The sequence below is a fragment of the Candoia aspera genome, chromosome 2 (assembly GCF_035149785.1).
Source record: "Candoia aspera isolate rCanAsp1 chromosome 2, rCanAsp1.hap2, whole genome shotgun sequence".
NCBI lineage: Eukaryota > Metazoa > Chordata > Lepidosauria > Squamata > Boidae > Candoia > Candoia aspera.
Window position 1 is genome coordinate 215825437 of NC_086154.1, and position 130425 is coordinate 215955861.

Genomic DNA, 130425 nt, shown 5'->3' on the forward strand with positions numbered 1-130425 from the left:
TGCCAAAAATTTGGCCCCTGAAGACTTAAACATCTAAAACCATAAAGCAGTTTCTACCTGTGTGCTATGACTTGCTTTTCAGTGGCATAGTAAGGAAAAAATTCTGCCTTTGATTCACCATCATCACAACCCTCAGTTATTAATCACTGAGCACACTCCATCTTCACTGTTATTTTGAGATTCATCACTATTTCCACCATTACCATTTTGGGGAAATAGTTTTTCTAAATCCCAGGAAGATTTTTTTGTTACTTGTGCAAACTTTAGACTTGCCTAAGCCTGCTGAAGCATCTCTCTCGTCCATGAGTGGCATTATTTGGGAAGATCAGCAATAACTTTCACTGAATGGAAAAACAGAAACAAAGAGGTTCAGTGGTATCTACAGCAAAATATAGCAGCACTGATTTTAGAATAGTTATATTAGTATAATATTTAGGTAGTATTCCATGACCACTGAGATCAGATCAGATCATATACTAACTCATGATTAAGTGAATCATGGTTCCTTGAATTAACACAATTGACTGAGTCTGCACAACACCACAAGCTAACCAACCGAACTAGCTATATAAACCGTCTTAGTCTTCCTCTTAGTCTTAGTCTTGGGGTTTTCTAAGACTGCTGATGGTGATGGTGTCTATCTCTTTCTGACCAGCACTCAATGAGTGAGGTCACTGTTACAGTCTATACCATGTGGATGCCAGAGAGGCATTTCTCACTCCAATGTTGGGAAAGAATTTATTAAAATGCATCTCAAAAAAGTGCAGCTTTAAAAGCCCTCCAAAGTTCTCCAGTTCAAATTTCCATCTGAACTGGAAAACATTCTAATTACATCTATTAACTTTCAAAGGAAGGGGTGCAGCAGTACATTGCAGGCATGAAATATGAGGAATACCAGGGCCTGTTCTGCCACAAAGACCAAAGGGGTGTTGGAAGTCCTGGCAAATCCAGCATGCCTCATTAGCATATGGATGGTTGCTGTAGGATGCAAACTCTCCATGCTGTTGAGGAAGCTATTTGTTGCCACTCCCACTTCCTCTCTCTCTTTTCTTCCCCCTTCTTCTACCGACTGAGCAGGCAGCATGGATGCTGCTCTCTTCATCAGGACCATGTGCTCGGGCCTCAATGAAGAATTCTGCCCCTATTCTTCCATGCAGCTGTTGGCAGCTATAGGGCTAAGAGATCACTAAGTATAGTTAAAGAACAGAAGAAACAAGGAACATCATTTTTCCACCAGAGATAGATGTAACAGAACCAAGAATAAAAGTCAGTAAGACTCTTTTTGCTTTACTTTTAAAACTGCTATGTCTAAGCGTGTGATTCTTTATGCTTGGGAGGGCTGAGTATGTAAGATCAATAACCTGTGTTTCTCTGACATGCTCACTGAAGCTATTTAAGATAATATTATTTTTCTGTGTACAGCTCCTCTGCTGTGTTAAGCTCTGCTCTGTTAGGTGGTTCTAGCAGGCCACTAATGGCTTCAAGGGGAAGGGGGGTCCCCCCAGGCCATCTTGGATTTTGCCATTGTATATTGTGAAGCTGTGACTTGTCTGTGTTAGCTTACTTATAAATGGCCTCTCCAGACGTTAATATACTACAACAGGAATCATCCATGATCGGGCATGCTGGCTGAGGATAATAGGAATTAGTGGAACTCAGAGAAGACTGCAAACGCTGAAATTAGGCTTATCTAGCACTGTCATGTTTTAGGTGACATCTTAACATCCTGTCTGAAAAAGAGAATATTGAAAGGTTGCCTATTGTTTGTGGTGTTGGGCTGAATCTATTATGGCTTTTAACAAAAATTAAGTTGTAGAAGAAAAATAATTCTTTGTTCAGCTTTAGAACGTTCACTTACATTGTGGGATATACAGTGAAGAAGAAATTGCCAGTTGTTTTGTTTTTTAAAGCTATCATTTGTTAAAGCTTAAATTAGAAACATCTGAAATGTAACAGATGTGGTAGCATATAATTTTCTTCATGTGAGCAATCCAGTTCTTAATGCCCTAGCAGGAGACCTAGCAGCATGCTTTTGCCCTTGGCTCCTGCTTCATGAAGTCAAATCAAAGCAGCAAGATTGCCTAGATTGGAAAATGCCAGGTTGAAAGAGAGAGAGGGGAAAAACAAGAACATTGAAAAGGTGTTAGCAGAAGATAATCTTTGAATGGTTATTCAAGCCAGAGCTTGAATAAATGGTGATGATATGGGCCACCTTTGAGCCAATAATGAACTTGCTTCCAATACACAAGTTCATTTCAAATCTACAATATACTTCCATAATTTTCTTTGATGAAAGCTGAAATGTCTTCAGTAGAAAGTTACCTGCAGTTGTAGATGAGCAATCTAAGACATGAAAGGGTTTCTTGAAGTCAAATTATTTTGCTTAAATAAAGAATTTGGACAAGTTCAAGCACAAATGGACCTGAAGGTATGACTTCCAGGATCATAATATGCTGGTTGATTTAATTTGGATTCCTACGCTGAGCAGGAATAGGCCCTTCTAACTCTATAATTCTATGAATACAGTCTTCCAACTAAAACAGCTCTTCCCAATCTTTGCTTTTCCAATGTGTTGGACTACAACACCCATCACCCCCATCAGCTGGGGGTGTTACGTTGGTTGGGATTAATGATAGGTGCAAATCAATGCAGCTGGAGAACATCAGATTTGGTAAGACTTAATCAGAACATAGAGGCTGGCTTCACATATTCTGCCAAGTTGTAGATTGGTTTGGTATCATCTGAGCATGTAAACCCAGCCATAGCAGAGGGCAGTATTGTGAATCTAAAATGCTGTTTCTAGATGGCTTTCAGAATTTCAAATCATCAGTAGTCTAACACCCAAATTGGTCATCTTAATTCAGCTTGGACATCTAACCAGTATTCTTAGATGGTCTGTGAAATTGTGGGATTGTTCCTATAGATGGGAAAATATTTTATCACAACTAGTCATCAAACACAGGACTAGTTCCCATTCAAGATTAAGCTGGATGTATAAAGGAAGCCATTTTATAGGCATTTGGAGGACAGATTATTGTTCTGACATAGTTATGTCTTAATGTTTTATTTTTATCTTATTGGGATTGTCTATTTTAAAAGAATAGAAGCCATTTGGGAAAATCCATTTTGAACAGCAGAGTAAAAATAACTTAAATAATCAAATATTGACAAAGGAGATCAGCAAACTGACAGATTATTTGCCACATTCAAAGCTGGATCAAATCACAATGCCCAAGAAAATAGATGTGGGGAGATAGAACAAGAGCATCTTTATTTATTGTTCTCAAGACTAGGAAAAAAGAAAAACATTTTGGCCCAAGGAAACTGAATGGCAGCTTTCCTTCCTGTGCAAGAACTTTTTCCATGGTAAAGGAGGAAATGGCAGTCATCTCTCACATTTCCTTCTCCAGTGACTGTCTATTTACATTAATTTTCTAGCCTTGGTCTTCTTTAGAAAAGCTGGGTACAGAGCAGAATGAATATTCTGTGTTTATCATCCGAATCATCACCCACTTTTATGTATTTGTTAGGATGATACTTCTCTTTTTCTCCAGGAGCTGAAGGCAGCAGATTCAGCACTCCCTCCTCATATTTCTCCCCAAAACGACCACTTTGTGTAGTAGGTTCACCTGAGAGAGAGGGAATGGCCCCAAATCACCTGGTGACCTTTCCCAGCTGGAATTGCACTTGGAATGGGGCCTCTGGGGTCTAGTAATGCACCACATTGTCTCTCACACAAAAAGCAGAAGCAGCCATGTTGGCTGTGAGAAAAAAAACTAAGAATCTCATTTTGAAGAAATACTTTATTAGACTATCTGGAGGCTAGAAATCTATGTAAGGCTAGTTGCTTTAAAATAATAATAATAATAAAGGAGAGCAAAGCATGGCTGATGTTTAAGACCTCTCTCCGTCAGTTATAACCATAGGCAGCAATTCTATATTCACTCACTCAGGAATAAGCTTCACTGAACTCAATTAAGATATCTTTCTCACTAGATATGGGCAGGGTTGCACCATAAGATGAAGAATGAAGCTAGATGGCAAATACATTACTATCAGATAAGACAAAAACCCCTCAAGTTGAGCCAACTCTTGGTGACTACATGGATGTTCATGTAGTTTTCTTGGCATCAGCATGAAAGTGGACTGCCATTGCCTTCTCCTGGGAATACTGTTTTTAAATTTCCCATTTTGTTGTTTATTTGTTCAGTCACTTCCGACTCTTCGCAACTTCATGGACCAGCCCACGCCAGAGCTTGTGTTTCCTAGCAGTCTGCCATCCACATGCTAAGCAAGTACAACCTGCTTAGCTCTCTTTGAGGTCAGCTAGATACTGCCACCTGCTATAACTTATCAAATACAAATCTGATGTTACACTTGATTATTGATTTGTTTGATGGATTGATCAATCAATTGATTTATAAAGTCACTCAATTTGCAAAAGCAATTCTGAGCAGCTTCCAATTAGATAGAAGCATAAAAAATGAAGGAACTAAAAGCAAACCACAACAAACACCCAGAACTGAAAAATAGAAACACAGAATCACAGAAGCTACCAATTGTATAAACCAGTGTTTCTCAACCTTGGGGACTTCAAGATATGTGGACTTCAACTCCCAGAATTTTCCAGCCAGCAGGAGAATTCTGGGAGTTGAAGTCCACACATCTTAAAGTTCCCAAGGTTGAGAATCACTGGTATAGACCATATGTGGTGGTAAAAAGTACCCTCCCCATACACATGTGAGCTACATTCACTACCAAACCTATGAGATAACCCACCCACTGCCAACATATGAACTGCTGAAAGTGCCCTTGTAAGAAAACATTTACAGCAAGTTGAAATGACCCTGCGTGGTGACAGGAAGAAGAATCATGCAGGAAGCTATGGCCTAGTAAACCAAATTGCTTCTCTTCACTGACCATACCAAAAGATAGTATGGCTAGCTGACCTAGTATGAAAGGATAAATAATAATAAAGTTTACAGGAATGGGTTTATCTAAAACATTCCAATGCCATGCTGTAATTTCCACTGTGTTTGCCTTTTTTTGTGTCTTGTCTTTGCAATGTAGTAGGCCAAGGGTATATAAGCTGTGGTTCTGCCTTCACTTGGGGCTGCCCAACGAGCTACCAGTGCTTTGCTGGGGGCTCAGTATATACTGAATTATTGTATGCATGCTAATAAAATTACGTTGTTCTCTTCAAAGTGATTTGGTTGCTTTAGGTGAGCCAGGTTTTGGCCACAACAGTTTGGTGCTGTGACTTGGATTGGAAGGATGAGAGGGGAAGCAGTCATTCACTTGCAATGCACTCCTGCCACTTTGCAGGCTTGTGGTTTCTGCCACCTCCCTTTTCCTCTTCTATCCTGAACCCATTTGAAGAGACACATGGGGGTATTTTTAATTTGCCAGGGAAGTTTTTTGAGGGGAAGAACCCTGCAAGGTGCAGGTTCAGGTGGAAAGCACATGAGAGGCTCTACTAGTGCGAGCTCAGGGCAGGTGAGGAATGGATCTAGATATAAAGAAAATTCTGCATGGACAAGTTTGAATTTTTGCCAGCTGACCCTGTGAGTGGAGCAAGTGATGGACAGTTTGATGTACATTCTGGATTCTGCTGACTGACTCTGTATTTGCATACTATTCCTTCAATAAATCAGTTATCTTTAAGCCCGAGCTTGTGAGACTGAGCATGTGGGATTAGGCAACCATTACATAAAGCTGAGAATCATTCAATTCATCTTCCGCTAGCCCCATCCAAACGTTGGGTAAACGGGAGCGCTAGCGATGATCGACCAGCAGCTTCGCGTGAGTGAAGGGAGCAAGGAAGAGCCAGATTCAACAAGGATCCGGCCCGCTCTAACTTCGAGAGCGCAAAGGGCAGCACGTCGAGAAATGCGGGAAGCTCAATTGGATGAGTTGTTACTGTCAATGCAGGAAACCCTCAGGAGTGAACCCCAATCCATAGGGGAAGTAGCACCGGGGAGGGGATCCCCACAACCATCCTGGGAGCCCGAAATTCCCCTATCACCGAGGGTGGTGGTGACCAACCGACCTGTAGAAGAGCCTGTCACTCCTGCTCCTATAAAAGCAATCGAGGACAAATTGGATATGATAGTGACAATCTTAAAGGATATCCCCAAGGGTTCAGGATCAGCTCAGGAAGATTGGGAAGAAGATCAGTCCCAGCTGGCTTACCCAAGAGACAGGACCCTGCCACCCAGGGGAAGGAGCAGGACTCGAGTGTCCCGACAATGGGGGGGAAGAGAGGTGAGACTACCCAGAGATTGGCCACCACTGGGGGCTCGACGCGCGTTGACGTTTACGGAGCCACCACAGCCCGTGGAGCCGGTAAGAACCTTCCCACCATTTGGGGTGAAGTTTGATGGAGACACTACTACGCTCTCCTTCTTCATCACAAATGCTAAGCATTATATGGAGGATTGGGGGCGAAGCTTTCGTTCGGAACATGGCAAAATCAATTTTATTGCCAACAAGCTGAGAGGGAGGGCAGCTGATTGGTATGTACAGCTGTGTCAAACAGAGGCAACGGAGCTAGAGGACTTCGATGAGTTTCTGTGGTCACTTAAACAACACTTTGAAGATCCTTTAGCTCAAGAGACAGCAAAAAATGCCCTGAGAAAACTTTACCAAGGGACCCTCTCTGTTGCCAACTATGCTCTAGAATTTAAAGCCTTGTCAGGAAAAGTGGAAGATTGGTCCGAGTCAACTTTAGTTGAAATGTTCAAGCAAGGGCTGGAACCGGAAATCCTCCATTGGGCTCTGGGAAGGGACGACCCTAAAACGTTATACGGATGGATTCAGTTGGCGGGCAGTGCAGAAAATGCTTTACAGATGTATGCCCATACCAAAGAACTGAGACAAACCTGAATCACCAAGGGAGCGCGTGCGACTGGATTTTCGAGCCGCCCTAAACCAAAAACCTGGGAGGAAGAAAGAGAACGACGTTTTTCGAAGGGTCAGTGCCTGAGATGCGGAAAGGACGGACACCATGCCACTTCGTGCCCAAGACGCCGCCCAGAGGAACGGCCAGCGAAACCGTCAGGGAAGTCGCCCGCTCTACCACGCAAAATGAAGGCTGCCATCGCTGAACTCGACCCTCCAGAACTTCCATTCGGGGAAGAGGAAGAGGAATTACAGTTCGACCAGCCGGCGGGAAAAGGCTACCACCTGCCCTGAAGGGCGCCATTGGGCAGGTGGAAGAAACCGGGCGCGACCACAATTTGATGAGTGGGAATTTTCCTGCACTGACTGTAAAAGTAAAATTGGGCTCAAAAACCAAAACTGTGGAAGTCTGGGCCATGCTAGACTCGGGGTGCTCCCGTTCACTTATGCACCCTGACGTTGTAGCTGCCCTGGAACTGCCCACGTTCCCTTTGCCACGACCCATGATCTTCACACAACTAGATGGAACTATGGCGGGGGGAAAAGCAGTCACTCCACAGGACTGGTTGCTTTACAGATGGGCTCCCATTGGGAGAAACTACCTTTTGTCATAGCTCCAGTGGGGGGCCCTCTGGTTATTTTAGGTATGCCTTGGTTCGTACAACAAAACCCTTTCATCAACTGGCTACATAGAACTGTAACATTTGCTGATGGATTTTATAAAGTGCCAGAAAAGGATCTCTTAGAGGACATGGAGGGTGGGGGAGTAGCTCACACCACTGTACAAACACTTCAGCCTCTGGAAGGACTGCCTAGCCAATACCAGGATCTGGCTGATGTGTTTGGGGAGAAGGAGGCAGATAAATTGCCACCCCACCGAAAGACAGACTGTACCATTGACTTCCTCCCCAATGTGAAGTTACCTTCCCCAAAAATCTACCCCATGTCTCCAAAAGAACTAGCTATGCTGAGGGAATTCATTGACAAAAATCTAGCGAGGGGTTTCATTGAGCCTGCAAACTCCCTGGTGGGGGCACCTGTTCTATTCAGACCAAAAAAGGATTGTTCTTTGAGATTATGTACAGATTTCCGCGGGCTCAATGCAGCATCAATATTAAATAAATATCCTTTGCCCCTTATCAAAGACATGTTATCACATCTGGCCAAAGGCAAAATATTCTCAAAATTGGATTTAAGGGAAGCCTATTTTCGCATTCGCATCAGGGAAGGAGACGAGTGGAAAACGGCTTTCAACTGTCCTTTAGGAGCCTTCCAATACAAAGTCTTGCCTTTTGGTCTCTCTGGGGCCCCTGGGGTTTTTATGCAACTTATCAATGAGGTCTTGCATGACCACCTGTTTAAAGGAGTATTGGTATATTTGGATGATGTATTGATTTATACTGAAACCATGTCTGAACATGTTCACTTGCTGCGTCAAGTGCTTACTAAACTAAGAAAAGCTGAATTGTATGCCAAATTATCCAAATGTGCTTTCCATCAATCACAAATAGACTATTTGGGATATAGAATTTCTGCAAGGGGTATTGAAATGGACCCTACCAAGGTTGAAACCATTGTGGCATGGGAACCTCCCCGCACCAGGAGACAATTACAAAGTTTCTTAGGATTCGCAAATTTTTACAGGGCATTTGCCCAAAATTTCGCAGAAATTGCCCTCCCCCTCACTGAACTGCTGAAAACCAAAGTGCAGGGTGATACGCACCGTTCAAAAAACCCAGGAGCGCTCCTTAAATGGACTCCTACTTGCCAACAGGCATTTGATGTGCTCAAGCAAATCTTCACCACCGAACCAATTCTCCAGCATCCTGACCCCACTAAACCTTTCATAGTCCAAGTAGATGCCTCTGATTTCTCCATTGGAGCACTACTGCTCCAGTCTGATAAGTCTAACACTTTAAAGCCCTGTGCCTATCTCTCTCGCAAATTCACTGAAACGGAGAGACGCTGGCATGTTTGGGAAAAAGAGGCTTTTGCCGTAAAAACGGCTTTGGAAACCTGGCGGCACTTATTGGAGGGGGCTTCCAACTCCTTTGAGGTTTGGACTGACCATAAAAACTTGGAAGCATTAAGCACCAGTCGCAAACTCAGCCCTAAACATCTTCGGTGGGCTGAATTTTTTAGTCGCTTTGATTTCACCCTTAAATTCATACCAGGCAAGAAAAACTTTTTGGCTGATGCTCTCTCACGCAGACCCCAGGATGCTGGCCCAGGGCCAACAATACAGGGTACAGTATGGACGGAAAAGCACCTGGGGTTGGCAGCGGTGACACGCAGTCGGGCGCGAGCGCAACAAACTCAGCTTCCTCCCGCTCCAACACGCTTGCCAATTCCATCGGACTTGAAACAACAGTTTCTTTTCCACCTCAAAACTGATACATGGTTGCAAACAAACCTTCACACTGTAACCTTCACTGACAGCTTTGCCTGGCGAAACGATCGTCTCTATGTGCCTGAAGCGTTGCGAAAGACGATCCTCCAACGATGCCACGATGACAAATTAGCTGGACATTTTGGCTACCTCAAAACCCTTCACTTATAGACGCCAATTCTGGTGGCCATCTTTACTAAAGGACATTAAGGGATTTGTCTCTGCTTGCCCTGTATGTGCCACAACGAAGCGCAAAACTGGCAAACCACAGGGGCTTCTGCAACCCGTTGCAACCCCATCCTTCCCATGGCAGGACATATCAATGGACTTTATTGTCGACCTCCCACCCAGTCAACGAAAAACCGTCATTTGGGTGGTCAAAGACTTTTTTTCAAAGCAAGCCCATTTTATACCATGTGCCTCCATCCCAACCGCACAACAGCTAGCCCGCCTGTTCCTCCTTCACGTGTACCGCCTTCACGGAATCCCCTCCCGTTTGGTGAGTGACAGGGGCACACAATTTACGTCACACTTTTGGCGGGCATTTTTAAAACTTCTTGGCACCAAACAAGCCCTTTCAACTGCTTGGCATCCGCAAACTGATGGATCTACTGAAGCCGTTAATTCTACCCTGGAACAATATCTGCGTGCTTTTGTCAATTATCAGCAGGATAATTGGGTGGACTTGCTGCCTTTTGCGGAGGTCGCCTACAACAACACCGTTCATCAAAGTACAGGGCAAGTTCCCTTTAAGACTGTTTTTGGGCGCGAGTTCGTCCCAATACCCGAGCTCCCGCATTCGCAACCACTCCCCGCTTCTCTCACTGACTGGGCTGACAATCTCAAAGACTCCTGGCTCAATATTCAACAAGCTTTAGCCCACTCACAAACCTCTTATAAAAAACAAGCGGATGCCAAGCGTTCCCCTGAACCTACTTTTGCTGTCGGTGACAAAGTCTACTTGTCCATGAAATTCCTCAAGTCCCCACAACCCTCCAAAAAACTTGGTCCTAAATTTGTCGGTCCTTTTCCCATTGTTGCTCAAATCAACCCTGTTACCTTTAAACTTGACTTACCCCATAACCTCAAACGTTTACATCCTGTTTTCCATTGCAGTTTGCTCAAGCCGTATCTACACTCCGACCGCTGGCACCCCCAACCAGCCCCACCTCCTCCAATCATGATTGATGACCAGCAGCACTTCGAAGTGGCCGACATCCTCGACTCCCGTCTCCAGCGCTCTACTTTGCAATACCTCGTTCGCTGGAAACATTTCCCTCATCCTGAATGGGTTTCTGCCAATGATGTTCGTTCACCTCTCCTTGTCGGCCGTTTTCACTCCGCCTATCCTCACAAGCCGGCTCCTTAGCATTTTTCGGGGGGGGGGGCGATATGTCATGTTCCACGTTTCGATCTTTTGTTAACATCGTAACGTTTCACATGTCAAACCCTTTCTCCGTGTATATTCAGTGGACTCTATGCTGGTATTTTCCATTCCTGCTCTCCTTGTTGTTTTCCAACATTGGAATGTATGCTTGGGTTTCCACTCCTATTCAAGGTTACTTTCCCAGGCGCGTGTAACGGTTGCTAGCACCTGGGAGGGGGTGGCGGCTGACATGCTATCGGGGCGGGACTGGATTGAACGCGAGGCTTTTAAGTTTTTATTTGGCGCACTTTTGCTCATTCTCAGCTTTCTCTGTATTTGCATACTATTCCTTCAATAAATCAGTTATCTTTAAGCCCGAGCTTGTGAGACTGAGTATGTGGGATTAGGCAACCTTTACACCATGGTGATGATATTGCCTACCACATCACCTCCCAGGCTACTATTTTCCCCCTCCCATCCTCCCAGCCCCTGTCATGTTCTCATTCTAATGTCTGCTTAACATTGTAACGTTTCACATGTCATTCTCTGTTCCGTATCCCTTCACCCGGGCTTTTTCCAGTCTGTTGCCCTCCCTTGTTTTGAGGGCTTGGAATGCATGTTTGGGTTTGCGCTCCTGTTCAAGGTTACTTTCCCAGGCGCGTCTAACGGCATTCAGCACCTGGGAGGGGGAGAGTCCTGACGGGTGACGGGGCGGGACCTGCCCACAAGCAAGGCTTTTAAGTTTGTATTTGGCGCGCTTTTGCTCATTCTCAGCTTTCTCTGTATTTGCATACTATTCCTTTAATAAATCAGTTATCTTTAAGCCCGAGCTTGTGAGACTGAGTATTTGGGTTTAGGCAATCGTTACATAAAGCTGAGAATCATTTTTTTTCATTTTCCGCTGGCCCCATCCAATCCTTGGATAAGAGGGAACGCTAGCGATGACAGAACCTCAACTTCGCGTAAGTGAGGGAGGCGAAGAAGAGCGGGAGGTGGCCAAAAGCCGGCCAGCGCTAACCTCGAGAGCGCAAAGAGCAGCACGTCGGGAGTTGCGAGATACCCAATTGGACGAGCTGCTGACATCCATACAGGAGAGTCTTAGGAGTGAACAGAGATCTGTTATGGAAAGAACCACGGGGAGGGGGTCTCCCCAATTGTCCTGGGAGCACGAAGTCCCCTTGTCACCGAAGGTGGTGATAACCAACCAACCCCCGGAGGAGCCGGTCACTCCGGCCCGTATGAGGGCATTGGAAGATAAAATGGATTTAATAGTGACGATCCTCAAGGATCTACCCAGAGAGGATCAGCCCAGAGAGGCAGAGCCCACCCCGGAGGATTGGGAGGAAGAGCCGTCACAGTACCCCAGGCACAGCACCCTGTCGACCCGGGGGAGAAGTAAGACTCGATCAGCCCATCAAAGGGGAGAGCGAGAGGCAAGACCTCCTAGGGATCGACCACCTGTGGGGGCTCGGCGTACGCTGTCATTCGCGGCACCGCCACAGCCAGCTGAGCCGGCAAGAACCTTCCCACCATTTGGAGTGAAGTTTGATGGGGATCCCGCAACGCTCTCCTTCTTTATTACGAATGCCAAGCATTATATAGAAGATTGGGGTCGGAACTTTCGGTCTGAACACGGCAAGGTCAATTTCATTGCCAACAAGCTGAGAGGAAGGGCAGCAGATTGGTATGTGCAACTATGCCAAGCTGAGGCAACTGAGTTAGAGGACTTTGATGAATTTTTGTGGGCACTCAAGGAGCATTTCGAAGACCCCCTAGCTCAAGAAACGGCCAAAAATGACCTGCGCAAACTCTACCAAGGGTCCCTCTCAGTTGCTAAATATGCGTTGGAGTTTAAAGCTTTAGCAGGAAAAGTGGAAGACTGGTCTGAGCCAACAATCATCGAATTGTTCAAGCAGGGGCTAGAACCCGAAATCCTTCGATGGGCGCTAGGCAGAGACGATCCCAAAACGCTATATGGGTGGATTCAGTTGGCGGGAAGCGCAGAAAATGCCCTACGAACCTACGCCCATACCAAAGAGCTTAGACAAACACGTCTTGCTAGAGGAGCGCGCACATCTGGACTTGCCAGCCGCCCCAAACCGAAAACCTGGGAAGAGGAGAGGGAGCAACGGTTCTCCAAGGGTCAGTGCCTCAGATGTGGGAAAGAAGGGCATCGAGCCACGTCGTGCCCGAGACGCCGTCCTGAGGAACGACAGACGAAACCCACGGTAAAGACGCCTGCTCCTGCTCCACCGCGAAAACTGAAGGCGGCCCTCGCAGAACTGGACCCCCCCGACCTACCCTTCGGAGAAGAGGAGGAAGAGTTGCAATTCCAGCAGCCGGCGGGAAAAGCCTACCACCTGCCCTGAAGGGCGCCCTAGGGCAGGTGGAAGAAACCGGGCGTAACCATGATTCGGTGAGTGGAAACTTCCCCACACTGACTGTTAAAGTTAAACTGAGCTCAAAAACCAAAACTGTGGAAGTGTGGGCCATGCTAGACTCGGGTTGCTCCCGGTCCCTAATGCACCCTGACGTGGTAGCAGCTCTCGAACTGCCCACGTTCCCTTTGGCAAGACCCATGATTTTCACCCAATTGGATGGAACTATGGCGGGAGGGAAAGCAGTCAATCTTTCCACGGGACTGGTTGCTTTGCAGATGGGCTCCCATCAAGAAAAGCTGCCATTTGTGGTAGCTCCAGTAGGGGGTCCTCTGGTAATCCTGGGAATGCCTTGGTTTGTGCAACAAAACCCTTTTATCAACTGGCTCCATAGAACTGTAACGTTTGCAGATGGATTTTACAAAGTACCCGAAAAGGACCTACTGGAGGACATGGAGGGTGGAGGGGTAGCGTATACTACTGTGCAAACGCTTCAACCTCTTGAAGGACTACCCAATCAGTATCAGGATTTTGCTGAAGTATTTGGGGAAAAAGAAGCGGATCGCTTGCCACCCCACCGAAAAACGGACTGTGCCATTGAGTTTTTACCAAATGTAAAATTGCCTCACCCGAAAATATATCCCATGTCTCCCAAAGAGCTTACCACGCTAAGGGAGTTCATTGACAAAAACCTGGCTAGGGGTTTCATTGAGCCGGCAAATTCCCCGGTAGGAGCTCCTGTCCTATTTCGGCCAAAAAAGGATGGGTCATTAAGACTTTGTACCGATTTCCGCGGGCTCAATGCGGTCTCAATATTAAATAAATATCCTTTGCCCCTGATCAAAGATATGTTATCACATCTGGCCAGAGGCAAAATCTTCTCAAAACTGGATTTGAGAGAAGCTTATTTTCGCATTCGCATAAGGAAAGGGGATGAGTGGAAAACAGCATTTAACTGTCCTCTTGGGGCTTTCCAATATAAAGTCTTACCTTTCGGTTTATCTGGGGCACCCGGGGTTTTTATGCAGTTAATCAATGAGGTCTTGCATGACCACCTATTTAAGGGGGTACTGGTATATTTGGATGATGTATTGATTTATACTGAAACCATGTCAGAACATATCCACTTGGTGCGTCAGGTATTGGCTAAATTGAAAAAAGCAGAGTTGTACGCAAAACTGTCAAAATGTGCGTTTCATCAGGCGCAAATTGATTACCTAGGTTACCGAATTTCAGCTCAGGGCATTGAAATGGACCCTGCAAAAGTAGAAGCTATTGTGGCATGGGAGCCTCCCCGTACCAGGAGACAATTACAAAGTTTCCTTGGATTCTCTAATTTCTATCGGGCATTCGCCCAAAACTTTGCAGAAATCGCCCTCCCCCTTACTGAACTGTTAAAAACCAAAGGACAGGGGGATACGCGACGTTCGAAGAACCCAGGCGCGCTCCTTAAATGGACTCCAGCCTGTCAGCAAGCGTTCGAAACGCTCAAACAACTTTTCATCACAGAACCAATTTTACAGCATCCAAACCCCTCTAAACCCTTCGTGGTACAAGTCGATGCTTCTGATTTTTCCATAGGCGCAATTTTGTTACAATCTGACCAATCTGGCGCTTTAAAACCCTGTGCCTACCTCTCTCGCAAATTCACTGAAACAGAGAGACGATGGCACGTTTGGGAAAAGGAGGCTTTTGCTGTAAAAACGGCTTTAGAAACGTGGCGACACCTATTGGAAGGTACTTCCAACCCTTTTGAGGTCTGGACTGACCATAAAAACCTGGAAGCTCTAAGCACCAGCCGAAAACTCAGTCCCAAACAGCTGCGCTGGGCTGAGTTCTTCAGCCGCTTTGACTTCACTCTTAAATTTATACCAGGCAAGAAAAACTTTTTGGCTGATGCACTCTCACGCAGACCCCAAGATGCTGGCCCAGGGCCAACGGTCCAAGGCACCGTCTGGACCGACAAACAATTAAGTCTGGCAGCGGTGACTCGCAGCCAGACCCGAGCACAATCGACTCCGCCTCCAGCCGCTCAGCCTTCCAGCGGCCCGCCTCCCTTGTCAATTCCCTCCGATTTGCAACAACAGTTGCTCTCCCACCTTAAAACAGATACTTGGTTACAAGCCAACAGACACATGTTAACTTTCACCGATGATCTTGCCTGGCGCAACGATCGTCTCTATGTCCCCGACGCAATGCGAAAAACCATACTTCAGCGCTGCCACGATGACAAGCTAGCGGGGCATTTCGGCTACGTGAAAACTTTGCACCTCATTCGCCGCCAATTTTGGTGGCCCACTTTACTCAAAGACTTAAAGGAATATGTCACTGCGTGCCCTGTATGTGCGGCGATAAAGCGCAAACCGGGCAAGCCCCAGGGTCTCCTTCAACCCGTGGCCACTCCGTCTGTCCCTTGGCAAGATATCTCCATGGATTTTATCGTTGATCTACCCCCTAGTCAACGAAAAACTGTCATTTGGGTCGTCAAAGACTTTTTCTCCAAACAAGCCCACTTTATCCCATGCGCTTCTATCCCCACCGCACAACAGCTGGCACGCCTCTTCCTCATCCACGTGTACCGCCTCCACGGTATCCCCGCCCGTTTGGTCAGTGACAGAGGCACACAATTTACGTCACACTTTTGGCGGGCATTTTTGAAACTTTTGGGTACGAAACAATCACTTTCTACTGCTTGGCATCCGGAAACGGACGGATCTACAGAGGCGGTTAATTCTACATTAGAACAATACCTCAGAGCTTTTGTCAACTACCAGCAAGACAACTGGGTCGATCTACTCCCATTTGCTGAGGTCGCTTACAACAATTCCATTCATCAAACCACCGGTCAAGTTCCCTTTAAAACAGTTTTTGGACGTCAATTTGTTCCTATTCCTGAACTTCCTCATCCTCAACCACTCCCAGCCACCCTCGCTGGCTGGGCAGACTCTCTCAAAGATTCATGGTCTAATATTCTACTCGCTCTCCACCATGCCCAAGCCACCTATAAACGCCATGCTGATGCAAAGCGTTCCCCAGAACCATCCTTTGCAGTCGGGGATAAAGTCTACTTATCAACTAAGTTTATCAAGTCCCCACAACCCTCTAAAAAACTTGGTCCTAAATTTGTCGGTCCTTTTCCAATTGTTGCTCAGCTCAACCCTGTTACGTTTAAACTTGATTTACCTCACAACCTTAAACGTTTACATCCTGTTTTCCATTGTAGCTTACTCAAACCCTGCCTGTCATCGGACCGTTGGCATCCGCAACCTACTCCTCCACCTCCCCTCATGATTGACAACCAGCAGCACTTCGAAGTGACATCTATTCTCGATTCCAGACGCCAGCGTTCTACTCTACAATACCTCGTCCGCTGGAAACATTTCCCTCATCCTGAATGGGTTGCTGCTCCACACGTGCATTCTCCTCGTCTCGTAGCCCAATTTCACTCTGCCTATCCTGCCAAACCGGCTCCCTGATTTCTTTTGGGGGGGCAATATGTCATGTTCTCATTCTAATGTCTGCTTAACATTGTAACGTTTCACATGTCATTCTCTGTTCCGTATCCCTTCACCCGGGCTTTTTCCAGTCTGTTGCCCTCCCTTGTTTTGAGGGCTTGGAATGCATGTTTGGGTTTGCGCTCCTGTTCAAGGTTACTTTCCCAGGCGCGTCTAACGGCATTCAGCACCTGGGAGGGGGAGAGTCCTGACGGGTGACGGGGCGGGACCTGCCCACAAGCAAGGCTTTTAAGTTTGTATTTGGCGCGCTTTTGCTCATTCTCAGCTTTCTCTGTATTTGCATACTATTCCTTTAATAAATCAGTTATCTTTAAGCCCGAGCTTGTGAGACTGAGTATTTGGGTTTAGGCAATCGTTACAGCCCCCTTCTTACATGCCAGAGCAAGATCTGTCCCACTAGCTGATTGGTTTTTCAGGACACCTCTGCTTCATCGCTCAGCATCCCTGGACTCAAATAGTTAGCCTACTTCTCACCAATCATACATCATAAGCACAGCACCCTCTAACCACACACTACTGTCTCATCAGGGTAGCTAGAGGTTTAAATAGTACTGAGTAGCTGGGATGACCAGGGAGTCCCTACCACTGCTACCACCTTCTTGAAGATGTGGCAAGCTGTCATATCTTCATGAATATTTGGGACTTTCCCAAAACTTGCTTAGATATAGAAGCAAGCAAAGAAGTGTTCTTTCCACAATCATCACTTACCCCAAACTTTCTGAATTCAAATTTATTTTATTTTATTCTCCAGCCAACTCCAGTTCCTCGAGTCTGCCAAATTCAAGGCACAGTACAAATTATAGGTCCTGAATACAACGCAAATCATCCTGCAAGGCAACCAGATGGAAAAACTGTACACACTCCAATCCCCCCAGGAGTAACTGTAGCAAATACAGGGTGAGATGGTTTCTCCTAGGATGATAGGTTGCACGACAGCCACAGGATGTAAGCAAGTCATCCAGATGAGCCTCTGGCCTGCTTCTGCTGTCATTCAGCACCATTGCTAGGCCCCCACATCTTCCAGAACATGGAGAGCAGGTAACCCAGGAACACCATCATTGCTGAGAAGAAGCTCTTCCAGCCAAGCACATTGCTATTATTGTCTGAGGAAGGATGTAACCACCACCATGCCGTTGTCCATGTAAAGCTGCCACACCTTCATAAATTGTACCCATGACTTTCCCAAAGTTTGCTTAGGTGTAGAAATAAGGAAAGATTTGTTCCTCCCATAATCATCACTTATTCCAGGATTTCAGAAATCATTTTTTTTTTTAATGTTATAGTCAAGGTAACTATAACTGAGTCCTAAGAGTCCCCTATTTGGGGGGAGATGGGTGGTGTTAGAAATTTGAGAAATAAATAAATAAAATCTATGTTCAGACTCAATTTCCTCTAAATTTTCATTTCACATTACTATTTTAAAAGTATCATTTTAATTCAAAACATTACTTTTGAGCTTTATACTAGCCATCTGTAGATAAAATCTGAAAAGTAAAAAACATTTGATTGGTAAGTTCAAAGTTTCTTTCTTAATTTAACCATTTTTTTCTTGTTTTGAAACATCTGTCTCCTTAAAAATGTACCCACAGATTTGTGAATAACAAGCAATTAAAGAACTTGAATTAATGAAATAACAATTCCAGACACATCCTACTCAGACCAAAGAAGTCGAGGAAGAATGAAAGCTAGGGTACCTGAGTCTGTCATTGGTACAGTATGTCACAGATAAATCAGCTAGGAGAAACAGTTCTGAAAAACTTGAAAGCATTATGGGAAAAGTGCTGAGAATACTAAGAAGTTTAGGAGACAAGTTATGCAAGGCAACCTTGAACAAACTGGGCATAGCAAGAGAGAGAAAATGAAGAGGGCATATTGACAACTTTCAGATAGAAAAGCAATAAGGAGCAAGGAAATGAGTCTGCAGAAAAACAGACAGAGGTTAAACACAAGGAAGTTTCTAAAGCTGCTACTTCATAAAATCAGGAGGAGGAGGAGGAGGAGGAGGAGGAGGAGGCGGTATGTTTAGCATTCTATAGTCAGAAAAGTCTCAACATTTTAACATCATCTTCAGGCTTAACATTAGAATGGTTTTAATTTTAAAAAGAAAGAAAGAAGGTACAGGGCAAGAAATTACCATGTTTTAAGTTATATTAGGAAATCAGCAAAAGGTTACAGTTGTGATAATTTCTGTTTTTGTTTTCACTTCTTTTCCTTTCTTTTCTTCAGTATTACATTATGACAACTAATCACATATGACATTAGTCTTCCATACACTGTTTTTGCTAAGTCTATATATGGAATTATTTTTTTTTCCTAGAAGGTGGCCCACAAAGAATGGATTACATTCACTTCTCTCCAAGCAACCTCACTGCATTTACTGTAGATCTTCAGTACTACCTGCCAAAGAACCACAATCATAGGCACCCCATGAGAGAGCAACGAGGAGCGAGTGATGAAACATGCACCATGACATTGTGACACAAACTCTGCCCCTTATGGACTTGCAAGTAATATCCCAATGCAAGTACCAAAAAATTGAGTTTCTGTTGTGATCACTACATTCATAGATATCATATTGATAGCCTTCTGGCCTATATGTGTGTGTTTTTTTAAATCATCTAAATTGGTAGCCCCAATCTGCAGTCATAAATTTCAAAGTTTATTTTTTTCATAAAGCTTTATTATTTTTCAACATATACATAAAATACATAAAAACTAAAAAGAATGAAACAAAGAATACTACAAGAAAAAAGAAAACTAAAAAAGTGTGAAAATACAGAGAGGACTATTACATGATGGCTTCTGACTTTCTACAACAGAGATATATATAACTCATTATCAATCTCTTACTCTAATTTAAACTAAGATAAACATTATTTCTATAAAGCATTTCCGTCTCTACATGACATTCTCCTCTAAAACAAACTCTCTCTCCCTCTTAAAAAAATAAAAAACCTTTTTCTAACATAATTATTCGCCTAATAAGCAAATACTCAAATATTATCCTACTTCACTAAAATTTTACTCCTCTCTGCCTACTAAAATAACAAAAAATAAATTATCTACATTTGGTTAATGTCCTTTTACCCAAGGTAAAATCATTATCCCCCCAAAAAACATCAGTCTAAATCTTTAAGAGACCATCCTGATAAACACACTTCAACAATTATCCGACTTCAAAATAGACTAAGGCATTTACATATCTCAATATTACACACAAAGCTTTCCCCTTACAAGTCTCAAATTCAGCAACCGGCCTTGATTCTTGGTCCCAATTTTCCAGGAACACAGCCAATTGTATCTCTCCCTTTGAGCCCGAAACTCTTCTTTCTTCAGAATCAGAGTTAACTCTCCACAGTCCAATTTTTCTCCCTTCACTTTTTGACTTGGAAACATTAATCCTCATTTTCTTCTTTAAAGGAGCACTACTCTCAAAGTACTTTTCACTCTTGTCTTCTTTTTCAAGTTGTTGGTAGGCTTTAGACTCCACAAGTTCTAGTAGACGATCCAGGGCTTGGGTGATGTCAAGATAGAGTTCTTTAAACCTCACTTTCATTTCTTCCATGTCTCTCCACAATGTGCTATCAGGAGAAAAAAGATGTAAACAAGAGCTGTTCTCACAGGAAAGCAGAGGCAGATAGCTCAAAATTCAACTCCACGGATTCAGCAAAGTAGATAAATCTTTTATAATCCTCAAAACATTAAGAAAATGACAACAAAACAGCAAAAATCTTTAAATCCCGATATTAGAATGTAAATATTAAAAAAGCCAACTTTCCAAATTAATAAATTCCAAAAATAATGAAAATCACCAAGAGCTTCGCGTTTCTTTGTTGCAAAAGGCGTCTCTTCGGTAACAAATAAACAAAAAAAAGAACCCTTGGTGTTTTAGAAATGGGGTGGAAAGATTTAGTGTTCATTTTACGGCTTCGGTGCAGCCCCAAACTTGATGACATCCACACCTCCCAGCATTCTCAATCATGGATTGATCGCAGGGACTCCATTCTCTGAGACCCCCACAAGAAAATACTGTCCGGAGAACAAAAGAGATGATTTCCTGGATTTTCCTTACCTGGAGAATTCTTCAGGCTGCAGGGATCCACCCTGTGCCCAGAAATGCTGCACCGTCAGCACTGCGTAAAAAACCAGTACCAGTCAGTCTGCCATTCCCCACAGGAAGCCATAAATTCCAAAGTTTATGTATATGCTGTAGGATTTACAAATGGTATTTGTATAAAAGAGTAACAATTTAACCTTAAAAGCGATATGCATCCAGATACCTTTTTATTTTATTTTATTTATTAAATAGATTTATAAGGCCTCCCAACTCACACATGGTGACTCCAGGTGGCTTACAGAATTAAAAACAATAAAAACATACTGATACAAACTCAAGAGAGCTCCACAGTTAAACTGAAGCAGCATACAAGTCTAGGAAAATAAAATAAATATGAGAGAGAGAGAGAGAGAGAGAGAGACTATTAATTTATATATAATTGTATGATGTGCTACCTTCCACATTTATTCTATACATCTACATTCAGCATGTTACCAATAGCAGTGACGTTGGCCTGGCATATTATTCACATCTGTTGCTTTCACAGTTACCTGTCATACTTTGAAAGGAGATAATCCATTGTAACATTACCATCTGCCTAAGCTAAGTCAAATGGGGAATCTCAGCTTAAAACAATTATTTAAAAGAGTGAGTTATCAATAGCACTCTGGAGAGCAGATATGTCCTGCTGTGCTTGTCTAGGCCATCTGTAGATAGAGGAGAACCATTCGTGTGTCACTTACTGATGACCCCCAAGGCTTCGTCCAACTGTCTTTTTCCCCATACATGGCTAGGGAATGAAAAGAATGAATGAAAAGAAAGAGGGTTAAAAACTGAAAAATGATTTATCAACTTCCTGAGTGATGTGGTCCCAAGATGTGTTAGTCATGCATAGTGACCGGGAGTTATGGCACAGGCAGTTTGATTGTTCAGGTGAAAGTCAGGTTGGAGGAGGTCAGAATATACCAGAATATAAATTGCCAAGGTTTGAAAAACTATGATATAAAGTAACTTTGGGTTTCTGAGATTGTAGCTAGAATCTTTCATTTAGGTCTACATAAAACAGTATGGTTTTATGTTGAATGATCAAAGGATTCTGAACTAGAAAGGATATTGCACTAACCATAGATTCAGATAAAGGTGAGCCACTGTATTCTTGCCCACATTTCTAGATTCACTGAAAAGTGTGGTGGTGGTAAGTCTAGATATAAATGGTCCACTATTGTGATTCGTGAGACCAGTTCCATAATAGGATGAGCAACTAAGAGTTATAATTTGGTTTGCATACATTTAAATATGATAAAAAATAGAGGACACACAATGCTGACAATCCCTTCCATATTGTAGAAATAAGAATATAGTGTGTGCAAACAACAGTGATTGCGACCCTGACTAACAAACCTTGACTAGGTTACTTTAGAACTAGCATATTTCGCTTCCAGGGAAGAAATGGCAGAATGAAGAGCTGGTGAGTAGACTGACTCTTCGATAATTCCTCTCTGGACAAGGAGAGGACTTGAGATCACCCACAAGTGCTCCAAACAGTTGCTCCTCATGAGAAAACCACAAGACAGCAGGTTCTGGTGGGTTTAGAGCTCTGGGAGATGAGGTAATACCCATCTTGTTGAACTCCTGGTTGGCACCTTTGAAAGGACACTGGGTTTGCATACTTCCTTTTCTAATTTTGGAAATTGCTTGTTAACCACTTTTCAGTTACTAGGAACCTTTGGGTGAGTTTCCTTCAATCCTTAGCAAAAGAAGTTTTAAATATAATTTAAGGACTTAAAAAAAATATTTTTGGGGAATCAATAGCAAAAGGGTGAGTAAACCTTTGATTTTAGAAGCTTACAAATGGACTAAGGGTCCGGATAAATTTGAAATAAGATTTTGGAATTAACTATAGAGAATCCTGTCCTGTCTCAGGCGTGTACACAAGTACATGAAGAGGTAGTTGCAAACTTTTACTAGATGGGTTTTAAGACATGCACAAGAGAGAAATCAAGTCCCCAAAAGTCCAGCAAACATGCCTCAAGAGATAGTTCAAAATCCAAGGAGCAGGCACAAGAGTAGTCAGGCAAAATCCAGGGTCCAAAATGTCGTAACAAGGTTGTCAGCTGGTCCAGGTTCAGAGTCATGGTCAAACGGGTTCAAGTCCAAGGGCAAGAAGCACAGAGGCTGGGTTTATGAATGGTTGTCACCAACAAAGAGGCTCTTGCTCATAGCTCTTCGTAAATAAGAGCAGTCCCCGTGTGCTCATTTGGGAGGGCGAGGTTCCTTCCTAGTAAATAATCTCACAGGGCACCTTTTCTCTACTCTCTTTGCAGCCTGCTGAGCTCTTGTGTGGGGAGGGGGTGGTAATTCCATGCCCTCAAGTTCAGAGAGTGGCAGCAGCTGTCTCTGCTTGTTGCTGCCTGCTCAGACAGCAGTCTGTCCGGTGACTCTGGAGCTGACTGTTCATTATCTGTAGGCACTTCTGGAGCTGACTGCTTGTCGGTCTCCACCTCTGAATCTGAATCTAAGCCCACCATGACAAATCCTTCCTGTGGGAAAATGCTTTTGTTTTGAATTCTTTAAAAAAAAAGTAAGATAAGACGTTAAAAATTGAACACTAGAGGGAACTAGAACGAACTAAAGACTACAATTAAAGGAGAAGAACACTGAAACTCGACTTATAAATACAGAATGAAGCAAAATGTTTTAACATTGGACATATCGAAATATTTTAACATTGTACATTTTTGAACCTGGACCCAGAAGTTAATTTTAAGAGTGTCTGTCTCTATAGATAGACTGTGTTTCAAAGTTGTTATGGAAGAGGAACAAGTTTTACCTGACAAGATTGAGAATGATCTGAAAGTGGATTTAAAAATGACAAGCTACAAGAACGATAGAAGGGAGGCAGTGGCGCTGCGGTTAAACCGCTGAGCTGCTGAGCGGAAGGTCGGCGGTTCGAATCTGCGTGACAGGGTGAGCTCCCATTGCTAGTCCCAGCTCCTGCCAACCTAGCAGTTCGAAAACATGCAAATGTGAGTAGATTAATAGGTACCACTTTGGCCGGCAGGTAATGGCATTCCGCTTAGTCATGCCAGCCACATGACCACGGAAGTGTCTACGGACAAACACCAGCTCTTCGGCTTTGAAACGAAGATGAGCACCACCCCCCAGGGTCGAACACGACTGGACTTAATGTCAAGGGAAATCTTTACCTTTACTTCAAGAATGATACGTGTTTTCTGGGTATGAATTGACCAGGAGGAGGTAGAATAGTGTATTTTATTTACAAATTCACAATTATTTACACCAATTAGAACTTAATTCAAGTGGCAACAGTATCAGTCATCTCTCAGTCCCATCCCAGCAAGAAGGTAGAACAGATCTGGGCTGTGGAGTTCTGGATTCTTGTTGGACAAAGTTCTGGAGTAGCACACGGTAACTGGTCAAGGCTAGATTCAGTTGTAGAACGTGGCAAGGTGACAAGGCAAGACTCTGCTGTAGAGAGAGTAGAGCAGGATAAGAAAAAGGGATTTACTCTTTTTATAGGAAGCAGACTGAAAGAGAGAGCCCAAGAATATTAGTCTTCCATTTGGGGAAAAGCAGAGAAGGAACAAAGAAGCATCTCTTGTTATCTCTATTGCTCACACACAGCAGTAAATAGAATATGTTGCAAAGCAGGATATGCCCAGCAGCATCTTCTGTGGTACCAGTTGTCACTTTCAGTTCCTAAACATTTCATGACATCACTGTTATTATTCTACCAATGTACCAGAATCTTTCCCAATCATCATTCATTTTTAAAGAAGCCAAGTTGCAAGACCTGATTGCATCTCTCCTCTGCAAAGAGAAGGTGATAGATGGTGTCGCTTGGAATGTTCATCATAGAATCAAAAAAATCAAGTTCCTTCTGAAGGGAGAAGGGTGAAATGCTGAAAATCAAAACTGCCAACTTTGTAAGTGATAGCAGAATGAGGAAAATTGAAGATCCTCAAAGGGTGCTTGCTTGTTTTCTAGAGCCCTTTTTTCCACATATAGTTCACAATAAAATGAAAAGCTGGAAAACACTTTTTTTTTAGGAAACAAGCAAGCATCCTTTGAGGATTTTCAATTTTTTTTTTGCCCAGTGCAAACATGTGAGGCTAACACATCTTTCTCTAGCATGCCATTTTTTTTCCTGATTATATACGTGCTTACAGAAAGGCACTGAAAAACAGCAGGTGAGAATTGTGTAAGTGTACACTGACAGGAGAATCAAGAGAGTTTTAGTAATAGCAAACTGTTATACTGTTGCTGTGTATAACCAAAAAGGATACCATAGAGAACCAATCAAGAGGCTCATTTACATACAATTAGTATCAGTTATGATAATAGGTTGTACCCATTATGGGCACAATTTTCAAAAGGATAGAAAACTAAAAGAGTTGTATCAATAAATACCCAAGGTATTTATTTTAAAGCAGATATGTTCTAAAAGATCAGATACCTGACAAGGTAGTTAATCTTTTTAATCAGTGGATATGTTGTGCATTTCTTTTCTCTTTTTTTGGAATACATTTTATATATATAAAAAAATTTCTTTAAATCTGTTGTGCATTTCTAAATAGAGCATATTTTCAGATCATATTTTAATCCTTGCAGAATGCTGACACTTCAGGAACACTAGTTTGCATGATGCTTTCTTTTGAATTGGCTGCTTCCCCTGCAATTTCTGCTTTTGAATTCCCCACAACAAGCTCAGACAAAAAGCTTTTTGTCCCAATAATTGACAGAAGGTTGCCCCATTAAAATACTCAATTTTTGCATTGTTGTTTTTCAGAGATAAATGGCACTGAGAAGCCAGGGGGCTGCTTTTGATTTTCAAACTATCTGCTGCCTCAGCTCTACTAAGATTGAGCAGAATTTGCCAAGCAGAGCTGCTGTTGATAAGGACCAATTTTTGTAAGAATTAAGCCTTAACTAAAGTCCCTTTCAAGTTGACTTTGACTCCTAATGGCTTTAACAATACATCCATGTCATTCCCTTGACAGGAGGGAGGAAATGGTTGGCCCTTGCCTTCTTCTGGAATCTGTTTTTTAGCTTTCACGTCTAGCTGATCAGTCTGCCATTCCCTGGAGGACTACCATCAAAGTATTAACAAGACCCCCTCCTCCTTAGTTTCTAAACCAGACAAGGTCAGGTAGGAGCTAAAAATAAGTGTCACAGAAAAAAATAGAATAATGCGAGAGTTTGGGTTCTTCTGCACTTCAGTGATTTCAATACCTAACAAATCCACCCATTTACAACATTCTGGCCCATTATTTCTTATTTTGGCATAGATCATCAATATTTGATGAATGCAACATCTATTACTATATTTATCTATATTAACAATGTTACCTAAACTGGCTAGATAACACCAAGAGCCTTTTAACAAAGGAGTAAGTGTGCATGTGTTTGTACATTCCCTAACATGAGTATACGTAATGTTAGAGTTCAAAGATAAAAGCATTTTAGGATTGTTTTTGATAGCAGCACAGTGCTGGCATGGGCAATTAGCAGTGCAGTGGACAACACTATTTCTAGAGAGAGAGAATCACCCAGTCTCTTGATTTGCTGTTCACATTTCTTCACATCAAATGCACACCTTTGGCTATAAGAAGGTTTTTGTCTTTCAAGAAGTCATCTATTCTATATCCAAGCCATGCCTGTTATAGATGTTAATTCAACTCAATGGCTAGGTTTTTGCGGTATAGGAAGCCACCATGCAGTTTGTTGGTTTTGACTCCATGCAGGGTACTCCAATGTTATAACAGAACCCCTAAAATGATAAATAAATTAATATGAACACCCCCCTGCAATGATTTCACTGGGGTTAGGGTTTGGCCAGAAATAAATATACTACAGCACATACTTATAATAATTGATTTTAATTTATATATCAAATAAAGCAGTGACCCACACAAACTGAATGTTCTAATAGAATCAGTATGTTTGTAGCCTTCTCAGTTAATTCCTTGTATTTTTCTTGATCCACAATTCATTGAGAAACATTGCTGGGAATCCTGTTTTCAAAGAAGTATCAGAAGAGACATCAATGAATTGTTGTTCCTCCATAGTAGTGAGCTATACATTTAGCATCCACTAAAATAACAGAAAAATATAGTCTGCTGAGAAAAAGAAACAGGTGGACAACTGATTTATAAGTTTAGCAAATACTAAGTAGTCCAAGGTCAGCTTGAACCAGAAGTTAAAAATGTTTGCAAGCTAACACCACCCCCGCTAAGCTGCTTGTGTCCCTTTTAGGGGGAGGCAGGGGGCAACCCATAATTTGAGAAGTCCTGCTCAGTGACAAACACTGTGCTAGGAAGCATACCATGTAACTGTGAAGACATAATGAAGCAGCTGTTTTTCTTTTTTGAAAAAGGCAAACATTTATACAAGAGCACCACCTAGCATAATGGTGCTATCCTCCTGCAACCTGCCAGGAACATAATTGTGCTGCTTTTTATGAAAGGAAGATTCCAATTGTATTTTATTTATTTACATGGCTTGGAGGCTGCTCCAATCTGCCAACTTTTGAGTAGCATACAACTTTCCAATGCATAATTGGCATTAAAATCATATAGTCAGTTAAAAACAACTAGAAATATTTCTATGGAACTGAGAGTCAAGAATATAAACATCAATAATAATCATACTCTCCCAACCAAGAGGCAATTGCAGCAGTCCTGCCTCCCTGATTTGGTGGAACAACCAAGTTTTCACCAGTTTCCTAGAAGCCAGACGTGAAGGGGCTGATTACACATCAGAGGGGAGAGGAAGATGCTGTTCTAGAGGGGGCAATGAGATAAACATGTTGTGAGCCCATCTATTGGAACTTATCAGACAGGCAGCTGTGACAGGCTCAAATAATGAAGGATTTTAAAGGTGACAACCAACACTCTGAATTGCACCAGAAGCCAACTGACAATGGACAGCTCTCAGAGTAAAGGCATTATGTGGGTGCCTCAAGGTGTACCCATCACTACCTGAGCCGCTGTCTTCTGGACCAGCGGCAGCTTCTGAATGGTCTTCAAGGGCAGCCCCACGTACCGTACGTTACATCCATCCAATCAAGAGGTGACTAAGTCAGGAGTGACAATGAATAATGCCTGCTATTCCAAAAAGGTTGCAAATGGTGCACAAGATGGAGTTGTGCAAAGTCTCTCAGCCACAGCTGCCACATGTTCCTCAGACTGGAGCTGGGAATTCAAGACGACCCCCAAATTGCAAACCAATTCTGCCTAGAAGAGCACAATCCTGCTCAGAGTTAATGATGAATCTCACTGGAAATAGCAGGCCTTTGAACCCACAGCCACTCTGTCTTGCTGGGATTGAGTCTCAACCTGTTCTTCCCCATCCAGACAGTATCATTTGGTCAGAATTCAGATGTACATTTGTACAGATAAAGTCTGACCCCATGCTGCTAGATTATCTCACCCAGCAAGTTCACATAGACTGAATAGGAATTGGAACAGCATTGAGCCTCGTTGCATCTCCTAATTAAGGGGTCCAGGGCTTGATCTCCCTCCCTACCAACAACTAGAACTGTCCCTTCAGGAAGGAGATCCACTGTAGTACAATGCTCCTCACTCCGAGGAGTGAGACAGCTCAGGATACCATGATCAATAGTATAGAAGGTTGCTAAGAGATCAAACAAGATCAGGAGGGTCACACTACTCCTAAGCTGGTTCTGTCAGAGATCATCAATAAATATGAAAAATGCTGTCTCTGTGCTGAACCCATAGCTGCATCCATACTGAAACAGGTCCAGATAATCCATTTTCTCCAGAGCCCTCTGCAGACCTCAGTCGCCTTATCCACAGCTTTCCCAAAAAGTGAAGACTGGAAACAGGTTGATAATTGTCTAATATTTCTAGATTGAATAATGGCTTCTTGGAGACACTATCACCTCTTTCAAAGAAGGGGGTATCAATCCTTCTCTCAAGGATTTATTTACCATCATCCTGACCCAATTAATTGTTGTCACCTACCCGTACTCTTTCACCAACCAAAAGGGGCAAAGGTCCAGACTACGAGTGATTGAGATGAAACTGCAGAGGACCTTGTCAATTTCCTCAGAACTCACCAAATCAGATTCATCCAAGTTAACATGACAGGTCAGGGCCTCAGTCTGCTCTGCACCTGCCCAGCTGGCATCAAGCTCTGAGTAAATCTGAATGACTTTGTCCTTCAGATGCCAAAAAATTCCTCCCATTATCCCTTTAGATGGTCTTCCTGCCTGTCTTTACTCAGTAGAGTACAGGCCACGTTGAAAAGAACCACTTGATGCAATCTGTGAATGCAATTTCAGCAAAGTATAGGCCCAAACTATATCTTATTTGTGCTGTCAAGATTTACTCCTTGTTTTAACCATTGGCACTCTAGACACCTCTTGATTTCATCCCCCAGAGCTTCTCAAAGAACAAAGCCCCCGTGTCAGCAAGCTGGGAGAAACCATTCAAGTGCAATTTTATTCACAGCTGCTGCCATCTCCTTATTCCAGCAAATAGTTAAAACCTTGGTGGAACTGCCTACCACCAACTTGGGAAATTCCCCAAACATCATCAAGAAACCTAACAGTTCCATTAGATGTCTGGAGCAGACCAACAGGCAGTGGTTCATGACACTAGAGAATTCCATAGCAATTGGGGAACAATCAGACCATGAGAAAGGCAGATGTTAGTATCTCTGAATCCTGGATCATCTCACAGCTGCCCAAGACAAAAATCAGATCTAGCATTGCTAATTCAAACTTTTGTTTTTTAAATCATATGGCATAGCAGTTCGGTGTTCATGCTGCTTTTTCTTGCTGGGAAATCCTTGAGGTCCAGCAGCCAGATCCGTAGACTATTTAGCCGTGACATGTTGCCCGGGATGCACCACAAGGCTAGTCTACATTGCAATTCAAACTAATTCCTTGAGATTTATGTCTTATATATACAAGTATAGTATCTGGAAAGCAAACTGATATGAAAACAATAGTTTTATTGTAGTAAAGATTGTTTCTAACTTATCCACTGCTAATTTTTCTGTATAAAAACTGGTGAGGCATCCTTTGACTTAACTCCTTCAATGTATCATTCAGCAGTCATGAGGACAAATTGCACTTTATACGTTGTTTCATCCCAGTGTTTGCACCACTGAATTTATCCAAGACAGAATGTTTTCCTGTGAATTCTCCAACACATTATAGCAGATGCAGTGTGGCTTTAGGTTCCCATAATCCCTACCAGCTTGATCAATTTAAACAGCACTTACTAAGCAAATGGGAGAAATGGAAGACATCTCTTAACCAATCCTAAATTATAATCTTCAATTTAAAAATAATCTGTTTCCTGCTGTACAGAATCAAAAATACTTAATACTTAGGCCAAGCAGACAAATTAATTCCCTGTGAGATCTTGCAGAGTGAATAGAAATGCAATTGGTCATTCTAATGAACTGATTTCAGCCCTTAATAGATACTAACCCTGTTTAGTCAATGCAGAAGATAATCAGATTCAAATTCTGCATGTAATTTGTTTCCATTGCTGCCTTCATATTTCTTGATAATTGGAAATTTGATGAGCTTACTGAATTTTCTTCTACCCTTTCCTTTCCTCTACACAATGTACGTTCTGAGAGTCATGAAACTACTCTTAAAAAAAGATGACCCAGGATGGTTAAATGCTATTCCTGCATTTACCTGAAAGTAGAACGATTTCTCTTAATAATTTACCTTTAAAATGGGAGGTTCATCTTAGGCTTGTAGAGAATATAGTAGAATATGATGCTTCATTACTAGATCACTCTTGGTTTGTCAATCAGCAAAAGAAAATATAGGGCACTTCAACACACCCGCCTCGCCCCAGAGCTGAAATAACCTGCTTATCTTTTGTGGATATATTCTCATAACAGACCCTCCATCTTGCTGCTATTCTGCTGCTGGGCAAGCTGAAACTGAACCAAAGCAATCAGGCAGGAAAGTAGCATTTTCCAGGGGAAAATGGAATATGCCCTATGAAAATGTTATAATTCACATGCAGGAGGAAACTGAGGGAGATCAGTGACTTTAAAGAAATTTAGAGCTGACCTTGAGGAAGGTATGAGTGAGCTGAGCGACTTGGACAAGAGATCACAGAGTCCAGAAACTGAAGGAAGTGTGAGAAAGAAATTCAAAATAACCCCACCTTGTTTTTTAGTATAGGATGAGACAGAGAGAAACTTACTGGCTTTCAAGATCCTGTTGTTATACTCTACAAGAATAAAATAGCATTTGTGAAACCCCAGTGATTTGTTTCTTGACCTGGCCTACCTTGAAAGGCTGACATCAATCTTGAAAACCTATCCCAATCAAGGTTGAATTTCTTTTTCACATTCAAAACACCATTCTTGTCAATATCTATTCACTACAGTTGACCGCAATGTATTTAGACGTGACCACAGGACAACTAAAATAATGTGTATGTGTATGTGTATGTGTATGTGTATGTGTATGTGTATGTATATATGTATATGTATATGTATATGTATCTAAACTAGTCATTTTGAATGCAGTTTAACAATCAACGAGTGAAGAGACATTTCAAGGTCAATATATACCATTTGATAAAAACATTTGGCAATATTATAAACTACTACAAACCACATGACTAAAACAAAACAAGTTTATTTTAAGATACCTTATTTTCAACATAAAACGTAAGAGACTGATTACAGTTAATTAACAAGAGAATGCTATATAGATGTGCAGAAATTACAAATCACACTATAGATAAATATGTAAAAAAAGTAACATTTGAATGAAAAAGACAACAAATCCAGAATCTTGCCTAAAGCTCCACTGTACTAGTCTGCTGAGGATGAAAGCCTTTCATTAGAACTTCTCCTTCCATGTAGTGGCTTTGGATAAGAATTGGCATTTTTTTCATTATTATATTACAACATGACTAATAATTAAATGGCTCTTTAACTCTCTGCAAACATTGTTTAGAAGTACTCAGGTATCATCTCTTTTTAGGGTGACCTTTTTCCTTTCCTCTTGCTCAACTGACCCAGCACTTCTCAAGACACTAGATAAAAAACTACAGATTACAGTGGCCAATACCACTCTAAAAGCAAAATACAGATAAGGACATAAGTAAAATCAGATAAGGACATAAGTAAAGAGTAAGCTGTTAAGAAAATTAAAATCATAAGAATCACAGAAAGAAAAAGAAAAAGAAAAATTAGAAGTACACAAAAGAAAAGTTTTAAAAAGTGGGAAAGGGAAAAAAGGTACGTGGTGCTGTTAAATGGTTAAGACCAGAGTCCTTTTCTTTGATACTAAAGAAATTATTTCTGGTCTACCTGCTACTAGAATATACAAAAATACCCAACGCTGTTTTTGTGAGCTCATACTAGACAGAATGTAGACTAAACAACCTGAAACCAGCTTTGAAAAATGGGACCCTTAAGATACAGTTTTAAATAGTTTGATTCAAGTCTAAATAGAGAGGAAGCTCTCATTTATATATTTACTCCAACAGTAAAATTAGTTCAGACCTTTAAACTTCCACACTGCTTATTTTCCCCATTTCTGAACAGGACCTAATTAAAAAAAAAACACCAATACTTATGCACTGTAGACTTATCTATTTCTTCAAAGACATATTAAGTATAATTATAACATTATTCATAGTTCACCAGGAGCTTCTGTCTGATTTGGTGTCCAAACAGTGGAACTTCCAAGGCAGAGAACAAATTTCTTAGTGAAAAGTGACAGCAGCCCATTCGGTTCAGTCTGTGCTTGAAAAATGCCACTACTTTCCTTCAATCCTATTCATTATGGTATTTCTTTTCTGTATGAGCATTGGTGATTTTAGATTGATTTCACATGAGGTGCAACTGTAGAGGAGAATGATGAAGTTAAAATGTAACTATTATTTTTGCAATAACCAAAACATCTGTCTTCTGGTAAATGATCATGACGTTTTCTCAGTTGTTTTGCAAAGGTCTGCAGTACAAATTAAGCGTGTTCTGGAAAAATGCCTTGAGACATAAGAAAGTGTTGCAATGATCTCACAGATACATTCTCGCATGACTCTTTTTCCCCTCTACTACGGTGATGCAGTGAGTTTATGCTCTGCTTCTTCATCTTCTGGCCTTAAGTATAGTGCCATGTATGGACCATCTAACTAACTAACTAACTAACTAACTTTATTTATTTATTAAACTTTATCACTGCCCATCTCCCGCCCAAGGAGGGACTCTGGGTGTTTATGTTAACTATGCCTTGATGGAAGCTGCTACTTGCTCCCAATTTACAGTACATTTGTAAAGGAAGGACATCTCAACACCTTCATTTATCATATCAACCTGGAGCTAGCACCTACCTCAAAATCTGCCCTTTTATTTTCAATCAGCTGTGTTTCTCTCCCCTAAGGGAATACGGTCCCACAGTTGTAACAACTGTTCACCAACCTGAGGTTCCAGTTCCTACATTAGAGGACAAAAAAAGGCTTACAAAATTGCTAAAACTTAAATTCTGGCTTATAAAAAGCAAACCACTTTATAAAAATAAGCAGAATTGGGGCAATAAGACTCAGTATTATTTTCATAATACAAAAAGATTATTTTTTCCAGAAATATTTCCAGTAGTGCACAAGACTGCCCTTTATTGCTTTGAAAAAACTACTTGTATCAAGACATTATTGACAATAAAGACTAAAAGAAACAAGAAAATCTGATTCTACAGTGTAAGAATTAGCATACCTGGCCATCTCGGCTTATCTGTACTTTCTTATTGTCATTCCAGGGGTTGAGCAAATGATGAGCAAACTGAAAAGGAAGACTTTCCTTCCGAATCCATTCCACTTTGAACACTCCCCCTAATCCAGTAGAACCCCAGTCCTGACTTTTCTCACGGCCTATCTCGGAAGACATTCGAGCAAAGCCCTGTGGAAATTTTAGCAAGATTAACTATCTAAATAAAAGTAAGTTATTAATTTTCAGCTCTGTATTAAAACAATCTTTTCTAGGTTATTTGCTACAAATGGACTTTATTGCTCTATCAAAATGTTACCTCATGGTCTCATCACTTATATTTTTCAGAGGAGGAAATGAAAAATTGTGTTTCTATAGGCTGGACTCATGCAACACATTAAAACCCAGCCCTTAATCAACAAAACAGTATTGCTATACTATAGTTCATTTCAAATACCCAAACATATTTTGGTTTAATGTGATAGTCTGTTTCACACAACAGACTAAGGCAATGGCTGAACTCCCACAACATGCTGAACCACAAACTATTCTACACAGTCTGTGTGTGTACATATATTCAAACATGTAAAAAGTGGTATTTGAACATTACTGTTTTTAAACTCTAAACCGTCTGTATACAAAGATACTTCCCATTATCCTATTGAGCTATTTGTGAGCAATTAAGGGATTCTTTCACTGCTTGTAGCATCCTCCTCCTCCTCCTCCTCCTCCTTATTGGTTCTCAGCCCCTATGCCTACATGCAAGCACCTCATTTACTTGGAAAGCCAATCCATCCCCAAAAGAGATTTATTCCTGTAAAATTAAGTTGTGATAAAATCACAACACTCATGTTTAACTTTAATGTTCTTGAGATACTTTACTTCCTATTCTAAGAGACACTGCTATATTAGTTAGGAAAAAAAATCTTTTCAATTCTATTAAGATTATTTAATTCAATTAATTCAAACATACATCAAAATCAAATGAGAACGTTCACAATAATGTGTGAAGGGTAACCTTATGTCTGAATCAGCTTCTACGTGAAAATCTTTCTGCATATGACATAAATCTATGTTACTTTGCATCTGCAGGGAGTACAGGTGGTCCTTGTTTAACAACCACTCATTCAGCAACCGTTATGACAGCACTGAACGAGGGGTAGTTACAACCAGTCCTTGTGCTTATGGCCGTTGCAGCCTCCTATGGTCACGCGATTGCCACCTGCAACCTTCTTTGCTGGCTTTCTACAAGCAAAATCAACGGGAAGCCGGCAGGAGGTCACAAACGGCAACCACATGACATTCTCACTTAATGACTCCAGTGATTCACTTAATGACAGCATCCAGGAATACCGGAATTTCCATCACTAAGTGGCACAGCCATATGACATTGCACTTTACAACTGCATTGCTTAGCAACAGAAATTCCAGTCCCAATTGCCATTGTTAAGTGAGGACTATATCACAAGAGCATATTTTTTGAAAGTATCAATTTGCATTGAAGTAATTTATATACTACTAAAACTGTTGTGTCTGTCTGTTTGTAACCTTCACTTGGGCAAAATGGTGCATCATAGGGCAACCCTTTTTGAAGCGAGCAAGAATGGGCTAACTTAAAGAATGAGTCCAAAATCTGGGTCCCATTTCTCCTGTAGGATTGAAATTTGGCGAAGCTGTGGCCGCTTCAGCACCACTGTGCCTTCCAACAGCACCTCCCAGAAACCCATAGGTTGCATGGTGCAAGGGAAGATGGGAGGGGTGTACTGCCATCTTTCCTGCCTCTCTCTGGCCCCTGCGCCCAATCTGCTGGAGGCAAGACTCAACGGGCAAGCAGCGATTGGCTGTTTTGGAACCAAGGCTAAAATCTGAAATCTCTTAATGGCAATAGGCAACAAGGGAAGGATGCGGGAGCTACTCAGATGCCTGCTGGTGAGGTAGGGCTGGCTGGGGGACACCAGTGGTCGACGGGTCAGCCCTCTTCCTCCCTGGAGTGAGGGTGCTCTTGGGGACATGCCAGAAAGGGGAGCAGGGGTGCAGTTTTTCTCACGGTCCGCAGCTCCCCCTCCCCCCAGAAAAGTGACAGGCAGTTCCACAGGTCAGCCAAGGAGGAGGAGGAGTGATTTCCAATGCTCCCTGCCAGCTTTCCACAAGCATAGTCAATGGGGAAGCTGGCAGGAAGTCAGAAGTTGCTCCTGCTCTCACTGATTTTTTGCCCGCCTGTGGTCATTCTGTTTAGGTAATGAAATATCTCTGAAAGGATGACTTAACGGGTCATGGGTTGTCTAGGGGTAAAATAAAACTAACAAATCAACTACTTGTCAGAAATTTACATGCTAGTAATAATGTAGTAAACTGCCTACAGTCAGTTTGTCAGTTTAGAGAGTTCTCACCTGAAAATGCCCTGATCCCTGAACGGAAAATACCAAGTAAACAACACTACTTTCCCAAAAAGCACGATTCAGTTTTCTCTCATTACTTGGAGTTGTAGACCAAATCCCCTTCTGTTGTGAAATCTCAAGATTCCTTAAATTGCTGCTTTTCATAATGAAGTACCGAATTGGCATATTTGGCCTGGGAGAAGGAGACTTGGAACCCTGCAAAAGCAATTTATTTTACAATGCTTGGGATGTATGATTAAGGTTTAAAAAAAATCTTAAGAACAAAGCAATTTTTGCAGCAATTCAAGAACTGCCAACCAAAAGAATGAGAATATGAATGCTACATGCTGGAAATTAAGGACAAAATCAAATATAGCAATCACTCTGCAATTAACGGATGACTTGGTACAACTGCAGTATAGAGTCAATCAGCTTTGGTCCCTCTGCTTTGGCTTGTCAATATATCTCCCAAAGTAGTCTGCAGATCTGGAAATGGGAGGTTTTATTTAATCGTATTAGTTATAAACATAGTTTTTATAGCCAAACCATAGCCAAGCCTACATAAGATGGAAAGGCTGCTCTTGATTCCTGAGCAAATTAGTATTTTGCCTCTTGGGACAATGCAAAAATCACAGCAGCCAGAAGAAAAGTGGAATGGATTATACAAGTGAGTCACTATTCCACTTCATTAAGCATTTCACTTTAGCCTAATACTTGCTAACACATTGGTTTTCTTGAGTGTTTTACACATATATAAAAACTTGAGTAAGAGGGTATAGTTTTATTTAAGGGTGGTAAAAAGAGGCTACACATATTGCATAAAATAATTAAAAATATTCAGTAGGATAAATCATCAGGAAACATTGTCAGTGTTCAAGTTTCACATGCTTTGTAACAAGATGCTTATCTGGTAGTACATATTCCATCAATGCAATGTGGAAGTGGTCTAGGTAGGATACAAGGCAAGTCCATAGAGTTCCTAGCTGACTGCACTTCCCAGGCTCACTGCAGCCTTTCTGCTTGCACTCTACAGCTGTTTTAGTTCTCTTCTTTCACTCCTCCATCCAACTTGCTTCCTTTATAGACACTACTGGTCCTTCAGCTAACTCAATGTTTTTCACACTTGGCAACTTTAAGATGTGTGGACTTCTACTCCCAGAATTCCCCAGCTAGCATGCTTGAAGTTGCCAAATGTGAAAAACACTGAGCTAACTCCTTCCTGGGATGATAATCAGGTGTGAGTGTGGGAGGTCCTGCCTTATTTAAAAAATAGAATTCTGGGTATTTACTATCAAAGTCTGACCTTCACAACCAAGATATGCAAGTTGTGTCATTGCTTGAACAAAGGAGATTTCTGAGGATCTCCATAAAACAGTTGTTGATGCTTACCAGGCTGGAAAAGATTACAAAACTCTTTCCAAAGAGTTTGGACTCCACCAGTCCACACTCTTTCCAAAGAGTTTGGACTCCACCAGTCCACTGTCAGGCAGGATCGTGTACAAGTAGAGGCAATTTAACACCGTTACCCTCCCCAGGAGTGGTTGACCAACCAAGATCACATCTAGAGCAAGCTGTGTAATACTCTAGGGGGTCTCAAAGAATCCCAGGGTAATGTCTAAAGAACGAAAGTCCTCTCTTGCATTGGGGAATGTCAGTGTTAATGAGACCAACATCAGAAGAACACTAAACAACAATGGTGTGCATGGCAGGATTGCAAAGAGAAAGCCACTACTGTCCAAAAAGAACACTGCTGCCTGTCTTGTTTGCGAAAGACCATGTGGATAAGCCAGAAGTCTACTGGGAGAATGTTCTGTGGATGGATGAGACCAAAATAGAACTTTTTGGCTTGAATGAAAAGTTTTACGTTCGGCCAAAGGCAAGCATGGCATTCCAGCATAAGAACCTTATCCCAACTGTGAAACATGGTGGCAGTATCATGCTTTGGGCCTGCTTTGCTGCCTCTGAACCAGGATGGCTTACCATTGTTGATGGAACTAGGAATTCTGAATTGTACCAGCAAATTCTACAGGAAAATGTCAGGGTATCTATCCATGAACTGAAGGTCAAGAGAAAGAGGGTCATGGAGCAATACAACCACCCAAAACACTGACTCATTTGTATACTGGGTTCTCTTTACCTAGTTTTAGAACTTATGTGGAGAACAGATCACGTTTTAGGTCATATTTCATGCAGAAATATTGAAAATTCAAAAGGGTTCACAAACTTTTAAGCACCACTGTAGACTTGTTTTAGTTTGGTTTTGAATTTCAGCAAATGTTCTTCAATTTGCATTATTTTCTATTAGGATTTCAAAGTACTATACCTTTCCAGATGATGGAGGAGAAGGACTGGCACAGGGGCTGGGATAACTGATGCTATCTGTAGATTTCACAGATGCCTGGTCTGCCCTGTCATCTGTACTTCGTTTGGAATGCAGAACACCTCTTTCTTTGTATTTCAGTGGTTGGTGAAGTGCTGGAGATGTAGACTTCATTAACACTCTGTAAATGGAAAGCAGAATGCAGTGTTTAATAAAATTAAACTATGGTTCTAACCAGAGTTGCAGCAGCTTTAATGTTCTTTTAAAAGAATTCCTGAAGAAGTTGCACATACTTGCATTTAAAGGGATTCAGATCTTGTTTTCAGGTCCATCAAATGAAGCACATTTTATATGGACATCAGCAAGACTATCTGCTCATTATAGCATAGCAAAATTATATGGCCTAACCACACCTGGTGTTAGGTAAATAGTTCAGAAATATGGAAATACCTAACTGTTTCCAAGGTATTGCTGGGCTCTGTCATCATGAAGCTAGGTTTGAGATTTGGGAGTGGGAAGGTATTGGTATAATACTGTCTAATATCTCCAGCCCATGGTCTGAGATAGCCTAACAATCTCCCACCCTTGGGGTTCCTGCAAAGTTACTTTAACTTCCTGGAAAACTAACAATTCTGACAATTAGTGTAAATGCAATAGACTTTACCCATTACTGTATGAAAATAGATGTGGTTTATTTTTCTTTTATTAATTTGTTTTGCTTTTAAAAAGTGTTATTAGAGAAACATTACCTTAATATTGTATTGTTCTGGTCTTTGTTTATATCATAGCTTAAAGTTGTTTTGGGGGTATTTCTGAAAGAGAAAAATGGCTAAGTAAATTTCAGGTATCATCATCATCATCATCATCGCCACCCACTCAAAAAAGATTTTGGGCGGCTTATAATATCCAAATACCCAACTGAAGGTTGAAAGCGTGAAATAAGCCCAGACTAAAACCAATAACAATAAAAGCTCCCCAGGCCTTAAGGACCTTCTGGAATCCCAGGAGGGTGGGTGCCAGATGTATCTTTGGGGAGATGCTGTTCCAGAGGGCAGGGACAAGGACAGAGAAGGCACATTTTGTTAGTCCCAGAAAACCACAACAAACTTATGGTACCTGAAATGCAATCACTCTGCCCAAATGTACCAGGCAGGCAGAAATGATTGGAGAGTTGTTTTGAAAGCTATTGTACAAACACGAACATAACTATGTTCACATTATGCTCAAGTCTTTCATGGAGCATTCTTCTATTTTCTAGGCATTTGACTTTTCTTTAAAAGTTCAGTACGGAAAGTAAAAGTATTTAATATAACATCTGTCTTTTTGTAAATGCTTATGTTTTGTAAGTTTATGTACATTAACTTTTTTAGTCAAGATTATTAGGTGGAAACTATTTTCAAAATGGTTTAAACTCTATGGCTTGAATGTGATGTTCTAGTGATACCAAACTACCTTTATGTTGAGAAGATAACTGTTTTAACACAAATGTGTTATATATTTTGACACTTATTTGGCTTTCAGCAGGACTCATAGGAAAAATATATTGCGAGAGATCTTGTATATATACTTGTGTGCAAATATAATCTATTTACATATTGGCCTCCCACAAACATAAAACTAGCAGAATCTTCCCATATAATATAGCATGTTTTTAAACTGTTAGGAAAGTAATTATTTAATACAGTCCTAAGAAAACCAAATTGCACAAATGCACTTTAGCACATTGTCAATATTTTAGTTAACGAAAGCAAAGCTATAAAAGAAAAACATTTAGGTAGCAATGGAATTTTAGTCGTCTGTCTGTCTGTCTATCTATCTATCCCACCCAACTGCAGGAGCATGCACACTCTCAGAAGAGCAGACAGCAACCAGAATCCTCTAATTTACCTCCCACAGATGGTATAGGTTATGTAGCATCAAGAAACAGGTATAAATTCTTCACGTAAGCAGCACAAACCCATAATATGAGGTGACCCACCTTGCTGAACAGGAAACTGCTTCAGTGGTCCTGTCACTTCTAAAAGAAAAAACTGAAAACTATTTTCCCATTTGTTATTGGGGCTCTTTTAAAAAAATGGGTTTCCTGTCCTCTCAGCAGAAAGGACATGAATTGTGATAACTGAGAATTTGGTGACTAAAATTCAAGATATTAACCTTTCTGAATTAAAAGCATCATCTGCAAACTCTGATTCTCCTGAGCTTTTTCGACTGGTGTTTGATCTCCAAGAAGATGCTAAGGGAAGTTCTTCAGATGACATAGGTCTTGGTCTTTGCCCAATTCCTGAGGGCTGCTGCAGACCTGCAGATTGTTCTTCAGTGCTCAAAACGGCAATGATTGCTCGTATCGTTGCCTCATCAACTTGAGACCATGGCTTTGAAGGCGCTCTCATGCGTCGGAGAAATAAACTATGCCATTTTTGTCTTAACTGCAGGAGGAGGCTAGCAGCCTATTAAAAAAAAAAAGTTTTATTCTAACACTCATACCTTAAGGGCTTTTTTGAAACCTGACAGTTCAAATACAAATAACTATATAAACAGAACTTTCTACAGCTCCAATACTGTTAACTAGACTGAATGACAAAACACAAGATCTATGATAGGAGTCATAAAAATACTTTATTTTTGCATTCTATATTTATCCCCTGAAATAGATGAATATTTTTCTTGTATTACTTTTTTCGTCTTTTGCATATATGTGTGAACATGAACATTTGCAAATCTACAGACAATATTATACATCAAAAATAGGGACACTGAAAAAGACCTGAAAGCAAACTGGACTTGCATAACCTTGAAGTACCATTCACATGGATACCTAGAGGATAACTAAGTGGTCTGAATTTTAATTTTTGCACACAGTCAAAATAAGAGAGAAAGAAAAGAAGCCTTATGTTACCTCCCTCAACATTCAACTTTTATTGTCTGATCTGAAATTGGTATTCAGCAGCATACTACTTCCAAGTTCAGGACTTCCACTTAGATGTCAGAGCGAGCAGTTGTTGATTTACAACCTCTCTGAAGGTTTAACCTACCCCCTTTTAAAGCTATCTATGCCAGTAGCCATTGCCACATTGTGTGGCAACAAATGCCATCTTAATTATGACACATTTGAACCTACTGATAACCAATTTCAAAAAGTGATTTCATAATTGTGCTAGGAAGGGATATCTATACATTCTTTCTCCACATCATCCTTGATTTTTTTAAAATAAATCCTCAAACCTTTCATTTCTTCTCAAATTGTTCAACTCTTCATTTCCAAAATCACCCCACTTTCTTTTTTTCAGCAATTGGATTCCAAATACAGCTACACAGATAAATGCAAGATCACTATGATACTTGTTTATTCAAAGTGTATAGTAGTATTGTTTTTCCTTTGATCTAAATTTTGAATCCTCATCTTAGAAGCCTTTAAGCAACTTATAAGACCAAATATTTCTCTTAGAAAAAAAACTTTATTAAATGTTTCTTAGCAGTCAAGTTACCTCTGGATCTAGTTTGAAATTGAGCCACTCATCCAATTTTAAAGCAGCCAAGTTTGCAGTTGTTCGATCTTCCATTTCACTATCACTGCTATCATTAGGGACACCATCAACTATATTAGAAAACAGGGATCCTATGTATCAGTCATTTATAAACAGTATTTAAATTAACAATTTGAGATTTTAAAGATTGATCTGTATTAAGAATTCTCTAAAGTAGAGAATTAATAATTAAAGAAATTCAATTTCTGTCAAATATAAACGTATGGAAATCAGTTCATGTAAATCTAACATGAAATTTATATTTGCTCCTATAACAAGGATGGCAAACTGTGGCCTCTATCTTCTGCAACCAACTTTCAGATTCCTTCTGATCACTACTGCTGCAAACTGACAGCTCCAATCTGAAGGTAGGAAACAGACAAGAATTGTAGCAGAAACCTTAAAATAAGCTCAATGTTGTTTTAAAATTGTCACCCTAAAACCTCAAGAAAAGTAAGTCTTACTAATCTTCTCCCACCCAAACATATGGCATGGTTCCAACCACTGCAGCCTCAAACCTTGGCCCAAAATAATAATTATGGTCCCTGCCATCAAAACATTGTCTACCTGTTTTACATAGAAACAGTACAATTTTATGATGTATCTGACAAAGGAAATTCATAAGGATGCTGAAGTCCATGTACATTAACTGAACTCATCTACAAACACAAAATAAATTATACAGGTTTTCTGCTGTTGCATATAATGAAGTATTTCCATGTAAGATATCCATTATGCATGAAGCCTTTTCAAATTTCAAGAAAATGGAGTCCAACAATTTCAGCAATATTAATTATGGAAGCTATATTTTAATGGGGGGAAAAAACAAGAGCAACCACCCATTTTTCTTTCACACACCCCTTTAAAAAATCATGATCAGATTTACATTATATAACACATGCAACAGAAATAACCCTTTATATGTATGTTGACATTTTGATCCAGTAGTTCAACCATCAAGCTTCAAGGATTTTTTAAAACATAAATTAAAGGAATAAGAATACTCTACCTCGGAAGGAAGAAGGCTCCTGTAAAGCATTACTTGGCAACCTAGCTGATCCACAGAAGAGGGCCACTGTGACTGGAGTCACAACTGAGCAGCACCTGATATTGGCTATTCGGTGGGCTCTTGTCATTTCATCATATATAAGCCAGTCAGTGGGGAGTGCCTGAATAGCTGCTACTTGGCCATTTGCAGGAGGAATCTGTAAGCAGTTCAACAAAGTGGTTTTTTCCAGCACAAAAGAGACAATTCAAAAACATCCATTTGTAAGCTATCTTGCACAAATTTGCAAGAAATGAATTGGGATCACTTAATGTCAGATTATTAATCTAGGCAGCTGTGGAGTTTTTTTTAAACTTAGGAGATTTCTATAGCTCCATATAAATAAATTTTAGTTCTCTGAAAGCCAAACAGGCTATTGTATTCTAGAAATAACTCTTAATACCGTGTAGCAAAAAATGCAGTTAAATGCCAAATCTAATAAACAAATCCATGCTTCATAAAAAGAAATACGTTAAATATGTCTGTGTGTATGCATGTGTGTACAAAGAGACACACAATACTATTTCACATACATTCACCAATTATAAAAGATGAAATACATGGAGAGTATTCATGTAGCTCATAACCTGAAGTTGCATGTTTTTAGTTAAGCTTCCATCTGCTAAGCAGATTCAGACCTGCTTAGTATTTGGATGGGAGACTTTCAAGGAAAACAAAAGCTCTAGGCTGCACCGGAAAGATGAAAAGAGGTCCCAGAAGAAAACAGTGGCGAATAATTTCTATACCGCTGCTAAGAAAACTCATGGATGTGTCCATGAAATCACCAAGAGTCACACTCGATTTTAAAAAGACTTTACCTTTTTACTTGTCTTCAAAAATACACATTTATCTCAAGAGCTGAACTCTTTAATCTCCCTTTAAGCTGCCCAATTGGCAAATTAGTTTTCACTTTTCACATTTAGTTATGATTTAAAGCCTGGTACATTATGAGAGAAATCCTCATGGGAAAAGGCATCCCAAACATTTGGGGGACTGAATTGCCCATTGACCATAGATTTTTTTCCAAATCTAAAAAGCAAGGTGTGGAAAGCACTTGAAAGAGCTGCTTCACAAAGTGTGCTAGAATGAGCCAAGTTTTAAAAGTAACTACACAGTTTAGAAGGCTCATGGTATCTGCTTTGACGGCTATCCCCAATTCTTTCTTCCCCTTGGGCCAGGACTGCAACCCTAATACTTCTGTATCATCTTACCTTTTTATACTGGGGCTGGCTAAGAACTGACGTAGGATGAAAACGGACTTTTTTCTCTTTTGGCCCAGTCAAAACTACATTCTCTCTGTCAACATGAACTATATTTGGATACATTCCAGCTACTAAGGCTCCTTTAACTACAGCCCAATTTTCTGAGTTTGTGTTCACATCCCTTATATCACCACCACCTCTGGCTCTAACAAAACCTGAAAAAGAAACAAATATCTAGTTAATTATTCAATAAACAATTCTCATCTCTTGTACATATAGATCAGCATGGATAGTTTCTTAACTCGTTGTTTTTAGGATATATTAATTGTACATTTAGCACTGATGAAGTCTACTGAAAAACAGATTCTAGGAGATTTGCTCTCCACTTTTTTATTTGGCTGATTTATGCTTCTTTGTCTCTTTTTATAACTTAATATCATACAGGTTGTCAAGCTCAGGCAGACATGTGAGTTTATGTAATTCAGAACCTTCCATAAGATACTTTTTCACCATTAGCAGTTAAACGTGATGGCATTCCTAACCCAAGCAGAGATACTTATGAATTAGCTATGAATTCGGAAAGTGCAGTCTGGAAGACTGTTACTTAAAACAATTTAAAAAAACAACCTCTTTTTGTATTTTTTTTCTTTCCAACAGGTGCCCAGAAAATTACACAAAAATGGAATTGATTCCAACAATCAAAACTTTTTTCCTATCCTAAAATTTAAAATAACATAAAAAATAGGAACTTTAACAATTCAATAATATTTCTGTGTAATATTCTGAACAATAAATAAATTAATAATTTATACTATTCTAGATTTTCAACCTTATTGTATAGGTTGTCTTAAATTCTGGCCTATAGATATTTTTATTAAAGAACTAGATTTTCAATACCTTCCACTTGACTATTAATCTACATATATCTATTGACGTCCCTTTCTTTTCATATCAGGAAACCAGAGTAAAACGTAGTATTTACTATGTGTCTCAATAGTGAATACTGCAATGTGGCTTGAATAATTATAGCAGCTTACTCTTTCAAACATAGCAAATCAAATGCCGTAACAGAAGTTATTGTGAGAAGTTACTGAGACTTTCTATGTATGGACCCAAGACATGGTATTTGTTATTATTCTATAAATATCATAATTCATAATACATATGAATATACAGATCTGTACCTGATGCTCTCAGCTGCCCAAGCAGTTGTGTTCTCATTCCTATGATAATCTCCATGGTTGCCTGAGAAAGGAAGTTCTTCTCACAAAAAGCTCTTTCCCAGCCATCACTGCGCGCTTTCTGCCATGCCTGCCAAACATACTGGTTTAAAGTGCGGAGAACAACACTTTTTTTTCTGATAGGCACATAATACATTTTCCGTGGCCTTTCCAAACCTAATGCCCTTTCAAGAATTACTTTATGTCTTCCCATCTCTCAAACTTACAACCACAGCCAAGCAATATCTATTCTGGTTCTGCAGGCCCTCTGAGTGAAGGATCAGATTAACCAATCCAATCCACAAATCCAAATGAAAGACCATTCCACTGCCTCTGGGGCAATTTATCTGGAGTTGCAGAAGTCTTCAACTCCATTGAATTGTGTCTTCTTGAGGGCAGGACAGTAGTAACAGCTGAGAGAACACCATAAGCCCCAAGTGTTCCCATAGCCAATGAGTATATTTGGGAAATAAAACTGACAGAAGCAATTTCCCACACAGCAATGAAGAGAGCAACACTTTTCAAATCAATGGACAGGACTTCTTGAGCCCTGCATTACCCTTTTCTTATAGGTACCAAAGACACCAAAGGACAGCTCTATAACAATCCCTCTTTAGACACACAGAAGAGATGAATGTGCCTTTCCCACAGCATAATCTTCAGAATTTTTTTCTTCTGTTATTTCAACTTATACATGATAAAAAAAAATCTGAAAATAAGGTGTATTATTTCTATCATATTTTAAGGAAATTTTTAAAAGTTTTAGCAAGCTGAAAATTTAACCATGTTACAGCACTACAAGAGCTAGAAGTGCAGGCTGCAGAGGCTCCCTACTTTTAACACAGCTTAAAGATGGAATTTTTGAAAGGTGCAAAGAAAAAACAGAGAATATACACAAAATCAACACAACACTATAGTCCTTTGACAGCTGGCAGCAATGAAAGAAGGAAACAAGTAGCAGATGGCAAGCAGAGGCTAGCTGGCAGCAGCAAAAAGGAGACAGGAACTAACAACAACATAGATTAGATTTACAAGGGCGTAATAACTGCCTCTGTCCTAATTATATTATTTCTAAGGTAGCTTTTCAAGATGATTTGATCTAGCTGAAACAGCTCATCTCTTTCAGATAATTAAACATGAATTGTTAAATATTCTTTTAGTAAATAAACATACAATACCTGGAAAGCCCGAAGAAGGGCCATATGGTCACTAAATGTTCCTGCAGTAAATCGTTTTCTACACAGCATGGCTGCACGTTTTTGAGAAGCCTGTGTGGGTAGCACAAAAGGATCACGATATGCAAGAGTGCAGGCGATGGTCAGAATAGGATCCAGGCACTTCAGAACAACAGCGCAGAGAACCATTTTCCCAAGATGGGGCTCTACAGGTAAGTCAGCCAGATGATAGCCAAGTTCTGTTAAATCTTCCCAGGTGTCCATAGCATCTATGGTCTATTAAAACAAATTATAAGCAAGGTTAACATAGAGAGACATGCATAATCCATATCTTTTCTGGGCAGTAATTAAAGTTCAAATTCAAATTAATTTAGTATTTCTCCTGTCAGAATTTAATTCAGTTACAAAGGAAATAGTTATGTATGTACAGCTATGAAATATATACAAATATTCACGTCTGAAAATTCCTTTTGGCTTGTCAACCTAAGGAAGAGGCAAGAAATTTGGTATCCTCAAGATTTTTTTTTTTAAATACAACTCCTATAAATCCAGGACATCATATGTTTAATGTCTTTTTAATGTTTCACTTTAAGTCTTCATTGCAGCAAGGAATGGTAATTGAACTTTTACTGAAATTATAGTTTAGACTCTACTGTGGAAGCACTATCAAAGTAACAGTTAAAAATTCAGAAACTGAAGCTCATTCTATTTACTCACCTTAAGCAACTGCACAGCATTTCGCACAATTAAAGCAGGAGGTGGCTCTGGAGCTTTCATTAAGAAGTCAGCAATTGGACAATTGATGGGAGCCAGCAATTTTGTATGTAAACACAGCTCCTACAATATAAAGATACCTTTTTCAGATGATGACTTCATTTATAGTACAATCTTACACATGTCTACTTAGATGTCAGTAATGGAATGGGGTATTTATTTTTATCAATTTCTTCTACCCACTGTAGCAATTTAAGTGGCTAAGAAAACTACTCTGATTGAAGGAATCTTCTAAAACATTAGTCTACAAACTTGCAGTTCCACTTCAGCATCTATAAATCTTATATTTATCATACCTATTTACTCTCCTGATGTTTCCTAAAAATTAATGCTGGTTACCAGATGATTAAATAAGCCATTGCACAAGCAATTACTGTCTTCTGACATTCAGGAATAATTAGATAATATAAAATCAAATCTTAATCTTTAGTAACTCTCACTACAGACTTAGCAAAATGCAACAAAACAAAACAAAAATGCCCAGGAAACTCAGCTGGTCTTACTCACAAATAAGCATGCCTAGGATTGTAATTCAACTGCATATATTTACTTACAACATAAAAAGGGAAATCTAAAAAAATATTAGTTTCTTTGACATGCTGAAACAGAAGCTGGCAATACAGAAGCACCAAAGTGCCTGCAGCAACCCTAAATTGTTAATTTTTTTTTCAAATGCTGAAATCACATGAGGTGCCAGACTTTGTCATTTGATTTCTGAAAACCTGTGAAATTTCAGTGATTTAAAAATATTTTTCTGGTGCAAAAAAAAAAAAAAAAAGGTCGAGACTTGCACCTTTACCATTATTCCAGGCAATGCTGTATATGCAGGCATGAAAAGAAACCCCACAACACTAGTTATCACCAGATTCAACACTGCATCATATTAACAAAGCTCTTGTTCAAGGGACAGTGGGGCTGAAATGCAGGATATCTAATTTATGCAAAATCTGATAAAAATGTGCGTAACTATCCCATTCAGTATTTAGCACAGTTGAAAAGTACTAGGTTATTTTAAATAATTCAAAAGATTTTGAGGTTTTCCATGCAATGCCTCCAAAACAGCTTTCAATATAATCATTGTCTACATATTCACTGCATATGCATTGCACATAGGGATCAACCAGAGTTCGTTTTACAGTTTGTTGAACAAGCCAGACTCAGTCTTACACATACATATACATACACACACACACACACACACACACTGGTAGGGTATCTGAACCTAGAAACCATCATTTCATATTTTCTTGTCTCCTCAGGCTACTTCTTGGATATAGAAACAAACTCATGAACTTAATTGATAAAAATATCAGAAAGTAAAAGAAACCAACATTTCTATAATCACCGTTTCTAAATTATGATTAATGAAAACTGAATTGGGGGTATTAGTTGAATTAAACCACTGTTGTATTTCACAGCTGGTGCTAAGCCCCTCTAGTTAATAGGCTAGTTGTGAGCCAAATCATACCAGCTGATTCAACAAACCATAGTAAAACAAACCACGGCTTAAACTCAAACAAAGTATTACGAGGGCCTAACAGACTTAGTAGAATAAAAATTACCCACTTGTAGAGGCATTCTTAGAAGTTCAGGAGTCTGAAATTCCAACATATTTTGAAATCTTAGTCTACTGAAAAGTCGAAAACAAATTCCAGGTCGACAACGTCCTGCCCTTAGAAGTAAAACATTATTTAAGATGAATTAAAACATTAAAAAGTATGTAAGTAAATTATAAAAGCAGACTTGTAAATAAATTTTCAATTAAAAATTCATTCATTAAAATTTCTTTTACAAGTGAAAATGTTCTTCCCACTTTTAATTTTATATACCTGTGAGTGTTTCTTGTCAGGTCTGGAAAATAGATTTCTTTTTATGAGGTACCTTTAAAAAATACTGACCATCTCTAATGCCAGCTCAGAAAAAGAAAATTTTTTATATTACCTGCCCTTCCTCTGAACAGCACTTGCTTTAGAAATCCACACCATCTTAAGCATAGTTACACAATTTAGTGCATCAAAGGACTTCTAGAATGTTAAGAAAATATCTACATTATAAACTATCTACATTTATTTATTAATTATATTTATATTCCTCCAACTCTTGGCAGTTAATATGATATAGAAATGAACACCAAGTTATATTTCACTTAACTATGAAATTATGTCATATAATAATATAATAATTTTATTACCTTATGCAAGTAATGCCAACATATTTTGCTTTCATTAAATTTTTCTAACAAATAATTTTTAATTAAAAAATACACTAAAGGTAGCATACCTCTTTCATTTTTCCTGAGTCAATCACAAAAACAACATCATTTACTGTGATACTGGTTTCTGCAATATTTGTAGAAAGTATCTGCAGAAGCAAAAATAACAACCTTGTAATGACAGTTAATGTTTTGGGGAGATGGGTGGTGATATAAATTTAAATAATAATAAATAATAAATGTGAAAGAAGGAACAATCATTAAATAACTAAAGTCATTTGATACTTGCTATTTTGCGGATGCCAGGAGGAGAAGTCTTAAGAACCTTTTTCTGGTCAGATGTCTGCATATTTGAGTGCAGCATAAACACCTGGAATCTGATAGCAAAAAATCAGAATGAAATAGCAAAGAAATAGTTTTGTAAAGTAAAACAAAAAGCCATTTGAAATAAATATATATAAACTTTTACCTATGAGCATTATCAGCAAATCTCTTGTCATCAAATAGTATGCGATCCCTCAATCCAACTATCTCATCATACCCAGGAAGAAAAATTAAAACTGCACCTGTAAAACAAAGTTCAAATGCTAAAGGAAGATGAACCTAAGCAATTCTAGTTATTGTTGCACTCAAACTTCTCACAAATGATAAAAGTAGCCTCAGAATTCTGAGGAATTATGTATGCTGTCTTTAGCTTGAGAATTCAAACACTTCCTAAAGAGTTCCTTTATTGTCAGCTAGTTCAAATAATTGCTGAATGGGAATGTGCTACAAATGGAAACAAAAGCAAGATGAGGCTTATTGCCTACAGAACTGAATGTGAAACAAAATCTCCCCAATTTCATTTGTATGCATTTAGGCCTTGCTCATAAAACATAATTAATTGCAGGAAAGAGTGAGAATATTCAATCACATGCTGCTGAAAAAATACAAAAACATATTGTATTCTTTTCTTTCAATCTCACAAAATGTACACACTGGCCTTGGGATACATGCCAGAGTATAATACAAGTAATCCATCGTTCAGTCACTGTGTCATGTTCACCGTTCCAATGTTGCTGGTACATCGTAACGTTTCGCATGTCATTTGGCTGATGCGTGTTTTGTCTGGGAGGGGAGGAGGATTCCATCTCGTGGGATTGTTATATGTTAGTAGCTGGATTGGAATGTGTTTGGGTTATCTTGTGCGTTCAAGGTTCCTTTCCCAGGACATCAGCAGAAACGGTTACCAGCAGCTGGGGGGGTGGGGGAGTTTGCAACGGCAGGGCGAGGGGAGGGATTACATTTGAGCCAAGGGTTTTTAGTTTGTATTTGGCGCGCTTTTGCTCATTCTCAGCTTTCTCTGTATTTGCATACTATTCTTTAATAAATCAGATATCATTAAGTTCCTGCTTGTGAGTCTGAGTCTATTAGAGTAGGCAATCATTACACACTGATCTTCAGCATATCTTTTCATCCAGGTCTTTCAGAGTTTTTACAGTTTTTTTTATTTCTAGCCATCCAGAGTGACCAGGATTGAGCAATAAAAAGCCTTCAATCAATCAATAAAGCAAGCAAGCAAGCAAGCCTTGATATGAAATAATGTATTAAAATGGGACATAACTATATGGACATTACCTGCATCACAGCTATGACAGATGTTGTACAGTAGATGCATGATCAGGTCAAGATCCACCTTTTCATCATCAAAACTGTGGTGGTAAGCTTTCAGGAGTTCTCGATCTTCTGCACTAAGTTCACTAGCATTAGCATGGACCAAGGAACTTTCATCTAGATTACCAGACTCTAATGAGGCACTGAAATATGTAGTAGAGATAAATAAGGTAAGATAACACTTATAAAATACTGAACCACATTTCATTGAAGATCAAAAATAGGAAGTCGAAAATGTTTTTTTTTTCAATTTCACAAATACTTGGAAACCACAAAGGAATCTTTCTATGAACGCAAGGCATTGATTTAACAAAGACATTCATTAATGGAGAGCTTTTTGTCTATTTTCCCTTTCACTCTCAAAATCCTACAGAGCCAATGCAATGTTCATAGTAATTCTGTCCTGGTCAATAATCCATTCAATTTATCTGAATGGAATAGGTTCACAAAACTAACTTCAATTACTCCATAATCTTACCCACACACTTTATTTGTTCAATTCACTGTTTTAAAACATTAAAAAATTAATCCCCGTAAAGAGCAACACAGTTAACACTGTCAGTATGAACTACCAACCTATTTACTCTACTGGCACCAAGGTGAAAGGCAAGGAGGTTAAGCATTAATTCCAAGTTCCCAATGGTTTCTATAGCTCAAAGATGAGAATACAGAATATTTGAGTCATTTTGAGTTTCAGAACACAGCAAACTCAGAACGTTCTGATGGAATGTTTCAGGTGGTGCTGTTCTGAGCTTGAAATAAAATATGTCTACCACTCTGTGGAAATATTTAATAGATGTCAACACTAAAAAAAAATATATACGTTTCATATTAAATTACTTCATTTTTTAAATCTCTTCCCATACTACAATTGCTGTTCAATAATGTTCCAGCTCATCCTATTTCATATCTTTCAAATACAGGCTAAATTACAGAAAGAAATAATTTGCTAATTTTGCAAGGACCATTAATATCTTGTTTTAGAGGTAGCTTGGCTTTAAACCTGGAATTAACATATGCATCAAGAAGAAAATAAACTGTCTGCACTCTTTTTCCTATTTCAACTTTACAGTGAAATTTCCTTTTTTAAAAAGCTTAATCTGCTTCAAGAAATATTCCAAAGACCTATGTAGAATTATGTTAAGTAAAGGATCTCCATAAATCAGATATCAAGAGCACCCCAATCATGAACAAGACTTTGATAGATTTTTGTAGTGCATTTCAGTATCAGTAAATACGTTACCAATAGGATTCTAGCAGGTCAATTACTTCTGTCTGTCCAAAATGTTTAGCCCAATCCAAAGCTGTCCTGTAAAAGTATTCAATAAAATGTTTGGCTTATGCACAACAATGAAACATTTTCAATACTCTTTAGCTATATTCATTATGGGATTTGAATAGTCATGAAAATCTTTCCAAAGGGATGTGTCACAATGATATGTAAGCCATGCAGAAAGAGCTGCAAACAGCTTATAAAACAGCTACATAAGCCAAGAAAAAAACATGGCTGCTTTAATAGTTGCAAGAAACGTGCTTTGTACATGCTCCTTTGCATTGCAAAACATCTCTTTCGAAGAATTTGGACAAACCTGATTTGTAATCTTGTTTACTCTTAAATAAATTAATGAGTCTCTTTATGATAGCAAAAGAGCATCTTCATAATATTTGGACTTCTAAGGTTGGACCTTCAACAACTGGCTACTAACACAAGTAATCTATGGTGTATGAAAAAGTAATTATTTTTCTCTGTTGAAATATGCTTAGTTATTTGCAGGACCACCTATCTCCTGTTATTTCTGCCAGTCTAACCAGGTTGCACAGGGTGGGGACGCTATAGATCCCATCTCTGAGGTAGTGCCATCTAATGGGATGTAGAAAATGCATCTCCTCTATTATTGTGTCTGCGCTTTGGAATGAGCTCCCCTCTTCCCCCACTCCCCGACCCTGCAAGGGTTCAGCAGTCCTGATCCTATCAACCTTTCACAGAGCCATGAAGTCCTGGTTTTTCTCCTGTGCATTGGGCCAGGATGGTAATTGAGCCCATTTTGCTTGTTATCCCCAGCCTTAGGTATGTTACGCGTATGACTTGTAGTTGGTAAAGGAACAAGCAGTTAAGAAATATGCTGCAGACCAGAGCTTGGTAGAACAGCCATGACGGCCTTAGAAAAGGTATTCATATGCAGCGATGTAACTATGTCTACAAGATCAGAATAGTGCAAGCAATGGTATTCCCTGTGACACTCTATGAAAGCGAAAGTCGGACCTTTGAAGAAGCAGGATAGGAAGAATATTAACACTTTTGAACTTTGGTGCTGGAGAAAACTCCTGAGAATACCATGGACAACCAAGAAAACAAACAAATGGATCACTGAACAAATCAACCCAAAGTTCTCATTCGAGGCGCAAATGACCAGGCGCTAATGCTGGGAAAGGTGGAAAGAAAGATAAAAAGAGGATGAACAGCAGCAAGATGGGTGGATTCAGTTACGATGGCAGTGGATGCACTATTGGAAGACCTGAAAGATCAGGTTAGGGACAGATCATCATGGAGAAAATCTATCAATGTGGTCACTAAAAGTCAACACCGACTTGATGGCACATAACCAACTGATATAATAATCAGCACAGTGAAGGCACTTTTAGTATATTACATCTTTCAATAAATCATGACCAATATTATCCTTTTTTCCTTCTTGCCATGTTCCAATCCATAGGTTAAACTTCAGGTTTTCAACTTCAAAGTATCTATGATACTATGTATTTCAAAGCTGTGATTAATATCAGAGTATTAGAAAAATATCCTTCATTGATACTATATATTTTTAAATTATATTTTTATTAAGCATTTTGAAAGAAGAAAAAAAGATAGAGAAAAAACCAAAAAAGAGAAAAAATTACAAGCATCAGAGAATTAGGTAAGAATTTTCAGTATTTTAATAACCAGTTTTAAGTAACTGAATATATTAAATTGCTTCGAAAACTACAAATCATTGTTAAAATCCAAGCAATATATAAAAAATCAACAGCAGTAATCATTAAGCCAAGCTACTGAACGTCTATTCTGATTTAACAGATTCTTTAGCGTTAGATTATTAAGACTTTATGTTAAGAAAAACCCAAATTTCAGATAGGGTACAAATTGATATATAGAATTATAATGAAAGAATGGTCTCCAAGTTGAGTTAAATTGTGTCAGATTTACTTTTGAGATATTACCTTATTTTTGGCACTGACAGACACTACATATTAAAGCATGATCAGAAACAGAAATATTCATCAAATATTAGAATTAATCTGTTTTTGTTCCCCCCCCTTTTATCCACATGTACCCCCCAGAGAAAAACAATGTAAAAAAATTGATATTTTTACCAGCCATTGGATGATTTGATATGAACATTTGCTCCCATACTAATCAGCTGTTCTACTTGATTCAAGAAGCCTCTTCCAGAAGCTACCATTAATGTTGTCGCACTTGTTTCACTGTGCCTGTAATCAACTGGGGAGAGGGGTGGAATGGATGGTGGGAATAAGTTTTAGAATATTATTTATGAATTGCTCAGACTTTTAACTATTTTTCCAAGATTGTCAAAATATTCTGCTATTCTCACAAAACATTAAAAATTGAATTGATCAAATATTAATTATTTTGGCTGTTACGTACAATTCTATGCACATTTACTAGACAGCTTGTTCAAGATCAAGCTTCATTATTTGAGAAAACACAGACACAGGAAAAAGTGGTGATGATTCATGAGTCACATAGGCCAATTATTTAGGAATAATCAAACATTTCAAAATTATTATTCAGAATTCCACAAAACCAGAGCTGGATTATTTTCTAGTCAAATGGCATGGCCATTTATGATTAGATAACTCAGTAACTCATTCAGTAAAAACTTACCACTGACATTTTCAGTTAAGATAAGATGGAACACTTGTGCAAAAGCATCAATGTCCTTATGCAGCCAAATATCAGAAAGGCAAGCATCCATTTCTTTAATTAGCCAAGGTTCAAGACAATTAACATCTTTTTCAGCCTGTAAATAAAAATACATTTTAACATCACTTGGAAACTCCTAAAAACCATTTTTTAAAACCATTCCATCATATATCCTGAAACTGGCAAAAAGTTTCAAAATTTCAAAACTTTTTAAATCTTACAGCTTTAATGCTGTTTACTACTATAAAGTTAGGACAAATTCATGTATATCCTTGACTATGTCAATATAAACTGCTCCCTCATTTATATGTATTCAACTTTATATGATACAGAATAAATAAAGCATGAGCTTAATTAAGAGACAGAATGATAAAATCATGAAAATTTATGCAAAAATTGAAAAGCACAATAGAATATAATGTGGAAAGTTGAAGCAGAAATCTGACTTTCCCTGTCTTCTAACATTTCTGTACAGTTAGAAATATGGGCATGCTTACGTAGATGTTTGTGAAAAGGATACACCAACCAGAGCTTGATGTGCACTGGCAGAGCCTAAGCTTAGGCACAGTTTCTGTTTCATAACCATTCCTATCCAATATAAAATACTGGAGATCTTAGAATAGTGCATACCAGTTGACTGAAGACTGTGTCACCCCCATCATCCAGCAGCTCATATTCTTCAGCTACATTTGGAACCGCTCTCTGCCGTTGCAATTCCGGTTTGCTATTATCTTGTGCGGAATACCACTCAGTCAAAGTTGTCTGTTGTTTTTCTTCTAGATAGCACATTTATGTTTTACATAAAGAAAAAAGTCAAGATTGAATGCATAGATTTTGCTTGCTAGGGTTTTTCACTGTATTTTATAGAGCCTCCCCCCATTTTGCAGTTTTTTATATCAATCAAAACATTTTCCAATATCTGCAAAAATAGAGACCCACCTCGCTGTTTTTCCTTTTTATATTTAATCATCTCTTTATTTGTATAGCCTGTACTTCTTAATAAGTCTTCTAAAAACATCTCCTTTACTTCAAATGGTCTTCCTGGAACTGGAAACAGAAACATTATTACAAATATCCAGAGTTCATTCTGAACTGCCAATAATGAGTTGTAATAAAGATGTGTTTTTAGAGATCATCTAAACATTTTTTTAAATATAGTTTTACTGAATTTTTTAAAAATAAGAGTAAAAACAAATACAAAGGAAAAAAGTAAGAAGGAAAAAAGAAAAAGAAATAAAAGAGAAAGCTAAAGTACAAAGGAAAAAAAGAAAAAAGTATAAGAAAAATAGAAAAGAAAAAAGATACAAAGAAGTGGCTTCTGATCTTCTTTACAGCAGTTCTAAGTAAAATTGTAGATTTACCTTTCTCTAAAGTTACATCATGACTCTTTCTATAATCTACCCTATCTAATATAAACCACGTTCATTTCTGAACCTCATAGTAGGATATTACCAATTACTACAGCTCCTCTTTATCTTCTTGCAAATATCAGTTATAGCTCTTCCGCTATTTAAGCAGAGAGGCAACCTCTTATCTCCTGTTCGCTACTGTCGTCTTCTTCCTCCTCCTCCTCTTCTTCTTCTCCTTTTTTTTTTTGACATCTGTTTATTCACTGATGGCCTGAAAGCTATTTCTGAGTTCCAGCACTGCAGAATGTCTCCTGTTTCTTGTTCCTCTGTGTCAGTCTTGTTCACTGGAATTAGGCCTTTTATTTATTTTTTTCTTTATGGCAAATTGCTTCCTCCATCAATTCTGTTGTAATTCTGTCTTCTTTGTTTGATATGTCTTTAACGTTTATGAGCTGAAGTGTGGCCAATGTTTTCTCAAGCTATACTATAAGCATGCACATTCTGCAAATATATGCCAAGTTTTCAGGCACAAAAACATATATGCCACAAACCCTGCAGGTTATGACTGCAGTTGTTTACTCATTTGGATTTATTTTTGAAGGCACCGCAAACGTGTGTGTGTACGCATGTTCTCTTCTTAGAATCCTAGATTAGCCAAGTACTAATGAGTGACTTAAAGAAAAAAATTGTTATGAATGATATCCTTGAACTCCCGTGAAACTCCTATTATCGCCCCATGATCATTTGCTTAGTGAACTCACAACTTGGATAGCACTCTTCATATATATTCCCATTTTAATCTGTGCAAAAACTTGTTTATTTAACAAGAATCAATGGACTCTCAGCAATTCTCTCTTCTAATCAACCTCTATTCAGGAGATGATCTTTTCACCCCACAGATCTGAGCATACAATCCCACAAAAAACACAACTTCTCTGATCACTACTCTTCCTCCTGTGGAACTCAGATGCCAAAGCTGTTCCTATTCATTATCACAATGGTCCCTTTAGATTGCTGCTTTAGCAACTGAAAAAAAAAGCCTTAGGGTAATTGTTTGCCCAGTTAAATCCAGTTCCATTTAACACATACTAATAATAATATTTTTAAGTTTATTATCAAAATCTTGTTTATTTCTGCATATGTAATGATGACTATATACTCAGAATTCAAACTAAAAAATGGTATACTATTTTTTAGCTGAAGGATTCCAAACTCTTTTTTTTTCAAAAATATGCCATGTCAAAACACCAATATATTATAAAAATACAATCAAAGTTCAGCAGTAGTGCTTTAAAGAGAAAAACAGCAAATCCTTATCAATAATACTTGTACCTTTCAGTCAGATCCTCAGATAACAAGTGATACAGAACTGTTTGTTTCCAAGGTTTGATATATACCATAGTAGACACACACACACACAGAATAATATATATTTTCTTGAACTATATTTCATAATGGGATTCCTTTTAACATTTGAACTTACTATATATCACTGGACAGCCTCCAAAATATCTGACAAAGAGGTTCACATCAAGAGCAGCACTAGAAAGTATGAGTTTCAGTGAAGAATGTTTTTGTAGCATATCTCTTAATTTTGTTAACAAAAAATCACTGAATCGATCTCTCTCGTGGACTTCATCCTGCAACATAAACAAGCCAGGTTTTTTTGTAACAAAACCTGAGCATTTTGTTACATCACATACAATGATTTGTTTCTTGTTGTCACCTCTGTTGATCTACATTAGTCTTTCCTACCTTGTGCATGCTCCCAATGTATGGGCTTCAACTCCCAGAACTCCCTAGCCATTGTCCTGTCTAATACTGTCAACAATCAACATGTAATTCATCCTGCTGCCCTATGTTGTGACTTTATGCAGTGTTTTGCCTTTAGGATATTCAAGCTGTCATCCAAAAGGCAGTTTTTTTAAAAAAAATCAATTGGAATCCCAAGTTCTACATGGCTCATTTGCTAACTGCTCCTTGAGTCTCATATTCTGATTATAGTATAGAAATCTGCTGAATATAGAAAATTATATGCTCTCATAAAAAACTGACAAACCTATAGGTACCAAGTATGTTTATACTGGAAGATAAATGTTTTTATCAAAGCACTTTAAAGCTAAAATGATCAGAATTTCAAAATAATTTAAAATAATTATAATTCAATTGTCAATGTATCAATCCTTTCACAATTCAAGCTTACGAACACCGGTAAAAATATTTCAACCCAGTATGCAGGTATAGTTATTCAAGCTTTATAACCTACTAGAGATATAAAAATTATAATAATAAAATTCTATTCAATGCAACTATAGCTAAAAAAATTATTCGTAACCTCTTCCTCATTTGGAGTCCATAAGTCTGGGTGCTTGTGCCTCAAAGTAATATATGCTCAATAAAGCCAGATCAGGGTCACAGGAGAATGGGCAACCTTAGAAATTGATTAAATAAAGAATACCACTAATATGCTAATAAGAGTTTGTTTATATATTAACATTTTAATAATTTTAACCTAGGTATAAAAAAGGCTTTGCATGATAACAAGGATACCATTTCTGGAAAAAAAATGGCCAAACTTACCACAATAACATGAGTTACAGTAGATAATGCACTATCTCCTGCCATTAGTGTACGAAGTAATACACCATTGGTGCAAAACGTTAAGAGTGTTTTTGGAGAAACCCTGTTAATATAAAGATACTTAAGAACTTTATATTACAAAAACAGTAAGCACAATTACATGAAGTTATTACAAATAAAGGCTTCTAATCACAATGCTGTCACTTCTGAACAAACGATACTGCAAAGGTGCAGTGCTATTCTGAGAGACCACTTGGCCTGTTTTAAAATGTAGGTTTAATGCAAAGAAAAGATTGTACAAAGGATTATAGAAGAACCCTGTCTAAGCGACAACAGACAAAAGGCATGTTGCATATAATTCCTCTTCTGAAATGTATCTGTAACATAGACACATACTACCTGGTGGAAATGCCTTTTTTCCAAACTTACTTCCACAAAATCTAAGGCTAGAAAGGGGAACTTAAAATATGAAACAGTTTGTGTTCATTCAATGAGGGATGCAATCTGGTTCCTCAACAAATCTATGTCTACATTGCACACAGAGATAATAAGCAAGGAATAGTTTTAATTATCATAACTACCCTCAGTTTCACAACTTCCAGGGTGTCTTGATTAAAACAATCAAGAATCCTAGCATGAGGAATCACGAAAAATAGCAGAGTACTGGACAGTGAGGAGGAAGGAGGAAATCACCACCAGCATTAAAACAGATCTTTGGATTACATTTTGAAAACCATGGAAATGTGAAGCGATCTGGTGCTGGGAAAGTTTTTAAAAAATCTACAAGGCAAGCCTTTCTGAAAAGCATCCCGTAAGTCAGTGATGACAAACTTATGACATGCGCGTGACGTTTTGGGTGACAAGCCAGTGTTCACCAACACCCAACAACAGCTATTCTCCCTGTTTGAGTTACCAATGACATATCTTTATATAATAGCACCACACGATTGGATTGTATTTTTTTAATAAATGAATATATAAAGTATTGTTTCTCTTTTGTTCGGGGGGGGGGTGACACACCAGCAGAGTCAAGTTAGGCATTTTCTGAATTTTTGACATGCCAAGCCCAAAAGGTTCACCATCACTGCCATAATCACAGTATCACTTTGTTATGTACTACTCATTAATTCTGGAAGGCAGCATTGTCTGTCTATCTGTCTGTCTATATTTTTATCACCACCTATCTCCCCCGCACGGGGGACCCTGAGTGGTTCACAATAAAAACCATTTAAAATTCAATAAAATCATAAATAATGCCAATAATCAGTAAATATAAAATGCAATGAAATCCAAGTAACAGCAGATCTAATTCAGCCCATAAGGGGATAAGACCAGTCCTGGTAGGACTAGGGAACCAACCAGCCGCAAGAATGGCTCTTCCTCTCCCCACTCCAAGCCTGGTGGCAAAATCAGGTCTTTAGCTGTTTTCTGAAGTCCAGGAGGGAGGGGGCTAACCTCACTTCTTGGGGAAGGATGTTCCAAAGGGCGGGAGCTGCTGCAGAGAAGGCCCACCTCCTGCACCCCGCCAGATGGAATTCTCTTACAGACGGGGTCCGCAGCATGCCCTCTCTGCACAACCAGGTGGGACAGGTTGATGTAACAGGGATGAGATGGTCCCTTAGGTAACCTGGACCCATGCCATGTAGGGCTTTAAAGGTGATAACCAACACCTTGAATTGGACCTGGAAGCAAACTGGAACCCAATGCAGCTCACAGAGCAGAGGAGTTATATGTGCTGGTCTTCAAGCACCTAAAATTGCCCACACAGCTGCATTTTGGACCAACTGTAGCTTCTGGATACTTTTCAAGGGTAGCCCCATGTACAGCTCATTACAATAGTCTATATGGGAGAAGACCAGGGCATGAGTGACTGTTCGAAGGGCCTCTTGATCCAGGAAGGGGCATAACTGGCACACAACACGAAGTTGCACAAAGGCCCTTCTGGGCATGACTGCCACCTGCTCTTTGAGCAGGAGTCGTGAGTCCAAAAGGATCCCCAAGTTATGCACCGGGTCTGTCTGGGGCTGTGCAACCCCATCCAGAACTAAAGATGGCAAATCCCTGGGAGCCGAGGGGCCATTAACCCACAGCCACTCCATCTTACCAGGGTTCATCTGAAGCCTGTTGTTCCCCATCCAGACCCCAATAGCCCCCAGACACCTGGAAAGAGCAGCCACAGCATCACTTACTTCCCCCGGGATGGAGATGTATAGCTGAGTATCATCAGCATATTGATGATACCTCATCCCATAGAGACGGATGATCTCGCCCAGCGGTTTCATGTAGATGTTAAAAAGGAGGGGAGAGAATCCTGAACCCTGTGGCACCCCACAAAGGAGGGGCCGTGGGCCCAATCTCTCCTCTCCTATTAACACCAACTGGGACCGGCCCTGGAGAAAGGAGGTGAACCAGCGCAAAACTAAGCTGCCCACCCCCAACTCCCTGAGCCGACCCAAAAGGATACCATGGTCAATGGTATCGAAAGCCACTGAGAGGTCAGGAGAGCCAGGATGGATGCACTGCCTCCATCCTGCTCCTGCCAGAGATCATCCATAAGTGCAACCAATGCTGTTTCTGTTCCATATCCAGGCCTGAAACCTGACTGAAAGGGGTCTAGATAATCCGTTTCATCCAGAATCCTCTGGAACTGCAGTGCCACCACCTTCTCAACCACCTTCCCCTTAAAGGGGAGGTGGGAGACTAGACAAAAATTATCCAGTACAGTAGGGTCCAGTGATGGTTTCTTGAGGAGGGGGCACACAAGCACTTCCTTAAAGGCCGCCAGAAACACCCCCTCCCGTAAGGATGTATTTATCATCAACTGGGCCCAACCACACGTCACCCCCCGAGCTGCCTTCACCAGCCAGGAAGGACATGGATCTAATTGACAGGTGGTGGCATTTACAGTCCCGAAGATCTTGTCCACTTCCTCAGGTCCAACAGGATCAAAAAACAGACTTGGAAGATGATGCAATGGATGTTCCCTTGGAAACAGTACATGCTATTAGTATTTATCAGTATAATGCATCACAGAATTAACAGTCAAACAAACTTATTATACCATTGTCCCCTATCTCCAAGAAAAAGAGTGATAAAGAGGTATAGGACCAAAAGGGAAAAGTTTAATGTGCCAAGCAAGGGATGAGATTATCTCCAAAGTTTGTTATTTGCATAAATCTGTAACCTGCAAAACTTCTAAAATACTTTTTATCCAAGTACACAAAAAAATTTGGTGAGACCTGCTTTCTAATCGGATCTGATAACCAATAGTCTGGCCAATCTTCTCTCTTCTTTCAGCAGCAACTCTTTCAGCCACAGCAATCGCTGCTAACCGTCTTGGTTGAGTGCAAAATATGCGACATGGTATGCCATTTTTGTAACAGTCGTCAAGTAGAAATTGAGGTATCTGAACATAAAGACTGGTGTTAATGTTAGAAAAAAACTGGACATACAAATTCCACAGTAAATTATATTTCCATCTGAAATTGGCAGATTTTAAAATATTAATACTATTTCTTTATCTATTAGGACAGCTTTTACACATTTTTTTACTTTTAACTTCTAACATATAACATACCTGAGTAGTTTTTCCAGATCCAGTTTCCCCCACAATCAAAATGACTTTATTTTCTTTAATAATTCTAACAATTTCATCCTGCTTTTCATAAACTGGTAGAGACTGCCGAAATGAATCAAATTCCGATTCTCCCCGTTTCACTGGGATCTGAGGGATGCCATTGTTAAGACGCCCGCTTGTTTTGCTCATTTCTCTATTCTCTAGGAAAAGAAAAAATAATGACTTTGCTAAGCTGAAAATTTATCTATTCTAACATACAATAAATAAGCCACTTGGTTAATAGAAATTGAATACTATACAGCAAAACAGTACCCAACTTATCTATTAGTTAGTTTATATAGTATATTTGATAAATAAAACACTGGTAGAACATAATTGTGAATAAATAGGAATTCCTCAGCCTGAGAATACACAGGCATTCCATTTGTTCACAATGGACACAAAACAGCTATTCTCTACTTGCATTTTCTTCCTAAAAACCTCAGGCAAACCAAAGATCAAAGTATTAAACAGCTTAGTGATTACACAATGACAGCCAGAACTAATATAACCTGTCTTGCAGCTCCCAGGTGAAAGCTTTAGAGGACTATTCTCACCCCTCCAGTGATGAATTGTTTCCTGTGTGGCCACTGAACTAAATGGTCTCCCCAAAATTTGCATGCTTAAGGCTTGATAGAACTGAGGGGAGTTCAGTATGGTGCTCCAGAACACAGGAAAACTGCAGATTTTAATCTTTTTTTTTTAAATACCGTAAAGATTATAAAATGAAACAGCTAAGCTCAGTCCTACTTTGAGGCAGAAGTAGAACATAAAGCAAAATTTTCTGGAATGAAAATAGTTTTAAATGTTATTTAAACTACCGCATTAGGAAAAATCAGGAACACTTCTGAGGAATCAAAGGGCAGGTAGGCCAATGTTAAATTTCTTAGGTCCTTACATTTTTCTTGATGTAGTAGTACTGGGGAAATAGTGAATCAGCATCATCAGTGTAGGGTTGAATTCATACTCACTAGGGTAGCAACCATCACATTTATAAAAATCTCAGAACTGTAATGGTAACATTTTCTAAGCATTTCTTTCAGCGACATATTTTTCCTCCCATGATATATTGTATTTTTTCAGAGTATACTCAACCTACCAGCTTCAACAGCAAATACATTTCCCCTCTCTGTCTTTGGTAAAAGTTCTGTGCGTTCTTTATTGGTTACAGGAAATCTCTGTACTAAACTTCTAATAGCATGCTTTGTGTTTGGAATCAAATTGCAGGTCATCACTGTATGTGCCAATTCAGATCCATCTTTTTTCTTCACAGTTAGGTATCTGTTCGCTCCTTTCCTGAAACATTGAGGCATTTTTATATTTACCACCAAGAATGATTTTTATGCATACACGTTAATAAGAATACCTAGATATTAAATAATTGTCTCAAAAATATTAAAATATGCCAGGAGCATTTAAATACATGAAATAAACTCTACTAACAAATTACGGTGCCTTTAAAACATAGGTCAAATCAGCTGTTTCAGAAAGATCACTTCAAAAATTATGACCCTTTGAGAAGTCACGGACCTCTAAAAGGTAATGATATTTGGTTATCTTAAAATACTGTTAATAGCTTCATTTTCCAATCATGATTTGACTGGGTCTTGTTTTTTAATATGTACATTTCAAAATGTTAGCTTTAGTATGTATGTTTTACAGGTCATAAACTCTTGCTGCAGAAGCATGGTTAAATGCTAGAGGGCAGTAACTGCATGTGAAACTCCATGCTCCTAGAAGTCACTTTATTCTTAATATGTGTTCTACTGGTAAAGAAGGCATTTGTTTTTAAACAGTCGGCTCTGCTATTTAATCTAATTTACTGAGGATTAGATTCTGTTCATTTCTAATGTTGATCTGAAGCTGAAAAAAAGTGTAGCATTGTTTCTCTGTTCAGCTGGCTCCCTTTAATCGTTCATAATTATTTCTGAATTATCAGTGCAAAAACCAGCTACTGTGAAATGTAATCAAGAACACAGCTCAGTACAATGAAGACCTACTGTATGCCCTAATGCTAAATGCAGTATAAATTTATCTATATAGGATTTAAAATATGTAGAATTGAGTGTTTTCTATGACAAGGCTTTTATAATATTAGAAGAAATGGCTATCTAAACACATACTTTTTAAAACACTAATAACTCTTTAGGAACATCTCAGATTTTACTAATGAGAATCATGTAAAAGTAAAGTCTCCTTTAAATGAACTTGAATCTTGATGTTTTTATTGATAATCCATGCAGTCTTCTTGATAAAAGTTTTCCACTGCTGACTGCTAGGATGTTTTCAACTTCCCAGTCTAGTCTAAGGCTCTGAAATTGCCTTCCATTCCAATACTAATCAGGGTTGATCCTACTTACCTTCCAAATTCAGTCAGGTGCTGCCATCTACTGAGATCATAAATGAGTACCACAATTATTTATAACCAAGGAAAGAAACTTCATTTTGCTTATTACAACAATCATACATAGTTTGAGCCTCTGATAGAGATCCCCAGAATAAAATAGACTAAGTATTTTTACATAATCAATGATCAGAAAACCTACAGTTGAATCCTAACAATATTTACTGAAATTTACTGAAATGAGTCCTGCTCATTTCAATGCATTTTACTCCTAAACATTTATAGAATTTGTCTTAAATATCCTTATCAATCTAAGAATGGTCATTTTCTGAAGTTATTTAACATTATAGTACAATGGTATAAAATCTAAATGAATATATTTACTGCAGCAACAAAGGATAAATTATCGATAGCCAGTGCCTATAATCTAAACATGGAATTATGCACAAGCACATGAAAGGAATACAGTCTGACAGTAAATATATGTGACGCTATTTGAAACAGAAACATACCAAGCTCCTCCAGAAGAAACCAATGAACATCAAAACACTTCAGAAACTTAAAACTGCAGTTGTACCAGAAACATTAATTTTGAATGATCCATGTTCACAAACATACACAGAAGCTGTATTATTTTATAAGATATCAACTTACCCTTTGCTTTTAGAAATCAAACCAAGAGATTGACTTAGTCGATGAATAAAAGCTCTCTCAGTACTGGTCAATGATGAAGGAAAATCCATTTCTATAGGAGAAAATCATAATAGGAATATTCAGTCACTGGGATTTTTTTCATTCATAAAAAAGGAGCAAATATTTCTCAAGGATGATAAAGGATGTCTCATCTGAGACAATTCCATTGAATTCAATGGAGCTTATTTCAGAGTAGAATGCACAGATTTATACCACATGTCAACTAACAAATTTGATAAGTAATACACTGGGGATAAAATGAAGGAAGTATTGCATGCTAGATGTGGAAATTACTTTTATTTTACATAGCTTTTAAAGTATTAGATAAATTAATGGATCTATGAACAATTTTATTATACCAAAGAAGTATATACATTCTGGAAATTGAACAAATTCTTGAACCAAGATATGCTTGGTACCCAGTGCCTGATAACAAACTTCAAGGGTTGACTGTGACCATCATGCCTTGCTTGTTACCCTTCCAAGGTATACAGGACAGCACACTGCAGCACCTCATTTATCTGCCACTTGATCTTGCTTTACACACACACACACACACACACACACACATATATATATAAAATAAACAATGATTAATGTCAGAGCCAAATGATTCAACTCATACTTAATCTCCCCTTAACATAGCTCAGATATAAAACTACCAAAAAACCTTCTATTTCTGAATGTCTGAAAGGGCCCTGATTATCAGTATAGACAGCTCAGCATTAAAAGATCTGATTAAAACGATTTTAAGAGAGTTTAATGGAATGGAGGAAAACTGCCTGGTTTGTTGCAAGATAGAATGAAAGACCCTAGGTGAGTAATGGATAAAATAAGTTTGACTATTGTCCTTGAGAAATGCTGTCTATTGCTGCACAGATAGAACTCTATTTCTACAGCAAGTACAATCAGCAACCAAGACATCTGTATTTTCCTTGTTAAACAGAGAAACTAATGTAGTGAGGTAAAGTTCCCCTGTGTTACACAACAGAAATATACTGCTTTTGACCCCAAGGATAAAACAACAAGGCAGGTAGTTGCTTCACCAATTGGTTATTCCCATTAAGCCTTCATAAAGGACACCCTCCAGCTGTGTTGAACCACAACTCCCATCGCGTTTGCCGGATATAACTGAGAGAGCGCTGTAGGCCGAACCCCATGGGGATCCAAAAGCTCCCTAAAGGAAGGACCTCTTAATTTGCAAACCTTCAACACTCAGTTGGCTTGCTTCGAGGGGGGGCTGCCCACCCGCTGCCCTGGTTCAAGGCAGGAACGACCCCATCAACTATGGGTCGCCTCCGGTGTAGGGAGCCGTTACCTCGCTGGTCCCCATACCGAAACCGCTCCAGAGCGATGTTCACAGCAATTTTCACTTCTTCGTCAATACGAATATCCTTCAGCCCCTTGGCGCGACCGCCGCCGGAGCAGGAGGACGACGAGGAGGCGGCGGAGGCGGTAGAGGGGCCTCCGCTTGCGGGCCCGCTTCCCGGAGGCCGAGGCGAGACGCTGCTCGGCCGGGACATCTCCCAGCGCCGCCTTAGAGCTCAAGCTCAGCCCGGGACGCTCGGCGCCACCAGAGGGAGTCGAGCACGGCCAGGCCCGAGACACCCCGAAACTCGGTCGGGAAAACGAAAGGAGCAGGGCAGGGGGCGGAGTCTTTGGCTCCGTGGGGTGACGTCACAGCCTCCCAGGCGGGAAAGGGAAGGTAGAATGAGAAGGAGACCGTATTGTGCATTGGCGGCGATGAGGAGCGGGGCGCGGGAGGGGTCGCTTTTCTCGTCTCAGAATTGGGCTCGGCGACATTGCAAAGGGTTAAGTGCGATTCGGCTCACTGAGGGTGGCTCAGCGCCTGTGTTTGCGAGACGCACCAAGCCACGTTTCGGCCTAGCAAACCCAGACACTAAAAAGCTTCAGGTCCTTTGAGTGGACTAAATTAAAATACGACTCAGGGTGTTGTGCAAATACTGGTGATTAGGTTAATTTTTAAACTATGGCTGGCGTGTTATGTGAACCCAGAAAACTTCCAAAGGAGATCACCCTGTGAGCATGTTAAATAAATAGAATAGAAATGCATCGTTTTCCAGTACCATAGAGATGGACAGATTTATTTTTACATAAGTTTTTGTGGATCAGATGATGATGCCCGCCATAATTCCAGCATTGTCCTAATAGTAGCTGGTTTATTTAGCGATAATTTGCTGAATTGACCAAACGACTGGCTCATACATTCTGTTAAGTCATAAACCACAATGGCTGCACTCATGCGACATGCTAAACCAGATAATCCACAGTACAGCATCCTGGTATGGTTTTCTGTCATCCTGAGGATGGAAGTGCTTTAATTTCACCTTAAGGAAAAGTCCTATGTGAACTCTGCCTCTGCTGTATTTCAGTACATATTCAATTATATCCACACATCAGTTCTGAATTCCACCACTGGACGTTTGTGCTTCAGTACTTAAAAAAGAGGCCAAGTTTCCAGCTGAACATAGAAGCTTTCTGCAGAAACAGCATTCTATTTTCCCTTGCACTAACTACTGCAATGCTCAGGCTATTTCTGTAGGCAGGTCTAATCTTGAAGAGTACTAAACCCATGTCCATCCTAGACCAGTTGACAGGTGAGGAGAAGGGGCATGGAATGAAGAAGAAGGGAATTTTCCTTGCACTTCTTACCTATGCCCATGACCTATCAGCCATTCTAGTTTTCAGTTTAGTGGTCTACCAGAAGAATACTAGACCTGTGTTCAAAAATAGCTCAATTAACAGGTCACTGGCATTCTACACTGGCAATCTGTTACTTAGGAAACTTAAAAGGTGGCTTCCTCAGTCCCAGGCACCGACATATATTTGTCCAACCTGACTCATTAAGGAAAGTGTTTAATTGTTTTCCTGCTAGAAGATGATGCTCAAAAGACTGGAGAAACCAATTTGTCCTGCATCAAAATTGTAATGAGAACACCGCACACTGGCCCCATTACTGAGCCAGACTTCTGACTTCAGGAAACTGCACTTTATATTCACATGCTTTTTTTTGGCCAACTCAGGGACTGAAGGAATAGAATACGATTATGGAGAAAAGTCTTCAGAGTGCTGAGAACTGCAACTTTAATTTTTATCTAGTGAATGAGGTAATGGCATTTTGAAAAGCAATATAAACCTTCAGTTTTGAAGTGATTTATAATCAGTATTTGGTTTGTACATCATATTAAGCAGTAATGCAGCTTCTTTACTTTTGGCTTAGATCTAGCCATTGTAGATTATAATCTATGATTTATGGCATAGCATGTTGTGTTTCCCCAGTCAAGGATGGTTTACCCAGAAATCATCATTAAACTGTGGTTTGGTGCACTGCATGTATTCTGTCACAATTACCTTCCCATGATGTTCAGTATTATCTGAATAGGAAACAAGATGGGACAATGTTTGGAAATTTTATTGCTATACACTCAAATATCGAATATGATATAAAACGTTCTAATCCATTTGGCTTATTTTGTTTAATTATATGTTATTGTTTTCACATCTTTCTTATACTATTACACAATTTATTAACAATTTGAATTCCAAGAGCTTTTTAATTGGGAACATCTCTCTCTGGTACTTAACTGGCTTGTCCTAATCACTCATATGTACAATTGAAACAGTAATTAGTTCTATAAAATGCAATATAATTTGGGGCTTGGATCTCTGAATTAATTTCTACATCCATATTAAGCCACCCATGCAATCTCTCCAGATACCCACTATAGGGGTTCACAGCAACTCAGTGAAATTGGTAACAACTGGGAAAAAGGCCTGGGAATTTCCTCTTGCAGAAATCATAGCTCCCTAGCATGAGACAAATGCCATATTATTTTTTCCATGCCTATGAAGGATTCCTTCATTGGCATGGAAAATGCTATGAATATAGCACCCCCTATAGCACCAATATTTATCTATATGTCTATATCTATATAGAAATATAGATAAATATTTCTATATTTATCATTGTGGTTCTATTTGTTTTTGCTCTGTTATTGCAACTGACTTGGAAATATTGGAAGGTAAGGACTTGGGATATAGGTCATGCTGGTTGACTTCTGAGAAACAGAAATCAAGAACAATCATTACTAAGGATACTATATTGCAAGATATAGTATTATCAACAGTCAGTTAACCAAGCTAAAGGATATGTATAGGCTGACCATACATACCGTTTTGAACGGAACAGTACCATTTTTTTCATATTGCCCAATCGTCCTGTCATTTTAATATAAATGTCAACTTTGTCCCTTTTTTAAAAAAAGTTACTTAAAAATTTGAATTTTTATTGATAAAATAAAAATTGATAAAATAGTTAAGAGCAGAGACATCACACTGACAACAAAGGTCTGCATAGTTAAAGCAATGGTATTCCCCATAGTAACATATGGCTGTGAGAGCAGGACCATAAGGAAGGCTGAGAGAAGGAAGATCGATGCTTTTGAACTGTGGTGTTAGAAGAAAATTCTGAGAGTGCCTTGGACTACAAGAAGATCAAACCAGTCCATACTCCAGGAAATAAAGCCAGACTGCTCACTTGAGGGAATGATATTAAAGGCAATACTGAAGTACTTTGGCCACATAATGAGAAGACAGGACACCCTGGAGAAAATGCTGATGCTAGGGAGAGTGGAAGGCAAAAGGAAGAGGGGTCGACCAAGGGCAAGGTGGATGGATGATATTCTAGAGGTGATGGACTTGTCCTTGGGGAAGCTGGGGGTGGTGACAACTGACAGGAAGCTCTGGTGTGGGCTGGTCCATGAAGTCACAAAGAGTCAGAAGTGACTGAACGAATAAAGAAGAAAAAAATTTGAAAGTTCCCACGAACCTGTCACTGGTGATTGGACAGGTTTCGGTGATGCAAGCACGTGACATCGCAGCAAGCCGCGAGGGACAGCAGCAGCTTGATCGATTGGGAGACTGCAATGCAGAAACTGTGAGGGAGAGCAAATCTTTTTATATATACAATAATCTGTTTAAGGACCAGCAAATGGATCTTAAAAACTCTTTAAAACTTTTTTTATCATCTTTTTCATGAATACGGAATATTACATAAGTTTAACCCCGCCCCATTTTTGCCATCCCAATGTCCTGTTTTTGTCTCAAGGAAATATGGTCAGCCTAGATATGTAGCTATTTCTGACATTGGAGTTTTGATTCTTGCCATCCTATCTCAATAGAAATAATGCCTGCTCTGCTCTTACCAGAAATGAAATGGGTGCATTATGCTGCTGTGAACTGAACTATGAATGAATCTTGAAATAGAGCACCCCCACATGGGGTAATTAAACTGATAGAAAAGGCAAAACGCAGCACTGCTACATTTACAAATGTATTAAGGTTTATGGACCCATTTCCTTTTTTTAAATCGGTGCCATTTACAAATTTCTCTTATTTTCCATGGAATAAAGTACAATGAATAGCAAATTAATGTTACCAATATTGTATCATTATAAAGGGATCTGTTGTTTAGTACTAAAAACCTAGAACACTTTTGAAACATTAAGTGTCCAGAAAATCTGAGACCTTACAAGAAACCTATAAATGTGTGGCCTATAAATTTTAGCTCAGTAAAACTGAATCATTGTGTATAGCTCTAAAAAAAAAGTTAACAAGTCTTTAACTTTGCAGGCATGAAGCCGTTGCTGTACAAAGGAAGCTCATTTGTTGTGCCATTTTCTTCAGCAATTATCTTCCTTGATTAATATAGATTTGTATTGTCTGTATACTTGGGAGTATTTTACAATTACGTATTTTCCCTTTATAACACAATATGCACAAGCATAAAGCATATTGTGGTGTACTGGCCCTCCTGCTGACCCCTCCTTTAGTTCCTACCTCATTGTTAAGCTGGTGGTAGACTCCCACCAGACTGTATTTCAACTTCCATGCTTTGGGAGGTTGGGGGTGCTCAAGAGTTCATGGCTACTGTGATAACCATAGGCTTCCCCTAGACTCTCAGCCCTGCTGGATTAGCAGGTGGAAACCACGGTCAGGAGATTTTTTGCCTAGTTTTGATGTGTTCACCAATTGTGCCCATTCCTGAACCAGTAAAAGCACGTATACAAATGTAGTTTGTCAAAATAATATAGCTGATGAGTGGGCAAAGGAATTCTCCATGAGACCTACGGATGCTTCTGCTGCCAACCTTTGCCACTTCAGTTCTAGACATTTGGAGTATTTTTTTTCTTTCTGGTGGACAGAGTGTGATTGTGGCAAAAAGTGGATTTGTTTGGAAAAATCCAGACATATGATAATCTCGCTAAATCATATATATTTCTCAATTCCAGTAATGGAAACACAAATACAAGGGTTTTATTGTGTTCGTGCTCTGCTTGTTCATTCCTCATAACCATTTGATTAGCCATTGTGGAAAACAGAATGCTATATCAAATGAGCATTTGGTTTGGTCTAGTTTGCTTACGCTTTTAATAAGTTATGGCCCCTTTCTAACAATAGAAATAAAACACAGGCTCAAGATAAGGTTTGTAATCAGATGCTCTGAAGAGATTTTATTGCATAGAAGTTTCATGGAAGGCCTTTCTGGGATTAACAAAAATGCTGGAGAAGAGATCCAATTTTAAGCACACAATAGTGCAGATTCTCAGAATTAAATCCTGATAAGGATGCAATAACAAGGGTAGTGTAACTAACCTTCAAAGCTGGGCTAACCTGTTTGCTGGAAAACACAATCTAATTATTAGCTCCACAGAATACTTACCTTTTTAGAAATAGCCAGCAGCTTGATGAAGGCATATGAAATAGGCACATTATAAGCAAGCAAAAAAACATATTCAGAAATATGTATGACATATTTACAAAAATTGTAAAACTAGAAAAGCAAGTATTCTGAAAAGAGAAAAGGTAGCATTAAGATACATAATTATAATTGGTAAAATTCATGAGTGAGTGGGTTCACAGGTTGGAGTCTCCAACGTTTTCAGTCTGGTGAACAGATTTGGAATTTTTGTGCACATTTTCACTAAATGGTAGCTACGGGAGCTATAACCAGTTATAAAGCAACATTCTGTCAAAATTCTATGTCTACCATCCTCCCATGAAATACATTCTGTACTATCTCTGTTTTCCATGATTCTTTTTCTGAAGCAAGTAGATACATTTCCAAAATATTAGGCTGTGGCTCCCCATGTTTTTTATTTTTTCTCCTAAGCAGGTTTATAGGCCAAATAGTGGCTAGGGTGTGACAATGAAAGAGGGGTATTGTTAAGTCTTTCATATGACAGAATATCACATTAGATTCTTTTTTTTTTTTTTGCCTTTTCTATATTATAAAAGCATTTCATACGTATGTGTATGCCTATTTGCCCTGTAACACAGCTGGAAGACACAAGAACTGGCATGTAGGTCATCAGGAGATGGAATGACTTGGGGCAAAATGCAAGATGCTCATTATCAGAATTAAATTCCCATAATGTGATTTGCCAGATTTTGGCTTTGCATGATGTATGATCCCTGCCATTGTGTTTTTTACATCATGATTTATGGCTTATAATTGTGGTGATCCCAACCATTATGGCATAAAAAATTGTTTGACTAAAGTTAGCATAGCATAATGATGTAAAAGTTAGCTGAGATATATACTCAACATTTTGACTGAGGCTGAGGGCCACCCTGCAGGAAAATAATGATGTTGAATTGATAGGTTGTCTTATGCATATATAACTGGGTCTGAGAATTTCCAGTTTTCCTCTGTTTTGTGGGGATTTTCTGGGTTTTTTGAAGGGGGAGGATATGTTAAGCCTATTGTAGGATTCACACTATAATTTTTGTGTATATTCCATCTCTAAATGGAAAACTGCCACCAGTTTTGGCAATTATTGTAGGCAGTGTACAAAATCAAAACACAATACAAGGAACAATATAATGAAAAATAAAACTATAAACAGTAACAAACAGTAATAGTGGAGATCTTCCTCTAGCTGCTTATCACCAAACAAATCCAAGTTTTACTGTTCTCCAAAAGGTTATAAGAGTCAGGGCCATTTTTACCTCAGGGGGTAAGCTATTGAGAATACCTGACTTGGTGCCCTCTCTCATCATAGTTCCTGATGGGAGGGGACCTGCAGCATGTGCTCCCTATTCAGGTAGCACGGGTGGGCTGAATTTACTTGGGCCCAAGACATATACTGTATTTTAATTTCCTCATTAGGGCCTTGATAGAGCACTGTACTCTGGAGCTTATAGTAGGCATGAGGTAGGCAAGAAAACAACAAATGTATCATCAAACAAATAAACTCAAGAGTTCTGAGTCAAGGCAGCAGTGACCAAGCTCAAATTATCATACTTTGAACACATTATGCAAAAAGCTAACTCTCTGGAGAAGTCTATAATGTTGTGAAATGTGGAAAGAAAGCGGTTAACCAGCAGCAGTGAGGAAGACTCAATTACAGCAGAAATGGGTGCACAGTTGGAAGACCTGAAGGACCAGGTTAGGGACAGATCTTCCTGGAGAAAATCTGTGTGGTTGCTAAGAGTCAACATTGACTTGATGGCACATAATCAGGGGTTGAGGTAGGCAAAGCAGGAACCAGTAGTTCCCAAGCCAAAAGTGTCTGTTATGTAAACATGCAACAATTGCTTGGCTTGAAACCACCAAGCGCTGCATCAAGCATCCATTAATCTGGAAGGGCAGAAGAAGGAAACCTCAAGCGTAAACCACTGAGAGGATAAATCTTTTACCTCTTGGCAAGTATTGTATGTGTTTTTGCTGTTGTCTGCAACAAAGAATTTAATCAAGTAGAGCCAAGGTTGAGATTTTTCAGACAAGTGAAAGCAATTACAGGTAGTTCTCGACTTACAACCACAATTGGAAGCAGAACTTCTGTTGCTAAGCGATGTGGTCATTAAGTGAGTCATGCCAAAATTTATGACCTTTTTGCCACGGTCGTTAAGCAAATCACTGCAGCCATTAAGCGAATCTGGTTTCCCCCATTGATTTTGCTTGTCGGAAATCAGCTGGGAAGGTTGCAAATGGCAGGCATGTGACCCTGGGATGCTGCAACTGTGGTAAATACATGCCAGTTGCCAAGTGCCTGAATTTTGATCATGTGACCACGGGGATGCTGCAACAGTTGTAAGTGCAAGGATTGGTTGTAAGTCACTTTTTTCAGTGCCGTCATAACTTCAAACAGTTGTTAAGCGAATGGTTGTAAGTCGAGGACTACCTGTAGATGGGTTCAGCAGTGAAGTGTTGGAAGATCTTTGATTTATTGCTAAACTCAGGTGGGAAGCCTGGTTATTTAAAAACAAAAAGATGGGGCAGATATTACTGATATAACTTCTTGATGCAATTTGAAATCATCTCAGCTCTTGACAGAGCTTATTTGAATGACTAGAGCCTACTTCCATATTCCAAGTTAGTATTAACCAAATCCACTCTAAGTACTTGATTATCAGTGACTAGGCTGTGTAGGGACTGGTGCTTTTCAAATTATTCAAACATGATTTGCACTGTGGAATGGCTATGTGCATTGATATAAAATTATTTAGGCTAATTAAAATAAAAATGGATATTGAAAAGATCTGAAATAACCGCTCCAGATTGAGGGAGAAATAGTTCCAGGACAATGAACCAGACAATACATCACATGCCACTTGAGTACCATAAGCCAGATAAATACTGCTCTAACCCCCCCCCCCCCGGAAAAAAACCACTTCCACAAACCATAGTATACTTCGACCCTCAATTACTCACTAACTGAAGTACAATGCAGCTACTAAAAACTATTTAGAAAATAAAGCTACTAAAAACAAACGAAAAGCTGCCACACTGGCTAAAATTAATTAATTGAAGTTAAAATATGAATTCACTGCCATATCAAGATGGAAATTTTGATCTGATGTTGACGAAGCATGCATCTGCAACATTCATAGTTTGCTCAGCAGTAACACTGATCTCTTCAAGAGAAATTATAGCCATTGTCACAGAAAAGCTTTACATATGGCAATGAAGATTTACAACTATGGTTAATGAGTTACGTAACAGAAAGAGGTAAATTGTGGGCAGATGCAACATTTCATTCATTTCTACTTTTACCAATGATCTCTTATGACATACAGAATGTTTGGCAAGAAATGCAGGTAGAAACATTTTTGCCCAAGGCTAATCATCAGCATGCCCAAACATAACTTTTGCAAGAATAGTTCACATACAGATGCAATGTTGACAGTGTACCAAATAGCACAAATCGCACAGTTCATCCGTGGTTTCATCAGGTAATCCTTATTCACTGTGGAAAAGCATCAAGGGCATTTCTATCTGGAGTAAAAAGATCCAAAGAGACCAACTCTCCAAACCAGCCGTTCTTTTCTAAAAGGTAACTGCTATTATGGACGTCAGCCTTCTCTGAAGGGATAATCCTTGTTTACTGTGGTCGTCCATGGAGATGCACTCCGCACACGGAAAGAAATATTCTTTCAATTTGCTCCAGAAAGATACTCCGTTCGTTCGCCTACGTCTCAGGGAAATGAGTCAAAATCACAAATAAGCATGCAAACTTCCTCCGCCGTCTTCCTCCTAACTTTCCCCAGGTCATCCGTTGCAACCCGGTGACCCCAGGCTTTCGGTTCCGAAGAAGAAAAGGGCCAGAGCTGGGCTCCTGCTCCAGCCGACGCGCGCGCCGTTCCCAGGATGTGCCTGATTGGCGCCCAAGGCGGCGCGCGCTGAATTCGTGCGCGAGAAGGAGCGGCGGAGCGTCTGGATTTCCCCACCCCCCTTGTTTTCATTGTGCCGCCTCTTGTGCTTTGTACGCGCGACAGCTGGGCTGGAAAGGGAGTGCGCGCGGGGGTCCCTGGTGAGCTGAAGGCTCCGGGAACCTTGGACGCCTGAGTAAGCTCGTGTCGCCGTCGCCTCCTTCTCCTCGGGAGAGAGTGTATGATGGCGGCAGCGGCTGGCCCGGCAGTGGTGGTAGAGGTGAGCATGAGCAGCACCGGGAGCAGCAGCAGCGACACTTCCAGCACGAGCGAGGAGGAGAGGATGAGGCGCCTCTTCCAGACCTGCGATGGGGACGGCGACGGCTATATCAGCAGGTAAGAGAAGATCTGAAGATTTCCTGCTCTGCGTGAGCCCCTATAAAGTGCGGGTCAACTTCCTCGCAAGTTTCTGAGTTGAGTTTCTGAGTTGGGATTTGCACCGTGCAGAATGGTGGGCTAGGGGAGGTGCCATCGGTTCTGCCAAGGACGCCGCCGAAGGGGCCCAGCTCGCAGCACCTTCTGGCTACCTCGGCGTTGGAACCCTGGCACTTTCCCAGGGAATGTGAGTGGTTCTTAAAACAAGCTCTTTTGCTTCAAGCCATTTTGCCTCTCCCAGTTTCTTGTCCGCATTTCTTAAGTTCCATATGAGATTTACATTCCTACTGCGATGTCAGGAAAACATGGTCTTCGCCTCTTCTTTTTAGTCTAAAAGTATAAGTGGTGATTGGAATTTGTTTGGACGGTAAAAATGCCGTGCTCGTGCTTTAAAGTATCTTCTCCCATTGTTATTTCTAGTGAGCTAGTTCAGATTAAGCTGAGCTGTTTCAATTGCTCAGAAGTTGAAAGAGGAGATAAAAAGGAAACAGGTTTCCAGTATTGCTGTTCTGCAACTTTCCTCCCATTAGCTGTCTTTACCTTACCTTTGCAATACGTAATGCAATCAGAGCAAGATTTGGGAAAGATATCCTTGAAAGTCCCCAACATATCTGGATGGACTTAATGCATTTTTAATTAAATGAAGCAATAACCTCTATGCCACCCTTCAATGATTAAATTCAGAATCTAAAATTACTTAACTGGAGTATTCTTTGTAGCATGGTGGGAGATACAGTAGTAATGCTCCTTTCAGCACAACTAAAATAATGTGAGAAGTCCAAAAACGTTCATGCTCCATGCTGTCCTACCATAATTAAGGACTGGTAAGTATAAATAGAAATATAAGTAGGAAGTACATGATCCAGCACATCTTGTAATACTGGGATAGAGCTGAAGGAGTGTTGTAAACACAACATGAGAATCTAACCTCATCCAAAACATTTCATTTGTGCCCCAATATATCTTTCTGATTTAAATTCATAGGTACTGCAACTTTTAAAAGAGTTTTAAAACCATTATTGTTAATCGGTTTTGAAAAGCGTACGACTGATTAAATAGAAAGGCACAAGAGATGTTCCGGCAAGACAGCAGATTGTTATTACTGGTAAACTTTTAAGTACAGTAGTATATTACTTAGGGAATTCTATCAATAAATGTGCAGCTGGAGTGATAATTATAAATGGTTAGAAACAGTGTCTGGAAAACAATTTGAACATTCAGTGGATTGCTGGTCAGCAAGGGTGCATAGTAAATGGAAACCAAATACAATGGAATCCTTTGATGTTTGCTCTTTGATAGTTTCATCCTGTGTATAAGTGTTCTGGAAGAACAATCTTCCATATTGAGGAAATACTGAAATTCTTGATGCTCATTTGTTGTGAATAACTGATGAATTCAATGTTTTTTAAAAATATAGTACTTGCTTATATTAGATGTTGAAAGTGATGGGGTAAAATTATTTTAAAATGAATATTTTTAATGTATTTAAAAATGTATACCATGTATGGTATTCTGAAAATGTATTTTTGAAAATATTATGTACAGATTTATTTAGGGAAAATTTCCTTTGTTTTTCATTCAGGAAGCTTCAGCTGTCAATGAGACAGCTGATGTTACACATTAAAGTTATATTATAAGACAAGTTTTTTTTCTCAGGCTGGTGAATAAACAAGTTTTAGCTTCTAGACATTTTGCCTGCATGGACCAAATTGAAATATTTGTCACCACTTAAAATTGGAGAATGTCAGAATCCAACTACTTTGATAAGTATGGAATCATCCCTTTTGTATAAACTCTGATGAGGCATGACATGCAGTAACATAGCAAACCTAGTTTGATTGTTAGAGTCATGTTAAATCAGCATTATGGGGGAATCCAAACTATCTTTCTGTTGGAAAACTCAAGTGGATTATGAAGTGAACACTTCTATAAATTTTTAAAATAAATATATAAATTAATAGGATTAGATTATGGTTGGTTTATTTATAGTTATTTAAGGTATTTGTGATGATTGCCTTATTCTAAATAAAACTCTCAGACTCAAAATGTCAATTCAGGTTCTGGATTTATTTAGGAAAGAGTGCAAACAGGTAAAAAGCTGAGAATGAGAAAAGCGCGCCTAAACTCAAACTAAATAGCATCTTTGCAAACAGCACCCCACCCCCTCCCTCACATACAGTTCGCCCCACATTCCCAGGTGCTCCTAACGAGCTCTGCTGATCAACGGGCAAAAAGACCTTGACATTTCAGAGATAGCCTAAACACATTCCTCCGGGCACAGATCAGCACGTCTCCTGTACAAGGCTCTCAGCAGCACCCTCCCAGCCCGGACACGTATCAGCACCTTGGCAAGCGAACCGTTACGATGTAGACAAACACCGGAATGGTGAACATGACAGTATTGCTATATAAGCAATATTGTGCAGCATATGCATGTATCATTTTATAAAGAGATTGATAGAGAATGGTAGATTCAGTTAACTGTTAGAGATGTGACAGTCAAATTTACAGACATGTCCCATCTTTTATACAATATTCTGTCCCTGGCTGATCTCAAAAAGTTAAACAAATTGGTTTTGGTTAGTATTTGGACCTGATCTCCATCCATATCTTCTTCCTCCCATCCTAAAAAAATTTTTTAAGGCTCCAGCAACACTCTCCTTACTATTTTCACCAAGTTGTTCTATAAGCACTCTTGGTCTCAAATAAGATTCCTTCTCTTGTAAACCCAGTAATAGTCCATTATGTACATCATTTTTTGTCTCTTAATATTTGTATTTGTATTTCCTCTGTTTATTTGTTTTGTTTTCCAAAATTTCCATCTTGACTTTAATTTGTATTACCTCTCCACTCATTCATCTCTTCTTTCAGATCTCCTTTAAATGATGTATTCACATAGACAGTTATTGATGTTGTTATTATAGCTGTAACATTCTTCCCCAGTTCCTCAAAGATCCTTTGGAATGTCTCAAGTTAATACCTTTTTCTGTCATTTCTGTAAGTTTCATTACTTTTCTAATAACAGCCATTTCAATTGAGGAGGGGAAATAAAAGTAAAAGAAGGACTTTTTCTTCCCCTACCCCTTCTCTAGAGTCCCATTCAACACTCTGTAGTTCTGTAGTCAGCTGGTCTTTGGCAACTTTTCCTTATCTTTTGTTTTGCAATCAAAGCTAACCAATCATTGTTTCCAATTAATCGAAACAAAACTATTTCCCACTAATATATATTAATTGTTTCAAAAATACTTTAAAATCAGTCATTCCAAATTCAGCTGTCCCCTTAGGATTGCTCACTGGGTGGCTTGTTTTCTCCACTGCTCTGAAAATTTCTTTAACTTTAAAATAATTGTCTTCCAAATGTGTTTCAGAAAGTTGGCGGGGGGTTTGCAAACCCAGTGTTCTTATGCAGGGTCCATTGTGGTTGCGAGCTTGCTTTCTCTTCCACGGCTCCTTGCACTCAGATTCATGAGACGCCTACAAAATCTCTTTGGATCTAGCAGGTCTCCTTGTGAGAAGCTGACCTGGGCTTAACGTTAGCCAGTCTTTGTAGCAGCGTCATCTCCACTGTTTGTGGAGGCATGTCAGTCCACCATTTCTCCCCAACCTGGAAGCCTTTTTTTTTTAGTGCCTTTGAGTCAGTCTTGACTCCTGGCAACTACCTGGACTAGTTCCTGCAGTTTTCTTGGCAAGGTTTTTGGAAGTGGTTTGCCGTTGCCCGCTTCCTAGGGCTGAGAAAGTATGACTGTCAGGCTCTGCCTGCTAACCAGTAAAGATACAGACACTAGCGTAGGCTTAGGTTCTGGCTTTATTGAGAAAACAGAGTGCATGCCTTTAAAAAGCTGAGAGTGAGGGGAGCGCACCAGAACGGGATTTAAATAGCCCGCGCCGGTCAGCGCTCCACCCCACCTTATTTCAGGTGCGTCCCACGAGTCCCACCGGTTTCGTCCTTGTCAGGTGAGAGGTCGTTCAGCCCCCCTGTGCCCCGGGCGTTGCCTCGATCGCCTTCCTGAACGGTAATGATTCATTGCTGGGCAATCAGGCTCTTAATCCCTTTTGACAGCTCGGCCGCACCTCTCCTGTTGTCTTGTCAATTACCTTTTGGCAACTTTGTATCTTTGTCTTCCGCGCCGCCTGCTTTGGTTGTTACTTAGTTTCCAGCACCTGTTGCTTTCTTTTTGTTTCATGGTTGCCTTTTGCCTCAATCCACCAGGGACCCATTTCCATGTATTGTCATGCGAGCCATTGCGATGTCAGAAGCTTCGCAACGGTGATCGTGACATACTGCCCCCCTTTAGAAAGTCAAGTCGCGGGTTTGGAGGGATAGGCGGTATGGAAGTCGCAGACCAGGTCGGGAGCCTGGATGTCGCGGGCAGCGACCCACTCAGGGTGTGCGAAGTGTTTCCATTTTACTAGGTATTGGAGGGAGCCCCGCAGCTTGCAGGAGTCGAGTACCTCCTTCACTTCGAAGTGTTGCTGTCCGTCTATCATCACTGGTGGGGGGGGCATGCGTGGGTACCAGCGGGAGGGGTCACTTGCTGGCTTGAGTAAGCTGCAGTGGAACACCGGGTGCAGCCTTTTTAAATTATGGGGCAGGTCCAAGTGCACCGTGACTGGGTTCACGATTTGTGTCACCTGGAATGGCCCAATAAATTTGGGGGCCAGTTTCTTAGACGGTTGCAGTGATTTGATGAATCTGGTGGATAGGTAGACCAGGTCCCCTACCGGAAACGTTGGTTGTTGGCGCCGGTGTTTGTCTGCTTGCAGTTTGTATGCAGTTTGTGCCTCTTTAAGCGCGTCCTTGATGACCGGCCAGGAATCTGCGAGTTTCGCACCCCAATCACAGGCGGCCACTGCTGGGGACGGGGGCTGAGGTAGTCCAGGGATGGGAACGAACTCCCGACCCGACACCACCCCAAAGGGGGTTTGTCCCGTGCTTTGGTGTATCGCGTTGTTGTATGCGACCTCTGCAAACGGGAGTAGGTCCACCCAGTCGTCCTGGTGGTAGTTTATGTAGGAGCGGAGGAATTGCTCCAGTGTGGCATTAAGGATCTCTGTAGATCCGTCCGTCTGGGGATGCCAGGAGGTTGACAGGGCTTGCTGAGTACCTATCAGCTTCAAAAAAGCCCGCCAAAACCTTGAGGTAAATTGTGTGCCCCTATCGGTCACCAAGCGGGAGGGGCAGCCGTGTAGGCGGTACACGTGTACTAGGAACAATTTCGCCAGCTGTGCTGACGGGATCGAGGCGCAGGGGATGAAATGGGCTTGTTTTGAGAAGTAGTCTTTGACTACCCAAATGACTGTTTTCTTTTGGCTAGGCGGTAAGTCTACAATGAAATCCATTGAGATTTCATCCCAAGGTCGGGAGGGTTCAGCCACGGGTTGCAGCAGCCCCTGGGGTTTGCCAGCTGGTCGCTTGGCCATTGCGCACACCGGGCAGGACGCCACATACATCTTGACGTCCTTCCTCAGCGAGGGCCACCAAAACTGTCTCCGAGTTAGGTGTAGGGTTTTCAGGAACCCAAAGTGACCAGCCTGTTTGCTGTCATGCGATCTGCTGATGATCGTCTGCCTTTGTGAGTCAGGGACGTATAACCTTCCCTCCGCCCATGCAAGGTCCTGTTCCATAGTGACTTTGTTAGGGTTGGCGAGGAGCCAGGGGTCAGATTTTATCGCTGTTATAAAATCTGCCCGTAACCCACCTGGCATTTGGGGTTGCCTGCGCCTGGGGGTGGGTTGCACTGGAGTTGCTTGTAAGGGGGGAGCAGGCTGTCCCCGAGCGCGTCCCCGGGTGACAGCTGCCAGACCCAGTTGGGAATCAGAGAGCACAGTCCCTACGATGTCGGAGATAGGCTCCACATCCTGGGGTAGTCGGGAGAGTGCGTCTGCCAGGAAATTCTTTTTCCCTGGGATGAACTTCAGCTGGAATTTGAACCGGCTGAAGAACTGAGCCCAGCGTATCTGTTTGGGACTAAGGCGCCGGGGCGTACAGAGTGCCTCGAGATTGCGGTGGTCTGTCCAGACCTCAAACGGGCAAGTCGCCCCTTCCAAAAGGTGACACCAAGCCTCCAGTGCTGCTTTAACCACAAAGGCTTCCTTTTCCCACACGTGCCAGTGCCTCTCTCTGAGAATTTCCTAGAGAGATAGGCACATGGCTTCAGGATTCCAGCGGAATCCTTTTGCAGCAGGATGGCCCCAACTGAGAAGTCAGAGGCGTCCACCTGCACCACAAAAGGCCGTTCGGGGTCCAGGTGGGACAGGATTGGCTCCACTGTGAACAGCGCTTTTAGCCTGTCAAAAGCGGTTTGACAGTCGGGAGTCCAATTAAGCACGGCCCCTGGGTTTTTGACTTTGCGCGTCTCCCCGATGCCTTTGGTCTTTAGTAAATCGGTTAAGGGCAGGGCAATTTCCACGAACCCCCTCACAAAGGACCTATAGAAGTTCACGAACCCAAGGAAGCTTTGAAGCTGGCGCCTGGTGCGCGGGCGTTCCCAGCTCAAAACTGCCTGAACCTTCGCGGGGTCCATTTCTATGCCCTTGTCAGAGATTCTGTATCCTAAGTAGTCCAAGCGCGACTTGTGGAATTCGCACTTGGACAGCCTAGCGTAGAGTTTGGCTTTCCAGAGCTTAGTGAGAACTTGTCTCACTAGTCTTTCGTGTTCCCTCTGAGTCCTTGTGTAGATTAGGACATCGTCCAGGTAAACTAGTACGCCCTTGAACAGATGTTCATGCAGTACCTCGTTGATGAGTTGCATGAAGACCCCTGGGGCCCCCGCAAGACCGAAAGGCAGTACCTTGTACTGGAAGGAGCCCAAGGGACAGTTGAACGCCGTTTTCCACTCGTCCCCCTCCCTGATGCGAATTCTGTAGTATGCCTCGTGGAGGTCGAGTTTGGAAAAAACCCTTCTCTTTGACAAGTGTGCCAGCATGTCTTTTACAAGGGGAAGGGGGTATTTGTTGGATAGGGAGGCGGAATTTAATCCGCGGTAATCTGTGCATAGTCTCAGGGTGCCGTCCTTCTTTTCTCGGAATAGGACGAGTGCTCCAACCGGCGAGTTCACCGGTTCGATGAAGCCCCTGGAGAGGTTTTTGTCCAAAAATTCTCACAGCACCGCCAATTCCCTCTGGGTCATGGGGTAGATTTTGGGCTTGGGTAATGGGACGTCCGGGAGCAGTCCGATTGCACAATCCGTCTTGCGTTGGGGGGGTAATTGGTCCGCCGCCTCTTCTCCGAAGACGTCTGCGAAGTATTGCTCCGGCAGTCCTTCTGGGGGGGGGGGGGCGTGGGTTTGGTCGACGGTCTCTGCCCTCCCCACAGTCAGAGCGGAGGATTTCTCCTTTGTTGGTGCCTGGTAGACCCTGTCTTCGAACGTGATAGAGCGGGTCCTCCAATTTATGCGGGGGTTGTGGCGTGTTAGCCAGGGGATCCCCAGCACCACTATGGGCTTCCCCACCGGAGTTACCACAAAGTCTATGGACTCCCTGTGGGTGCCCATTTTCAGGGTGACCTTTCTTGTATCCTGGGTGGCCGGTCACCCCCCTCCCCCGCTGTAGAGCCGTCGAGTTGTTGGAAGACCAGCGGTTTAGGGAGGGGGGAGCAGGGCAGTTTGAGTGCGGCGACAATGTCTGGGTGGATCAGATTTATGGAGCACCCAGAGTCCACCAGAGCTTCGACCATGATGGCTCTAGAGCCATAAGTGAGTTCTATTTGCCCTGCCAGGATGGAGCAATCTTCACTCACCCTGGGGTTGTCGCGCCCCTTCTTTACCACCTGTCCGGCAGCGTTGCTTAGGGCAGGTGGGAGGCGTTTCCCGCCAGCTGCTCCTGGGCGTCATCCACGTCCCCTGCGAGGTAGGCGTCCGCTTCCTTGTCCGGGGTTGCTAGCGCTCCTGTCAGCTGTCTGGGAGGGTTGGGTGGCTTGTGCGGCGCCGTCTGTGTTGGTCTGGGCGGGCGATCCATCGTCCTGTCTTTGAAGCAGTCCGCTGCCCGGTGGCCCGTCTTCCCACACCTGGCACATTGCCCACGGGCAAACCTCCGTTGTCGCTCTGCGTCCCAGGTCGGGCCCGACTGTGGGACTGGTCCTCTCGCGCTGGGAGGGGTCCTGTCGTTTGCGGTTGCTAGCATGAAGGTGCGCTGGGCGTGCTCTGCTTTTCCAGCCAGACAAATCCACCTGTGCAGGGAGTCTGGGTCGTCCCTATAGAGTGCCCATTGTAGCACCTCGCGGTTGAAGCCATCCTTGAACATGTCGATCAAGGTGGCCTCAGGCCATTCTGGGATTTCGCCCGCTAGGACCTTGAACTCGAGGGCATAGTCAGCAACCGCTTTTTTCCCTTGGCGAAGTCCTTTGAGGGTACTCTTGGCCCTTTCCTTTGACGGGGTCCTCGAAGTATTGTTTCAGCGCGGCCAGGAAGTCGTGAAAAGTGGCCAGGGCTGGGGCTCCGGACTCGGACATCTGGACGTACCAGTCCGCAGCCCTGCCTTTGAGTTTTGTGGCCACTGCCGAGATTTTGGACGCTTCCGACCCAAAGCAATGTCCGTACTGGGCCATGTAGTTTCTGGCGTTCATGAGGAAGAATGACAGGTTTGTGGGGTCTCCGTCAAACTTTACGGGGAAGTCCTTGGCGAATCCCCCAACTTGCGAGACCCCCACCTGTGGGTGGTTAGGGATGACCCCCACCGGGCTGGGACCATGAAGCCCTGCGAAAGAGTCCCGTGCTTATCCCCTTCCTCTTGTGGTTGTCGATGGGGTGGGTAGGGTGCCCCGATCCCCTCTTGCCCCCTGTGCAGCAGCAGTCTTTGTGAGTTCGCTCACCACCGATGCCATGGACTGGAGCATGTGTTCCAGGGCTCGTACCTTGGCTTCCAGGGTGCTGACCCTGTCTGGTATGCCAGGGTCGTCCGTCCTCGGTGCTGCCGGTTGCTGCCCGATTGGCAGTCCTGCGACTCCTTGCTCAGGCGTTTCGGAGTAGTGGAGTCTCCAGGTGGTGTAGGATGTCCCCGTCTGGGGTCCTGCTCCGCTGTCCCACGTGAAGAGTTGTTGGCCCCCGACTTCGTCTTCCGTCGGGGCTCTCCAGTCCGGGCTGGAGCTCCAGGTCTGGAACTGGGGTGCAGTGTGGGCAGGGAGGGAGCCCGTTTCCCATCTTGGGTGCGCCGACTCTAGCAGCTGTCGGGTCATCTCCCCCTCTTGCATTGCGTCCTTCGCGCCTCCGGTGTGAAGCGCCGACTCCATGGCCGTCCCCGGTTCCGTCATCGCCGGTGTTTTCTCCCGCAGAAAATTTTTTTCCCCGGTGGAGACTGACGAGGTTCGTTTTTGAGACTCTCAGCTTTATGTAAGGCTCTGCCTGCTAACCAGTTAAGATACAGACGCTAGCGTAGGCTTAGGTTCTGGCTTTATTGAGAAAACAGAGTGCATGCCTTTAAAAAGCTGAGAGTGAGGGGAGCACGCCAGAACGGGATTTAAATAGCCCGCGCCGGTCAGCGCTCCACCCCACCTTATTCCAGGTGCATCCCACGAGTCCCACCGGTTTCGTCCTTGTCAGGTGAGAGGTCATTCAGCCCCCCTGTGCCCCGGGCGTCGCCTCGATCGCCTTCCTGAACGGTAATGATTCATTGCTGGGCGATCAGGCTCTTAATCCCTTTTGACAGCTCAGCCGCACCTCTCCTGTTGTCTTGTCAATTACCTTTTGGCAACTTTGTATCTTTGTCTTCCACGCCGCCAGCTTTGGTTGTTACTTAGTTTCCAGCACCTGTTGCTTTCTTTTTGTTTCATGGTTGCCTTTTGCCTTAATCCGCCAGGGACCCATTTCCCTGTATTGTCATGCGAGCCATTGCGATGTCACAAGCATCGCAACAGTGATCATGACAATGACTGGCCCAAGGTTACCCAGCTGGCTTTGTGTCTGAAGCAGAACTAGAATTCACGGTCTCCTGGTTTGCCTTAACCAGTACACCAAACTGGATCTCTACTGGAGAGTTTAGGATTGGGTTATTAGGTTGAACATCTTGTGGCTGATTCTGACAATCTATCTGTTCACACAGGGATTTCCCTGAAGAAGTATATCAAGAATTCTCAAATATTCTCAAGCCAAGTACATAATAGTAATATTCTCTAAAGGAAAGAGAAACATAAGATGTTACTGTTCAATCATTTTCATGCAAGTTTGATTAATGATTGACTTAAGTCAGGGCATCATTTTCATACAAGCTTTGTTTAGTGATTATTGAGATTCTGGCTCCAAAAATCTAGAGATAAAGGTCTCTCTCTCTCGCTCTCTCTCATAATCTATATCACACTTTGTTCAGAAATGATCGTTTCTTCTCGTACTATCTACAAGCCCCTTGTTGCTCTACAAGCCCCTTGTTGCTTGCTTCCAACAATATATTGCCATTTAATTGTCCCTGAAACAGTATAAGTTCAGTAAATCTTTTTCCTCCACAATAGCTGTACAAATGAACCACGTCTCAGATACTAGCTGCTTACTTTATATGGATCTGTAAGTAACACAGGATGAAATATGTGGAAAGGTGCCATAAATGCATACACTTTGTCAACTCTGACCTCTCCAGACTACTCCTTGTTTTCAAATACAAATGTTCAGATTTGACTTCCTCTGCTTTATAAAGAAAGCAAATGTAAATCCAAATTAATGAGGAATATATTTCCTTATAAATGTGAAAATTACCTTTTAGATTATGGATATTAAAACTTTAAAATATTTTCTATCTTTCATGCATTTTGTATTCTTTTCCATATGTGCATTTGTGAATGAAGTTGTTTCTTGGCCTTAAAAGCCATCATAAACATGAGTTTTATAGAGAACTGGTGTTTTTTCTTGTGCTAAAGCAAGTGCTTTACTATTGTATGCAACTTAATTTAGTGTATGGGGACAAGCTATTTGCATACCTATTTGCTATATCATGTCTCAGCTGTGAAAAGCCTTTGTTGTGCATTAAATTGAAAACTCTTTGAATACTAGCTGGGTAATAAAAGCTACATATGGAGAGAAAAGGCACCTCCTGAGAGAACAGATAATTTTTATTCTGTGAATAGTTAGGGTGACATTTTAAAATGCAAATAAAAGAATAATTGCTGATTGATTTTAAAAAGGAATTGCACCTGGCATACTGTGTATAGTTTGAAATTCAACTAATGAAGTAATACTTCAAAATATTTTCTTATAATATAATGAACATTTTAATAATTGTTATCAAAATAAACAACTTGCAGTTCTGAGCATGAAATAACAAAAAGTGGTATAATTGAAATTCTAAACATTTCTATATCCATGCCTATTTAAATTGACATTTTATATTTGTATTATTGGGAGTGAGATTTAATATTTTTAATAGTTTCAGAACAATGGAATTTGGATTGTACATGTCCCAGTTTTAAAGATGCTGATTGTTTCCTGCAAAACATACAAATGTAATCCCAGACCTCTAGTGATTAGCTTCTAAACCGTGGGTACACAACCCATGGACACCCATCTACATGCCTCCTAGGCTCTCCACTCCCCTCAGCTCCCACTGATTTCTAGCAGCACACATGTGCCAGCATCAAATTTGAGCAATAGGCGTCTTTCTTATTCTGTTGTTATTCCCTACTCATTCCGCCCTTCCCCTGTCTATCTTTGCCACAAAGAGAGAATCAAGTTGCTGGGAGAATGAAGAAGGTGGTGATCCTGTTAATACTATAGACCCTTTTTCTTGTCCTCAGGGTAAATGTCCTGGTGTCCACCAATACACCAACTGGCCTTTACACTTAGGGCATTTTACAGTTGGTCAGCCTGTGACAGTCTTAGATTTCAGAAAACATAGCAGCTGCTACAGTAGATTTCAAATAAAATTAGAATTAATGTAGTTTTATTTATTATAATGAGTATGTTTTATTACATTATTATTTCAACTAAGCACAGAACAGAGATACAATAGAACAACAATTGAAACACTACTTTATTACAATGAATTCTAACCTAATATAAAATAAGGCGCTGCTAAACTAAAAAGTCCATGACATATAATAATGGCCCCTATATAGTCAAAGTTGAGGCAAGAATTTGTTTATTATAAAGGCAAACAATTAATACGATCTGAAGAGAAATCAGAGTTTTATCTATTTTATTTTACTTTGGTGTTTTAAATTTTTGGTGGTCATTGACCGAATAAACTATTATATATTTATTATGAAGGAACTTCACAGGAACCTATAAGAAAGAAATGTTTTTAGTGCTTTTTTTTAAACTTTAAATGATCTGATTCCAAGTGTAATCTTGGTGGGAGTCTGTTCCAAAAAAACAGAACTTGGTGAGAAAAAGCTCTTCTGTGACATTAGTGGTGTTAAAACTAGACATATTGGGAGAAGGTAGTTGGAAGGAAGACAAAATCTACCTTCTTTTCTGACTTGCTATATATGTCAATAAATAAAATAAATTAAAATGATCAAATATAATGTTAAATGGATTAAGAAAAAACCTGCAGATATATGATTGCAGGCTACAACTGTGTATTCTTGCTGCACCAGTAATGCATGTTAATTTCCTATAATGCTGATATAAGCGGTCTTGAATACAGAATATAAAGTTATTAAATTTTTTTAAAGCAGTTTTGTATTTTAAGGTGTGATTATCATATCAGTATTGCCATGTTTTTCTTAATAATTGCTTTCAAAGATTTATAAAATTGATTTCTCAGATTTTTCTGTAGAGCTTTATATTTAGTTAGGTAAAGGTAAAGGTTTCCCTTGACGTAAAGTCCAGTCGTGTCCGACTCTAGGGGGCGGTGCTCATCTCCGTTTCAAAGCCTTGGAGCCGGCGTTGTCCATAGGACACTTCCGGGTCATGTGGCCAGCATGACTCACGGAACGCCGTTACCTTCCCGCTGAAGCGGTACCAATTAATCTACTCACATTTGCATGTTTTCGAACTGCTTGGTGTGCAGGAGCTGGGACGAGCAACGGGAGCTCACCCCGCCCCGCGGTTTCGAACCGCCGACCTTCCGATCGACAGCTCAGCGGTTTAACCCGCAGCGCCACCGCGTCCCTTTATATTTAGTTACCTAAGTGTATACTAGACGAGCTCCTTTAAAAAAAAAGGCTGTTAATTACAAAAGACATTGATAAGAATTAGAATGACAATAATTCACAATTGTGTGTTATACCTCTCCCTGTGTTCTTTTAGAATGACTGTAATTCACAACTCTATCTTATACCTGACTTTTTGTTCTGTTTATACTGCTGTAGGTTCTTATTGTTAACATTAGTACAGTATATGTGTCACTTAACTTCATATATAAATGTACAAATGTATATTTGCATGTAATGGCAGCATAATGTTGGAACATGAAGCAATAATATATTTTCCAGACTTGTTTTTTATTACCTTTATTTTAGTATAAACTAAGCGAATAAGATAGGTTAGTTGTGTCTTCACCTAAAGAGTTTAATAGTTCACAGATTAATAAAGATTAAGGAGATGGTTTGGTAAACAAACAGCTGCAGTGTTTTCCATTATCTGCAAAGAGGACTGCATCTTCACTACCACTTAACAGGAAAGTTGTAAGTAGAGATGGAGTAACTCTCTGCCCTATGATAATTCAGGGGATAAATTAGACCTCTCTGAGTCGCTTGAAAGGATTTGCCGGTGACGTTGTCAGATCCCCCCGATCAAAGGATTCACAGAACCCCTTATCGGAGGATCTGCCATCTGCCTTGTGAATGGTGTAGACTCTGTGTCACCAGAATGGAGGGTGAGGTTGGAGTGTGAAGTGGATTATTATGGCTATGGAAGACATCAAGGACGATGAATTGAGATACACCAGGAACACCACCTGGATGGGAGGGGGGTGACATGCTTTCATGGGAAAGGGAACAAACTAAGGGAATGTAGTTTTAAATCTAGGGTTGAGCGGGAACTCTCTATTTGCAGCTTTACTTCTGTACTGTTCATTTCACTTCATTAAACAGAGGAACCTCAGCCTCTTGACTGTGATTGTGTGAATGCTTGAATGACCAGGTGCTGACATTAAGCTGCGAATCTCGTTTTATTCGAAAACTCTTCCTGAGAAATTAACTCAGCTGAGAGTTAACGAATCGTGCCTAAACACGGAAAATCCTGAGCCAAGCAGCCATCGCCTCTACCATCATCGGAGAGGACGGTGCTGTATGCCAAGATGGAAGAGGAAAATGTTGAGTCGGAGGAGAGCTCTGGGAGCGGCGACAGAGTGTGTGAGATGGAACCCCGGCTCAACACCACAGAGAAGTGCTCTTGTCTCCCTCAATTTCAAGAGGGAGCCTCAGACACCAAGCTTGATCATAGAAGAACCAAAGATGGGTCCTTCGCAGTCCGGTGCCAGGGAGGGGGAAGGAAGAGCCCCTCCACCTGTGGAGGCACAAATAAAGGTGCGGAACCTGGGGTCCCACGAGACTATATCAGACCCCAACGGGACTCCGCAAGAAATGCGGGGTTTGGAGGCGAGGATGTTTGCTATGGAAGTGGTGCTGCAACAAATGTCGAAAACCCTTGAAACCATGACGTACCCCTTGGCAGAGATTTCGACTCAGCTATCCAGAGTGGCATCGCCAGACCGATGAGGAAGGTGATGCACCCTAACCCCGACCCGGGATTTCGAATCCCCAGTGATGCGCCAGCGGAGCGGAGGCCACCCGGAGAGCCAAGGCGAGTGGGGGAGAGCTGCACACAGCGAAGCGATGCTGGTTGTGACCCTGAAAGAAATACAAGTTAAATTCAATGGCGATCCACGACAGCTGGCGTTCTTCTTGACCAACATGTTCATCTACATGAAGGAATATGGGTCTTGCTTTCCCACCGAGTACAAGAAAGTGAGCCAGGTAGGTGCCAGGCTTCAGGGACCAGCAGCGGAATGGTTTGTGCAACTGCACGATGCCATGGCCCCTGAGCTGAACAGTCTACGAGACTTCATGAGGGCACTGAGAGTGGTTCAAGGACCCACTCAACAAGATGAAAGCAAAGGTGAGCATCCAGCAACTTAGGCAGGGGGGAGAACCGTGGCGGAGTATGCCATGGAGTTCAGAGCTCTTGCTGGGAAAGTTATGGACTGGTTGGAGACCACTGAGATCAACTACTTCAAGGGGGGCTTGCAGCCAGAGATCCTGAGATGGGCGCTCTGCCACAGAGACCCTCCTACCTTAAAAGAATGGATTTGTCTAGCAGGGGAGGTAGAGAATACTCAATACTAATTCCATAGGCAACTCTGAGCGCAAGTGACAGGGAAGAATACTGGAGCCCCGGAGCCCCAGGGCAGTTTCCCTCCACCCAGCGAAAGCTATTCCATGACAGAGAGGACCCGAAAGACCGTACATGGAAAAGAGGCAGCTGTTTTAAGTGCGGGAAAGATACCCACCGAGCAGCAGAATGCCCACATGGGGAGTCCAATGCACCTAAAGGAGGAACCAAGCCGACTAAGACCCCGCCGACCAGACACAAAGTGACAGCTGTGACAGCGCTAGCACAAAAGGATCCAGACGTGAAGTCCCTGATGGAGTCAAGCGAAGACTCCAAACAGGAGGAACAGAAACTGGCGGGAAATGACTTTCACCTGTTCTAGATCGTGCCCGCGAGCAGGTGGATACTCCTGGGCGCAACGTGCCTACTTCAGAGGAAGACAAGACCCTTTGGTGAGTGATGATTGCCCCACCTTGTTGGTGAGAATAGAGCTAAAAAACTTAAGAACCTGACACAAAGCTAATTTGACAGCGATGTTAGATTCGGGGTGCACAAAATGCTTAATACACCCCGCCTTAGTTGACACGCTGAGCCTCAAAACTAAAAGACTTAAGCACCCAATTATTTTCAGCCAGATGGACGGTTCCGTTGCTCACAGGGGTCCTGTTGAATTCCGAACTGAGTTTGTAGCCATGAGGTTGGGGGGCATAAGGAAACCTTGCAGTTCATTGTGACCCCTATCACCAGCTATTCCATCATCCTGGGACTCCTGTGGCTAAAGAGTAGAAAACCACAAATCGACTGGGAGTCTGGCACTTTATTGTTTAACGATGGTGCCGGCAACTTCTCAACTGTGCCACGGAATGGGCGGCATGTAGCCAGGATACTCCTCAGCCAGATCCCAACAGGAAAACCTGATGCACAATCAGGCATTCCACCCAAATATGCCGACTTCCTTGACGTGTTCGATGAAAGAGAATGTGACCAATTACCCCTGCACAGGAAAACTGATTGTGCCATCAAAATTGACCCAAAGGCTAAATTACCCAAACCGAAGATGTATGCTATGACAGAGGCTGAGGAAAAGGTCCTTAGGGAATTCGTAGATAAAGACTTGGAGAGAGGTTTCATTGAGCCTGTTAATTCACCTCTAGCAGCCCCGGTGCTTTTCCGGGCAAAAAAGGATGGGTCTCTTAGACTCTGTACCGATTACCATGGAATAAATGCTATCTCAATAAGCAATCAATACCCTCTCCCCTTAATGAAAGACATGCTAGCACACCTATTGAAAGGAAAGGTGTTCACCAAACTTGATCTCAGGGAAGCCTACTTTAGAATTCGAATTAGGGAGGGGAATGAATGGAAAACTGCTTTTAACTGCTCTTTGGCAGTTTAACTGCCCTTACCAATACAAAGTGTTCCCATTTGGATTGTCAGGGGCCCCTGGAGTATTTATGCAATACATTAATGATGTCCTCCATCAGCATTTGTACAAGGGGGTTTTAGTGTATTTAGATGACATTTTAATCTATTCTGACAACTTCAAGGACCATGTTCAGCTTGTTAAGAAGGTCTTGCGAAAACTGTATGCTAAGCTCTCTAAATGTGAGTTTCACAAGTCCCAGCTGGACTATTTGGGCTATCGTATTTCTGCAAATGGCATCGAGATGGATCCTGCCAAAGTCCAAGATATAATGGGGTGGGAACCCCCTTGTACCAGGAGGCAACTTCAAAGTTTCGTAGGTTTCGCCAACTTTTACAGAAATTTTATTCCCCAATTTGCACAAATTGCTTTGCCCCTTACTGACTTACTGAAAACTAGGGGGAGGGGGGAGACACAAAAAGTTACCTCCCCGGGGGCTAAGCTTGCGTGGACGTCTGATTGTCAAACTGCTTTCGACCCTTTAAAGCTTCTTTTCACAAGGGAACCCATTCTTGACTGTGATTGTGTGAATGCTCGAATGACCAGGTGCTGACAGACATCACTGTTGCCTATTTATCTACTTGCATTTGCATGCTTTCGAACTGCTAGGTTAGCAGGAGCTGGGACAAGTGGATGGTAGCTCACTCCGTCATGCGGCTCGTGCTCTCGGGTTTCGAACTGCTGAGCTGCCAACCTTACTGGTCCTCTGACTCAGCATCTTAACCACTGAGCCACTGTGGCCCCAGTGAGTTGCTGAAATTCCTGTATGGGTTGCTGAAATCAGTTGCTGAAATTCCTGTAACACTCAATAAATCAGGTTAATTTGTGAGAATCTTGCATTCAGTTTGAGGCATTTGCCAAAAGCTTGACATTAATTGCGTCAACTGTTTTATACCTTTGAAAGGAAGGCAATCTTGTTTTGATATCATAAGCTTTGACCATAGCAACCAATCCTCTTGCAACATAGTTGCCTGCTGAAAAGATTGCTCCATGATAATTCAAAGACCTTGGCTGTTGTACTTCTGTAGCCAGGGTTGTGGGAAATTTCTTTCTTAGAGGCCATTGTTCTCAGGGAAGCCCTAGACCTCATTTCCTGTCCTTGAGTTATGATTTTATGATAGTTTACAGGTCCCACACTTATTCTATCTGCAAAAAAACTTTTCTCAAATTCCAGCTCTTCAATATCACTTATCCAGTTGCTACATTTTGACTGCACAAATACAAGCGACCACTCAATGGCAAGCAAGGGATAAAAAAGGAACTCTTTGTTTCCACCTAGTGGTTGAACTGTGGTCCAGTCAACCCATTGTAAGGAATAAAAACAGTAACCAAAGCATTGTACATGCTGTTGGAGGATGCTTTCATGCAGTGGATGACAGGTGGGGCTGGAATTTCAGCTGAGGCCTTTGGAAAATGTACTGTATGTGCTTGAGTGATTTTTAATAATTTAATAATTTTTTAATAATGGTATCCAAAAAGTACAATACCAGCATAAAAATACAGCAGTGATTATATAGCGAGAAAAGAATCTATATACACTGGTGATGATTAAACTAAACTAAACTAAACTAAAGGAAAAAAAATCCATATAATATCCTTTTAGTATCAATGTAGAATCCAGTCCTTAAACTTACTAAATTTAGACCATATGGAAAGATATTTCTTCATTTCTCATTTTTAAACCATAAAGCCTTTTCAAAAACAGAGAACAGACTCATGAATTCATTCCTTGGAGGATATTTTTTTTTTCCATTTATGTAAGATTGTCCTCTTTGCTGAACTCTAGGCTCAGAGAGCCAGAGCTCTTCATAAAATGACAAATTCCATATTTTAGGAATATTTTTTAATGGAAGTTACATCTTAATTATTATTCTTTTCAAAGTTGGGTTAACATATGCTATGATTTGAAACCAAAAAACAAAGCTATAGCTGGAGAAGGCCAAATCACATCAGTTAAAGAATCCTCAAGTTTCTTATAATTCCTGCACAAAAACTTTGATGCCCATTGCTTTTTAAACATTCTTTGAGGGGTCCAATAGATTCAAAATAATATTTTCTGAGGAATCAGTTTAATTTTTAAATTGTAAAAAGTGTATTTCATGTTTTTTAATGCCTGGACCCATTGATTTTCCAAAATTGGACATTTAAATTCTTTCTTCCACAGAATATATAACTAATAGTTTCACTTTTTAATCTCTTATAAAATTGAATTGTTGACTTCTGGTCAAATGCACCACCTCTTAAAGAAACTAAAATTTCAGATACTTTGGAAGCTGCTAAAGCATCTGGGCCATATTGTGTAGTTAATACACGTTGCAGTTGTATATTTTGCCAAACATATATTGAGGTCAAGTTAAACTTAAATGACAATCTCTGAAAATCTTTAAAACAACCATTAAAAATCAACTGGTTTAAAATATTATCCCTTTGTTTGGTTCAAGCTTTCCAATAAAAGTTCTTATCCACTATTTTCAGATTTGAGTTATATCACAACATGAATTTTACATGTGCTTTGGAATGAAATCGCAGCCGCTTACCTATTAATAACTATAAATGCCTAGCAGCTTTGAAAACAGGAAACAAAGTTCTTGATTTAAGATACCTAGACCTTAATACCTGTCAAAGGGTTTACACATTTGCTTTCCAAATGAGCCCAGAGAGGAAAACAATCTTATTCCAGAAAAATATAGATGTTAAAATAAAGGTCTTGTGATACAGTTAGGAATGTGTTTCTGAGGTGAGGGATTCCTGGCAAAAAAATTGGCTGTACCTGTTGAAAATTGGGAAGAATGCTTTTGGAAGATACTGATCTACAGGATATTAAACTAAATGGTGTAGGAAAAGGAGAAGGCGGGCCACAAAATAGTTCAGTGCTAAGAACTGGAATGGGACTGAAGGGTATGCAGAGAATGCGGAGACATTAGTGAGGAACACATAAATACAGAAAAGACTAGGTCAAGTTATGCAACACAAGGATTTCAGTGACTTTATATAGGGTATGGGGGACAAGTATAAAGAACCATATGCCTTACTATAGGAAGGCAGATATGATTTAGTAGGTATTACTGAAACTTGAGAAATGCTGGGGAATGTTAGTGATGTTACATCTTCTTTCCTGGCCTCCCACATATTAAGGCTGCTGGTACTGTTATGCCGACCTATGAACTGTTTTCCATCCTCCCTCCACAGTTTTCAAGATACAACCCTTGAAGTTCTGTATCTGTAACATTTCGCCAATATATAAAAGGACATTCAAGAATCAATCTTCTGGACTATGTAATACTGATAAGAGTATGCCATTGAACTTCGTAATGGAGAACTTTTGAAATATAATGGAGCTCTTCTTTATTTTGGATTGCTTCCATTTTATGAGTTCAGAGAGTTCTTTTCTTTTCATAGTGGGCCAAATGCCAAACTTTTTCTCTAAGAAGCTTTCCTAACAAGTTTAAATTAGTACAAACAGGAACAGAAGTGTTATAAAAAGTATAACAGTATAGGGAAACCTTTTTTTTCTCCTTTCAGTTTTTTAAAAAATACATGGCAGAAAGCAAAATAAAACCATGTAATTAGGTATTTCAGGCAAGATGGCTAGCAATGACAGAATCTTTAGACAAGTCTAAGAAATAAGCATATTGAAAAAAAACCTATATGAACATTTGCTTTTTATCAAATTACCTCTAAATAGGGCTTGAAATCTAGTAAAGCCTGGGCACCATTCTGTTTAACTGACCACATCCTCACACAGGCCACAGTGTTCTGCACTGTAGGGCTCTTAGTATATTGAAAAAGTCAAGCATAAAATATGATTATTTATAAGTAATTTCTCCTGTTGATACACATTGTAACTCATACAACAGAGGAGGCCCTTGTCCAGTTTCTGGGGGTTCTCCAGAGGTCAGAGTTTTTATGGTACACCTGCAGCCACAAAGTATTTTATGGTGTTGGTCAGTTTAGTTCTCTGGGACTTGTTACATTTGTTAGTTTCACAAAAGCTATTTTCTCAGAGATTTCTGTTATCTCTTCCTTGGCAGCCTGGAGTCTGACTGCTACTGTAACTATACTTGAGCCTTCCCCAATTTGTCTGTCTGCGCATGTGTGCTTTTGAGTCATTGTTGACTCCTGGTGACTGCTTGGAGAAGTCCTTGCTGTTTTCTTGGCAAGATTTTGGAAGTGGTTTGCCCTTACTTGCTTCCTTTGGGTGACTGGCCCAAAATCACCCAGGGGGCTTCATGCCTAAGGTGGGACTAGAACTCTCAGTCTCCAAGTTTGTAACCTAGTGTCTTAAATACTACACCAAACTGCCCTTGGGACTGTCTTTGGCCAAGCTGACTGAGTATTCTGAGAGTTTCACTCCCAGCATATCTACAGAGCACCAGCCTGGGGTAGTTTGTACAACCTTATGTTATTAATGAGTGCAGTCATGTACAACTGCTAGAATTGGTACTGAAGAATAGAAATGTACCTCTGATTTAGTGATTGTGTGAAAAGCTAGCTTTACAATGTGTAAACTGTGACTTAAATATGATAGTTCAATAAGATGTATTTTCCGTTGTTCAGTTTGTTAGTGAATTCTTATGTACCCAAGACTAAACTGGGATTTGGTTACCCCATAGCATCAGTTTAGAATGAGAAAAAGGATGAAAAAACAGTTTTTCAGAAAAAATATACCACAGGTTTTGAATATGATAGTGACAGGAGATATAGCAAATCTATTATATTTTGAACCCCAGTCCAAATCCAATTAACTAAAGGTATTATATACAAATATTCCAAAATGACCCAGATGGAGGATCTGCATTAAATGATGATGTCTAAAAGGGTACATACAGTGGTATAATTCAAGATTTAAAAACTTAAACCCTCATCCTTAACTGACAGTTGCATCATCAAAACATTCTGTAATATAACCAACAGCAGTAAAAACAAAAAAAGGTGACAAAAATATATTTTAAAGTTATTTATCATAATTAAAACAAAGCAGCTACTTTAGCCATTTAAAGGCATTTGGTCCTGGCATATTGCTAATTGAACTTGTGAGTGAATAAAAATGTCTTGTTATATAAATTCCATTTCAGATATTCCTGTACCGTTTTATTCCCTGACATGTTTTAACCTGATTCTCTAGTTCTTTGTTGATTATGCCAGAAATTTCAAATATCAATCTAAAAGAAAATGGAAGCTCTTTTAATTTCTCAGTATGTCTTTGATCAATGGATCTGTCCCCAGGCCCGCAACTAGGGTCTGTGTCACCCAGGGCAAATATGGATTCCACACCCATTTTGGTGTCCCCCCAGTGCTCATTTTGGCACCCCCCCAGCGTGGTGCCTAGGGCACATGCCCCACTTGGCCCCCCCTAGTTGCAGCCCTGTCTGTCTCCTTGTACTCCTGTCAGAATAGGGATTTCACCAGCCTCTGGTGAAACAGTGTAGCAGAAACTTTGTCATATTTTACATTCTTTAACTATTAGGGAAAATGGTGGTATAGTTTCAGCTTTCCAGTTGACTGTCTTTTAATTTTTATTTATAAATGCTTAACGAAAAATATTGTGTTGATTTTCTTGTAAGTGGGTAATATTTACTTAGTTCCATCTATGCATAAGTGGTTTTAAAATACAAGCTTAGTTATTGAATAAAGGAAGTTAGCTTTGATTCCTACCCACTCCGTAAGCATAGTCAGATTGGGTATTTTAGATAGAAAGTTCTACCTGTGTCTCCTAATTAATGAAACGAATGGACGATGAGATATTAAGGAAATCTAGAAATACAATTTCATTAAATAAATAAATGAGTTTTAAAGGAGGAAAGATAATAGAGTCTGACCCAGTTTTTTCCCCCAAAGATTACAAGAAGGCCAGTATAATGTTTTGTAGTATATAATATTCATATGTTGGTGATTAGGAAATAATATTCCATGAGATGCTTTAGGCATCTCAAACAGATTTTTTTATAGTTATGTTTTCTTTTCTGGATGGATTATAATGTTGAATTTTAAATGCTTTTAAGCAGTGGCTACTAAAACAATGATCCATATTTCTTGAGTTGAGTGCTAGCTGGCTGGCCTTCGTCAAGGCCTTTCTTGAGCATAAACACAGACTTGGCACATTGATAACGTCAATTGCAGTAGGATGGGGAGTTGCAGTTAAGTGAAACTCATTTAGTAGATTCATACAGATACCAAACAGATATTAATTAGTAGAAAGGGCACAATAGGGACTCTATAGTGTAATATCCTGTTCTTAGAACTACTCTAGCACAGCACTGTTAATTAACCCAAGAAAACTAACAGCATATATTGTCCTCTTCCCAGCATAGGTCCTATATCAGAAGTGTAAGAGTGATATGCTGGAAAAAACCAAGGAGTTTGTTGCAGTGACTAGCAGTAAATTCCAGCATAAGCCTATCCTATGAGAATGAATACTTACCTTGGGGGTGGGGATAGGGACTATTTAAATAAACAAATACAGAGCAATAAGGCATTCAGTGCCAAACTACCGTACTGTACTTCTTTAACAAATGATCTTTCTTTATTCCTTCTTTCCTTCCTTTTTTTTTTTTTAGAATATTTGGATGCTGTACTTATTTACTTCTTCCAAAATGAAAATAGCCAGCAGACCTTTATAAGATGGGATAGGAAGGAAGGTGCAGCACAGGAAAAAGTAATTGAATTTTGATTAAGAACGTGTTTATTCTGAATCATCTTTACCATATATATTGATGTCGCTAAGTATTAAAAACTAGTTAATGGAGATTGAAATACAATAATAATAGAAACAGAGAAAAAGAATACCAGAATACTTAGAAATGAAACATTTAATCCAGTCATACTATATATCATTCATACTCACATAGGGACATCTGCATGCTTGAGTGTACATGTGGACATGCACACATGCACACACACATTTATATATGTATATTTCTACTGGGTGACAAGCCATAAGGGGCTTCAGAAGTCTGAAAAAGTTTCATGCTTCTGAAAAGGGAACTTATGTTTGTATATATACCTTGCTCTGGGTATGGTAATTAATTGTATCATTTTCTTGTTCCATGTAGATTTATTGTGGAGAATTAGTAAAGTGTATATATAAGAAATAGATACGACTAATGACATTCAGGAATCCTATTTTTGTGTGTCCTGTATATATTTAAAATATTTGTGCATGGGCATGTGTGAAATGTATTTCAAGAACTTCTCAGCCTACTCTAAGGGAAATAAAAATTGAGACTTGTTTAAATATGTAGATATACAGTACACATATCGTACAGTTGATAAGCAAAATAAGAAATCTTTGTAGTGTTATTTGCCAATATCATGACATAGCATTCTCTTTTGCAACTAATAAACTGGGATGAGGATGCAGGAGTGTTATACACATCCTGAATCCAGAATGTATTAAGGCAGATTTAAGATTCAGAAAATATTTTTGTCTTCCATACTGTCCCATTCTTCCTCCCTCTTATAAATCAGAGATGGTATCATTTCGTCTTATTTGAAAAAGTGTCAAATCTTTTTAATAAAAATGTTAGGATATATAGAATCTTGACTATAGCAAAAATACTGGAGTTCATAAATATATTTCTTTAATCAGACATCACTCCTCTGATTGAAATCTGGTTATCTCTAAGATCCTTTACTGACAACAAAAAAAATATGCAGTGGCTTTATTGTACTTAAAATAACTGTGGACTTACTGGCATTTTTTTTTTACTAAATTACATTTGTTTTAGTTTAGTTTCTTTCTTTCTTTAGGAATGACTTGCTGATGGTATGTCGCCAACTGAACATGGAAGAGTCTGTGGTTGAGATCATGCATCAGCTTGGTGCGGATGAACATGGAAAAATTTCCTTTCAAGATTTCACACGATGTCGTATGCAGCTTGTGCGAGAAATCAGGAAGGAAGAAGTGGAACTTTCTGTGAAGTTGGATGACTCATGTAAAAAGAAAACATTAAGAGATAGAATAGCTTCATGGCCAACCAGCAGCGATAACAGTTTGGGTCAGTGTGGTTTAATTACACCTATTACCTAAAAGTCCAACACAATTGGGAAGATTAGTAACTACAATTTTTATATATTTAATTTCTTTTAAAAGATTGATAGATCTATAAGGTATCAAATATTTTGAAATCTGGTTCAAAGTACAGTATGAAATAGCTACCACTGTAGTTGTAATATTAGCTATATTATTGCAAACTATGCTGATTGCATTTAAATTATACCTCAACTCAGACTAAGTCTGGGTTGTAAACTACATTAAATAGGTTGAATACCTAAAATATTACAGACTAAAAACTCTGCAAGGAAAATATTATCTTTTGCATGTTCCTAAGAATCAGTCTGCTGCACACATGCTACATCAGAAACCAGTAGGCATATGTGGAATTTTGAAAGCATGTTATAAGCGCTCTTCAAAGTGGCTGCCATGGTGGTCATGGCCAGTCTTAAATCATTCATTGACCAGAAGGTAAATTGAAGTCCTTCCTACAACTAGTTCTGGCCTTCCAGGATGATCCCTATCACCTCCCATTCAAGATTGCAATCTGGGTGCAATCCTACACAAGTTTATTCAAACTTTCTATTGTATTTGATGCCTCTTTGTACAATACTTTGGAACATTTGTAAACATACAATTTATCATAATTATTAATTTTCAGATCTTTATTACTGTAAATATCTGGAGTGATAGGCACATTTCCAAACAAAGCAGTGTACTGCATCTTTCTAATCTTTTTATTTTCTACGAATGCCTCTGGGTATATGCATGGTCCAGAAGCTGTAGTACAGATAGACATTACATTTGAGGCCTGTCCTTTAGTTCGTAAGATGCTTTTTATTTATTTAGTGTGAGGGGGTTCTTTTAGGTACAAGCCACCAATAAGGATAATATTTTTATCTTTCCCATGTTTCCAGGATGGCTTTTATTACACAAAAAGTTTTTATTTCTTGCCACCTAACTCTTACCATTAAACCTATACTCTACACTATGCTATTCTTACACTGATCTCTATGGCTACTGTATGTGCGTATCTATATCCTAAGAGTACTAAAACAGTTTTCTTTCTTGCTTGCTATCACAAAAGCCTCCATTGCTATCTCTTTAGCCACCATTTAGCCATCTTGAAGGTAGATAGCTTATTTTGTTGCCAATTGCTGCTGAAGCATTGGCTTTGCATAGACTTTCAGTTTGTGTTGGGAGAGGAAAAAAGGTGCTTTTAGCAGCTACTGGCTGGTGTAGACTGTCAGCATCTGTGCTGGAGCAGAAACGCTGCCAAGCTCCTCTTCCTCTTTCAAGACGTCTGCTGTTGGTTTGCTGGAATCTACTCCTGCTCCTCCTTCACCATCAGGTGCCCACTATGCTACACTTTATCCTGGCAACTGGTCCACATTCTTGCCTGCAATTTCTCCTACTGCTTCTGCTCTCCCACACAGTAAGAGACTCCTTCCAATACACATCCAGGCTCAGGTGCTATCAATGTTTTCCTTTTGTAATGGGAGACCAGGTGTCCTTCGGTGCTTCCCTTGTGGAGAGAGTCAACAAAGGAAAGGAAGGGGTTGCACTGACTGCTGCAAGGTTCTCCTTCCACAGTGTGATTTAAAGAAATACGTAGTAGATGTATTAGTGCTAATAGACACCATGTTGGTGACCCAGAAACTATATTTTTTTCTAGTCTCTGTTGTCTTCTGTTTGATAACTTGAGGCAATTTCGTTTCTACTTTGTATGGAAAGTATACCGTTTACCTTCCTACATAGCCTGTATAGGGATGTATTCTGCTAATCTATTGATATAACTTGGGAGCACTTCGTAACCTGCAGCTTCTTAATACAAGTATAAATAACACAGTTTGCAAAACTTGTGCATTTGGAAAAAATATGTGAAGTTGCTGTCAGCATGGCAGCTTTTAGTCAATGACAATATGCTGTGTTTATGATTCTGTCAAGTGGAAGCTTCAAGGATGATAAACCTGTGGATTTCCAAATGTTGCTGAAATAGAACTTCCAGAATTCTAGCTAGCATGGTTAGCTAGTGGTGGTGATGGTGAAGAATGCTAGGAGAGTTGAAGCTGAAGAACATCTACAGGACTACATGTTCCCTGCCTAATTTATATCTCAAAACAGCAGATCAGGAAGGAGAAAAGTATATTCCCTACATATCATGTAGTTCCACTTCCCTTAGTCATTATGTAAAGCTAGGCATTATGTTTCCTAATTTCTCATTATTTAAAAAATCTGTCACTTCAGTGAAACGTAGTCTATTTAAGACCTGTTAAAAACATCATAGTTCTGACATTGCTCATTTAATATATAAAGAATTGGCAATATGATTTTGTATTACTCATTGTGATTAATTAGTATATTTTTTCATTTTATATCCTTTTAAGACCAGTTAATAAAATAACAGGATTCTAAACCAATTGTCTTCAGTTGCTTTATAAAATAGCTGAATGCTTCAGGCATTAAAATACATCTGGAAAATACACTAAGGTGTTTTTGGCTAGTTTCTACTTTTATTTTAATAGTGAGATTTCTGTGCTGCCCCATTTCAAACTGGCTCTGAGCAATGTATGGGGGGAAAAAGCATTAAAAAAAAACAGAATGAAAGCAAAGAAGATACACCTATTCATAATAACACATCTTTTGCAAGTGCAGCTATTGTTTGTATTACGCATTTGCTCTGTTCTGCTTCCAAAGTTTCTGTTGGCTCTCCTTGTTGCCCCATATGGCATGGTATTATCTAGGGTGGGATGTAAATAAAAATGGAGGTTTCCAGCAGGCCTCAGATCTTACCAGGGACACCTCCCATTTCAGAAGTGAGAAATTAATATTTTCTGCTGTTTCTGTTTTTTTCCTTCTTATTAAAAGAAGTCTCATCAAAGGCTGCTCTAAAGCTTCTAGCCGATAGGGGAAGTGGAGAAGACTGGGAAGGGTTTGGAATCCCAAACTTTTCCATTGCTTTCCTGTTGAACACCTGTCATGTCCTTTGAGGCATTCTGGGATATGTGCTTCTCCCCATCAGAGAGTACCAGCTATGGAGTCTGGCATAGAGTTGGAAAAGGAATATGTCAGATTTCCTCTTCTGAGGGTTAGAGCTTAGGTAGCACTATGTGGTGTTACTTGATAACATTAATTTAAGATAGATATTTTGCAGCTCTATTCATCTTATTAGTGATTTACAGATTGATCTGAAATATATTTATATACTACTAAGCTTAGAAGAAATTAACTTTATAACAAGCATATTTTGGGTTACAGTTCCTGATAACTCTTTTGAATCAAGAGGGCTTTGGGGGTCAGAGCACATTGCGTGAAAAGTCCCCTGTGCAAGCACAAAGTCATGGCTGACCTTTTGGGGGGACACTGCTTTCACGACGTTTTCTTGGCAGACTACAGCGGGGTGGTTTGCCATTGCCTTCCCCAGTCATCACCTTCCCCAGCAAGCTGGGTACTCATTTTACCGACCTCGGAAGGAGGGAAGGCTGAGTCGACCTGAGCCAGCTACCCGAGAATCCAGATTCCACTGGGATTGAACTCAGGTCGTGGGGAGAGTTTCGGTTGCAATACTGCCGCCTACCACTCTGTGCCACATGAGGCTCTTCAGAGCACATTACCATGTAGGAAAGTATTTGGGAATGGCTAACAGTGGGGGTCTCTCATCTCTTTTTTTCACTTGTGGCAGTTAACATATACAAAGTATACTCTGAAGGGATGTATAGTTAGTAAAGTTTAATAAAAAATATTGCAGGTTGGAATGGGAGTTCATCTTTTAAAATTGGCTTTATTTTAGTATGGATCATTTTCCAGAATTGTTGAGCTTTACAAATAAGAAAAAAATGATCCAACCTGCCTGTTATATTTCCAGCAATTTTTAAAGTATGAATTGTCAGTTTTACCAATTAAGATTAGTTCTCTTCTTCCCCTTTGCTCATTCTCTCTTCCAACCACACATATACCATCCATAGTTATTCAGAAAGAAGCAGCACAAAAATTACTTCATTTGCAGCATGACTGCAAATATAGCTTGTGTCTTTATTTCAGTTGCAATTTGTTCAATAAATATTAGCAACCATTATCAAGTATGTGAACTAAACTTATTTTAAAATGAAATTATGTGTATGTATTTAGTACTTATACTGAAAGAGTAATAACAGAACAGCTATTTAGTGTGTTTAGCTGTTGCATATATGACGGGTTATGGGTCTGTATAATTATTCTAGAGAACTCTTAATTGATAGGTCTTCAGAAGGAATTTTATAAATATATAGATAATTTTGCTGTTGTATATTGGTGGCCCATTCTAGAGGTAAAATGCTTTTATATTCACTTTTCATTAGGGAATCATATAGCATTGTGGTGCCACCTACTGAAAACAAGCGGGCAGTTAATTTTTGAAAATATTTTTCAAAGGTTAGCAAGAATGTGAGGAGACAGTATAAAGGAAGTGCTTTCATATTCAACTGATTTGTACAGAATGAGATTAAAAATATAATCCAAAAATAACAATCACCAAGAGATTCTGCTTCTTCTTACTGTACTGTAGAAAGCTTCTCTTAGGGTACAAAACTTAAAAAATAAATTGGGTGCTTTAGAAATGGGAAGGCAGGACTTACTTCCCCTTTAAGAGGCTGCAGCGCAGCTCAGAAAAGATGAAATCCCAGCCTCCCAGTGAGTCTTAACATTCTATCGCGCACGCTGTCCATGATCTCTGGGTACAATATTTTTATGAAGGACAAATGGGTTGATTCCCAGCATTTTCCTTACTCCGGAGAAACGCTTTGGGCTACAGAAAAAGCCAGCCTGTGCCCAAAAAAACTGCCATGATGCCAACTCTGCCCACGGAGCTCGTGGGCAGGGCTGTTCAGTCCACCATAATCCCACCGTAAGTCTCCTGACTGCAGTCTGGAAATTGGAAGACCTGAACCGAGATTCAGAAGCCTAAAGTTTCAGATCTTCTTGACTATATTTGGAAATAGGCACATTGGAATAATTTTTTTAAAAATTTAACAAATTGGAATGAAATTTGCAGACTTAGTAAACTGTTCTAAGATCACAGTCTATGAATTCTAGGGTCCTTTATTTTGAACTTTCAAAGCACAAAAGTGATTTAATATTTCTAGTTATAGCTTATCTTACCTTTTTGTGGAGTTAATGTTTACTATATTTCAGACAGATGAGTACAAGAATGTTGATCTAAGGAGGATTTTAACAGCAGGGGTAGGCACCCAATGTCAAATGACTATCCAGATGTTGCTGAATTAAATTCCTGGCACCAGGCATCATTGGCCATGCTTCTTAAATATTTGTAGATCAGCAATATCTGCATTGAGAGCCACAGATTGCTTTTGCACACTGTACAGCCTGATAAAATAAAAACAAGTTTTACTAATTTGTTTCATTTTGGCAATTTTTAGGCAAATGGTAGAGATAGCTATTTGCCAAGTTATTTTATAGGGAAATAGATACATGCAAGCACCATCTATGCTAAGCACCATCAAAATTGATTCATTATCTCCATGGTGGTTCAGTAGTCTATGAATGAAATAGTCTACCTGGATCAGAATAGAAAATGAAGGCTTTTAAATTAGTTCCTTATCAAATATGGCAGAAATCATATCATCCAAGAGTAAAGCTACAGTAAATTGAAGATGATAGTGCCCTAATAAAAGAAGATTGGACAGAAAAAAACTCACATACCTCCATTGCCATATTCTGAATAAATCTGAGACAACTTTCTTATTTCAAACAGTAGTTAAGTTATTGGGAAAGCCTGCATTTCATTTCTTTCAATAATTGCACAGTTAAATCTTCAGTGAAACTGTGGTTTCAGTGAAACTACAAAGCCAGCATGTCTAAAATTCTTGTAGAATCCTCCATATATTCATATGTGACCTTTAAAGAAAACTAGGATAGTGGTATTAGTCTTTACTATTGTATTATGTTGGTTTCTTTTTTCAGCAGTTAGATACTTTTCGATGAACCCATTTTGAGTAAATTGTATTTCATTGATGCATCAGTGCAGCTGTAGTTGAAAATAATTAACATTATATGAAGCAAAACAACCATTATGGATAGAATTCAATAAAGATTTTGGCCTTTAACTCCTGCCTCAGCTCAGTGTGCTGCAGCTGTTCTTCGATTGTTCAGATGCTGATGTAATTAAATGGGTATTATGGCAGTTATTAGTAGAGAAGATGCAGCATGGAATTTTCCAACAAGACTATATATGCTTGTCTTCCATCTATGTTATATTAAAATATCCAGTAATTGGTTTCTGGGTACTATATCTTGAGTTTCCAGTAATGGGCTTTTAGCAACATACTGTATATATTTGTTTTTTAAATGCTTGTTAATAAACAGAGTTGCTGGCAAATTAAAACAATAGCAAAATCATAATAAAGCAAATCACAGCTAAGCAGTTGGAAAATAATACCTGCTTCAAATCAGGCTTACTCTAACATAACTAAAAGGCCTGGATGAATATGATCACTTGGCATAAACAAGAACCAAAGTGAACACCACTTACAAACTTGCAGAGATGAGGTGGCACAACTGAAGAGATCCTGTGTGTCTAATTACAATTTAATCCTTCAAAAGAGGTGCATCAGAACAGCTGGGGATACATACAAAACACCTCCTCTCTAATAGTTAAAGCACCATGTCTTTTTCCAAACTCGTGCAACTGCAAAGACAGTTGGGAATAGCTTCCAAAGCAGCGGTGCAAGCTTGGAAAAAAACACAACTGCTTTTACCATTCCAAAATAGGTGCTTCATATGCACTTCCTTGAGTTCTTGTGAAGGCTTTGTACAGGCCTGCCAACTATTTTCAGAAGATGAAGGAACCTACAGGAGGGCATCAGAGACTGATCCTAACAACCAGAAGGAATTTAATCTGAAAGAAAAGGTACATTCCTAATACCTGCAATTTCTAAACAGTCTTCAAAGGCAGACTTATGTACAGAGTGTTGCAATAATCTAGCTGAGATGTTACCCTGGCTATATTTATCCATGTACTTGTATCTCAAAGGAAAGGTTACAAAGGGCTCATTAGCTTATGCTGCTAAAAACTATGTTGTATTATGTATGTTGGCCTTCTAGTAACAAAGATATAGGTTACAGCACCAGAAAACAAAATAGGTGTGTAGTATCTCTCTTGATTATTTGATGGCAGTGACAGCTAATCTTTCTCAATATACCTGGGAACTGAATGTTTTTCTGCCCAGATCTCTCAAACAGATCACCAAAGCTTTGCAGCTGTTACTATAGACAATTGGAAACCATGGCCCTCCTATAATGTTTCTGACCTATAATTCCCAGTATTCATTGCTATGCTGACCAGTCTGCTAGGAATGCCCTTATCCCTGTACAGGAAATTTTAATAGGCTACAACAGATAAATATTTATGCAGTGATTTATTTTTCACTGATTTTTAAGATAGGGAATGTTGTACATTTGTATCTGGAATTGGTTATATGTTTTAGAATATTGTGTACTTGCTTGCTTTACTCTCAAATTACATAGGAGTTGTCTTTTTAGCATACAGTTTTTAAAAACCCTATAATCTTATTTAGCAAGAATAGGGTTGGATTATTTCAAATGGCTCAAGGGGAATTAGATTTTTATTGCTGCCAAATTTTATTCTGGGTGAAAATTGAGATATCACCAGAACAGGCAATCATCTTTATTAATTACTGCTTGTTGGACTCTGGTCCAGTTCTCAAGGGTATAACTATGCTTTTTTTCTTTTAAACGTTTCTACTATTTCCTTTTTAGTGAGTAAAAGTTTTCATATGTAGGAGAGTCATTGTAGATACAAGTATTCTTGTAGGCAAGAATTACCTGTCCTTTGGCTGTTTTATACTGTTTGTCAAACCAGGGTTTGGACCAGGGGTTAGATCGATGTAAAAAGGGGGTCTGAATGGGCTGTAAATGCTTTTGAGCAAGCGTAATGATTTTCTGGTAGATGGAAATTATTTCAAGGGCATCACTGGTTATACATACAGACTATCTCAAACAGCTAGCCAAAGGGACAACAAAAATTGAGAAGAGATCATAGCCAGTCTGTTTAACCAGATAGGTTTAAGTTACTTGTCAGTAGGGGGTAAATCATAAGCTAGTAATAATCAGCTTGAGCTAGTTGAGTCAAGAACAGGAGACCCTGCTGTTGGTAAGTGATCACTTTCTTGATAAAAGGTCACACTAAACTCTTTGCAATGGAAGGCAAAGGTGCTGGTAATTAGCATGTAGTCCACAGTTGATACCTCTCTAGAGACCCAAAAAGTGAGTTCACCCTTGGGATTTCCTGTCATGGATCCATAAAGAATCTTTAAATCAAATTTTGTGTCCAGTAAGAAATGTTTCTAATCCCCTGTGTTAATGCTGGAATCATTCAATTGCTGGGAAGTGTCCCCAACTGAGGATGTTAAAGAAAGTTAACAGTTCTGCTTCACCACATTTCAGCATTCTTACTCAGTAAGGACTATGCCAAAATAATAGGAGCTTCCATGCAGATTCCTGATATGGTTTACGTATAGAATACACTGGATTATTATCAGGCAGATATACAGGGGAGATACGAAAACTTTAGTGAGTAGGGGAAGGAAGGAAGGAAGGAAGGAGGGAGGGAGTATTTGGGTCACATTAAAAGAAAAAATTGTCTGGTCCAAAGAATAACAATGAATTATATTGTTGAACAAAGATTATAGTTCATAGGGTATGGGGTGGGAGATACTTACAATGAGTAGTGTCTGTTGGACAAGGTACTGGAAATCAGCAGCTGTTCTCCACATTGTGCTAGGCCACAATGTCTTGTATCCATCCTTTGTTCGTTTTACGTACAAACTCATAACACTTTTTGTCAATAAACATGATGGTTAATATATAAACTCAGTCATGCTGGTTTAGTCAATAAATCATGGTTAAAATGAATCACAGCTTTGGCTGGGTTCAGAGAGTGGTGAAGCTCTGAGATACTCTATTATCAGTTGCTGCAGGGCTCAGTCCCCTATCCCATTCAACACCTACATGAAGCTGCTGGGAGAGGTCATTCGTTGGTTTAGGTGAAATCATCAATACGCTGATGATATCTGTTGTATACCTTCATACCAGGCCAAATGTGAAATGTGGTAGATGTCTTCTTTATTGCCTGAAGAGTCAGGGTCTGGATGGGGTGGAAGACGCTCAGATTCAACCCAAGGCAGAGTGACTTTTAGCTTGGCAGCTGGATTATACTGTTTTTTTGCTCTAGTGATTGTGTTCCCACAAGGAGAATAAACTCTTAATCTGGGGATCCTCCTGGACAACCTGCTCTTGCTAGAGAGTCAGGTGAAGATTGTGGCTAAGAGGGACTTTGTTCAACTGGTATACCAGTTTTAGCCTTAACCTGCATTAAGGTTAAGCCTTAACCTGGGATGGGATACAGTGAGGACAGTCATGAGACTTAACAATTTTATTTAAGCTGTAAGCTTTCATAGTTGCAACTTACTTCATCCAATAAAGGGCTAGACAAGCTATTATAATTCCTCATTTAGATTATTGCAATTTGCCGTAGATGGGGCTGCTGTCATGAGTAAGGATGGCGAGCAGGGGGCTCCCATCCAGACTGTCAAGCGCATGCGTAGCACTGAGGAATTGGTCAGCCATTCAAAGAGACACAGATCGGGACCGCCTTAACCTTTGGGGTTTATATGTCTGGGTTTTCCCACGCTTCTTCAGTTTGTTAGGATTCCTGTTATGTACTAGCAATAAACATTAGAGACCAGTTCCTTGTCTCAGCGTGTTTCCTGGCTGTTAGGACATCAATCCTAACAAACTCCTACTCCCATCGAAAGAGGGAGGAACAAGAAATTAAGGAGAGACGTTTGGAAATGTCTTCAGAAAACCAAGAAATGCGGCTCGCCATCCAACAATTGGCAGCAGCCCTGCAACAACACCAACAAGAAGTAGATCTCCAAATCAACACATTACAAGCTGCCATGCTACAGCAGTTACAACAACCAGTTCCGATTAACCCACAACCGGCGCCAGCAGCAGCAGCAGCAGCTCCGCCAATAGTCTTGAGATCCCAGGGCAGTCTACCAGAGAAATTTGGAGGAGAAGCAGGACAGCTGAGAACCTTTCTCACACAGTGCACTATGTTCTTCAACAGCAGACCGGCAGAGTTCCCGACAGACAGAACCAGAGTCACCTTCATCCTAGGTCTGCTAAAGGGACCAGCAGCCAAATGGGCTATTCCCATGGTGGAGAACAACGACCCGATTCTCAACGACTACCAGAATTTTTTGGCAGGGTTCCGAGCACACTTTGACGACCCGATCAGAGAGGCCATGGCCAGCCGAGAGATTCGGAAGCTGAAGCAAGGTAACAAGAGGGTGGGAATCTACATTGCTGATTTTAAGTTGTTAGCAGGAGATCTGGACTGGAATGAGAGTGCATTAAAAGACCAATTCAAACAAGGGCTGGATGAGGAAATTAAGAATGAATTAGTGCGCCAGGGAACACCAGCTACCCTAGAAGCCTTATATCAGTTATCGGTGGTCATAGATGCCAGGCTATAAGAGCTCAGGCAGATGCAACCGGGGAGAAACAGGACCCTCAGAGCGTTTTCAGGATTTCCAGCTCTCTCCGTAGCATCCTCTCACTCAGCACAAGAGGAGCCAATGCAGATTGGGGCAAGCAGGAGACTGATTTCCGAGACTGAGAGGCAGAGAAGGAGAGAGAGAGCCCTGTGTTTCTACTGCGGAGCCCAGGGGCACATGGTGAGAGCTTGCCCAGCGAGAGGCCAAGCAACTCCAGTAAGAGCCCCAAGGCAAGCAGCTGAAACAGGAACCAGCTCCGCCTCTGTTTCCAACCAGGGAACCTCCAGCGGTCTCCCTCCACAGAGCTCAGCAGGGAGACCATCAATCAATTAAGGAGGGCTCATTCCGAGGATTCCAGGCAAGCCTTTTACTACTTACCCGTACTCATACACGTCAACCCAGAGCACCAGGTCAAGCTAGAGGCCATCGTGGATTCCGGAGCTTCAACCAATTTTATTGATGTGCAGACCGTACAGGACTTCAACATCCCGACCAGAGAATTGCCATGTCCCATAGAAGTGGAGACCATTGACGGCCAGCCCCTCAAGGCAGGGCCGATTAGAAGGCTCACAGAACCGGTGCAACTGACAATGGGAGACCACACTGAGTGGATCCAGCTTTATGTTACTGCATCGCTAAATGTGCCGGTAATCCTAGGCACGCCTTGGCTGAGGATCCACAACCCGTTGATGAACTGGACTACAGGAGCAATCTCCTTCCCAGCTAAGGAATGCCAGCACCACAAGACTCAAGCTGCTCCACGCTCTCCAGCAACCAACTCAGTCACAGTAGCAGGGGGAGTCACTTGCCAGCCAAGTATGCAGATTTTGCAGATGTTTTCAGCGAACAAGAGGCCACAGCACTACCCCCCCATAGGGACTGTGACTGCACCATTGAGTTGATACCAGGAGCCAAGATTCCAGCAAGGAAACAATATCCCATGTCCCCCAAGGAACTAGCCACCTTAAAGGATTACTTGGACTCCAATCTCCAAAAGGGTTTCATCCGACCATCTACTTCCCCAGCGTCTGCTCCTACCTTCTTCGTACCAAAGAAGCCTGACCCGTTGGCACCTGCAACCCAGGAGACACCCATGAGAGTAGTCCACGACTTCAGTTTTTTAAATAAACAAAAAGAGAATCCTATCCTCTGCCCTTAATCTCGGATCTGCTAGATCGCTTACAGAAGGCACGCATTTTTACAAGGTTGGATCTCAGGAGTGCGTACAATCTGATCCGGGTGAAAGAGGGGCACGAATACCTGACTGCCTTCGACACCAGGTTTGGAAAATTTGAGTACCTTGTTATGCCCTTTGGCTTGTCTAATGCAGGAGCCATATTTTCCCGATTTATGAATCAAATTTTCTCTGATTTACTAGATAAGTATCTGGTCATTTATCTAGATGACATATTAATTTTCTCTGAGGATGCTACAACTCATGTAACCCATGTACGTAATGTCTTGCAAAGACTGAGAGAGAACAGGCTGTTCGCCAAGCTAGAGAAGTGTGCCTTTGATTTAACTGAATTACATTTCCTGGGCTATAAAGTCTCAACAGAAGGCATATCCATGGATCCTTCTAAGGTCCAGGCAATTCTCTCTTGGCCACCTCCCCGAAATGTTAAAGAGGTCCAAAGACTGTTAGGATTTTATAATTTTTATAGGCGTTTCATAAAGGGCCATAGTGATCTTGCTAGACCCTTCACACAGCTTTTGAAGAAAGGAGCAAAATTCATTTGGGGGAGAGACAGCAAGCAGCCTTCCAAGAATTTAAGCAGCTCTTTGCATCCCAGCCGCTGTTAAGACACCCTGATCCCACGAAGCAATTCATCATGCATTCAGATGCTTCAGATATTGCCACTGGGACAGTGTTATTGCAATATACAAACAAAGCCGAGAATACATTGCTTCCTTGTGCCTTTTTTTCACGCCTGCTCTCACCAGCAGAGAGAAACTATGATGTTTTTAACAAGGAGTTGCTGGCAATTAAAGCAGCATTCCAAGAGTGGAGGCACTGGCTAGAAGGGGCGACCTTTCCTGTGAAAGTTTGCACCGATCACAAGAATTTACAGCTTCTACAGAACACCAGATCCCTCACTCCACGCCAGATCAGATGGAGCCAGTTTTTCTCCCGTTTCAATTTTGTTATTTCTTATGTGCCCGGGGCGCAAAACTGCTTGGCAGACGCCCTGTCTCGATCCTTTCAGGCAAACCCCGCCACTCATCAGGAGGTACAGGCTGCTATATTACAACCTCACAACTTTGATCAGTCTATGAGGGGGAGCCAGACAGAGACTTTAGCAGCAGGCAGACACAGACAACCTATTTACAAGAGTCAGAGCTCAGCAGCAACAGGACCCATATGCCAGGGCCAGGATGGATGACCTCCAGAGGGCCCCGCAAGACACTGCCTCCCCATTCAATGTGGAGGCAGGAATCCTCTGGCATAGTGGGCGATTGTATATTCCCCCTTCATTGAGGGAAGAAGTACTGAGACTGTGTCATGACCAACAAATGGCAGGCCACGGAGGCGTTTTCAAAACTCTCCATAGAGCTCTGAGAGACTACTGGTGGCCTAAGATGGTTGCAGACATTAAGGGTTACGTTGCTTCTTGTCACACCTGCAGACGAGCCAAGCCTCTCCCAGGGAAGCCCACAGGACTCTTGCAACCCCTACCCACCCCTAGTCAGCCTTGGGATACTATCTCCATGGATTTCATCACTGATTTACCCCCGGTCCAGGGGCTGACTTCCATACTGGTGGTGGTGGACCTTTTCACAAAGATGGCACATTTTATTCCTTGCAAGGGCCTCTCATCTGCACTAGCAGTTGTTCATGGACCACGTTTTTAGGTATAGAGGCATGGTGAATCACTTGGTGAGTGACAGAGGCCCACAGTTCACTTCCAGGTTCTGGAGGGCCCTTTTCCAGTCATTAGGGGTCCAGATCCACCTGTCATCAGCGCATCATCCTGCCAGTAATGGGCAAGCCGAGAAAACCAGTGGTTACAGCAGTATCTCAGGTGTTACACCACTTATCGGCAAGACAATTGGCCAGCCCATGGCAGAATTTACATATAATAATTCTGTACAGTCCTGTACCAAGATGTCTCCTTTCCAGGCACTCTACGGGGTTAACTCTCGGGTGTTGCCCACCTCCTCCCAGCAGGGAACTGTTCCAGACGCGGCTGATTTTCTTAAAGAGCAACAAGCCGCAGAGGAGTTGTTAAAGGAGCAGCTGAACAGGGCAAAGAGTGCTTACAAGAGGGCGGCAGATGCTCATAGACAGGAAGGGCCAGCGATTGCAGTAGGAGACAAAGTGTGGCTCTCTACCAAGTTTTTGATCTCTAACAGACCCTCCAAGAAGTTGGACTCTAAGTTTGTCGGCCCTTTCACTGTGGCGCAGCAGATAAATCCAGTGGCTTATCGTTTACAGCTCCCACCATCCATGAAAGTCCATCCAGTGTTTCACAGAGCCTTGTTAGCCAAAGACCCTCCCCCAAGTGCCTTGCGATCGCAACTGCCCCCCCCCACCTCCAGTAATTGTGGAGGGAGAGGAGGAGTACGAAGTTGAGGAAATTCTGGACTCTAGGAGGAGGGGAAGGGGCATCCAATATTTCATACACTGGAAAGGGTACCCTGAGGCAGAGCGCACGTGGGAGAATGCCAGAGATGTGCATGCACCAGCACTGGTTCATCGTTTCCATCAGCTTTTCCCTCACAAACCCAAGCCTCGCACTCTACCAGATAATTCCTCCTTCGGCTGAGCAGGCCGAAGAAGCCCAAGCAGAAGAGTTCGTGAGTGTGCACCTCCCCCCCCCCGCCTGAAGCCTTCACTCCAGTTACAGAGGAGGTGGGGGACCTGCAGCCCTCCACCTCGGGCTTGCATTTCCCAGGGGGGAGGGGGGATGACTTTTCTAATTATCTAGATGTTTTCCAGCAGCAGCCACCTGGCCCAGAAGCGTTATCAGACCTGGAGAGCAGCACTGATTCGTCCGTGGAGGAGTTTTCCTTTGAAGACTTTCCATCGTTGCCCAGTTCCCATGGGACTTTAGAAGCAGACGGCACATCTTATCAAGACTCTGGAGGGGAGGGGGCTGAAATGGAATGTGAATCTGGAGGGGAGGGTGATGTCATGAGTAAGGATGGCGAGCAGGAGGCTCCCATCCAGACTGTCAAGCGCATGCGTAACACTGAGAAATTGGTCAGCCATTCAAAGAGACACAGATCGGGACCGCCTTAACCTTTGGGGTTTATATGTCTGGGTTTTCCCACGCTTCTTCAGTTTGTTAGGATTCCTGTTATGTACTAGCAATAAACATTAGAGACCAGTTCCTTGTCTCAGTGTGTTTCCTGGCTGTTAGGACAGCTGCCTTGTTATATGGTATTGTTTTAGTGATTTGCTACTTTTACTATTTGTAAGCAGCCCAGAGTCGATATCCACAGTGGATAGAAAAAAGACTATCAAAATCAGACCATATACTGTATGTATGGAATTATTGCCTTACTCTTTATAAATAAACTTCTTGTTTTCTTTTCCTATCCAGGTACCCTTTCTGGAGCTAGAGAGAGTTGGGAATATGATTCCGGAGCTAGAGATCTTCAGAGCCCTGACTTGCATAGTCGTTCAACTCCACAGAAGCTTTTTGAATATGGAGGCAATGCTATGAATCAACAACAAGTTGCCCTTCAAAGGCTGCTTACACAGGCCTCCAATCTTAGCAATTCAGTTAGAGGAAGTTATCTGGAACTTGCCAACACTGTAAGTACATTCAGATTCATTGTAAAGTACCAATCAAAGCATTGTAAAGTTGTTTACATTTGTTATATTCCTCCCTCTCTCAGCTTGGATAGTATTTTGCATCATAACTCACAGAGGTTATCAGGCAACTGCTTTGTAAGCATACCATATGTGGCTGCAAAATAGTTTTCTGTATCTGTTTCCTCCCCTCTGATTTTTTTTTAATCTGTTCAATCGAGTCCAATTCTCAGACACTGCCTGGACAAGTCCCTGCAGTTTTCTTGGCAAGGATTTTCAGAAGAGGTTTGCCATTGCCTCCTTCCTAGGGCTGAGAGAGAGAGAGTGGCCCAAGATCATCCAGCTGGCTTTGTACCCAAGGCCGGACTACAACTCACAGTCTCCTGGTTTCTAGCCTGGTGCCTTAACCACTACACCAAACTGGCTCTTGAGCCTATGCTATGGTAACCCTATGCTTTTATCAAAGAGACTATCCCAGTTTTGGTTTGTTTGATTTTGTAAATTTGTATCTAGCATTTGCTTTGTTAATTATTATTATTAGTATTATTATTTAAGAAAGACTCTCAGGCATTTAATTTTATTTTTATAACTTCATTGGTGCAATGTCTTGCTTGAAAAAAAATTAAATTTAAACTAGGCAGAATGCAAGGGAAGTCTACATCAAATGGAAATTAATCCATTCCATTATTTACTATTTCGTTTTTCTTAAAATATCAGTGTTTGTTTATTCTCGCTATAAATTGTGTGTAAACATAATAAACCCCCCTGCAGAGAACTAAAGTGAATGCTATTTAAGGAAAATCTTTTTTTGTCCTGAACTGAGCAGACTGAACAGTTGTTTGCTGTGCTTCAACTTAGACAACAGTAAAAATGAGAGAATGAATGTGTCGTCTTTGTCAGGGAAGGGAAAATGGAAAGGAGTGAATAGAGAGCTATTCTGAAGATGTTTTTAACGAAGAACACCAGTTAAAACCAACTGAATAGTTAGCTTACAACTAGTTCATAGAAGAGGAGGTCAGAGAGATGTTAATACCATAGCTTCAGGTAAAGCAGAGCTTCTCAATTTCAACAGTTTAAAGATGTGTGAACTTCAACTCCCAGAATTCCCCAGCCAGCATGCTAGCTGGGGAATTCTGGGAGTTGAAGTCCACACATCTTAAAGCTGCTGAGGTTGAAAAACACTGAGGTTAGGTAAGATGACTGCATGAGCTAAGTGGATTGTTGTACACCGCCCATAGCCACTTTTGTGAGATGGGCGGCTATATAAATTTGTTTAATAAATGGATAATAAATTTGGGTAATAAATAGATAATAAATTTGAGCACTAAATAAATAAGTGTGTGTTATAATGTCATTAATTTTTTTTCTATCCACTGGAAGTACTGATAAGGATCTAATCCACAGGTGACCATATAAATCAGAATGGCAACGTCCATTAAAGCAACTAATTCTGGAAAGATACATTAGCTTGCTGCATTCATGCATCTCAGTTACTGTATTTAGACCTCTCTCTTTTGCCCATTCACTCACTCACTCTTCCATGGACAAGGATGAGGCATTTTTTACATCATATCCTTCATTCTAGTTCTCTTTTAGCCATAGGGACTGAATGCAGTTGTCATATCTCTGTGCATGACACACCCTTTTCTAGAGCAGGATGGCTAGGGTTTTGTTGGTCAGGGGCTATGCTTACCGTTTTGTGGGGCCACAGTGGATAGAACAGTGACACAGCATAGGTAGAGTTTGTTTTCATTTTGCCTAAACAAACTTTGTTAAACCTATTTTTAGACTTATCCTACAGTTTGTGTATGTTTTCTCTATCAACGTACTGAAAAGCTGAGCTGCCGGTTTCAGCTGATGCTGATAAACAGAGTTCTACGGGCCACAGAAGAGGGATTAGGAGGCTGCATGTGGTCTTGGTGTCTCTCATTCTAAGCAATGAGAGTTGTCCTGAATACAGGTAGTTCTCACTTACCAATAGTAATTGGGACTGGGAACTCCATCACTAAGTGACACAATTGTAAGGTGCAATGTCATGTGACCATGCCGACCTATGATGGCAGTCCCAGCAGTCCCAGTTGCTGTCGTTAGGTGAATTCCGTGCAGTTGCAGTGTCCCACAGGCACTTGATTGCCATTTACAACCTCCTGCCAGCTTCCCCATTGACTTTGCTTGACGGAAGCTGGCAGTGAAGGTCACAAATGGCAATCACATGACTGTGGGACACTGAGAAGTCATAATTTCGAGCTGGTTGCTGAGCACCTGACTTGCAATCATGTGACTGCTGGGACACTGCAACGGCAGCAACTACAAAGACCCATTGTAAGTACCCCTCTTTCAGCACCATTGTAACTTTGAATGGTCACTGTATGAGTGGACATTAAGCGAGAACTACCTGTATTTTATTGCTACTATTAGAGGGATAGAATAGTTACAACAGTTTTCAATGCTGAAATCTTTTCTATGGCACTTTGAAAGAATTGATCACATCATAGATTTACTTTCATAATAGATCAATTTGTATTTTGAAAAATAATTTCATTAATGTGTTCTCTAATTGCTCTGCTCTTACCTTCTTCCTTACCTTCTTCCTTACACCAATATTTGGTCTGATACCTATTACGATCACTCACATTTTAATTTCAGTTTATCTTTCTGAGTATTTTTCTCATACTGGATGACTTTTTAAAAATAATTTTGTAGGATGCAGGAATCCTTTATCTCCATAAGCTCAGTTTGGCTGCTATTGCTTTATACCTATTTATTATTTCAGGAATTACACTACTTTTTATTGATGATCAACTTGTTACTAGAGATGCTACAATATAGAAGAGACTATACCATGAATAATTCCCATTGAAGTTACTGGGATATCATTTAATGAAAACTTAGTCCTATTCAGTTGTCATAATGAGATATAGTCTTTTAATGAATCACAAATGAAGCCTGTACAATCCAAGGGGGCAGTGGGGATGCATGTATGTGTCAGAGAGTAAATGTGAGAGATAGTATGGATGATGAATAGTATGGATGATTATGTATCTGAAGTCTGTGAGTCTTAGTGTAATGGTATGTGAGAAAGACCTTGAAAACAGGATGAAGAGATGCTGTCTAGAATGGTGAGATAAGAGAGGACATGGCCCACAGCTGCATAATGGGTGGAGAAAGAAGCTCAGAAGGGACCCTCCCTAACTTCTCAGGCTGTAAAGGGGATGGCAGAAGATTTGTACTTTCAGACTTGCAAGATTCTGTTAATGTAACCTTACAATAAAGTAGAATTAGCTCCTCTGGTCATGTTTCCTGTCTGGTGTACCTGGGAAGGCTGACACTTAGTGTGTGCTTATGTGTCATTCCTGTCTATTTCACTCATCTGCGATCAGCCTACTTCACACATGCAGATGTTCAGCACAATTGCCTGCAGGAAGAAAGCCTGTATAGCAATAGCAAACTGGTTTCCACATGTATCGGGAAGGCTGCATGTTTCCCTTTTGCAGAAGGCCATGCTGCATGTGTGATTGTCATCAGGAGGTTGATATAATTTAAACAAAGGAGTGGCCAGAGTTTTTCAGGAATGCTCACATTATGAGCACTCATAATGTCTACAAATTACCATATGGCTTATATGGGAATACATCTCTAATAATTTCTGTTTGTTACAGAGTACATGAATATGATATTTGGCAATTGATGTACATTGTACATCAGTCACACTTCACTGCATAATGAGCTTTTCAAGTCTATTATGAAAATAAATGGAAGAAATGTATGGAAGGCTCCTATGCTTAGCAATGAGGCAGAATAGCAATGTAATAATAAAAATGAACTTGCCCTTTGTGAGAGCTATACTGCAAGACTGAAATAAAAAATGCTTCAGTTGAAGCTCATTTATTTCATATATTTCAGTATCTTGTCTGTCCAAATGCTAATTGTTGTCTCCATCAATTGTATTTTTCTAAGTGACTGGCAGGGGGCATACATAGGCAGTATCATTTAAGCATCTTGCATTACTGCTTTCTTACAGTGTAAAAAAAAGCCATTGCGAATAATTATTTTTCACTGCAAGCAAATCTACAGTTATTATGTTAAACATGTAAATATTAAGGCCGTGCAGATTTTTATATAGAGAGATTATATAATATTTATATTTAGAGATAGTCTTTTAATTACATTTTAAGCATATTTAAGATTTATTTCTGTTCAAATACAAATGCTCCTTCCCATCAAGAGCTAATTTTTTAATGAGTTCCTTGACTTTTTTAACTTGCATTGCTTCTTTTTCAAGAATGCCATTTCAAGAATGCCAGTTTGATCTAGTGGTTAAGTCAGGGAAACTCGAGTTGTAGTGCTGCCTTCGGTATGGAAGGCAACTGTGTGACTTTGGGTCAGTCACTCTTTCTCAGCCCTAGAAAGAAGGGAATGACACACCATTTTGGAAAATGTTGCCATGAAAATTGTATAGGCTTGTCTGTGTGGTTGCAAAGAGACAAGACTGAATTGAAGGCAACAAAAACAACAAAAAATAATTAATTGACTAAAAAGATCTCAGCAAGTACCATAAACTAGTAAGCAACTATATAGCTTACTACACCCTTCTTCAAAATGGGGCTCTCTAGATGTGTTGGGAATACACATCATATGCTGACTGGGAATTCTAAGAAATGTAGTTTCAGTGAATTTGGTGAACAAAGGCAGGGGATGTTCTTATATTTCTAAGGTGTATCTTCCATTATAAATGTTCCTTAGAAAACACCAATATTTTTTAAAGCTATTAGCAAAAGGCTTCAGACTACTGGAAATTGAAAATAATCTCTTAAATCAGATCTGGATCTATCTCTTACCACATCATCAGAACTGGCTAGCAACTGTTTCTGGGAAGCAGAAATAAATGATGCTGCCCTCTCTCAGTCCTCCACTGATCCTCCAAGCAACCTTCATGCATGTTTTTCTGCTCCACTTCCAAAGTACATTTTTCCTGTTATATTGACTTGAATGCTTCTGTCCATTTGGCTAGATAGCTTCAGTTTGCTGCAGGCTAACCTCAACAGTTAATTGGCCACTTTGCAGAGAAAGGACTGCCCCTTCAACTGAGCCAGTGCTAATCATACATGCTAATGTTTGTGTATGTTGCTTTATCTGCAAAAATGAAATAGCATAGTGGTTAAGATCTTTGCTTAGCACAGAGAAGCCCAAAAAAATATTTTCTTTTTTTTATTACATCTTTTCTTTTCTTTTCTTTTTTCTTTTCTTTTTTCTTGAGTAACTAGTTTTTCCCCAAGTTTTTTTTTTAATAAATCCAAGGGTTTACTATTAAGTGTTTCCAGCCACCTGTGATAGAAGGATTTTATTCCTAGCTCCCAGGTAAGTTTCTTTGGATTATTTGGGAGCTGGTGGGTGAAATCTTTCTATCATAGGTGACTGGGAAATGGTAAAATAGTAAAACTCTGGTATTATTTAAAAAAAAACCAGAGAAGGATACTACCTATTCAAGAAGACCTGTACTTTAAAAAAAAATCACATTTCTGCTGAGATTCGAACAGCAACCATCTCTGTGCTAAGTGAAAATATTAATCTCTATGCTTATATATCAGTGGTAGTAAAGTGAGGTATAGAAACATTAGAATGAATGCTTGGAAAAGTAACTTAGTTTTTAAGTTGCTTGCTGTCTCTACATACATCTGCATTTTGATGTGTGTGTGTATATATACAATCCACCCACACAGACACCCACATTAAAATGCCAATACATGTACGCATACAGTTTTCTTCTCAGGTTCATAGAAAATGTTTCCCCTGATTTTTTTCACAATATAGAGAAGCACAGAGCTTCATTTTATGATATCCACATTTCTGTTTTTTGCTTTTCTAACTACATAAACATACCTTCGTTTAAAATTCAAAAAATATATGTTAAGAATATACATTCTTTTTATTTATTTATTTGTGTATTTATTAAATTTGTATGGCTGCCCATCTCAAATTTGTGACTCTGGGCAGCTAACAATACTTAAAACAAGATAAAAACCATATAACAAAATGATAAATAACATATATGACAACTTAGAAAAAAACCCCAACAACAAATAGAACAGCCATGATGGAGACTCAGCCACACATCTGGGGCCCCAGGCTCTATGACAAAACCAGATTTTCAAGACCTTATAAAAGGCCAGCAGGATTGGGGAAATCTGATTTCTGGATAAATGATGTTCCAGAGGATGGGCGCCACAACAGAAAAGGGTCCTTCGTGTGTCCAGCCAGATGACACTCCCTAATGGATGGGACCTGGAACATGCCTCTCCTGCCAGATCTAAGAGTATGGATAGCTACAACCAGGGGGAGACAGCACTGCAAGTAACCTGGTCCCAAAACATGAAGCCCATCAAGCTCTTGTTGTATGAGTTTTAACAGTCTGTTTCCTTCAGCACGACACGTGATTAAATTCTATAGTTATGCATAATGGACTCTTTCATAACTTGAAAAAAAAGTTGTTTGACATCTGATTTTTATTTGTTTTTCTAGAAATTCCTGTGAAAAAATAATCAGGATTTTTTTAAGTTTCCAAAAAAGATTAAATCATTCAGAAATATTTTTATATGGGACCAATCAATAAAAGCACTGTGTATGCTTGGGTCAGGATCTAATTTTGTCCAGGCATTACATTGTCTTTTGCAATGGAACATACAGGGAGAAATGCAGAAAAACAGAATGTTAAACTTGACATGCATTTGAAAACTTGGCTCTCAACTGTGTGTGCCTGTGTATCCATAATGGTTTTAATTTTCAAAAGAACCTTTAGTGAAAAATACCCTCACTAGTTCAGTAAATACTAAAATATTGAAACGCAGTAGATGGTAACAACTTGAGTCTAAAAGCCTCTTTGTATATACTGTTATTCAAAACAAATAGATTTAAATTCTTCTGAGATGGAACTATAACATATGTTCGACAACATATGAAAACCTTTTTAAAGTACAGTTCTTCTGTAAAACTTTTATTTAAAAAAAATGGTTGCTGAATGGTTCCAGACTTTAAATGTGCTAACTCTATTATGTCATGTATGTATAAACTGATATTCACAAATTAGCCAAGTTCCAAACTTTTGCCTTCAAAGTGCCCTCCAGAATGTTTTCGCGAAAATTTGTCTATACTAAGAGAGAATTCTACCTGAGGGACTGTCTCATCCCCATTACATCTACCCTTCCCACCTGATCATGCAGAGAGGGCATGTTATGGACCCCGTCTGTAAGAGAATTCCATCTGGCAGGTTCCGGGAGGCACTCCTTCTCTGCAGTGGCTCCCACCCTTTGGAACATCCTTCCCCCAGAGATAAGACAGATTCCATCTCTTGTGGCCTTCCGAAAACAACTAAAAACCAGGTTCTCACTTGGGGCAGGAGGGGGAGTAATCACCCCTGGAGATAGTTAGCGCCCTAAAACGTCCTGTTAGATACACATGAGTAATACTCCAACTAGCATCGTCATCTGGATTTTATACTGTATTTATCTTCACTATTATATTTGTATTTATTTGTATTTATGGCATTTTAATGTTTTTATCCTTGTTGTAAACCGCCCAGAGTCCCCGCTTAGGGGGGAGATGGGTAGTGGCAAAAATCTAATAAAATAAATAAATAAATTCCCATATTTTATAATGCTGAATTCAAATATATCAATCATACTGGATTTATTCTAATCCATTTCTTATATGAACCTGTGCTGTGAGTTACTTTCTTCTCATTTAGTGTCTCTGGTTTTTGATAGTCCTATTAAAACATGTAGATAATTTCCTGAATGTGAAGGAAAAAAACTTTCAAAGTGGCTGAAATTTTTGGAAATCAGCTTCTGTTTAATATCCAGTTCTTTGTAACCTTGTTTGTACAATTCTTGTTTGTTTGTTTGTTTGTTTGTTTTTGATTTTAAAAATTGTGTTGAACTGTCTAGGAGTCATATTGTCCTGGCAGATAAAAACTTTAGCATGTTACCATGTTCTCTGAATAGCAAAATTTGTCATCTGACCAAGCTTATGTACTATTTACATAGCCCATTGATTCTGTTGATTTTTTAATTCCCTAGTTTGGGTTTATTTGTATTTATTTTTAATCTGAGTTTTGGTTTTTTAAAAAATCTATTCTTTAATCAATTTTCTTCACTCTGGAAAGTGCTGAAGAAACCAACCATTTATCAGCAATTTCAAGATGGTGTTGTTTATCTGTTCCATTATTTATGCGATCTACATTGAGTGAATTTGACCTGTTTCATAAGCAGGTCAATTAGAAGCAAAAAGTGAATAAAACAGTGTTACTCTATTTTGTCAAAAATCTTAATAAAATGTAGCTTTTGTGGAGAAATAGGATTTTCTAAGGTAAAGGTCAATATTAAAAATTGTATATGGTTGTATAGTGGAATGCGACTGAGTGTAAGCACTTAACAATAAGGTCACAAAATTATTTTTAAGTAAAAGCTGACAGTTACTTTACAGCCAAAGCCTACTGTGGTAATCAATCAATTATCAACAAAAGATATTACTTATCTTAGCAAGAAGACAGTTATAAATCTTAGTGGTTCATAATTAATCTTGCAATTTTTTATATACTGTACAGGAGAATCAAAAAGGTCACCTTCCATTAGTTACTGAACATTCTGCTGCCAGTCAGAAATATAGATCTATGGGCTGGCAGCTAAGTGTATAAAATGATCATTGATCAGACTGTGGTAGCTAAAGCAACCAGGTGGGAAATGAGGGTGTGATTTCTTTGCTAGGGGAAAGCAAATAGTAATTTCTCATTGCTAATGACAGCCAGAAATAGGAATATATTTTTTGTCACGCAGATAATAGATCTTGTCTGTTGGCTAGGGAAGACCAGATAACTGGCTTCTAACTGCTGATAATTGTGATATTCAAGATCTCTAATTTTGGTTTGGGGGATGGGTTTTTTTGTTTTTTTTTTTGGCATAGCAACAAGAAATCAACCATCTGGAACCAAATTTTTGTGGGGGAAGCTGGAGATCTACTTGACTTTGTTCTTTTCCTGCAATGAGAAACCACCAATTTATAGACCAGTCAGTGGTTGTTGGGGAATTCTTGTTGCTTTCCTGTTCCTCCCACTAATCCTGTTCCAGATAGTTGTTATTTCTTGTTTGTGAGAGAGGGATATCTGTGAATGGGTGAATGCAGAGACATGTGCATGTACCTGTATGATTCTTACTCTTTATCAACAATGAGCACTACTTTGGAACTGAAAAAAAATGTGCTCCCATAAACCAAATGTTATAAAACAGTAGTAGGCATTTTTTGTGACCAAGGGCTGAACTTGACAGTTTTTAGGAATCTGAGGCTACTCATAGTTGGTGAGGCCCTATCATACATGTGGAATGGGACTTGGTTTGGGGGGAACTTGGAGGTTTTCTTTATTTTTTTAAGTGTGATCCTGCTTATTTTAGGACATACATTACTGCTTTCATCTAAGTCCGACTGATATGAAGGTGCTTCCAATTTTCATCAGTTAAGGTTGGGGAGGGCTCCCAGTACTGCAGAAAGGGACTTCGGCCTCATATGGGTCTGGGGCTGCAAAAAGGTAAAAAAAGGATAATACCATAAATGTTCAGAGTCATTCAGATATTTTAGGAAAAGAAGGCAGAGTTTAGGATAGAAGCTGAGAAGAAACAGGACGGTCAGAAAAATTGAAAATAAAATGTAGGAGAACTCACAAAAAAAAGTTTCTCTAGAATGAGCATGGAAGGTTATTGGTTTCAAGAAATAAAAACCCATCAAAGGCAGCAACTAAGTTGCACTTTCTTTGCTAAGTCATCAAGACTATGATCAGAAAAAAGGTAAGAAAAAAGTAGAAGTTATAAAAAGGCCTGCCATTTAAAGAGTGTTTATCTCAAAAAGCTAGGAATGCATTATGAGAGTCAACTAAGAGACTTCATTCAGCCTTTTATCTTTGCAGGAAGTGCTTTGGCCTATTGAAAAGAAATCTAGATTTCTGAGGTATTCTGGAAGACCTAACTGGGGATAGGTAGGAAAGTGACAGTTTGGTTAAATGAAAATGAGCTAGGATAAAGAAATTAGGGGTTCTATACAGAAATAGTACTTTTAAATATAACATAATATTTATAATGGTAAATGGTAATAAATGCATTTTAAATAAACAATAACACATCTGTTTGTACTTTTAAATCATTCCCTGTCTAAGAACAAATAAAGCTTCAGTTAAAATAAATACGACTGTGGAGTTTATGTTCAGCAAACGGGCTTGTATACAGCAAATGGATTTATTTCCAAAATATTTTCAGTTTTGTGCTACTACATTCTACTAAGAGCTTGGACACTTGTGCTGCAGATGTTTTTGTTGAGCAAATATTTGTAGCTCGGGGAAGATAACTTGGTGTTTTTCAATCCCTTTCTTCAAATTTACTAATTGTACCAGAAATTCACATGTATGGAATTGAACAGTAGGTGTTAGAGGTTTATGTATTATGTTTATTTGATTATTATTCTCTTTTTCCTCAGTTACTTTGTTATTAAAAACAGTTTGCATAATTTTATTTTTTGATCTTCATTTGAACGTTCCAAGTATATATGCCATTTAAAACAAAGATGCAAAAGGGATTAGATTAATTACATTTCTCATATACAGGAAGAGGACACCTATATATTTTCAGCACTCATGAATATTTCCTATATATTGGCCTGAAATTGATCAGAAAGTGAATTGATTAATTTTAAGCAAGTGTTTCATAACTGAGATACCTGTAGATAAGTAAAAGTATGCATTTTATTTTGCCTGGTTTACAAGCAGTGCTCTGTCATTTATTTAAGCAAAGAAGAATATATAGAATTTTATGTATTTTCATATTTCAATAAAAAACTTTACTGATAAACAAAGGTATAAGTAGTTACCGTCTTAAATCTAGTACCCTTCAAATGTAACTACCATCATCCCCAACCAGCATGACAAGTGTTCTAAAACATCAAAAGGCATCAAGATGGGGAATATCACTATAGACAGTAGGATTTCTAGGAGTCAGAAGTTCTTAGAGTGAAGCAGAGAACTGTTGTCTATTCTTAGTAATTAGCTGAAATAGGATAAGGTAGAAACAAAAACTACTATCAAATTTACTTTATTTCCATATAATACAAAATTTAGCTCTTTTTGCAGATATGCTAAATACTGATTCTCTCTTCTCTACCTCCCCACTCTGTTTCAGCTCACCTGGTGCATATGTGTGGTAGATTACAGCCCATAACGTTCAGTGAAGAAGCATGCAGTGGATTGATTCAGGCTGATGATACTAATGCAAATACTGCTTCCAATAACAACAACAACAACAACACAGAACTAGAAAAGATTGTAAACTATTGGGACTTAGTAACTGAAATACAGAGATCAAGAATAAACCAGCAAAAATTTCCCCATAATTATTAGCCCTTAGGAGCTATAGAAACTTTGACCTCACAACATAAGTTTACAAAAAACAGCTCTGTTCAGAACCACAGATAAATATTATGTTAGTAAATGCTGGTAGAGTCAATTCCTAGGCTTTTGAATAAAATTTGAATTGACTCTTAAACTACCAGCGTTTACTGAACATTCTTCAAAGAGAATATAGTGCATCTGTCTGTTTCTGTCCCTGCCTCTGAGAGGGAAGACAGTGAGAGGTCTATCTGAACTGGAATGTCATGGTTCCTGTTCAAATGTTACTGAAACATCGCAACAGGTTCCCATGCCATGCTGGTGCTGACACGTGTTGTTGTCCAGGAGGGGGCTGCTCCTGTTCACTGTACCAGGCAGTGAGCTGGATGATGCGAGTACGAAGGAATGTATGCTTGGGCTAAGTTGATTGGTCAAGGACATTACCCGAAGACTGCCGGCAACCTTTACGAACACCTGCAAGGGAATGGAATTGTACTGACATTAGGGGGAGGGGTTTGGGATTGCTTGTGGGTGAATTGGGAGAAATCCCACACTTCTGGAATTCTCAGCTTTGCCTGTGATCCTGCATACTATTCATCATTAAATTAGATTTCCATAGAAGTTCTGTGTGAGTCTGATTGTTGATTTGGATAGGCAGTCAATACATGGAAGCTGAGACTCTGCATCTGTTTTCTCCCCATTTTCTGGGCTTTAAATTGTATTTTTGGCTGTTTTAGAGACCAATTCTGATCCATCATTGCAGTATAAATATTTAGAATAAAATAAAATTACAAAATATATACAGTAAAATTTATAGAGAGAGGGAAACAATAGCCTGGGATTGAAAGAGCAGCTTTTTTTTTTTTAAGGGTAGTGCTATAAGTTTAGCTCTGAAAAAAAAAATCAAAATATTATTTTGGTTCCAGCCAAAGAAGAAAATGGAATTTGCAAATACTTTGTGTAAAGGTTAGCCAAAGATCTTAAAAATATTATGGCTCCAGCAATTGCCTTTTTGTCTATACTGTCCACTTTGATAATACTTTCAAGTTTTCTTTTAAACTTGCTATCTTTTCTTTTCAGCAGGATTAGAAAAGAATTACACTGCAACACATTAGAATACCTCACAAAATAAAGCCAGTAACTGAGAATTTTTCCTCTGCAACTACTATACACAAGAAAAACAGCTTTTAGCTGTAGAAAAAAAGTTTCCAACAGTTCCTTGTATTACCATAGGCAGCCACGTGTATCATAACATCATCATCATGCAAATTATGCAATTTGTGTCAGTCATGTAATGTGTTACATGAGTTGTACCATTTGTGGGATACATCTGCAGACACTCATGTTTAGTATTTCAGTAAAGAGTTCGTGAACAACCAGATGCTATTCATAATTTTATTGCTGAAGTAGGAAAAACATTCTTCTAGGGATGGTGCTTCTCTTTATTTTATCATTAATGGGGACAAAGTCTTCATTGAGATTGCTTAATTTCAGTGTAGAAAAGGACATTGCCATTTCTACAGCAGGGAGACAGATTATAATCATGGCCAGAGGTTTGTGTATTGGTAAAATACTTTTTTCATCCTGTGGAAAACGAACAAAGCAAGTGGTTCTAATTTCAGGAAGAGTAATTGATGTTCTGCATATAGTTTATTATATAATTGTCTTGTCAATATAAAGTTTTCCTTTACATTAAAATACTAGGGTTTTTTTATGGTAGGTATTTTATATATATATATATAATCTTCAAAAGTAGGTAGCCAGGCAAGAATGGATTAATAAATTATTTATTTTTATTTATTTATTTTCTATCCCACATTTATTATTTTTATAAATAACTCAAGGCGTTGAACATACCTGATACTCCTTTGTCCTCCTATTTTCCCCACAACAACAACCCTGTGAGGTGAGTTGGGCTGAGAGGGCGTGACTGGCCCAAGGTCACCCAGCCGGCTTTCATACCTAAGGCGGCACTAGAACTTACAGACTCCTGGTTTCTAGCCTGTTGCCTTAATCATTAGACCAAACTGGCTCTCATTAAATTAAACATTAAAATTATATGTTCTATATCCAGTAAAGAAAATTAGGAAATAAGAAATTTGCACATATTTGTGCAAAAAGGAATCAAAATTGTTTTGTTTTAATAGTGTTTCTTTAATTACTATTTATCCTGAGTAGATAATAACACAGGTTCTGTTTCTCAATAATTTGTCCAAAATATGGGAAATTATAAAGGGTGGGGGAAGTTGAGACATCACCAGTACAGTCAAACAAAATAGGCACCTTGTATGTCTGAACTGGGTAAATTCCAACCCCCTCAGTAGTTACATTCCTAAGGAATAATAATAATAATAATACATTTAACACCATCAAACAACATCTGCCTATCCCAGGACCTTGGGAAGGGCTTGATAGGTGGATAAAAATGCCTAATCCAGTCTAAACATCTGGCTCACTAGGCGACCAACCATAAAAATAATGGTAATTGTATTGGGGATTTTAGTTGGGGAAGGGGACCAGAGTTGCCGGTTTCTCTCACACACACTTTTTCCTGTTATGTGCATGAAGATCCTCCTCCCCATA

General features: G+C 40.1%; 2 protein-coding genes across 5 annotated transcripts; one reads left to right on the forward strand and one right to left on the reverse strand.

The window, feature by feature from the left end:
• Window positions 1-31905: 31905 nt before the first annotated feature.
• On the reverse strand, window positions 31906-67000 carry YTHDC2 (YTH N6-methyladenosine RNA binding protein C2). Of its 4 annotated transcripts, XM_063295332.1 has the most exons (32): window positions 66687-66997; window positions 65330-65420; window positions 63431-63627; window positions 62293-62492; window positions 61955-62121; window positions 58716-58818; window positions 57619-57775; window positions 55726-55833; window positions 55417-55562; window positions 54748-54883; window positions 54216-54342; window positions 52090-52155; window positions 50811-50989; window positions 49663-49759; window positions 49483-49570; window positions 49262-49342; window positions 48923-49005; window positions 48548-48653; window positions 46925-47044; window positions 46211-46483; window positions 44997-45123; window positions 43822-44027; window positions 42575-42770; window positions 41527-41636; window positions 40196-40488; window positions 40020-40058; window positions 38791-38853; window positions 38045-38222; window positions 35734-35937; window positions 33353-33535; window positions 32974-33076; window positions 31906-32485 (listed from the first exon to the last, which is right to left on the reverse strand). In XM_063295332.1, the coding sequence occupies exons 1-31, from the start codon at window positions 66889-66891 to the stop codon at window positions 32996-32998; spliced, it is 4410 nt and encodes a 1469-aa protein (XP_063151402.1). In that variant the 5' UTR covers window positions 66892-66997; the 3' UTR covers window positions 31906-32485; window positions 32974-32995. The 4 variants fall into 4 exon arrangements, with proteins under 4 accessions (XP_063151402.1, XP_063151405.1, XP_063151403.1 ...); XM_063295335.1 differs by lacking the exon at window positions 35734-35937 and having other exon boundaries at window positions 66687-67000; XM_063295333.1 differs by lacking the exon at window positions 40020-40058 and having other exon boundaries at window positions 66687-66996.
• Window positions 67001-76141: 9141 nt separating this feature from the next.
• LOC134490217 (uncharacterized) lies at window positions 76142-120094 on the forward strand. The gene is made up of 4 exons (XM_063293116.1): window positions 76142-76438; window positions 100847-101094; window positions 116215-116429; window positions 120086-120094. The coding sequence occupies exons 1-4, from the start codon at window positions 76284-76286 to the stop codon at window positions 120092-120094; spliced, it is 627 nt and encodes a 208-aa protein (XP_063149186.1). The 5' UTR covers window positions 76142-76283.
• The last annotated feature ends 10331 nt before the right edge of the window (window positions 120095-130425 follow it).

What these genes read in the sequence shown, in the direction of transcription:
- LOC134490217 (XM_063293116.1), top strand. Translation starts at nt 76,284, where the DNA reads ATGATGGCGGCAGCGGCTGGCCCGGCAGTGGTGGTAGAGGTGAGCATG. An exon ending in GGCGACGGCTATATCAGCAG is followed by an intron (nt 76,439 to 100,846) that starts GTAAGAGAAGAT and finishes TTCTTTCTTTAG; the next exon opens with GAATGACTTGCTGATGGTAT. An exon ending in CAGCAGCGATAACAGTTTGG is followed by an intron (nt 101,095 to 116,214) that starts GTCAGTGTGGTT and finishes TTTCCTATCCAG; the next exon opens with GTACCCTTTCTGGAGCTAGA.
- YTHDC2 (XM_063295332.1), bottom strand. Translation starts at nt 66,891, where the DNA reads ATGTCCCGGCCGAGCAGCGTCTCGCCTCGGCCTCCGGGAAGCGGGCCC. An exon ending in ACACAGTCTTCAGTCAACTG is followed by an intron (nt 54,884 to 55,416) that starts GTATGCACTATT and finishes TTTTATTTACAG; the next exon opens with GCTGAAAAAGATGTTAATTG. An exon ending in ACTCAGGAAAAATGAAAGAG is followed by an intron (nt 49,006 to 49,261) that starts GTATGCTACCTT and finishes TTAACATTCTAG; the next exon opens with AAGTCCTTTGATGCACTAAA.